The sequence below is a fragment of the Vulpes vulpes genome, unplaced genomic scaffold, assembly GCF_048418805.1.
Source record: "Vulpes vulpes isolate BD-2025 unplaced genomic scaffold, VulVul3 u000000686, whole genome shotgun sequence".
Classification (NCBI taxonomy): Eukaryota; Metazoa; Chordata; class Mammalia; order Carnivora; family Canidae; genus Vulpes; species Vulpes vulpes.
The window spans coordinates 164,291-308,469 of record NW_027325822.1 but is presented as its reverse complement, the minus strand read 5'-3'; the positions used below and the strand labels follow the sequence as shown (position 1 = coordinate 308,469).

At 39.8% G+C, this 144,179-nt stretch overlaps 1 protein-coding gene and 2 pseudogenes across 24 annotated transcripts; 1 reads left to right on the top strand and 2 right to left on the bottom strand.

Moving 5' to 3' along the window:
* Positions 1 to 29,396: 29,396 nt before the first annotated feature.
* On the bottom strand, positions 29,397 to 90,933 carry MAGED1 (MAGE family member D1). 24 transcript variants are annotated; one of them, XM_072746391.1, is made up of 17 exons: positions 90,717 to 90,780; positions 65,743 to 65,830; positions 52,319 to 52,415; positions 50,196 to 50,252; positions 46,320 to 46,362; positions 35,540 to 35,613; positions 34,105 to 34,821; positions 32,789 to 33,457; positions 32,601 to 32,664; positions 32,285 to 32,364; positions 32,021 to 32,112; positions 31,713 to 31,792; positions 31,579 to 31,621; positions 31,254 to 31,316; positions 30,444 to 30,558; positions 29,812 to 30,197; positions 29,397 to 29,606 (listed from the first exon to the last, which is right to left on the bottom strand). In XM_072746391.1, exons 6-16 carry the CDS (start codon positions 35,582 to 35,584, stop codon positions 29,820 to 29,822), a joined length of 2,346 nt encoding a protein of 781 aa, XP_072602492.1. In that variant the 5' UTR covers positions 35,585 to 35,613; positions 46,320 to 46,362; positions 50,196 to 50,252; positions 52,319 to 52,415; positions 65,743 to 65,830; positions 90,717 to 90,780; the 3' UTR covers positions 29,397 to 29,606; positions 29,812 to 29,819. The 24 variants fall into 24 exon arrangements, with proteins under 24 accessions (XP_072602492.1, XP_072602478.1, XP_072602487.1 ...); XM_072746377.1 differs by having other exon boundaries at positions 46,154 to 46,362; positions 50,196 to 50,325; positions 90,717 to 90,777; XM_072746386.1 differs by having other exon boundaries at positions 46,200 to 46,362; positions 50,196 to 50,325; positions 90,717 to 90,777.
* Positions 90,744 to 98,433, top strand: LOC112912430 (small integral membrane protein 14 pseudogene; annotated as a pseudogene).
* A 26,355-nt stretch (positions 98,434 to 124,788) lies between these two features.
* Positions 124,789 to 134,653, bottom strand: LOC140597534 (pleckstrin homology domain-containing family A member 1 pseudogene; annotated as a pseudogene).
* Between the last annotated feature and the right edge of the window lie 9,526 nt (positions 134,654 to 144,179).

The window sequence follows — 144,179 nt, the reverse complement described above, 5'->3', positions numbered from 1 at the left end:
CTATATCCAACATGAACATGGATGCAAGAATTCTCACCAAGATACTAGCAAATAGGAATCAACAGTGTATTTAGAGGATTATTCACCACAATCAAGTGGGATTTATTCCTGGGCTCCAAGGGTGGTTCAACATCTGCAAATGAATCAATGTGATACACTCTATTAATAAAAGAAAGGAGGAGAACCATATGATCCTCTCAATAGATGCAGAAAACGCATTTGACAAGGTACAGCATCCTTTCATGATTAAAACTCTTCACAGTGTAGGGATAGGGAGAACATACCTCAACATCATAAAGACACACACACACACACACACACAGAGAGAGAGGCAGAGAGAGAAGTAGGCTCCATGCAGGGAGCCCGACATGGGACTCGATCCCGGGTCTCCAGGATCACGCCCTGGGCTGAAGGCAGCGCTAAACCACTGAGCCACCCAGGCTGTCCTAGTTTTCTTTTTCAACATTCTTTTGGCCATTCAGGGTCTTTTCTGGCTCCATACAAATTTTAGGATTATTTGTTCCAACTCTGTGAAAAAAGTGATGGTATTTTGATAGGGATTGCATTGAATGTATAGATTGCTCTAGGTAGCATAGACATTTTAACAATATTTGTTTTTCCAATCCATGAGCATGGAATGTTTTTCCATCTCTTTGTATCTTCCTTGATTTCTTTCATGAGTATTCTGTAGTTTTTCAAGTAAAGATCCTTTACCTCTTCAGTTTTGTTTATTCCTAAGTATCTTATAGTTTTTGGTGCAATTGTAAATGGGATCAACTCCTTAATTTCTCTTTCTTCTGTCTCGTTGCTAGTGCATAGAAATGCAACTGACTTCTGTGCAGTGATTTTGTATCCTGCCACTTTGCTGAATTCCTGTATGAGTTCTTGCAATTTTGGAGTGGATTCTTTTGGACTTTCCGCATGCAGCATCATATCATCTGTGAAGAGTGAGAGTTTTACTTCCTTGCCCATTCAGATGTCTTTAATTCCTTTTATTATCTGATTGCTGAGGCTAGGACTTCGAGTATCTTGAACAACAGTGGTGATACTGGACACCTTTGCCATGTTTCTGACCTTAGGAGAAAAGCTCTCAGTTTTTCCCCATTGAGAATAATATTCGTTATGGGCTTTTTGTATATAAATTATATGATGTGGGAGAGAGAGAGAGAGAGAGAGAAAGAGAGAGAGAGAGAGAGAGAGAGAGAGAGAGAGAGAGAGGCCTACCGCTCCAAGTTAGGTAGTGAGGACGCTCAGGACAGAGGGAAAGTGACCCTGTCCAGTCGATCTCAGTTCCACTCCCGGAATGGCGGGCAGCAATGCGCATGCCCAGCAACGGTTTATTAGAGCAAGGAGCATTGGCACTGGTGGCTCCCAGCAGTGAGTATGCGTGCAGCATTGTGTGCGTACAGGCCGGGGTGAGGTTTTCCCGCCTGTGGTGCAGAGCCTCACAACACAGTGTCTGCTGACCTGAAGAAATGACGCTTGAAACGTCTGTTTTTCCAAGCGCCCAACCAATCCTATGCATCCCCGACATACCCTTAGTGGACAGTGTGTCTCAGAGAAAGCGCTGAGACAGAAATAGGTATTAAACATTATAGTCCTGGGAAGCCTGGCTGGCTCAGCGTCTGAGTGTCTGCCTTAGGCTCAGGGCCATGATCCTGCAGTGCCGGGATCCAGTCCCGCATCAGGCTCCCTGCATGGAGCCTGCTTCTCCCTCTGCCTGTCTCTCTCTCTCTCTCTCTCTCTCTCTCTCTCTCTCTCAGTCTCTCTCTCTCATGAATAAATAAAATCTTTTTTAAAAAAAGAAAAAGAAAACTAAAGCTGGAGGCATCATAATCCCAGACTTCAAGCTCTATTACAAAGACTCCTAACTCTGGGAAACGAGCAAAGGGTTGTGGAAGGGGAGTTGGGGTGATTGGGTGATGGGCACTGAGGAGGGCACTTGATTGGATGAGCACTGGGTGCTATACTATACGTTGGCAAATCGAACTTCAATAAAAACAAAACAAAAAAGCTGTAATCATCAAGCAGTTTGGTACTGGCACAAAAACAGATTCAGATCAATGGAACAGAATAAAGAACCCAGAAATGGACCCTCAACTCTATGGTCAACTAATCTTTGACAAAGCAGAATATCCAATGGAAAAAAGTCTATTTAACAAATGGTTTGGGGAAACTGGACGGCTGCATGCAGAAGAATGAAGCTGGACCATTTCCTTACCACCATGCACAGAAATAGACTCAAAATGGATGAAAGACCTAAATGTGAGACAGGAATCCATCAAAATCCTAGAGAAGAACAAAGATAGCAATTCTGTGACCTCAGCCCCATCAACTTCTTGATAGACACGTCTCCAAAGGCAAGGGAAACAAAGGCAAAAATGAGCTACTGGGACTTCATTAAGATAAAAAGCTTTTGCACAGCAAAGGAAACAGTTGATACAACCAAAAGACAACTGACAGAATGGGAGAAAATATTTGCAAATGTCTTTTTTTAAGATTTTATTTATTTATTCATGAGAGACACAGAGAGAGAGAGACAGAGACACAGGCAGAAGGAGGAGAAACAGGCTCCATGCAGGGAGCTTGATGTGGGACTGGATCTTGGGATCACGCCCTAAGCCAAAGGCAGATAGATGCTCAACCACTGAGCCACCCAGGGATCCCTGCAAATGTCTTATTCTATAAAAAACTAGTATCCAAAATATATAAAGAACTTCTCAAACTCAACACCCAAAGAACAAATAATCCAATCAAGAAATGGTCAGAAAAAATGAACAGACATTTCTCCAAAGAAGACATACAAACGGCCAATAGACACATGAAAAAAGTGCTGAACATCACTTGGCATCAGGGAACTACAGATCAAAACCATAATGAGATGCCACCTCCCACCAGTCAGAATGGCTAAAATTAACAAGTCAGAAAATGACAGCTGTTGGCAAGGATGCAGAGAAAGGGGAACCTTCTTAAACTGTTGGTGGGAATGCAAGCTGGTGCAGCCACTCTGGAAAAAAGTATGGAGTTTCCTCAAAAAGTTGAAAATAGAGCTACCCTCTGACCCAGCAATTGCACTACTACATATTTACCCCAAAGATACAAATGTAGTGATCCAAAGGGTTACCTGCACCTCAATACTTATTGCAGCCATGTCACAATAGCCAAACCATGGAAAGAGCCCAGATGTCCATCGATAGATGAATGAATAAAGAGGTGGTATATATATATATATATATAAATACACAAGAGAATACTACAGAGCCATCAAAAAGTGAAACCTTGCCTTTTGAAATGATGTGGATGGAACTAGAGGGTATTATGCTAAGTGAAACAAGTCAGTCAGTGAAAGACAATTATCATGTGAACTCACTCCTATGTGGAATTTAAGAAACAAAACAGAAGACCATAGAGGAAGAGAAAAAAAAATAAAACAGGATAAAATCAGAGAGGGAGGCAAACCATGAGAGACTCTTAATCATGGGAAACAAACTGAGGGATGCTAAGGGGAAGGGGATGGTGGGAGGGTTAAGTGGGTGATGGGCATTACGGAGGGCATGTAATGTCCTGGGTATTCAGTACTGGGTATTATATAAGACTGATGAGGGATGCCTGGGTGGCTCAGTGGTTGAGCATCTGCCTTTGGTTCAGGGCATGATCCCGGAATTGAGACCCACATCAGGCTCCCCGCGGGGAGCTTGCTTCTCCCTCTGCCTATATCTCTGCCTCTCTCTCTCTGTCTCTCATGAATAAATCAATAAAATCTCTAAAAAAAACAGATGAATCACTAACCTCTGCCTCTAAAACTAATGTTAATGTTAATTAATGTTAATTAATTGAATTTAAATTTTTAAAATTCATGTCTCAAAAAAATAACCTATGTGTCCATCAATAGATGAATGGGTAGAGGAGGTGGGGCAACATGACAGAAGAGTAGGGTCCCCAAGTCACCTGTCCCCACCAACTTACCTAGATAACTTTCAAATCATCCTGAAACCTACGAATTCGGCCTGAGATTTAGAGAGAAGAGCTGGAACGCTACAGTGAGAAGAGTTTGCCCTTATATCAATGTCGGAAGATGGAAAAAATAAATAAATAAAAAAGCATTCAAGGGAGAGGGGCCACTGTGAGGAGCTAAGCTAAGGCCAGGTGGCAAGAGCCTACAGGAAAGGAAAGCCCAGGCCTGGAGAAGCAGGAACTTTACCAAACTTCCTGGACGGAAAGGAGCTCGCAGGGAAATTGGGCAGGATCCCAGAAGGGGCAGTGGAGCCCCCAGATTCCCGGGGTAACTAACAGAGGAAGTGTACCCTGGGAAAGAGTGTGCCACACACCACGGGCTGAGCTCCATAAAGGGCTGGAGCGTGCACACAGGGGGGCCCTGAGAGTAGCTCAGGTGGCGGCTCTGCGGGGAGGGGGCTGCGGGACCCTGGGAGTGAGATTCCAGTGGTGAGACCCCGGAACCCAAGGCACCAGGGGACACAGCCCAAGATATGGAGCTCCCCCCAGGACAGGCGGAGGCTGGGAGGACACAGGACAGCAAGGACGCTCCTGCTGCCGGGCACCTCCGAACTGTGCAGATTAGCACTCTCCGCCCCGGAGCATCCAGGCCCCTGCTGACTGGGAGACTGCAGTAGTTACTGCAGGAGCTAACTCTAGAGCTGGAGCGATGGCCGCTGCCACTGTTGTTGTTCCTCTGGGTGTCACCTTGTGCCTGGGACTGAGCACAGCGCCATGGAGCAGCGGCCTCACAGGATAAACAGCTCCCACGGAGCCGTGCACCTGGCAGGGGGCGGGGCAGCTCCCCCAGGTGCACACACCTGAGAATCAGCACAGCAGGCCCCTCCCCCAGAAGACCAGCTGGAAGGACAGGGGAAGAGCAATTCCTTGACCGAGCAGCACAGGAAAGTTCCAAGGGAAGTCTAGGGACTTACAGTATGTAGAATCAGAGGATACCCCTTTTGTTTTTTGTTTGTCCCCCCCCCCCCTTTTATTCTCTTTTTCCTTCCTGTTTCCTGTGCAACTTATTTTTAGCCACTCTGCACTGTGCAAAAAGACTGGAGGGAAAAACTCAGCACAAAAGAAAGAATCAAAAACAGTACTCTCTCCCACAGAGTTACAGAATTTGGATTACAATTCAATGTCAGAAAGCCAATTCACAAGCACAATTATAAAGCTACTGGTGGCTCTATAAAAAAGCATAAAGGATTCAAGAGACTTCATGACGGCAGAATTTAGATCTAATCAGGCCAAAATTAAAAATCAATTAAATGATATGCAATCCAAACTGGAGGTCCTAAGGATGAGGGTTAATGAGGTAGAAGAAAGAGTGAGTGACATAGAAGACAAGTTGATGGCAAGGAAGGAAGCTGGGGAAAAAAGAGAAAAACAATTAAAAGATTACGAGGAAAGGTTAAGGGAAATAAATGACAGCCTCAAAAGGAAAAATCAACGTTTAATTGGGGTACCTGGGGGGCGCCGAAAGGAACAGAGGTCCAGAAACTGTATTTGAACAAATCATAGCTGAGAACTTCCCTAATGTGGGAAGGGAAACAGGCATTCAGATCCAGGAGATAGACAGATCCCCCCCTAAAATCAATAAAAACCGTTCAACACCCTGACATTTAAAAGTGAAACTTGCAAACTCCAAAGATAAAGAGAAGATCCTTTTTTTTAAATTAATTTTTATTGGTGTTCAATTTACCAACATACAGAAAAACACCCAGTGCTCATCCCGTCAAGTGTCCGCCTCAGTGCCCGTCACCCATTCCCCTCCAACACGTGCCCTCCTCCCCTTCCACCACCCCTAGTTCGTTTCCCGGGGTTAGGAGTCTTTATGGTCTGTCTCCCTTCCTGATATTTCCCAACATTTCTTTTCCCTTCCTTTATATTCCCTTTCACTATTATTTATATTCCCCAAATGAATGAGAACATACACTGTTTGTCCTTCTCCGATTGACTTACTGCACTCAGCATAATACCCTCCAGTTCCATCCACGTTGAAGCAAATGGTGGGTATTTGTCATTTCTAATGGCTGAGTAATATTCCATTGTATACATAAACCACATCTTCTTTATCCATTCATCTTTCAATGGACACCGAGGCTCCTTCCACAGTTTGGCTATTGTGGCCATTGCTGATAGAAACATTGGGGTGCAGGTGTCCCGACATTTCATTGCATCTGAATCTTTGGGGTAAATCTCCAACAGTGCAATTGCTGGGTCGAAGGGCAGGTCTATTTTTAACTCTTTGAGGAACCTCCACACAGTTTTCCAGAGTGGCTGCACCAGTTCACATTCCGACCAACAGTGTAAGAGGGTTCCCTTTTCTCCGCATCCTCTCCAACATTTGTGGTTTCCTGCCTTGTTAATTTTCCCCATTCTCACTGGTGTGAGGTGGTATCTCATTGTGGTTTTGATTTGTATTTCCCTGATGGCAAGTGATGCAGAGCATTTTCTCATGTGCATGTTGGCCATGTCCATGTCTTCCTAAAGAGAAGATCCTTAAAGCGGCAAGAGACACGAGATCCATGAACTTTATGGGGAGAAGTATTAGGTAAACAGCAGACCTCTCCACAGAGGAAAGGGCTGGCATGATATATATAGGGTAATAAATGAGAAGAACCTGCAGCCAAGAATACTTTATCCAGAAAGGCTCTCATTCAGATTAGAAGGAAGGATAAAAAGCCTCCAATATAGGCAGAAACTGAAAGAATATGTGACCAACAAACCAGCTCTGCAAGAAATATTAAGGGGGACTCTCTAAAAGAAAGAGGAAGTCCAACAGAAAAATCCAGAAAAACAGGGACTGACTAGGTATCAGGATGACACTAAATTCATATTGTTCAATAGTAACTCTGAACGTGAATGGACATAATGATCCCATAAAAAGGTGCAGGGTTTCAGATTGGATAAAAAAGCAACACCCATCTATTTTCTGCATACAAGAGACTTATTTTAGAACTAAGGATGCCTACAGCCTGAAAATGAAAGATTGGAGAACCATTTACCATTCAAATGGTCCTCAAAAGAAAGCAGGGGTAGCCATCCTCATATCAGATAAAGTTCATTCCAAAGACTGATGAAGAGGGACACTATATCATACTTAAAGGATCTATGCAACAAGAGGACCTAACAACAATGATGAATATTTATGCCCCAAATGTGGGAGCTGCCAAGTATATCAATCAATTAATAACCAAAGTTAACACATCCTTAGATAATAATACACTTATACTTGGCGACTTGAACACAGCGCTTTCTATAATAGATAGATATTCTAAGCACAACATCTTCAACGTAACAAGAGCTTTAAATGATACACTGGACCAGATGGATTTCACAAATATTTACAGAACTTTACATCCAAACGCAACTGGAAACACATTCTTCTCAAGTGCACATGGAACTTTCTCCAGAATAGACCACATACTGGGTCACAAATCAGGTCTCAAATGATACCAAAAGATTGGGATTGTCCTCTGCATAGTTTCAGACCATAATGCTTTGAAACTAGAACTAAACCACAAGAAGAAGTTTGGAAGGAATTCAAACACATGGAGGTTAAAGAACATCTTGCTAAAAAATGAAAGGGTCAACCAGTAAATTAGAGAAGAATTTAAAAGATTCATTGAAACTAATGAAAATGAAGATACAACCATTCAAAATTTTGGGATACAACAAAAGCAGTCGTGAGGGGGAAATACATCGCAATACAAGCATCCATCCAAAAACTGGAAAGAACTCAAATTCAAAAGCTAACGTTGCACCTAAAGGAACTGGAAAAGAACAGCAAACAGATCCTACACCCAGCAGAAGAGATTTAATAAAGATTCTAGCAGAACTCAATGAAATAGAGACCAGAAGAACTGTGGAACAGGTTAACAAAACCAGGAGTTGGTTTTTTGAAAGACAGATAAATAAGATAGATAAACCATTAGCCAGCCTTATTAAAAACAAAAGAAAAAAGACTCACATTAATAAAATCACGAATGAAAAAGGAGAGATGACCACCAATACCATGTAAATACAATTTTAAAAACATATTATGAGCAGCATTATGCCAATAAATTAGGCAATCTAGAAGAAATGGACACATTTCTTGAAAACCACAAACTACCAAAAGTGGAACAGGAAAAGTAAAAAACCTCAACAGGCCAATAAACAGGGAGGAAATTGAAGCAGTCATCAAAAGCCTCCCATGACACAAAAGTCCAGGGCCAGATGGCTTCCCAGGAAATTCTATCAAACGTTCAAAGAAGAAACCATACCTATTCTACTAAAACTGTTCGGAAAGATAGAAAGAGATGGAGGACTTCCAAACTCATTCTATGAGGCCAGCATCACCTTAATTCTGAAACCAGAAAAAGACCCCACCAAAAAAGAGAATTATAGACCAATATCCGTGATGAACATGGAAGCAGAAATTCTCAACAAGATACTAGCCAATAGGATCCAACAATACATTAGGAAGAATATTAACCATAACAAAGGGGGATTTATCCCTGGGATGCAAGGCTGGTTCAACACTTGTAAAACAATCAATGTGATGGATCATATCAAGAGAAAAAACAAGAACCATATAATCCTCTCAATAGATGCAGAGAAAGCATTTGACAAAATACAGCATCCATTCCTGATCAAAACTCTTCAGAGTGTAGGGATAGAGGGATGATTCCTTAGCATCTTAAAGCCATCTATGAAAAGCCCACAGCAAATATCATTCTCAATGGGGAAGCACTGGGAGCCTTTCCCCTAAGATCAGGAACAAGACAGGGATGTCCACTCTCACCACTGCTATTCAACATACTACTAGAAGTCCTAGCTTCAGCAATCAGGCAACAAAAAGAAATAAAAGGCATTCAAATTGGCAAAGAGGAAGTAAAACTCTCCCTCTTTGCAGACAACATGATACTGTATGTAGAAAACCCAAAAGACTCCACCCCAAGATTGCTAGAACTCATACAGCAATTTGGCAGTGTGGCAGGATACAATATCAATTCCCAGAAGTCAGTGGCATTTCTATATACTAACAATGAGACTGAAGAAAGAGAAATTAAGGAGTCAATCTCATTTACACTTGCACCCACATGCATAAGATACCTACGAATAAACCTAACCAAAGAGGGAAAGGATCTATACCCTAAAAACTATAGAACACTTCTGAAAGAAATTGAGGAAGACACAAAGAGATGGAAAAATATTCCATGCTCATGGATTGGCAGAATTAATATTGTGAAAATGTCAATGTTACCCAAGGCAATTTACACATTTAATGCAATCCCCATCAAAATACCATGGACCTTCTTCAGAGAGTTGGAAAAAATCATCTTAAGATTTGTGTGGAATCAGAAAAGACCCCGAATAGCCAGGGGAATTTTAATAAAGAAAACCATATCTGGGGGCATCACAATGCCAGAATTCAGGTTGTACTGCAAAGCTGTGTTCATCAAGACAGTGTGGTACTGGCACATAGATCAATGGAACAGAATAGAAAATCCAGAAGTGGACCCTCAACTTTATGGTCAACTAATATTTGACAAAGCAGGAAAGACTATCCACTGGAAAAAAGACAGTCTCTTCAATAAATGGTACTGGGAAAATTGGACATCCACACGCACAAAAATGAAACTAGACAATTTTCTTACACCATACACAAAGATAAACTCAAAATGGATGAAAGATATCAGTGTGAGACAAGATTCCATCAAATTCCCAGAGGAGAACACAAGCAACACCCTTTTTGAGCTTGGCCACAGTAACTTCTTGCAAGATACATCCATGAAGGCAAGAGCAACAAAAGCAAAAATGAATTATTGGGACTTCATCAAGATAAAAAGCTTCTGCACAGCGAAAGAAACCGTCAACAAAACTACAAGACAACCTACAGAATGGGAGAAGGTATTTGCAAATGACGTATCAGATAAAGGCCTAGTATCCAAGATCTATAAAAAACTCATTAAACTCAACACCAAAGAAACAAACAATCCAATCATGAAATGGATTGCCGTGAAATGGGCAAAAGACTTTTACAGAAATATCACAGAGGAAGACATAGACATGGCCAACAAGCACATGGGAAAATGCTCTGCATCACTGGCCATCAGGGAAATACAAATCAAAACCACAATGAGATACCACCTCACACCAGTGAGAATGGGGAAAATTAACAAGACAAGAAAGAGCAAATGTTGGAGAGGATGTGGAGAAAGGGGAACCCTCTTGCAATGTTGGTGGGAATGTGAACTGGTACAGCCACTCTGGAAAACTGTGTGGAGGTTCCTCAAAGAGTTAAAAATAGATCTGCCTTACCACCCAGCAATTGCACTGCTGGAGATTTACCCCAAAGATACAGATGCAGGTGAAATGCCGGGACACTTGCACTCCAATGTTTCTAGCAGCCATGTCCACGATAGCCAAACTGTGGAAGGAGCCTCAGTATCCATCAAAAGATGAATGAAAAAAAAAAGATATTTGGATAAAGAAGATGTGGTATATGTATACAATGGAATATTACTCAGCCATTAGAAATGATAGATACCCACCATTTGCGTCGACATGGATGGAACTGAAGGGTATTATGCTGAGTGAAATAAGTCAATCGGAAAAGTACAAACATTATATGGTCTCATTCATTTGTGAAATATAAAAAATAGTGTAAGGGAATAAAGGGAAAGGAGAGAAAATTAGTTAAAATATCAGTGAGGGTGACAAAACATGAGAGACACCTAACTTTGGGAAATGAACCAGGGGTAGTGGAAATGGAGTTGGGCGGGGGGTTGGGGTCCCTGGGTGATGGGCACTGCGGGGGGCACTTGGCCGGTTGAGCACCGGGTGCTATGTTATATGTTGGCAAATTGAACTCCAATAAAAATAAATAAATATATATATATATATATATATATATATATATATATATATATATATAAATAGATGAATGGGTAAATAAAATGTGATATAAATTATATATAAATAATCAATTATTATATTATGTACCACATATTATATCATAATATATGTAACATATAATACATAATCATGGTAATAATAACATTAATATATTAATAATATATATAATGACATGTTATTCAGCTATTTGTGTACATGGACTAACCTGGAGGACATTATGCTGAGTGAAATGAGCCAGACCTAAAATGACAAATAATGCATGAACTCACTTATATGTGGAATAAATAAAAACTACAAAAAATCCAAACATATAGTAACAGAGATTATAATAGTGGTTACCAGAGGTTGGGTCATGAGGTGTTATTGTTTAATGAGTAAGGGTTTCAGTTTTGCAAGTTTGAAAAGAATTCTGGAGATGGATAGTGGTCGTGGTTGCACAATATGAATGTACTTAATACAACTGAACTGTATACTTAATGATTAAGGTAGTAAATTTTATGTTGTATGTATTTTGCCACAATAAAAAATAATAAAAATAAACATTAAAAGATAAAATATTTTTAAAACAAATTCAGTTTTTATTATGATGAGTGATTTCATACTGTAATCTGGAAACTTGGGAGTATTTTGTGATAAGACTTGATGTCTCATTCAAATCTTATTGCATCCTCTGACAATACTCCAGTGGTTTAATGGAATTGCCTCATTCCTATTACAGAAGAGTGGAAGTGCAGTTTCTCCATGTGGATTCTGTTGATACCCAGAGTGCAAGAGAGACTCCTTATTACTGCCGTGCATAGTCAGGAGTTCAGGTTCCCATTAGGCTTCTTGTGATACCACTTTGGCTGGAAAGACAGAATTGCCTTGTTACTATACCCCATGTGGCTTCTACTGACACAGTGGGATGGTGGCCTTTTTACTGATAAGGGGTTGTGATAATTTGGGCTCACTACAGGTCTCCTCTGACACCAACCCATTACTTCTGAGTGAGTGTAGAAGTCTAGGCTCCTCACATGGTCTCCACCAAGGCTACTAGGAACAAGGGTGGACTCTTTACCCTAGAGTTGATGAAATTTCTGACTGTCCACTAGGTATTCTCTTACACCACCACAGTCAGGAATGGGAAGGATTACTCATTACTGCTGGATTGGAATGGAGGTCCAATCTCTCCAACATGTCTTCATGACACCTGAGGTAAGGGACTGAAGTAGTTACTACCTAGAAAAGATAAAAGTCCTGACTCCCCACCCATCTTGTCTGACACCATCCTGGCAGGGTCAGAATCTGGAGTGCTTCTTTACACCCAGGTGAGGGTAGAAATCTAAGCTTTCCACCCAAACTTCAGTGGGGGTAAGCAGCTTTTTCCATGGTGTTTGGCAGTTACAGTCAGAAATTTGTATTCCTTTCAGGAATTAAAAAAAAATACCTAGTCCATAGTTCTGGAAGCAAGATCAAGTGACTTTTGAAAATTATTTCCATTCCATTCTTTAGGACTAACAATAAAAACCAACTTAAATATTTATTCTAGGAAGACTTCTGGGAAAGATGGCAGAGTAGGAAGACCCTAAGCACATCTTATCCTACTGATAACACTAGAGAACACTCATAGCAGTGTAAGTAACTCAGAAAATGACCCAAAGACTGACAGAATAAATTCCACAACTAAATGTGTAGAAGAGGCCACCTCAAAAAGGGTAGGAAGGGCAGAGATGCAGTTGAGAGCTAAATAGATTTGCAGGACTGTCCATGGGGTGGGGAGCAATGCCTTGGGCATGGAAAGGGGAGAGATCAAGAGCTCCACACTGTGTCACCTGTAAGGGGAAGATGAATCTCCATAATATTTAGCTTTGAAAACCAGAGGGGCTGAATTTCTTTTTTTTTTTTTTAAGATTTATTCATTTATTCATGAGAGACAGAGAGAGACAGAGAGAGAGAGACAGACAGACAGAGAGATAGAGGAGAGGAGAGAGAGACAGAGACAGAAACACAGGCAGAGGGAGAAGCAGGCTCCATGCAGGGAACCTGACATGGGACTTGATCCCGGGTCTCCAGGATCAGGCCCTGGGCTGAAGGGGATGCTAAATCGCTGAGCCACACAGGCTGCCCCAGAGGGGCTGAATTTCATGAGTTCTTATAAGGAGCGGGACTAAAAACCTGGAATTAAAAAAAAAAATCACCAAAACCAGACAAAGACTCCACCAAAAAGGAGAATTACAGACCAATATCCCTGATGAACATGGATGCAAAAATTCTCAACAAGATACTAGCCAATAGGATCCAACAACACATTAAGAAAATTATTCACCATGACCAAGTAGGATTTACCCCCGGGACACAAGGCTGGTTCAACACCTGTAAAACAATCAATGTGATTCGTCATATCAGCAAGAGAAAAACCAAGAACCATATGATCCTCTCATTAGATGCAGAGAAAGCATTTGAAAAAATACAGCATCCATTCCTGATCAAAACTCTTCAGAGTGTTGGGATCGAGGGAACTTTCCTCGACATCTTAAAAGCCATCTACGAAAAGCCCACAGCAAATATCATTCTCAATGGGGAAGTACTGGGAGCCTTTCCCCTAAGATCAGGAACAAGACAGGGATGTCCACTCTCACCACTGCTATTCACCATAGTACTGGAAGTCCTCGCCTCAGCAATCAGACAACAAAAAGACATTAAAGGCATTCAAATTGGCAAAGAAGAAGTCAAACTCTCTCTCTTCTCCGATGACATGGTACTCTACATAGAAAACCCAAAAGCCTCCACCCCAAGATTGCTAGAACTCATGCAACAATTTGCTAGCGTGGCAGGATACAAAATCAATGCCCAGAAATCAGTGGCATTTCTATACACTAACAATGAGACTGAAGAAAGAGAAATTCAGGAGTCAATCCCATTTACAATTGCACCCAAAAGCATAAGATACCTAGGAATAAACCTAACCAAAGAGGTAAAGGATCTATACCCTAAAAACTGTAGAACACTTCTGAAAGAAATTGAGGAAGTCACAAAGAGATGGAAAAATATTCCATGCTCATGGATTGGCAGAATTAATATTGTGAAAATGTCAATGTTACCCAGGGCAATTTACACGTTTAATGCAATCCCTATCAAAATACCATGCACTTTCTTCAGAGAGTTAGAACAAATTATTTTAAGATTTGTGTGGAATCAGAAAAGACCCCGAATAGCCAGGGGAATTTTTAAAAAGAAAACCATATCTGGGGGCATCACAATGCCAGATTTCAGGTTGTAGGACAAAGCTGTGGTCATCAAGACAGTGTGGTACTGGCACAAAAACAGACACATCGATCAATGGAACAGAATAGAGAACCCAGAAGTGGACCCTGAACTTTATGGTCAACTAATATTCGATAAAGGAGGAAAGACTATCCATTGGAAGAAAGACAGTCTCTTCAATAAATGGTGTTGGGAAAATTGGACATCCACATGCAGAGGAATGAAACTGGACCACTCTCTTTCACCATACACAAAGATAAACTCAAAATGGATGAGAGATCTAAATGTGAGACAAGATTCCATCAAAATCCTAGAGGAGAACACAGGCAACACCCTTTTTGAACTTGGCCACAGTAATTTCTTGCAAGATACATCCACGAAGGCAAAAGAAATAAAAGCAAAAATGAACTATTGGGACTTCATCAAGATAAGAAGCTTTTGCACAGCAAAGGATACAGTCAACAAAACTCAAAGACAACCTACAGAATGGGAGAAGATATTTGCAAATGACATATCAGATAAAGGGCCAGTTTCCAAAATCTATAAAGAACTTCTTAAACTCAACAGCAAAGAAACAAACAATCCAATCATGAAATGGGCAAAAGACATGAAGAGAAATCTCACAGAGGAAGACATGGACATGGCCAACATGCACATGAGAAAATGCTCTGCATCACTTGCCATCAGGGAAATACAAATCAAAACCACAATGAGATACCACCTCACACCAGTGAGAATGGGGAAAATTAACAAGGCAGGAAACAACAAATGTTGGAGAGGATGCAGAGAAAAGGGAACCCTCTTACACTGTTGGTGGGAATGTGAAATGGTGCAGCCACTCTGGAAAACTGTGTGGAGGTTCCTCAAAGAGTTAAAAATAGACCTGCCCTATGACCCAGCAGTTGCACTGTTGGGGATTTACCCCAAAGACTCAGATGCAATGAAACGCCGGGACACCTGCACCCCGATGTTTCTAGCAGCAATGTCCACAATAGCCAAACTGTGGAAGGAGCCTCGGTGTCCATCGAAAGATGAATGGATAAAGAAGATGTGGTTTATGTATACAATGGAATATTACTCAGCCATTAGAAACGACAAATACCCACCATTTGCTTCAACATGGATGGAACTGGAGGGTATTATGCTGAGTGAAGTAAGTCAATCGGAGAAGGACAAACAGTGTATGTTCTCATTCATTTGGGGAATATAAATAATAGTGAAAGGGTATATAAGGGAAGGGAGAAGAAATGTGTGGGAAATATCAGGAAGGGAGACAGACCATAAAGACTCCTAACTCTGGGAAACGAACTAGCGGTGGTGGAAGGGGAGGAGGGCGGGGGGTGGAGGTGAATGGGTGACGGGCACTGAGGGGGGCACTTAACGGGATGAGCACTGGGTGTTATTCTGTATGTTGGCAAATTGAACACCAATAAAAAATAAATTTATTATAAAAAAAATCAGCAGACTCAGCTTTGGGAGAGCCAGAAGGGTGAGAGGAAACTGAGTCCCTGACCTTAAAGAGACAACACAACAAACAGCCTATGGAGATACAGCATATAAGCAGCAGGTTAAAATGTGCCTGCACATATAGGGAAAGTTATTTACTTGTATCAGTGCCTTCCCTGGAGAGACAGAAATTGCTGGCGAACAAAGAAATGGGCAGGTGCCATTTCCTTCCTCTGCCCCCCATCATGAACACATGGCATCTGAGGGAATGGCTACCTAAATTGCTAGCAGTGCCACTCCACTCCCACATGCTGTGTTTCTGCCAATCCACCCTCTCCAATGTGCTCTTGGCCAGAGCCCACATGGGGCAGTGCTGCAGGTGTGGCAGTGTGCAAATAGCCCCTACAGTGGCCAGCACCACTCCAAAGTGAATACTGCCCCAGAGAAAGGGGAAGATAACCTCCTACAACAGTATGATGGAGGCCCCAGCAGTGGGCTGGTGCAGACAACTGGTCTGTTTGCCAGCCTCATCCATCAATGACAGCTTCTTAGGGTACAATCCAGGGAAAGCATCCTACAGATTGGTGATACTGCATCTCTGGCAAATGCCTGGTCTGACTCAACTCAAGCTCAAAGCATCTGCAGCCTGGCCCACTAACAATACAGAGAACAAACCCTGTCCACAAAGGCAGAAAGCCAATGCCAATGACTAGACATAAAGAAAAAGTGGCTCAACCATAACAACAGGGCACATGCATCACATATAGGAGACACCCCTGTGAATAAAGGGAAAGGAGAGAAAATGAGTGAAAATATCAGTGAGGGTGACAAAACATGAGAGACACCTAACACTGGGAAATGAACAAGGAGTAGTGGAAGGGGAGGTGGGCGGGGGGTTGGGGTGACTGGGTGATGGGCACTGATGGGGGCACTTGGCGTGATGAGCACTGGGTGTTATGCTATAGTTGGCAAATTGAACTCCAATAAAAAAAATTTAAAAAGGAGACACCCCTGTGTGCAAAGAGATCCCTCAACAAAATCAACCCAAGGAGGTCCACACCAAGCCACATAGTGATGAAAATGGCAAAAAGTAGTGATAAAAGAATTTTAAAGCAGCAACACCAAAGAAGACAGTAACATACAAGGGAAACCCCTAAGGCTATCAGCAGAGTTCTCAGCAGAACTTATGTATGCCAGAAGGGAGTAGCATGATATATTCAAGTTGATGAAAGGGGAAAATCTATAGTCAATAATACTATATCTAGCAAAACTCTTATTCAGAGTAAAAATAGAGATAAAGAGTTTCTCAGACAAATAAAAAGGAGTTCATGACCACTAAACTAGTCTTACAAGAAATATTAAAAGGGACTCTTTGAATGGAAAGGAAAAACAATAAATGAGACTGTAAAAAATAAGTATATCTGCAAAAATCAATCAAGGAATTCACAAAATAAAATTATGTAAAATATGATGCCATATACCTAAAATATGGGTGGGGGAGAGAGGGGTAAAAGATGGGTTCAGGGGATCCCTGGGTGACTCAGCAGTTTGGTGCCTGCCTTTGGCCCGGGTGTGATCCTGGAGTCCTGGGATGCAGGTTCCCTGCATGGAGCCGGCTTCTCCCTCTGCCTCTGTCTCTGCCTCTGTGTGTGTGTGTGTGTGTGTGTGTGTGTGTGTGTGTGTCTCATGAATAAATAGATGAAGCCTTTAAAAAAAAAAAAAGAATGGGTTCAAACGTAAGTGACCATTGATATATCCTGCGATAAGCATAAGTTGTTATATATAAACCTAATGGTAATCGCAAATCAAAAACGATTAACAGATATGCAAAGAATAAAGACACAGGAATCCAAATATATCACTGAAGAAAGCGAACAAACCAGGAAAAAGAGCAAGAGAAGGAAAGATCAGAGAAAACTATAGAAACAACCACAAAACAAGTAACAAAATGGCAATAAATACATATCTATCAACAAATTTCTTTAATATAAATAAACTAAATGTTTCAATAAAAAACAGGGTGACATGGTGGATAAAAAAATAAGACACATTTATATGCTGCTTACAAGAGATTCATTTTAGACCTAAAGATGCCTACAGGCTGAAAGTGAGGGGATGGAGAAACATTTATCATACAAATGGGTATCAAAAGAAAGCCAGAGTAGCAATACTTATATCTGACAAAATAGACTTTAAAACAAAGACTGTAACAAGAGACAAATAAGACACTATATAATAATAAAGGGGACAATCCAACAAGATGCTAAAAACAATTATAAGTATTTATGTACCCAACATGGGAGCACCCAAATACATAAAACAATTCATAATAAACATCAAGGGACTAATTGATAGTAATACAATAATAATGTAGGGGATTTTAATACCCCCACTTACATTAATGGACAGATCATGAAAAAAAAATCAACAAGGAAATAGTGGCTTTGAATGACACAATGGACCAGATGGATTTAACAGTTACATTCAGAACATTCCATCCTAAAACAGCAGAATACACATTCTTTTCAAGTGCACCAGATAGCTTCACAGGCGAATTCTACAAAGCATTTAAAGAAAAGCTAATTCCTATTCTTCTCAAATTATTCCAAAAAATAAGAGAGGAGGGAAGCTTCCAAGTTCATTCTATGACACCAACACTACCCTGATACCAAAACCAGATAAAGACACTACTAAAAAAGAGAACTACAGGCCATTATATCTGGTGAACATAGATGCAAAAAATGCTCAACAAAATATTAGCAAAGCGAATTCATCAATACATTAAAAAAATCATTCACCACAATCAAGTGGGATTTATTCCTTGGTTGCAAGTGTGGTTCAATATTCACAAATCAATCAACATGATACATCACATTAACAAGAGAAAGAATAAGAACTATATGATCAACTTAGTAGATGCCGAAAAAGAATTTGACAAAATATAACATCCATTCATGATAAAAAGAAAAAAACCTCAACAAAGTAGGTTTAGAGGGAACATACCACTCTCACCACTTCTATTCACATCTATGGAAGTCCTAGTCACAGTAATTAGGCATCAAAAAGAAATAAAAGAACTCCAAATTAGGAAGGGAGAAGTAAAACTTTCACAATTTGAAGATGACATGATACTCTATATGGAAAACCCTAAAGACTCCACCAAAAAAATACTACAAGTTATAAATGAATTCAGTAAAGCTGCAGGATACAAAATCAATGTGCAGAAACCTGTTGCATTTCTATACACTAATAATGAAGTAGTAGAAAGAGAAATTAAGAAAACAACCTTATTTACAATTACACCCCAAATAATAAAGTACCTAGGATAAAACCTAACCAAACAGGTGAAAGATCTGTACTCAAAAAAGTACTGTACTGATGAAAGAAATTGAAAAGGATAAAGGGAAATGAAAAGACATTTCATGCTCATAGATTGGAAGAACGCATGTAGTTAAAATGTGTATACTACCCAAAGCAATCTACACATTTAATGCAAACTCTATTGAAATGCCAATAACATTTTTCATGGAACTGGAAGAAACAATCTTAAAATTGGTACAAAACCACAAAAGACCCCAAATAGCCAAATCAATCTTGAAAAAGCAAAAGCAAAACTGGAAGTATCACAATTCCAGACTTCATGTCATACTACAAAGCTGTTGTAATCACAGCAGTATGTTACTGGCACAAAAAAGACACATAAATCAATAGAACAGAATAGAAAGCCCAGAAATAAACCCACAATTATATGGTCAATTGATCTTCCACAATGTAGGAAAAAAATAGCCTATAGGAAAAAGACACTTTCTTCAACAAACGGTGTTGGAAAAACTGGACAGCTACATGCAAAAGAATGAAACTGGATCACTTTCTTACACCATACACCATAATAAATTCAAAAGGGATTAAAGACCTAAATGTAAAACCTGAAACCATAAAAATCCTAGGGGAGAGCACAGGCAGTAATTTGTCTGACATCATCCATAACAATGTGTTTCTAGATCTGTCTCCTGAAGCAAGGGAAATAAAAGCAAAAATAAACTATTAGCACTACATCAAAATAAAATGCTATGCACAGGGAAGGAAACAGTCAACATAACTAAAAGGTAACCTATGGGGATCCCTGGGTGGCGCAGCGGTTTAGCGCCTGCCTTTGCCCCAGGGCGCGATCCTGGAGACCCAGGATCGAATCCCACATCGAGCTCCTGGTGCATGGAGCCTGCTTCTCCCTCTGCCTGTCTCTGCCTCTCTCTCTGTGTGTGTGTGTGACTATCATAAATAAATAAAAAAATTTTTTAAAAAAGGTAACCTATGGAATGGAAGAAGATATTTCCAATGACATATCCAATAAATATTTAGTATCCAAAATATATAAAGAACTTCTACAACTCAACACCCAAAACCCAAGTATTCTAATTAAAAATGAGAAGACATGAATAGACATTTCTCCAAAGAAGACATTCAGATGGGCAACAGACACATGAAAAGATGCAAAAGATGCTCAATATCACTGATCATCAGGGAAATGCCAATCAAAACTGATATATCACGTCACACCTGTCAGAATCACTGAAATAAAAAAACTCAATAAAAAACAAGTGTTGGGTGCCTGGGTGGCTCAGTGGTTGAACATCTGTCTTCAGCTCAGATCGTGACCCTGGGATCCTGGGATCCTGGGATCCTGGGATCGAGTCCCACATCAGGCTCCGGGGGGGGAGCCTGCTTCTCCCTCTGCCTGTGTCTCTGCCTCTCTCTCTGTGTCTCTCATTAATAAATAAATAAAATCTTTTAAAAAGTGTTTACAATGATGTAATGATGGAGAAAAAGGAGCCTGGGATCCCTGGGTGGCGCAGCGGTTTGGCGCCTGCCTTTGGCCAAGGGCGCCATCCTGGAGACCCGGGATCGAATCCCACGTCGGGCTCCCGGTGCATGGAGCCTGCTTCTCCCTCTGCCTGTGTCTCTGCCTCTCTCTCTCTCTGTGTGTGACTATCATAAATAAATAAAAATTAAAAAAAAAAGAGAAAAAGGAACCTTCTTATATTGTTGGTGGGAATGCAAAATGGCAAAATGGTGCAACCACTGTAGAAAATAGTATGAAAGTCCTGCAAAAAGTGAAAAATAGAGCTACCATATGATTCAATAACTCCACTTTCAAGTACTTACCCAAGCAAAATGAAAACACTAATTCAAAAAGATATATGCACCCTTATGTTTATAACAGCATTATTTACAATAGCCAAATCATGGAAGCAGCTGAAATGTCCATCAGCAAATGAATGGATAAAGAAAGTGATATATATATATATATATATATATATATTTATAATATATAATATATGAATAATATACATAATATATAATATATAAATAATATACAATATATTATATATATATAACAGAATATTCAGAATAGCCATTAAAAAAGAATGAAATCTTGCCATTTTCGATGACATGGATAGATCTAGAGAGTATTATGCTAAGCCAAATAAGTCAGTCAGGAAATGACAAATACCATATGATTTCACTCATGGAATTCAAGCAACCAAACAAATGAGGAAAGGAAAAGAAGGAGAGAGAGAGAGAAATCAAGAAACAGCTTTTATCTGTAGAGAACAAATTGATGGTTTACCAGAGTGCAGGTAGGTGGGGGGTTATGAAATATGTGACTGGGATTAAGGAATGTACTTAAGATGAGCAAGAGGTGATGTAATGAATTGTTGATTCACTATATTGTAATCTGAACACTGTATGTTAACTATACTAGAATTAAAATAAAAAATACACAAAAAGTGGAGCTGTAAGTAATAATTTTATTGTTGCTTTTGCTGTTGATTTTATTTTTCCTCAAGAATCATGGGTTAGGGCAGCCCGGGTGGCTCAGTGGTTTAGCGCTTGCCTTTGGCCCAGGGCATGACCCCGGAGACCCGGGTTCGAGTCCCACGTCAGGCTCCCTGCATGGAGCCTGCTTCTCCCTCTGCCTGTGTCTCTGCCTCTTTCTCTCTGGATCTCTCATAAATAAATAAATAAATAAATAAATAAATAAATAAATCCTTTAAAAAAAGAATCATGGGTTAGAAATTCTGAAACTAATTTCTGTGACAACTGGCATTGAGTAAATAAGTAAATTATATACATAGTTGGATAATGGGAGCTATGTTTCTTACTGTCCGAGAAGTGGGTTACAATTATTGAAAGGAGAAAGTTGAAATGAGTCCTATATTGGACTGTAATTTGGATAATGATATGAACATGGTTTTTAATATGGATATAAAATAGATTAAAATATGGACACACACATACACACACACACATATATATATATATATATCTCCAAGATGTTTCCTCTGAGAGAGTCTATCAGCAATGATACTTCAATAGCAGTGAGTGCACTTAACACCCAGGTCTTGGTTTATAAGCATTACTACCCACTGATAAAAGCCAGGGCTCCATGATGAAATGTATGATGGTTGGGGCAGGAAACATTCAAGATGAATCTGTAATATCTTGTTGGGCCAGATGTAAGAAATGCTTAAAATGATGGGGATATTTTAAATGGACTCAGGAGTCAACTTGAAGTGTTTCCTACTGACTAAATCTGTAACTATTATCATATCTAAACAATTAATCTTAGTAAAGGATTATAACACATTGAATAGAATAATATCAATGAGGCAGCATTGGTACATACATACTTATATGCATTCTTACATGGGAGGATAAATAAATTTCTCTACAGCAAAAAAATAATCAACATAGAAATCCAGCCTTTACAAAGTAGAGTGATGAAACTAGAAAATCATCTCTGGACAATAAGCATAGTAATAATTGAATGAAGTAAGAATCATCAAGGGACACTAAAACTAGTGGGTAAAAAAAGAACATCATGTGCATGGCTAATGTCCCAGAAGAGAGTCTAAATTCCTCAGTCTGATCTTTTTTTTATAATTTTTATTTATTTATGATAGTCACAAAGAGAGAGAGAGAGGCAGAGACACAGGCAGAGGGAGAAGCAGGCTCCATGCACCGGGAGCCCAACGTGGGATTTGATCCCGAGTCTCCAGGATCGCGCCCTGGGCCAAAGGCAGGCGCTAAACCGCTGCGCCACCTAGGGATCCCCCTCAGTCTGATCTTTGGAGCTTTTCTTCAACCTGGCCCCAATCTACACTTGTCCCACTGGTCACCTTTGGAGTAGGTCTCCCAATCTAGTCTGTCTTTCACTTACCCCTCCACTCCAAAAGAAATATTAAAATCAAGTCCTGCATGTGAGCCCTTTTATAGCTGGGTACACTGGCAGAGAAATTGGAGTTGGACCCAGATTTAAAGGCCATTCTGGTCTTTCCCTGTTCTCTTTCTACTACCACCAGCTTTGCCTCCACCAGGATATCTGACTACTCACCCAGAGAACCACCCAACTTGGACTCCACTGGGCACACAACATTTTGAAGATATATGTTCTGTTGTCCTGGAAGTGCATATATCACTACCATTCATCAGCTAGAAATAGTCATAAGACCCCAAACAATGCAGCTGAGAAATGTAGGAGAGTGCACAGAAATGTCATAAACACAAAGTGCTGTTTTTCCCCCAAGTATTTGATTTTCCTCATATACTTTCATAGATGGGTAAGCTAAGGCACAGAGAGGAGAGAATACCTTCCCCAAATCACTCATTAGAGGATTCAGAATTAGAATCCAGGGCTCTCTGATGGCAAAGTCCAAGTTCTTTCTACAACACCCTGCTGCCTCTGGCCTCCTAGAGCTCATACTATCCCAGCCTTTTCCATGTACTCACATGTTCCATCATTTATGATTTTGATTGTGAGAAATGGTGTGTTGGTAAATGGTAAACAATTGGTTCTCAAAACAAATATAAAAACCCTTGATTGACAGACAGAACATGAGAGACTCCTAACTCTGGGAAACGAACTAGGGGTGGGGGAAGAGGAGGTGGGGGGTGGGGGTGACTAGGTGATGGGCACTGAGGGGGGCACTTGATGGGATGAGCACTGGGTGTTATGCTAGATGTTGGCAAATTGAACACCAATAAAAAATAAATTTATAAAAAAATTATCAAACATTTAACAACTTGCCAAAAAAAAAAAAAAAAGCCTTGATTGGTAGCCATTGCCACTTTTCATGGAGTAAATAATCCCACCACAACCAATTTCAGGTTACCAATTTCACTGAATGTAAATGCAGGATAAAGTGCACACAGGTACAAGCTGTCCCCAACACATTATTGGTCATAAGCAACAGAAAGTTTTTCTTGCCAAAGTAAATAAATGGATGTTACTAGAAAGATGTCACAGACTCACAGAACTGAAGGGCGACTGAAGAAAGTAACTTGAGAATTGGATCGGAAACACAAAGATGGGAGTTGTCTGATCAGGATTCTGTTCTGGGGATAAAATCACATAAACCATTCTTTTTCACCCCTGTGTCAATCACTTAAGTTTCAAAGTGCAACAAAAGGGCATGTTATTGAGTAAGAGTAGATTGCAGGCCTGCCTCTTGGCAATACTAGAACAAGGAAAGGAAGAACTTGGCTTACCCTATTTCAATAGGGGGAGGCAAACATCTGGACATGTCATCTCACAAAGACTACATATTAGTTTTCTATTAATGCCCAACAAATGACCACAACTCGAGTGACTAAAACAAAATCCATTTATTATCTCATAGTAATTGTAAGTCAGAAGTCTGGGCAGGGTTTGACTCTGTTTAGGCAAGCCTGAAATCAAGGGGTTGGCAGGACTACATTCCTTTCTGGAGCCTCTGGGGAAGTGTCCACTTCCAAGCTATTCAGATTGTTGTCAGAACTCCTGTCTTTGCAGCTGTAGGTCTGATGTCCTTGTTTCTTTGTTGGCTATCTACTAAAGGCCTCACTTAGTTCACAGAGGCCACCCATATTCTTTGCCACATAGCCCTCACCTTCAAATTCAGGAATAGAGAATTTTCATGCATCAAATCTCTCTCACTCTTCCAATATTTCTTGCCAGTAAGAGCGCAGTCCCCTCCAAGGTATCACCTGATTGGGTCAGGCCCACCCAAGCTGATTTCTATATTTTAAGTTCAACTGATCTGGTCTCTTAATTATATGTGGAAAATCTCTTCACAGCATCAACTAGATTAGTATTTTATTGAATAATTACTAAAAAGTCTATGTAACCAAGGGATGGAGATCTTGTGTGCCATCCTTAAATCCTATCTACCACAGTTTCATCTACCACAAAAATGAGGGAACTGTATTACCTAAAAGGAAATTGAGTGCCACTAGGAAAGATAAATGGATACCTACAAGAGAGATATTCACTACAGTATGTTTGTTCAACATCTGCGCATACTTTTGCCATCCCATAGCTTGGAAAAATGACAACATGCAACTATTCTTCATATGAGCAAAATGCACTCACTCATCCTCAAATGGAGATAAACATAGAGTCTTACCAATCATAGTATCTACATTCATGTTTAGGATCTTCAGATGACATCCATTCTTCCTCTAGTTCAAATGAATGCTATATCAATATTTTGCAATAATGTGGATGAATAAAAAACTCAACTGCCACCAGCTCACCATATATAAAATAGTAGGTAAAAGATAAATAAAATGAGGTACATTAAAATATATAAATATATATTTATTATAAAAAATAAAATATGAGTAACTATTGTAGTCTTCATTTCTAAAACTGGTTACCTGGTCAAAATTGGTATAAACTCTTTTTCTTTACTATATATCATATTTTCTGTCATCGAGTCACCATCTCAGTCAGATAGGCTTCTTACCTAGAGAAATGATTCAAACATTTATTTATGTGTAGTCTGAGGGATTGGTATGGGGTTGCTGTAGTAGCCTAATAATTTTAACCACTTTGGGATGTGATAAAGGCACCCCAGAAGATCTCCTGACCGCACACTCCTTTCCGTCCCCATTATGTAGCAGCAACCCTACTTTCTCATGAAAACTGAAATCAATTATCTCAGCCATTACAAAAGCCCATTTTTACCTATTTCTCCATTGGCATGATGATTCCAAAACTGCTAGGTGGACATCTCAACTTCCAAATCAATGGAATCATTGTTGAGGAACCTGATAGAAATATGTCTTGCCTGGGTACTAAAAATTCTAATCTGGTAGAGTCCAGAGTCACAGGGACCATAAACAAAACATTTTATGAATAGGTCTTTAGAAACAACTCTAATTTCCATCATTTAGTTCTTAGACCTAGGAATCCTGGTTCTTGACTAGATGGTGTTATATCTAGAGGTGACTAGATTAGAATACATACTGTATACTATATATTGTAAGACAGTACCTCTAACACATTATCTCTCAACTGGTGATATAACTGTCTTCAATAGGGTCATTGTATAAGGACAATTTTTTTTCTGAGTGGTGCAGTGCATGATAAAACCAGTGAATTCCATGGGTATAAGACAATCACCACACTTTTGGTCTTAAAGTGAGTCCCTTGATCAGAAGCAACATTGCATGAAATTTCACAACTGTGGATCTCTGTAAGATCACAGATGGTGGAGCTGAAAGAAGTACTGCAGGCAGAAAGGGCAAATCCATATCTAAGATATTTATTCCAGAGAAATCATAAAGCCAAGTAATTTCTCCATGATATAATGGATCCAAAGTAATTACCATACTCTCAGGTATCTGACTGGTCCCCTTGAGATTGGTACATACCAGGAACTCAGTATAGTCCTAACTCAGAAGTTGGGCATTCAACAATTGGTAGGAGGGTGGTCACATCAGCCCTTGTGAGGAGAAACCATGTTGCTGAGGCCATATACAGCCCCTGTTCATGCCACTGTGACCATTTTGTACAGGTGCCCACTGAGCAAGCACAGGAGTAGCTGAGTAAAGAGGCTTATTGACCACCACTGAGTAGGTCATATTGCCCACCTGATTACTGAGAAAGCCTTTTGGTGAGCATTCACATCTAACATACTAGTCTCATGCTCCTGATCTGCCCCCAGGAAGTTAATATACCACTTCCCTAAAGGTTTTTTTTTGTCCATTTCCCCAAATGTCTTCATTCAAAATCTCTGCTAATTAGGATAAACCATTATCCCTGGATTTGGATCTAGATGCAACAATTCATGAAACTTAGGGGTTTTTTTCTCTTTAGAGAGGAGCGAAGGCACTTTTGTTTGCATGAAGAATAACTGCATTGTGTTACAGTGTCCTTTTTCCAAAGGGTGCAATGGCAAGAAGTGGATAAGCAAACTTTAGTGAAATTTGTTAAAATAAAAGTAATTTTTAGTTTTTACTTGTTATTCTGATCTAAGTAAGACCGATAAAAAAGTTCCAAGAATAGTAAAAAGTTCCCGTATACACTTAACCTAGATTCTTCAACGTTAACATTTATTGTATTTGTTTTATCCCATCTCTCTCTCTCTCTCTCTCTCTCTCTCTCTCCACACACACACACACACACACGCGCGCGCACACGCGCACGCACGCGCGCGCACACTTTTTAAAATAGTTTGAATGTAAGTTACAAAGGCATTTTGTTTTCTTTTTTTTTTTTATACAAAGGCATTTTCGTACAATAATCAAAATCACACCACTAACAATATAATACTTTTATCTAATTTAAAGACCTTATTCAATAGATTCAATAGATTTTGGCAACTGTCCACATTGCACTTGAATTTTGTGAGCAAGGAAGGGACAGAATCAAATCTCTTCTGGGGTGTGACCAGGGCAGACAATGTACTGAAGCCCAGAGTAGGGTACAATCCCCAGAGTTAAGAATGTTTCCATGGGTCTTTCTGCTATCCCCAGGCTCCAATGATACAACCCCTCCTCTCTTCAGGCTTCCAGAATTCCTTTGTGACCTTCCACACCTCTGATGTTGCCCTAAACACGTTTTTCTCTAAATAAACTTTACCTGGGACTGATTGTCCCAAGACTCTTCCAACACTTCAACTCCTAGCACAGCTTAGAATACCCAGAGAGTTCCATCACTATTATATAGATTAGATTGCTGTCTCACAGAGCACAAGAGTTGGGGGAGGCCCCAGAGGTGATCTATTCTTATCTTCCCATTCCCATTTGAGCAACTGAGGCTCAGAGAACTCTGAGACTATTAGGGGCAGTTGGGAGAACATCCCATTGTCTTCTCTTAGACCTGGTGTCTTCCCCATACATCACCCAGCTGGTCTACATTTCCTTCCTTAGAGAGCAGTCACAATCTCCACACAGGGTAGAGCTGGGGGTAGGGGTGTGGGAGCGAATGGCACTTCAAAGAAAGACCCGAACTTAGGGATCTTATGGATAGGCAGGTTGTTCTTTTGAGGCTGCAAAGTGGAGTCCATCTATCTGAATGTGGGAGCCGTAAACACAAACCAGGAGAAACTTGAAGTAGGTGAGGGATTCTGTTGCCTGAGCTGGCACATGGTGAAAGCACCCACCTGCAGAGAAAGGCTGGCCCAATCCCTCAGCACTTGGGTGTTTCATACCAACAGGTAGAATAATCAGCACCCAGAAATGCAGGAACTGTGGCAGGCCTGAGGTGCCACAGAGACGCAGGGCTACAGCAACCCCTACCCCAAAGTCCTCAGGTTGAGATTCCCCAGAAGCTTGCCTGAGAAAAGGGTCAGGATCCAGGCCTGGCTGAAGGAAAGGAGCCTGGCAGTGAGGACAAAAGGCAGGTGAGGGGCTGGGGCTTCACAGTGCTGGCTCCTTCCTTTTAATCCTGGGCTCTATCCCCCTAGAATGTGGACACCACTCCAGAACCTGAGGAAACCCTGGACACTGTCCCTTCCCACTCTTGAGACCTTCCCAGGAGGCTAAATTACCTTTGCTCTTGCTTTTTTCTACTCTGGGAGCTCCTGTTTCTGCCCTTGCCCACATGTTTAAGTATCACCAAGCCTCTGAGAAATTTATGGCCTAGGCCTAATTTCATCCTCAGAGTTCCAGTGAAGACTTCAGTAGCTCAAGCCAGGTCCTTGTTCACAGTTAACACTGAAAGGCAGTCTAGCTTTACATAAAACCTTGCTCCTGTCTTACTTTCTCAATTCTTATTCTCTAAGCGATAAAGATTCCTTTCTCCCTGCAGGAGGAGAGAAGAGGCCAATGTGAGGTTTCCTTCACTATCCATAAGAACTTGTCTCTGTTATGAGGCCCTGGTCCTGTTGTGGGGGGCAGGACAGGGGGATTGTGAGGGCTTTCTAGGGGGACAAGTTCCTGGGCAGCATTTCCAGAGATGAAAGGGGCCCTATGAGCCCATCTCTTTATGGGCAATGTGACTAGGAGTATGAGATCTTCCTTTTCACACAGGAGACTCCAGCACCTGGATCACAGTGTTCTCTGTTCCTCCTCTTGCCCCCATCCTGGAGTTGTTTCACTTTCCACATACAACCAACACCCTAGAATCTCAGGAGATGCATCACCAGAAACAGTTATCTTCACTCCCCTTCAACCACCCATTCCCTGGACTTTGTCATTAACTGGGGTTCCAACTCCTCTGCCTTCTTAAATTCAACTGTCTGACCACCTACACCCTGTCTCTCATCTCTTTAAGCATCATCACTCCAGGACTCCTAGCAGCCTATCACATGAGTTCCTGAGGTAATATTTCTAAAGTAAACTATACTGGTTCTTGGACCTCATTAACACTTGTGTTCATTACTTCCTCCTTTGTTTTCCAATCCATTAACGGAATCTACCCATACTTTTACCAATTGAAAGCTAATCTGCCCCTCAGGCTAGAAGTGAGGCCCTCTCTTTCCCATATAAACAAGTCAATCTCTCCCCAATGTGTTAAAAACAGAGAGCACACGTAATTCACTTTGCAGTTTCAACGTTTATTTCTGATACCAAAACTTGACAGCACACAAGGGGAAAAAAAGCAACAGACAAGGAACAGCAAATAAATTTATCTTGCATGCCACTTTCAGTCAACAGGATGTGGCTCTCTAGATAGCTGTGTTTAGAAGGAATCTGAGGCTTCAGCCTCACTCAGGGGAAAGACTATTGCAACTGATTAGCAATATCTGTGAACATAAGAAAGAAAAAAACCCGAATAATCAGTGATATATATCAAATAGTAAGAAATATACCAAGTATATGCTTCCCTATACTTCCCTCACCTCCCCACCATGGGTTTTCTAGGACTCCCAGGTTGTGACATAAACACATTCCCATGGACCCTGTATCTCCCGATAACCCTAACTGCCCAAACCAAAGTGATATACCTACCCAACATCTCACTCAACCCAGAAGAAACCAATGGCACCAAAGTTGGCAGCAAAGTTGGCACTGGCTGTACCACCAGGGCCAATAATGGGGCCAGCGAAGGTCTGAGGAAATCGGGAACGGGCATTCTGGTGGTATCTGGCCCAGAAGGTAAATGGGATTCTAGACCAGGGATCGCCAAAATCTCCTTCCTCATCCCAGGTCAGCAGCTCAAATTCAATGTCATCCCAGCTCCAGGGCCCAGATACGGCCTCATCTCCAATCCCCATGCGGGTTCTCGCCTCAGCCCGGGCCTCAGCCTCAGCTGCAGCAGCATCCAGAGCATCCAAGGCCTCATCTGCAGCCTCCATGAACTGTGCAGTCCAGTCACGAGGATCTCTTTTCTGAACCTGAGATGAAGAACAGAAAATAGAAAATAAAACAAAACCCGTAATAATGGGAGTTAATATTTATGAAGACTTGCTATATATTTAGTGCCCTACTTTGTGCTACTGTTTACGTAACAGCAACAATCAATACCACCAGTAATGCAGCACCACGTGCAATATCTAAGGTCTTATCCCTGCTCTGGACCCTTTCCAGCCAGCCACACCTCATCTTTTGACCTATCAAGTCTGGAGCAGTTCCTCTATTACCTCTGCAATGAATCTCAGCACTTTCATCTTGCTAGTTTCATGGTAGGAACGGAGGCCCCAGAGGAACTCATACTCAGGAGGGTTGCTGTTGGGCACTCGTCTGTAATCCAGGTACCTTAGAGCAGAAAGGTCTTTGTTTCTACCCAGGTAAGAACAGTAGTCCAACAATGCATAATACTCTATTTTGATACCCCCAATTTCAGGTAGCAATCCCACCCAGACTCATTCTTAAACCTAGCTTAATTATATTCTTTTTTAAATTTGTTTTTTTAAAGTAGGCTCCATACTTGAGGCTTGAACTCACGACCCTGAGATCAAGACCTGAGCTGAGATCGAATCAGACACTTAACCAACTGAGTCACCCATAAACCTAGTTTAATTATATTCTAATAGGCCTTCAAATTCCTGTACCAGTGCTTCTACATTAAGCAGTTACCTAGAACTGCAGGGTGGCTTATACAGGGTCATAGAAAGGGCAACACTTAATCTCTCCCCTTGTGTCACAGCTCTAGCTCCATGTTCTTGTAATCTTGTTATTGAGTCACAGTTGGCCCATTGCAATGTAAACCTCAGCCTTGGAAATGTCTACTGTGGGTATAGTGGACAGACTTCACCTGCAAGATAACTGTAATACTGCAGAAAAATCCAACCACAAGCAGGGATACTCAATAAACACTTCCAAGTATGTATGTGTTTTTCTATGGGGATATATAGGTATAGTGTAAGAAATGAGCATAGTAAGGACTGTCTGAGGCTGACTAGCACACAGAACTCATGAAGACCAGAAAAAAACCCTTAGACATCACTTACTTTTGTTTTACAAACTCATAAGTGAGAAGTTTCCTCAGATCTCCAAGAAGAGGATGTCTCACACTGATAGTATAAAAAAAAGAAACCCATAATCAAAGACTATGACATTGCCAAAGAAAAGAAAAGAGCTTTCTAGCGGAGATCAGAGATGAGAGGAGAGGCATAGAGTTCAGAACTATTTGCCCATCCACCCGGGTCACATCCTTGGGCTCTGGTACCTCCCCAGACCAATTCCCTATACCACCAGGCTGATGCAATCCTGGGACCATCCTCTGTTGCCAAAGGATGATATGAACAGGCAAGAGATGAGAGAGCCCAATCATACCCAGGACGCAGTCCCATCTTGCGTAGTGCCTCCCAGAGGACAGCTGTAGTGGGAGGCAAGGGGAGACAAGGGATGGAAGATGAGCATGGAAATCAGGTGGTAGCCAACCCCTAGCTGCAGGTCCAGCCACTCACCTTCACTGGCACGGTTGCCATTCATGAAGATAACGCCCAATATCACTAAGAGGAGACCCAGCTTGGGTGTGTCTTTGGTCCTAAAAGTGTACAAAAAAAGATATTTTCAGCAGCCATTTGTATGAAACAGTTCAAGCAGTTTATTCATCTAGCTTCCCCAGTATTCCTCAGCAAAGGACTATTTCTGCCACAGTCCCGACCATGACCTGGTATACGACCCTGAATCTTGGACCCCGAACTACTTGATGCTCCCAGGGAAAAAAAGCACCACTGAGAAAGGCAATGTTCCACCTCTTTTCCCATCTTACGTTCCCAATATGCCAGCCAGGGACTCGGGGGTGCTGATGAGAATATACAGGTGTTCTTCTTTGTCGATCTCCTTCAGTTGAATCCCAAATTTCTACATGGACAAGAAAATGGACTGTGAAATTACAAAATCCAGCATCAATTACCCATGCTCAGTTGCTTACCACCCTGTGAGTCTTCAGCTCTAAATTACCAGTAGGAATCCCACACATCTTTAATATCAAAATCTTCCCTCATTCCTGTGTTCCTCGGGGCTGCCTTCTCACCTTCTCCAGGACAAAGCATGCACGTTCAATGATTTCTGGATAAACATCAGTGTATTCACGGATGATATCCCTCAGCATTTCTGTAGGAGAGACAAGAGAGCACCCGAGCTGAGCAGAGGCCACAGAGCTACATCCTCTTTGCCAGGCCTGCTAGAGGGAACACAGTCAGGACCCTCAAGGATGAAAAATGAAGAATCAGCCATGGAAAGGGGAGTAAAGCCATGGAAGGGGAGGGGACATATAAGCAAAGGGATGTCCACAGAGCATGGGGTGAGGGGAAAGACAGTGTGCTTGGGGGAGGGCACTGGATGCCTACCTGAGCGCTTGATGGGCACCTTGGTATAATCTTTAAGCATCAAGTACTTGACCAACTTATTTGCCTGAAAGGGGAAAAGGAAATCATTAAATTTATTGATACTTCAAGAAAACTTGATTGGATTATAGATAGAAGGACAATAAAGACAAAAGGAAGAGAGGAAAAAGCGACTGGGAATAAGTTCTTACTCTTTCCTGAAGAAGGGCCACATCTCGGGGCTGTGAGGCACCCAGGTTCTGTGAGGCACGTGAATTGGGAGAGGGGCGCAGGTTTGGTGAGGGCCGCAGGTTCTGCCAGTCAGGTGGAACTGGCCAATCAGTGGGGATCCAGTCAGGTGGGAGTGGCCAGTCAGTGGGAAGTGGCCAATCAGGTGGTAGAGGCCAGTCAGGTGGTAGTGGCCAGTCAGGAGGGCCCTGCCAATCTGGAGGACCCTGCCAGCCTGGTGGGTTCTGCCATCCAGGTGGGGTCTGCCATCCAGGTGGATTCTGCCAGGCCAGTGGGTTTGGCCAGACAACCGGACCGGGCCAGACAATGGGGTTTGGCCAGATCACTGGATTCTGCCAGATCACTGGGTTCGGCCAGATCACTGGGTTCTGCCAAGCAACCGGGTTTTGCCAGGCTGGTGGGGTCTGCCTAGCTGGGGGACTCTGACGTGCTGGTGGGGTCTGCCTGGCTGGCTGGTTTTGCCAGCCTGATGGGTTCTGCCAGGCCAATGGGGTCTGCCAGAGCACATTGGGGGGTGCGCCAGGTGGGTTCTGAGTGGTAACTGGAACAGGTGCAGACCTCCACGTCCCTGTAGCCAGTGGGGCCCGCCTCTGATCCCCATTGCTGTTCTCGTCCACATTCAAGTTATTAATCTGCATCATCAGAGAGAAGGAAAGTCCAGGGTCACCAGTTGTTTCTGTGTCCTCACCCTATCTATTCCAGGAAGGCCCTCTAAAACCCTCACCTGTAGTGACAGCCTGACCCACTAGTCAATGGTCACCCTGAGTCCTGGGCTTGTCTTTCACTGTCTTCCAGGCAGGAGTTTCATCTCTGAGTCAGGCCAGGAGCAACCCAAGGGTGGGGCCTGAGGCTTCTCCTCTTCCTATGTCCAACACTGGCTCTGCTTGTACCACCCTGGACAAATCACTCAAGTCACTCACCTCTCTGGGACTGAGTTTCCTTCTCTGTAAAACTGGGACTATTATCCCTAGCTAGTAATACCTTGAAGATTTAATGAGGTAACCTGTGTGAATATGCCTAGCTCAAGACCTAACACATGGTGGCTATTATGAAAATGTAAACTGAATTACATAGTGTACATATTACCTGTCCATGTCTCATCTCCCTATTAATCTGTGGATATTCAGAGGGCAGAAATTATGACATTCACCTTATTATCCCCTACAACCTAACTCAACACAGGCCATTACATATGTATGCTTTGTTTTGTTGAGAACAAATGAAACTCAGAGAAGAAAGGAGAGAGCCCAAAGCAAAGTGAAGCTAGCAGGGATCTCACCTTGCGGGTCCTCTTGCCCCGAATTATAGTCCTGGACTCCAGATTCTGAGCCTGGGAACCATCTGCTGATGTCTGTGCAGCTGCACCATCAGATTCAAGGATACCTGGGTTGGTCTCTACCTCAGTCTGGGAAGTGGCCATCTTGGCTTGGTTAATATTCTGGGTCTGGGTATCAACTGTTGGGGCCTTAGTGGTGTCATTCCAAGCCTTAAAGGCTGTCTTAGGTTGAGCATTAGCCATCTCAGTGGCACTGAGAGACTGAGAGAAATTGTAGGTGGCATTTGGGCCCACCTTAGTAGTGCCATTCTGGGCCTTAAAGGCCATCTCGGACTTGTTAGCAGTTAATTCACTGGTGGTTGCTGCCTGGGAAAAATCATAGGCAGCATTTGGGCCCTTTAGAGTGGCATTCTGGGACTTAAAGGCTGCCTTGGGTGGTGCATTGGACATCTCCTTGGCATTAAGAGCCTGAGAGAAATCATAGGCACCATTTGGGCCTTTAGTGGTGGCATTCTGAGCCTTAAAGGCTGTTTTGGGCCTAGTGGCAGCTGCCAAAACCTGAATATCAGCCATCTCACTGGATGTTGGGGGCTGTGAACTCTGGGCACTAGCATTCAGCCCAGCTGCTGTGGCCTGGTTGGTAGGTGGAGCCTCTGAGATCTGGATGGCCTCCATCAGGGTCTGCATAAGCAAGGTGCTGTCTTCTACGGAGGCCTCAGCCTGCAAATACAGGGGGGGGGGGGAATGAAATTTCTGGGCCTCCGAAGTAGAAGCAGGAGGGTAGGGGGAGCAGTGCTGGGAAGGTACAGGCAGGCGGATGGTGCAAAAAGGCTGAGGCACAGATCTAGACCACCAGCAAGGGGCGATGGGAGGCAGACTGGTAACAAAATGTGTGGTAGGGCTGGAGTGGGGCAGGGACTAAGTGAGGGGTGGGGCGGAATGAACAGTGGGGAAGAAGTAGAATGAAGGGAGCGGTGGGGGTTGATGGAGGAGGTTAGAGCAGAGCAATGCGGTGTGCGGCAGAAGCTAAGGACGGACGCGAGGGAAGCCAGAGCAAGGGTGCCGCCTCGAGGAGTTGAGGAGAATAAGGGGGGGGGGGTCTCAGCGCTGGGGGATGCAGAAGAGAGGGTGGCGGCGGGAGGTTGGGGGAGGGGGTGGCAGTCTGCTCTCTCTACAAGCGTCAGGACTGAGGAAAAAAATGGTTCCTTACCCAACCCGCATTCTCTGGATAGACTGCCCTGACTATTAACAGGGTCTCCCCTTTCTCTAAGCAGGGATTGATGGCTGAAAGGGGACGCCCCTCCCCCCCATAAAATTTGAAAAGCGATGGAGTCTAGGCACGAAGAGGGCAAAATCAGATCGAGGCTTTTGGGCGGCCAAAGGGGCCCCAGGAAACTATCGGCTAGGTAAATAGTGGGGTGGGGAGTGGATATCTCACCTGGAAGCCGAGGAGGCCCGCACCACAGTCCATTTTCTGAGCCATGGCTCCAGTCCCTCTGGCAAGAGCAGAGCCTGGGTGGGGGTAGGAGGAGCTGGGCGTTATACTCCAAAGGGCAAATGCGAAGGACTGAATGGGGGGGGGGGGGGGGCTGGGATTTGACTGGGGGGGCGAACGAGGCGCTGAATGTGAGGGGAACCGGTTGGATCAGAGTGGGAAAAGTGAATGGATGTCAGGATGGAGGCTCTGAATCCTGAGAAGCTTCTGACCCGGGAGAAGCTTCAAATCGGGATTCGGAAAGCCAACAACAGTTCTGAATCTAGGGGGAATGGGTTGGGACGCGCATATGGTAAATTGAATGGAGGTTTCCAATCAGGAGGAATCGTATGACAGTACAGATTAAGCTCAAGAAATCTGTGGAGATTTTTAACGATGGGAGGGGTTCGGAGAATGAACAGGGGTTCTGAGTAAGGGAGGATCGGGTGAAGGGTGTGAATGGGGGTTCGGGGAGTGGAAGGGGAATCAGAATCCGGGGTAAAGGGATCGAAATGAAAAATGGGTGGCCCGCACCAGGGGGCAGATGCCCTGTCTGGGGGCTAATTCTCACCTTGCCTCAGGCCCCAACCCCAACCCCCTCGTTGCCTCCCTTCTTCACGACTCAGAGGATCGGGATTGCAGTGTTCGGCTCTCCGCAGCCGCACCCTCTCCTTGTCCAGGAGAAAATGCCAGCGCGGCAGCTAGGACGACCCCGCCTCTCCGCCTAATATACCACCCACCGCCTCAGATAGTTGTGCGCATGCGCAAGAACTGACCGACCAAATAAAAGTCCCACCCGCTTTCCCAACAAAAGCTTCGTCCTTAACGCCATGGTGCGCATGTGCAGTGAGAGGCAATCCCGCCCCCTTGCCAACACACCACCCCACCACCAACCAGGTCGACAGTACACCACGGCCCCACCCCCCTCCACAACATCCCCTCCCCCAAACGTGCGCTGTGCCTTTAGGTCCCACCCCCCTTGCCCACACACTGGCCCCCTACCTTTTCCGCAATGCGTCTCAGTTCTATCCCTCCCCTCTAGCGGCTCCTCCTGTCCTGTCCGTTCCTTTGGCAAGAATCTCCACCCCCCGCTTAGCAACACTTAGGTCATTAATAAGGAGGTGTCCGTGTGGGGTCTCTAACTGCAACAAGTGCTAGGCTCCCACTAAGCTCACCGACTTTGGGACCCAGGAAAAGGAATGGCCAGAGAATACGTTGTAAGAGATAGAAAAAGTGTGCACCTGCCACATGAATCTGTATGATCTCTCTTAACAGATCCCAGGGTCATAAACATTAGCTTCTTTCGTGCCCTTTGTGCAGCTCCAGCCATGCGCATATTTTTTGCGCAGGTGAGGAAGGGAGGGAAGGGAACAGCTTGACCACCACAGCGCAATCTGTGCTGGGACTTGTCTCTCACAGCAGCCCTGGGAGGTGGATGTCAGCATCCCCATTTTACAGGTCAGGAAGCCAAAGCACAGACACACTGCATGAACCAGACAAGGCCACAGAGCCAGTAAAGAGCAAATGCAAAATGTGGGCCTTGGAGTCTTCTTGACTCCAAAACCTATGTTCCACTAGTGCTGGCCTGGGAACTGAGGCACCCTCTCCTCTCCAGTTTGAGCGACAGTTCCCACACATACACCTCCCCTGCACTGTCAACACCTGTCCCAAACAAGCAAGGTTTGTGTTCTCCAAGACCTAAGCTCATGCTCTGCATTTAGGTGTACCCAGATAGAGATTCCTAGTCCCCACCCCCTCTATATGGATACATCCAAGTGTGGGAATTGTTCCTTGGGGCCCATTCCCTGCTCAAATTGTCAGGTCTCTCCCTGTGAGTGGCATGAATACCGCTGCCCCTGAGGCCTTCTTGGTGCCTGCTTGAGCAGCCAGGACAATCAGGCAGGTGTGTGCCTGAACCATGGCAAACCCTGATTCAGTGTAAATGTTTACCCTGGTTCCTTCCAGGCCTTGCGCCTCAATTCCTGGGACGAATTGCTGGGCCGTTCTATCCCTCGCTGTGTAAACTGACTCAGGTCATTCCACTTCTCTGAGCCAGCTTCTCAATACAAAATGGGAAGCACAAATAGCACTGACCGAAGGACACACATGCTGCTGTGCTTCCAGATGACTGGAGACTCAGAAAATCATATACAGATGTGAAATGACTCAAATTGAACGGATACTTTCCAAAAATACAAGGCAGACCTTGGTACATTTCACATTTGTTCTGGCAACAGCTCCTGTCGGGAGTCTGCATATGAAAGAAAGCTAATACTAGGAAGGATGGCAGCATTTGGTCCCCAAGGACCAACATCAATTCTGCCTGGCTGGATGACTTTCCTCATCTGTTGCATAGCAACCTCCCCTGTCAGCTGCCTGTTTTTCCTAAGCACTTCCTCTGTAAAATGTCTGCAGTGGGACGTGATCAGACTCAGGAAAGGAGGTCTGAAAACACCATTTTATATGCTATCTGCTTCTGTATCTGTATCTCCAGTCTTGACTTGGCCTATGAATTCTAGATCCATAATTCAACTGCCTGCTTCACTTCTGCAACTGGATATTCCTAATATGGTCAAATCTAACAGGTCTCAAACTGATTCCTTTGTATATGTCCTCTTCCTTACCAACGCTGTGTTTCTCCTTTAGTTATGTCACTCTCTCCCCCTTAGAATAAAACCTTTTAGGGAGATGGATTTTGGATTTCTTCATTACTGTATAAATACCCTGTACCTACAATGATACCTGGTGTATTTTATACGCTTATAAATGTTTGTTAATAAATGGATAAATCACACCATCCACCCTACTGCTCAAGCAAGAAAACTGACAGGTATTTTTTCTTTTTTCCTTCCTGTGATGAATTCACTTACTTTTCCTTATACAAACAATGCATATTTGTCATTAAAATTAAACATTGGGGCACCTGGGTGGCTCAGTCGGTTGAGTGTCTGACTCTTGATTTCAGCTCAGATCATGATCTCAGGGTTTTGAGATCGAGACCCCAGTCGGGCTCCGCACTCAGTATGGAGTCTGCTTGAGATTCTCTTCCTCTCCCTCTGTCCCTCCCTCGCTCACATACACTCTCTAAATAAATAAATCTTGAAAAAAATAAAAATAAAAATTTAAGCATTAAATATTTTAGAAATTAAGTAAACATCACTCCAAATGGCACTAACCTGAGATATTTGTTAAGATTTGATGCTACCTTTTCATGTAATACTTGGTGCATATATATGCTTACATAAATGGGACTATGTATGCCATACATATTCTAAACTGCATTCTTTTGCTTACTTGCCTTCCACTCCTTTCTCCCACTTCTACCCTCCTCTGCCAAACATGCATTTTAACAACCATTTTTATATCTTTGCATGTTCAAAAAAGTCATGTTATTTTTAACCATTTTACAAAAATTAAGATCATATACTTTAATGCATATTTATTTAACACTAATCTATTAATTCTTTTACATTGCTGCATAATATTCGATGATAGGGATGTCCCATGATGTAGTAAATTATTTCACCACTCGTGGCCATTCTAGTTTCAAGGTTTTGGGGAGCACATACATACAAACGACACTGAAATAAAATATTCGTACATATATCCTTGTATTTTATGCTTAATGTTTTTCATTCCTGTGACACCAGATTCCCAGGACTAAGACTGACATACTCTACAGTGCTTGGCAATATAAAAACTTTTTCCAACATTTTGCCAATGTGATGTCGGCTATGATTGGCTATCTCCTGTGGTTTTAATTTACATTTTTTAAAGATTCTATTTATTTATTCATGAGAGACACACACAGAGAGAGAGGCAGAGACAGGCAGAGGGAGAAGCAGGCTCCATGCAGGTAGCCTGACAGGGGACTTGATCCTGGGTCTCCAGGATCAGGCCCTGGGCTGAAGGCGGAGCTAAACCGCTTAGCCAGCCACCCGGGCTGCCCTAATTTACATTTCTGATGTAAGTAGTGAAACACACATTCATATGTTAATAACGGAACTTCTAGGTTTCTTTTGTAAAGTAATTGTGCAAGTCTTTTATCTATTTATCCCGTTGTCTGTTTTTGTCTTATTTTTAGGACTGCTTTACTTTATATAGTCTTACAGATGCTTATTGAAAACTAGATCCACCCTACATTTCAATTATTTTTTTCACATTTTAGTAAGGGAATATACTCTATATTACATAACAGTTCAACTGCAAAAGCCTTGAGGGCCAGATATTCACTTTTTTACATTCCCTTAGCAGCCAAGAGAATGTGATCTAGGATTTACCAATGTGGCAAGGTCCTGAAATCTACTCTGGGGTTCAATGATTCATTTGATTCACTAGAAGGACTCACAGAACTCCGAAAAATAGTTATATTCACAGCTATTGTTTATTACAGTGAAAGCATACTGATTTTAAATCAACAAAACTAAAAGGTACATAGGTAAGACTCCAGGAGAAACCAGGCATATGCTTCTGGTTGTCTTCTCTCAGTGGAGTTGTATGGTCGTGCTTCAATCTCCCAGCAAGATGTGGCAAGTTTGCCTAAGCTGGAATTTTACTGAGGATCAGTCAGGTAGGCATGGGACACCAGCGTGGCTGACCTTAGCTACTCATCCTCCAGGCTTTACAGAGGTACCACAAGACCACAGGCCCACTATAAATCACACTGTTAACAATCTAGTATGGCCCAAAGTTCCAAGCGAACCAAAAGGCACTCTAATCAAGCAGGATTTTCCAAGGGCTTGGAGATTTTCCCCTGGGAGTTTGTCAAGAGCCAGAGCTATCTTTAGAATGTGTAGATATTTTCTGGAAATCACAGGGTTTATAGAGCCCACACACCTGTGGAGTCAATGCTTTTACTGCATAAATAATCACAACTCCAACCTAACACTTAGTCTGAATGGAGTGATTCAGAGATGCGATGAAGGAATTCATGCCATATCTGTAGTGGTGGGAGCAGCAGCCAGAAGAAAATCCAGTTTCTAGGAGCAGCATTGGTAGCAGGGCCAAGGGCAGCATCTAGTATCCAGTGTTCACTGGTGGCCACCCAGCAAATAATTATGGCATGATTTTTGAAATAAATTATTTTATTAATTCTACTTTAGAAATGTTTTAACTTTTTATTTTTAAATAATTATAGATACACAGGAAATTGCAAAGATAGTACAGAGAAGTCCTATGTACCCCTTCAACCACTTCTCCCAATGGGCACAGTTATAAAATTATAATACAATATAAAAACCAAGAAACGACATTGGTATATGTACATAGTTCTATCACATGTGGAGTTTTCTGTAGTAATCACCACAGCAATCAATATCCAGAATTATTCCACCTCCACAAATTTCCCTGTACTCCCCTTTACACTCACATTCATCAACCTTCCCTCCACTATCCCTAACCCTTAGCAGCCATTAATGTGTTCTCCATTTTTATAATTTTGACACTTAAAAAAGGTTATAAAACTGGAATCACACCATTTGTCACACTGACTTTTTTTTCATTCAGTATAATGCTTGTGAGATACACCCAAACTGTTATATGTATGTATCAATGGTTTGTTCCTTTTTATTGCTGAGTACTATTCCATGATATAGATGTGGCACAGTCGGTTTAACAATTCACCCACTGAATGATATCTGAGTAGTTTCTAATTTTGGGCTATTATGAATAAAGCTGCTATAAACATTTGTCTACAATTTTTTTTTCTGTGAACAGAAGTTCTCATTTCTCTGGGACAAATGCTCAACAGTGCAACTGCTGGGTATTACAGTAAGTACATGTTAGTTTTATAAGAAACTGCCAAACTTTCCCAGAGTGGTTGTATCATTTTTCATTCTCATCAGCAACGTGTGAGTGATCCATTTTCTCCAAATCCTTGCCAGCATCTGTTGCATTTTTTTAGCCACTCTCATAAATGTGAACTAATAACTCATTGTGGTTCTAATTTCCATTTCCCTAATGTCTAATGATGTTGAAGATTTTTAACATGTACTTATTTATAGTCATCCATATATCCTCTTTGGTAAACTGTTTGTCTTTTGTCCATTTTCTAATTCATTTTCTTCTTTCTCTTTTTCATTTCCCTATTTCTTGCCTTCCGATGAGCTAAACTTTTTTGTAGAATTGGGCTATTCTATTTGTACCCCTCCAAAATTCATGTTGAAATCCAAACCTCACCATAGATGATAGTATTAGGAGGTGGGCCTTTGGGAAGTGCTTAGGTTGTGAAAATAGAGTTCTCATGAAAGGGATTAGTGCTTTAGAGGCTCCAGAGATATTTTTAATCCCTTCCACCATGTGAGGACATAGTGAGAAAAGGCCAGCTATGAAAAGACCCTCACCAAACGCAACCATGCTGGTGCCTTGATCTTAGGTTTCTCAGCCTCCAGAACTGTGATGAATAAATCTGTTGTTTATACCTAGTCTGTGGTATTCTATTATAGCAACCCAAATGGATTAAGACAAAGTCTATTTTATCTATGTTTTGAGATATCTATATATATAAAAAACCACTGAGGCACCCAGGTGCCCCCGGGCCTTCATGGTTTCTAATGAGATGTCTGCTGTCATTGACTTGGTGTTCTTACAAGTAAGGTATCATTTCTCTCTCTGGTGGCTTTCAAGATTTTTAATTTGTCTTTAGCTTTCAGAAGTTTGAAAATGATGCACCTTGGGTGTAAATTTATTTGGCTGTATCCTTTCTGGAGTTCACTCAGCTTCTTAAGTCTATAGGATTATGCTTTTTTCCAAATTTGGGGAATTTTCAGCTACTTTCTAGCCCTTCTTTCTTCTTCTGTGACTATGACAAGTATGTTAAATTTTTTGTAATAGTCCAACATGGGCTTGAGGCTGTTTTTGTTTTTCACTTTATTCTTTTCTCTTGGTCTGATGGAATAATTTCTATTCCATCTTAGAGTTCACAGATTCATTCTGTCATATTATTCTACTGTTGAAGTCATCTATTGAGGTTTTTCTTAAAGTTCATTTATTAGATTTTTCAGTTCTTGTTTCTTTTTGATTTGTCTTTATACTTTCTATTTCTTTGGAAGATGTTCTGTTTCTTTGTTTAGACTTTCTCTTTTTCCATTTGTTCTAAGAATGCTCACAACTGCTCACTGAAACATGTTTATGAGGGACGTCTGGATGGCTCAGCAGTTGGGCATCTGCCATCAGCTCAGGGTGTGATCCTGGAGTACCGGACTGAGTCCCTCATTGGGCTCCCTGCATGGAGCCTGCTTCTCCCTCTGCCTCTCTCCCTCTCTCTCTGTCTCTCATGAATAAATAATTAAAATCTTTTTGAAAAAAGAAACATGTTTATGATGGCTATTTAAAAATCCTTATTAGATGATTCTAATATCTGTGTCATCTTGGTGTTGGTGTGTGTTGACTGTCTTTTCTCATTCTAGTCGTAATTATCATAGTTCTTGATATAACAAGTCATTTTCAAATGAATCCTAGATATTCTGCATAGTAGGAGGATCTGAATCTTATTTAAATCTGTTTTATCACATGTGGGTAAGTCCACATTCCCACTCAGCCTCCACTGACACCTGAGAGAGAAGATCTACTTTTTATTGAGGGCTAAGTGAGAGTTCCAGCTTCATATTAAGGTTTTACTGATATCAGCCTCACTGGGAGGGACCTGGGTACCTAATTACACGGTAAATGTGTATCATTTTTAGTGCTGGGTGGTGATAAAAATCTCAATTCTCCACTAGCTTCTTTTAACATGACTTCATTGGTTAGGGAAAGATGCATCTCATTATCATCTTTAGGGATGGAGATCCAGGGTCCCCACATGGTTTCTGACATTGTGGAGATTGGGCTATTCCCACTCCCCATTTGCCCTTCCCTGACACTCTGTCAGGAGACTAAAGACCTCATGACAGCCTGGGCAAGAGTGGAAGTATACAGTCTCTCGTTGGCTTTTGTTGGTTAAGTGTAGGGCCAGAGTCTCCCCTCTGGCATTTAGCTAAAGTAGGGAAGTTACTGTCTAAAAATTTTTTTCTGGGAAGATCCCTGGGTGGCGCAGCGGTTTGGCGCCTGCCTTTGGCCCGGGGCGCGATCCTGGAGACCCGGGATCGAATCCCACGTCGGGCTCCCGGTGCATGGAGCCTGCTTCTCCCTCTGCCTGTGTCTCTGCCTCTCTCTCTCTCTGTGTGTGTGACTATCATAAATAAATTTAAAAAATTAAAAAATAAAAAAAATAAATAAATAAAAATAATTTTTTTCGGTCTTGCTATTCTATCTTTGTGTTTTAGGTATATAAAGATATTGGGGCTTTTTATTTTTTGATCTATGTCCTTACGTGTTTCCAGTTTGCAAGCTTCTCCAGCATCTGGTTTGGGATATATGAAGCCAAAAGAAATCCCAGGGAACTCACCACCATGTCATTCTTTGGGATCCAAATTCCCTAGAGGGTATGCCATCTTATCTCTAACTTTCAAGGTCTTCTCATGTTTGGTTTATATATAATCCCCAAGGATCAACAGGAAAAAGTACATCTACACCATTTGCCCTTCCTGCTGGAAGCAGAAGTCCTCAATTCTGATGCTTTTAAAAAAAAGTACAACTAACTGGCATTTCTAATGTACAATCATACTATAAGAAAAATAATTTGATCTCTTATTTTACAATATATACAGCACTTATCTTGTTGTCTTAGACGATTTGCTAAAACATCAAGAACAATTTTGGGTAATAATTTCAGTAAGTAACATACTTTTCTTTTTCCTGAAATGACTTTACCATTTCCCCCATTTAGAATGTTTGTTGCTTTTTTACAAGTAGTTTTAAAAATCATATTTAGTAGTTTCTCTTCTTTTTATTTTTTATATATTTCTTTATATATAGTAGTTTCTCTTCTTATTTTACTTATTCATAATGCTTCCTCTTAGTCACAAATCTAATCCACCACCTATTCCTGTTGATTCTACTATTTTAAGTACACCTTAACTACGGTCTATTCTATCATCCTATTGTTAGAAGGGAGCATGAAAAAAGAGGGAAATGGAGAAAGAAAATTTGAAGAATGAGGCAGAAGAGGAATAGATGGAAGAAGGAAAGAAAAAAGAAGAAAACAAGGATCAGAGAAAGGATGAATGAAAATACTTGCAAATAAATGGAATAATTAAGATAAGGAAAAATAAGAGTGGAGAAAGAATAGATATTAAGTTGAAACAGAAAAAGCAGTAAGAAAGAGAATAAGGAACCAGAATGCAGAAGGAAGAATAGATGTAGAAGAGTATGAAGGGAGACAGAAGGAGAAAGAGAGATTAATAAGTAGATGGAAAATAAAGGAAAATAAAAAAGGAGAAGGAAGAAAATGGGGAAGAAGGGAGCAAAGGAAGTAATACAGGAGAAAAGAGTGTGTTTGAAGAGGGACAGGGACAAGAAGAAATGATGTGGAGTCACACCTCACAAATGGCAGATTTCATTCTGCAGAGAGAATGTCAACTATAAGAAGTTCCTCTTTTTTCTCCTTAAATACCCTTTATACCCTTTATATTTGGTACCCACCAAAGTGCCCAGGGTCATTTCTCACATTATGTCACTCTTAAGGTAAGACCACTGTGGTTTTCAACTAGTAAGAGCCATGTGCCCCACATTTTGAATAGATAAATTTGTTTGCAATACTCATTTACCACATACTTTCTGCTGCTGGTTGTTCATCAGGTATGGATGTTATCTGACATTTCAGGTATGCAGGAAATAATAAGTTTTCTTTTTCTCTGCAACTCAATTTATAAATTCTGTGTCAATTTCCCAATCTTTTGAGTGGTTGAAACTCAATCTCCAACAGTATGGAGTTCTCCTCATCCCTTTCTTTGGGGTTGTATCTAATTTATGAGACCTTAGTGTTAAACCATCAGAATGGGTTCTGTTGAGTCTCCTATATCCATTTTGACATTCATGTTATAGCTGGTTTACCAGTGTCTATTCAAGCAGGTAGCTGTTGAGTTGAGCCTCATTCTTTACTACAAAACCCTCTTGGGGTCTCTCTGAGGGTGTCATATACCACTCTTATACATGAGAAATATTCTGCTTCTCCTATCATATCTATTGCGTGATAGGGCCTGTCCAACTCTGTGCGGCTGACTTTGCCTAACATATCCTTATATTCCCATGACATCCTGAGCTGAGAGAAACTATGTGAGGAAACCCAAAGCTCAAAATCCCTACGGACACCATACAACCATTTCTATTTTGTAGTCTTCATCAACAAGGAGCTGGTCTTACCCAGGAAGTGAAGCTAGAAGCCACATTGCTAGAGGAGCTCACAAATCTACCTTGGGGTTTCTTCCTATCCCTGAAATACAGGGCCTAGGTTTTTTCAGTTTTCAGGAACCCACAATAGCTACTGACTCTTTGCTTCCTGTCTGCTTTTCTTCTTAACACAATCAATGTGAAGCTGGAGGCACAGCCTTGAAAAGAAGTGCTAAAAACAACAAAAGGCTAAACAAATAAAAATCAATGACTTTTCTTGCACCCGACAGAGAAATGAAGTTTTAAAATAAACCACCATCCTGAAGTCTTGAGGAACAGGCAAATCCAGAATCACAAATGAGATATACTTACCTGAAACAGAAGCCACTAGAGCTATAAACTTGTAGGAACACTTAACTGATAATTTTGACAAGATGCTGGAGGCTGAGTGTGGACTAGAGTGAAAGTGAGAAACTCCTGGGAGTGGTAGTCTTGGGGGGAGGCACACTTTCATGGGCTTTACTTCCAGGAATCTCACCAGGTTCTCACAGTGCAGATCCAAAAAAGACACCCTTGTAGTCCTGGCAGGAAGAGGGGAAGAATCTTTGTGAATATCTTTATGAAATATGCCCAGAGCCTTCTCCATAACAAAGGACTACTTTCTAGGAGAAAAGATTACCAGGGCCTTGTTCCAGAGCCATGGAGGAAGGACATCCTTCTCATTCCAAACCCCTCTAGTTTTCCTATCTCATCTAAGACAGGGTCACAGAGAGGGTGACTACACAAGAAGAAATATCTGTAAAGGTCACAGGCCCACTAAAACTCTGAGATTTAATTGGAATCTTACAAAACACTCCCTTTTCTCCCATACCATACCACCACATCAACAGGGGCTCCAGTATATTAACAGTGGGTTACAGCTGAATGAACTTCAAAACAAAGACTCTCTAAGGAAGAAGACTTAAGGAAGCCTAAAGTCAAGAGAGGAAACAAAATCAAGGATGCTGAAAGAATATGGAGCCTTTGGCACCTAATGCTAATAGAAACTTTAAACAAAGCCCAGTCCTAACAATATTAACATAAATCTTCACACTAGAGACCAATCTATCTATTACCTAGTATATCATGTCCAGCTTTCAACAAAAAATTAGAAGGCACACCAAAAAGCAAGAAGAAAAAGTCTGAAGAGACAAAGGAAACATAAAACTCAAATATGACAGAGTGTTGGACTTATCAGATGGGGAATTCAACACACTGTAATTATATATATCACTGTATCAGTGTATTATATATATCACTGTAATTAATATGTTAAAGGACCTAATGAGAAAAGCAAACAACATGCAAGAATAGATATGGGTAAAATAAGCAGAGTGATGGAAATTCTAAGAATCAAAAGGAAATGCTAGAAAAAAATCCTAACAAATGAAGAATGCCTTTGGTGACTCATTAGTAGACTAGACATAGCTGAGGAAAGCTGGAAGGTAGATTAAGAGAGATTTCCCAAACTGAAAGGTAAACAGGAAAGATAATTTTTAAAAAAGGAACATTTAATAACTGTGGGACAATTTCAAAATATGCAACATATGCATAACTGGAATACAGAGGGAGAAGAATGAAGTGGAAGAAATATTGCAAATAATAATGGCTAAGAATTTTCCAGAATTAACAAAGACAACAAAGTACAGATCCAGGAAGCTCAAAGAACATCAAACAGGTAAATATTAAAAGATTTACACTGAGGCACATTAATACTCAAACTGCAGAAGACCAAAGACAAAGAAAAAATCTTGAGGGGCATCTGGGCGGCTCAGTGCTTGAGCGTCTGCCTTTGGCTCAGGTCATGATCCTGGGGTCCTAGGATCGAGTCCCACATCAGGCTCCCCATAGGGAGTCTGCTTCTCCCTCTGCCTATGTCTCTGCCTCTCTCTGTGTGTCTCTCATGAATAAATAAAATATTTTTTTTTAAAAAAAGAAAATCTTGAAAGAAGCTAGATGAAAAAAGTTTCTTATTTATAATGGAACATGGGTAAGAATTAAAGGCTTCTCATCAGAAACCATGCAAGAAGAGAGTGGAGTGAAATATTTAAAACATTAAAGAAAAAAACCCACTGACCTACATTTCTATATCTAGCAAAGTATCCTTTAAAAGTGGAAGAGAAATACTGTCTCAGACAAACAAAAACAAGGAATTCATCACCATTAGATCTATCCTACAAGAAATGTTAAAAGATTTTCTTGGAGTAGAAGGAAAACAATATATAGCAGAAACTTGTAATTATATAAAAACAGGAGCATTGGAGAGGGGACAAATGAAGCTTTCCTTCAAAGAGGAAATCAAAACTGCAATTATAGGGGAGCCTGGGTGGCTCCGCAGTTGAGCATCTGCCTTCAACTCAGGGCGTGATCCCAGAGTCCCGGGATCGAGTCCTGCATTGGGTTCCTCGCAGGGAGCCTGCCTCTCCCTCTGCCTATGTCTCTGTCCCTCTCTCTGTGTCTCTCATGAATAAATAAAATCTTTTTTAGAAAACTGCAATTATAGATAATTTGGGGTGCTTTAATCAAAGGAAATTTATGCAATACATTTCTCCATTATTGCATGCAACACATAAGAGAAACACTTCAAACATAAACATATATCAAAGATAAAAATAAAAGAATGGAATAAGTTATGGCATACAATAAACAAATGATGTATTAATATCAAACATAGTACTTTAAGGCAAAACATTTTAGATGAAAAAGTTCACTGCATAATATAAATAATACACAAATCATAATTTAACAGATATGCATGAAGAAATACTAAAACCAAAATCATAGAGGAGTTAATGATAGAATAATCATGCAAAATAATGGGTCCTTCTTGAAATTTCTACATAGGTACTATACATTGAGACCCAAACATAAAACATTATGGTGCTTCCTACTGTGTATCTACCCAAAAAATATAAAAACACTAATTCAAAGGGATATATGCTTATTGCAGCACTATTTACAATAGCCAAATTATGGAAGCAGCCCAAGCAATCCACTGACAGATGAATGGATAAAGATGTGATGTATATATACAGTGGAATATTAAGCCATAACAAAGAATGAATGGAGCTAGAGGGTATAATGCTAAGCAAAATAAGTCAGAGGCAGACAATACAATATGAATCCACTCATATGTGCAATTTAAGAAACAAAACCAACAAATAAAGGAAAAAGAGAAAGAGAGAGAGAAACCAAGAAACAGACTACAGAAAGCAATTGATGGCTACCAGAGGGGAAGTGGGTGTGTGTGTGTGAAATAGGTGACAAGGATTAAAGAGCACACTTAATCATGATGAGCACTGAGTTGTGTATAGAATTGCTGAATCAGGGACATCTGGGTGGCTCAGTGGTTGAGCATCTGCCTTTGGCTCAGGTAGTGATCCCAGGGTCCTAGGATCAAGTACCACATTAGGATGCCCATAGGGAGCCTGCTTCTCCCTCTGCCTATGTCTCTGCCTCTCTGTGTGTCTCCCATGAATACATAAATAAAAAAAACTTTAGAAATTGCTGAATCACTGTATTGTACACCTGAAACTAATATTATACTGTATGTTAACTATACTGGAATTAAAAAACTTAAAAAATTTAATAAAAACATTATGTTGCCTCAAAATGAGCACTACAGAATTCTTAAATCCTTCTTCTGTGTTTTTGGGTAGAAGTTAACTTGATTTAATGTCCTTTATATATGTGCAAGTATTTTAAAAGAAATTTTAAAGTATGCCTACTAAATGCTATGCATTGTGTAAGTCCTGGGGAAACAATGATGAGAAAAAACACATTTATTACCTGTTTTCAAGGACTACTGGATTTCAGTCAAATATGAACAAAACTTAGTCCAGTTAGACCTGCACAATTTTGAGATATTTTTATTGAGTTTGTGATGCTAATTTGCACCATAAGAGAAGGCAAAGTGACCTCTCAAGATTATATCAAATGATCTTGGCATAAACTTAAATAGGTTACATCTTCCTTCACATTGAACAATTCCTTATTCCCTTCCAATTGATTCCTCACTCCCATCACCACAGCAATTAACATTCCATTAATAGGGAGAAGGTTATCAGAAGAAACAAGAGGAGGAAGCCTGCAAGTAGAACCTCTATGCAGTTTGACGGTGTTTGTTTGATATCTCATCAGATAATTGTACCACATGGGCTTTTGGTATCTTATGACTTGGAGACCTGTCATTTGCACTGGAAAATTCACAGGTATATCTAAATGTGAATGTTCTTAGATACCTGGGATATGATTTAGCTCCACAGGTGTCCTCAATGTTTAGCATCAATATAAAACTTATAAACAACCTAATTTGAGAATCATGAAGCATTAACAACTATAACGGATATAGAGCTGGACTTAAGTCATCACTTACTTGAGCTTAAGGCATTTTCTGATTTCATTTAATGACACAAGAATCATCTGAAAAACACTGAAAAGATGGTCCATACCAACTCCAACATTGCACATATACCCCCACATGCACAATGATACATACACTGCATCTGAAATTTTTAGAACATAATGTTATATAACAATTATTCTGATAAAACATTTTCCAAGATATTAAAAAGCCTTTGCAAACTTCTTTATAATTATATAATATCCCGTTATATAAATTTATCTACTCAACTAATTAACAAAGGTGTAGTTTCCATTTATTTTTTTTCATCAGATTATCATTGTGGTGATTTTTCCCCACAAAGCTCTGTGCATATCTCCAATTACTTCCTTATGATATATTATTAGAAATAGAATTACTAGGTCAAGGGGGTATGAACCATTTTAAGGCTGTTATTCAATACCAAAATGCTTTCGAGAAAGTTTTTTCAACACTAATAATGTAGGAGAGTTCTCATGTACCCTTGATCATATTAAGTATTTGCTTTAAAAATATTATTCTGGTTAAACAAAATATTTAATGGATTTAAATTGTATTCATTTTGTGATTAATGAAGGGGAACACACTTTCAGTGTTTTTTAGTCATTTCTACTTCTGTGAGAGTTTTTTTTAAACATTAAGGATATTAACTTTATGTCTATCACATTCATTGCAAATACATTTTTTTTTGGTTTGTGGCTTGCCTCTTAATCTTGCTCGTGAATTCTTGATCTAGGATAACCTGCAAACTATTACTTTCTTTTCCACTGTCATTTCCTCCATTTTTTAGAAAACCCCTAGGGGTGTCCCTACCCATTCAAAACCCAAGTAAATATTCATTTTTATGGAAAGTAATTCAGAAATGCATACTTATGCCTAAAATAATCTATGCTTTCTCAGTAATTTACCTATGAAGATTTTGTTCTTAGCCGGAAATCAAAAAAATCTAAATTATTCTGATGTTTAAACAATGACAGAAACTTCTTTTACAGCATGAAGAAAACACAATACAAATTTAGCAGAATACTGAATGCGACTTTTAATATTGCCTCAAAATTTTAGTTAAAGCCACATAGCTTTAAAAAAAAAAAAGAGGGATCCCTGGGTGGCGCAGCGGTTTGGCGCCTGCCTTTGGCCCAGGGCGCGATCCTGGAGACCCGGGATCGAATCCCACATCAGGCTCCCGGTGAATGGAGCCTGCTTCTCCCTCCGCCTGTGTCTCTGCCTCTCTCTCTCTCTCTGTGACTATCATAAATAAAAAAAAAAAAAGACACCAAGTATCTCCCTATCCTAAAGGGAGCCACCAAGGTGTTCTGAACAACACATTCTTACAAGACTTAGTCAGAATAGCAGACTAGTCATCCTACTGATACATATTTTATCCCTTCTCTGACCAAATGTACTTAGAGACCAGGAAAAATGAGAGAAGAATTCACAGTGTTATAAGTCCTTGTCTTATGAGGAGTGGTCTCCCTCCTTTGTCAAGGCCATGAGAGGAGGGATCCAAAGAATCACTTATAATAGAGTTTGGGGAAGCCTGCATAGGATAAGAATAGAGGGAAGTATTTTAACACATTTTGGATATTTAATAGTTTCTCTCCAGATTGAAATGTCTGATGGTTACTCAAGTTTGACTCACTCCTAAAGGCTTTTCAACATCGACTGCATTCCTATGGCTTCTCTTCACTATGTATTCAACTATACCAAATTAACATTTGAACTCTGGCTGAAAGATCCATGATCATTACATTTATAGGGTTTATCTCTACTGATGAATTTTCTGATGTTAACAAAATCAGAAGCCTGGCTAAAGGCTCTTTAATGCTCTTTAGATGTGTTTTCTCACCATCATAACCTTCTTGGTGACCTGTAATCTCTGAAATTGGGTAAAGTTAAGATCCTGTAACCCACACCATAGGCTGCCTATCCTATGTATGGGTTCATCCTCATGTAGGACAGTGTCTGAGATTAGAGCACGATTATCCCAACATTTACTATAGTCTTGGAAGCTCCCTGGTTGGGAGCCAATCCTGTATCTATCCCAAGCCTTAAACATCTATCCTTTGAAGGGATGTTAATCTGTCTCTTTAACTTTATACTCAAGTATAAAGATTTACCCTTGGAATATGTGGTCATGTCCCCTGTGATCCAAAAATCTTCAAACCCCTGACGTTGAATATGTTTCTCGTTTTGTTCAGACTCTTCCTTCTCATCCTGATAACAAAAATTTTAGAAGTACAACTGTCACTTATTATCTGATACTTGGCAGTACTAAGGAAACCAACAAGCTCAAAGGAGAAGAGAGGAGAAGGAGAAAAAAGGAAGAGAAAAAAGGAAAACTAAAAAGGAAAGGATTATCTAACAAGTCTCCACTATATAGCTTCCTAAGAGGCAAGCCAGGGACTGGATTTACTCTCCAATCTGAAAAAAGAAAAACACTACAAAAAAGGACAAACACATGAAATCATTGTTTCTAAGACATTAGACACTAGGCAGTAAAAAACCGTGATCCCTGAGAGATTGGGAGGGGACAGGGGAATGAGGTGAGCTTTAACAATTTGGATGTTTCCAGCTCATAGTGCAATGAAGGAGAATGCAGTCAGAGCCCAGAGGTTTTCCTTCGTTGAGGTGACAGATGATATCAGAAAGACCAAAGCAGCTAGAGGTCGGAGAACAGAATACCAAAAAGCAGAGAACTGCACTTAAGCAGAATTCTGAAAAATTTTGAAAGATGCCATAAAGTATTTGGCAGAATACTGATCAGTTAATGCATAAAAGTAAATTACCCAAAGCTGGAGAAAGAACCACTTGAAAAGATTAGAGGGAACAAGTGTCAAAAGCTCAAACAGGTCTGGGGGATCATGCCTCTTCCCGCCTGTTCCTACCATCCACAGCAAAAAACTCTTAAATTCATGAGGCATGGGCTATTTTCAGATGGGACTTGCCTCAGTAGTCTGGGATAATTAGCTTTATGGAAAACATTGCTGTGGTCCTGCCTAAAATCTTAAAAGCAAAACTCAAAAAAGATTTAATTGCTTCCAAATAACTACATCTCATAATAAGCGTCAAGAAGATGTATAATAATACAAAGATATCTAGCACCAAAAGGCAAAAAATTTACCAAAATTTCACCAAAATGTAAAGTTCAAAAGGTAAAGTTCGTAATGCCTGGCATTCAAAGATGATAATAATAGTAATAACCAGGCATGCAAGGCAGCAGAAAAATGTGAGGGGATAAAAATCGATCAATCCAAACTGACCCACAACTTTCATATGTGTTATATTTAGCAGACAAGCTCATTTAAAAAGTTACTATATCTAAAAAAAGAAAAAAAAAGTTACTATAACTGGGGTGCCTGGATGGCTCAGTCAGTTAAGCATTCACTCTTGATTTCAGCAGTTCAGGTCATAATCTCAGGGTGATGAGACTGAGCCTTGCCTCAGGCTCTACCACACTGGCCTGCTTAAATTAATCTTTCTCTCCCCCTGCCCCTCCCTTTACTCCCTACAAGTGCTCTCTGTCGCTCTCCCTAAAAAAAGTTACTATAACTGTGTTCCTTATGTGCAAAAACCTAGAAGAATTGTCATATTAAGTAGAGAAATGAGACATTATTAGTAAGGTACAAATCATGTCTAGTAATAAAAATCATAATATTTGAAATGAATTTACTGGATGGAATTAACTAGTAAATAAATTAGTGAACTTAAGACATAACAGCAAATATTCTAAATGAAATAAAATTAAAATACAAAAATAAACAGCACATTAAGTGCCTTTTGTTTATGACATTTCCTCTTCTGGGAATACTCTTCCCCCATCCCAACCATCCATCCATCCTTCAACCAATCAATTCTGAATCTACATGAGAGACTTCTAACTCTGGGAAATGAACAAGGGGTAGTGGAAGGGGTAGTGGAAGGGGAAGTGGAAGGGGGGATGGGGTGACTGGGTGACAGGCACTGAGGGGGGCACTTGACAGGATGAGCACTGGGTGTTACATGTTGGCAAATCGAACTCCAATAAAATAATATATATATAAAGAAATAAATTCTGGACCTACCTTCTGGTCTCAGTTCAATTGTCACTTCCTCCTTCATTGGCCTTCCAGAGTAGGTCAAACTCCCTTTATAACACTTATTACAATGTCAATCTCACAAATATTTGGGTCTGTGATCGTCTGTCTTAAATTAGAAGACAGTAGCTCCATGAGGGCAGAGAAAACATGTTTATTTTTGTTTGCCCTGGTATCTCCAGCATCTTGAACTATGCCAGTCTTATAGTACCCCTGTACGCTGAATCCTACCTATATCTGTTACCTCTGGGATTTTGATCTTTTAATTATACCCTCTCTCTCATATCTGCAACCACTTTCCTGGCTATATCCTACCTAGCATCCCTTCTTTCTTATTAAATAAACCTCAACTATTTTGACTATCTCCTTGCCATGTAATAGGGGCCAACTTTTGGCCTGGAGTCTCTTGGCTTTCAGCATTGTGTGTAACTGCCTAGATACGTCTGCCTAATTCTGGGGCCCAGCATTAGGAAGTTCACACCAAAACCACCTTCTCCAACCATCCTTATTAGTGATGAAGATATTTTGATCTCCATCTTTCTGATTCCTTGGTTCTGAACCTAGGCAGGGAAGACAAGTGTTATTTATTGGTTGGTCGCTTACAATTCCCACACCACTGAAATCATGGAAATTCTTTATTGGCTTTATCCATGTTTTAACACAGAGAAGTCTCTAAGTGAAGTCTGTTTTTGATTAGCACTTAAGACAAACATTTGGCAACAACTAAGATTAGGTCTAAACAAGAAAAGTGAATGTCCACCATCCCTAGACTCTCAGTTCCTCTGGCTTGGGGAGTCCAAAATCTGAAGGAGCAGAGTTACCATTGTACAGTAGGTACTACTTAATCAGAATGGTGGGGAGCAGGCACCAACCAGATCTATCTTCCCTGGCCATACTGTTAAGTCCTAGGAGGGCAAAACCAAAAGAGCTCTGTCATGGGATGGGGTGGCAAACCTTATATGTAGTATCAGAAAGGGGCTTAGCCATTCATCCAGATGTATGGAAGCCTTGTTCTCTTCTCAAAATAAATAAATCCTTAAAAAAAAAACAAACATGGGGCACCTGGGTGGCTCAATGGGTTGAGCGCCTGCCTTTGGCTCAGGTCATGATCTCGGGGTCTTGGGATTGAGCCTTGGCATCAGGCTCTCTGCTCAGAGGGAGTCTGCTTCTCCCTCTCCCTCTGTGTTTTTGCTCACCGTCTCTCAAATAAATAAATAAAATCTTTTTAAAAAAAAAAAAAGATCAATAAGAATCATTTCTTAAAGAGTAAGAAACCTTTTAACACAAAACTAGAATTTAGTCTCATAGGATGTGCTTGTTAACAACAAATTCTCTGAAAATTTAGATCTAACAGTCATTTTAGTTTTCATTCTTTTTGCTAGTTAGCTTCATGCTAGTTTTTGAACCTTTGCATACAAATTTAAATACTGTGTTTGTCTGCTGTCCATGAAAGAACACCATTTCAGAGTACAATTTGTGTCCAAGGTTACTAGGCCCAAATATTGGAAATTTCAATTCTACCCTGGGACAATCAGTGTTGTGAAGAAATGCCAACTGTTCTCTAGAAATACAGCAGTGTAAGGATTAGAATTCATATGTGACCTCTTTTGCAAAGGAACACTTTTCATACTCACACATAGTTGATGTTCTAGAGGTACTGACCCAAATACACCTTTTCCTATTTACATCAGGGCTTAAAAAGTAATCATTCATAAAAACAAACATATAAACAAAAGTATGTCTCAACAAAATGAAATAAAAACTGTTGGATAAGATATGTGAAAACCTGACTAAAAAGTAATAATAACACCTAAGAAAAGTCAAGTACAGCACACACATATCAAAAATTTTCTGGAAGCTCAAAGCTTTAAAACGTTCCAATTAAATAATAAAATGAAAAATGATGGGTCACTAATGAGCTCTGAGTTACTGGACTAGAAAATGAAATGCAAGATTTATATCAAAGCACTGAAATAATAAGAATTACTATTATTATAAAGTAATAGAGTCAATGAGGGACAAGATACTTAGGGACCTACCATGTGACTATGGGTGGGTAGATATAAAGGAGAAAAGAGACATGGAGAAGAAAGGCCATATTAAATAAATGACAGAAGAAAATTTCTCTTAGCTATAGAAAGGGCCCTCAGAGTTCCAGACAAGATTGATTTATTTATCCATTCACCCATCCATTTATTAATTTATACTTCATACAGTCATCTTATCAATACATTTAATAAGGATCTATTATGTGTCTGGCACTCTTCTAGGCACTTGAGATATATCAGTGAGCAAAAGAGACAAAAAAAAAATCCCTGCTTTCATGGAGCTTACATTCTAAGACACACTTTAGGCATACCCTAATCAAATTCCTGAACTCAAAAAATAAAGAAAACATCCTATAAGTTTATAGATAGAAAGGAAAAATTGCCTAAATTGGAAAAAGTACACTACACACACACAGGATTCTCATCAGTAACACCAAACTTCATGATATCATTCACTAATTTTCCCAGAAATGGCTTTATTAAATTCTCAGGGAAGGTGAAGTCAGTCTGACCCAGAACCTGTTTTCCTGGAAGACCTTAACAAGGGCAATAGTACCCATTCCTCATTCAACTAGATTTCCACTTGCTTTTCAATTTTTTTAAAACTAAATAATATGCTGTATATAGTATCACCTAGTAATACATATAGGTGATAAAACTGTAAGAAGACCAAGGTGAGGGCACCCCGGGTGGCTCAGCGGTTTAGCGCCGCCTTTGGCCCAGGGCGCGATCCTGGAGACCGAGATCAAGTCCCCCATCGGGCTCCCTGCATGGAGCCTGCTTCTGCCTCTGCCTGTGTCTCTGCCTCTCTCTCTCTCTCCTCTCTCTGTATTCTCATGAATAAATAAATAAAATCTTAAAAAAAAGAAGGAAAAGACCAAGGTGATTATTAATACATAGCCAGACTACTGCTATGGAAGTAGACAGGACTGAGGTGGAAGTAGACAGGACGGAGACCAGAAAAGGACACGTGGGGAGGGTGGACACTAAGGTACTACTAATGTTCTATTACTTGTCCTGGCTAGTGGGTTTACTGGCATCACTTTATTTATATTATTTTAAATGTAAATAGCAATTCGTTCAACAAATAAGTGCCTATCATATATCAGTAATTATTATTATTATTCAGGCACTGGGGATGCAGAAATAAGACAAATAAAAATCACTGTCTTTATGGAGCTCACAAATTATAAAAATAAATAATAAAAATTTCTAGAGCCTAAGTACAAGAACATACAAACTGAAGGGGTCTACCAAGTGTCCAGCACAATAGATGCAATATCCACATATGATCATGAAATTTCTAAATATCAGTTAGAAAATGGAAATTCTAAAAGCTTCCAGGAATCAGGAATGGAAATAGTCCAGACTGAAGCAGAACAGAAAGCTGTTCTGATGGAAAAGATAGGAATATATTAAAAATATGAAGATGAAAAGCAATTATTAACTCTAGAAATGACAAAAATGTATACAAGAGAAATGTAATCACAATTAATCACTTGTATCTTTAGTGTACAGTGTTTGCACAACCATGACATAAACATTATCATTAACCAAAATATATGCTACAACGATGTTAAAGAGATGGAGAAGAAAAGTGGAAGAGAAAAAGAGTTTAATCTTCGTCTACTATAACAGGCAATCAACAGTTAATATCTGAAATAATGCAAGAAATATTATAGGCATTTTTTATAAATTTTATTTATTTATTTATTTTTATTTATTTATTTATAAATTTTTTTTTATTTTTTATTGGTGTTCAATTTGCTAACATAGAACACCCAGTACTCATCCCATTATATAGGAGGCATATTTTAATTGCACTTCACTTTATTGAGCTTCATGGATAGTTGCATTTTTTTTTTTTTTTTTTTTACAAACTGAAGATTTGTAGCAACTCTGCATCAAGCAAGTCAATTGGTACCAATTTTCCAACAGGATTTGCTCACTTTGTGTCTCTGTGCAACATTTTGGTAATTCTTGCAAGATTTCAAGTTTTTTTTTTAGTATTATTATATTTACTATGGTGATCTGTGATCACTGATTACAACTCGCCAAAAGCTGAGATGATATGATGGTCAGCATTTTTTAGCCATAAAGTATTTTCCAATTAAGGTCTGTAAATTGTTTTTGTAGACCTAATGTTATTGAATACCTAATGGACTACAGTATAGTATAAACATAACTTTTACATGCATTGAGAAACCATAAATATTTGACTCATTTTATTCTATGTCTGGAACTGAACCTGCAGCACCTCCAAGCTATGCTGGTATAGCCATATTGTTTAGCATTAACTGAGATAAAAACCAAAACAAATAGCCAATATATTTTAAAGCTGGCTACTTCGGGTATTTAAGCCTGGTGAGTGGGAAAAGATGAAGGTAAACACTACTATTTTTGTTACTATTTGGTTTTTAAGTCATATATAGGTCTTACATTAATACAGAATATATATTATACTATTATACATATAATAAAAACGAAAATATATTTTTGTTGTAAAGGGAGCCATTTAATTATAAAGGAAAGGGATGTGATGAGAAATGGGATTTACTGAAATTAATGTGGCCAACAGTACAGATCAAAAGAGGTGGGGAAGATATAAAGAGAGAAACTGAAGGGCCTCCAATGTTTGCTTCTTAATTCTTTTACAACTCTTTGAGGGGAGAGGATGTTCCAAATCGCTCTTAAATTGTGAAAAGAGGAGTTTTACATTTGAGAAGTAACTGCCAAAGGACCCAGTAGTCCCAGTCTTACATGAAGAGTGGGACTGAGAATTATAGGTCCAAATTAGTTAGGGACAGGAGAGACGGGAGACTGAAGACAGGAAAGAGATTTATTCTGGGAAAGAAACTCAGACCACCACAAGAGGGCACAACTTGAATGCACAAGTTCCTCTGGTTCCCCTCCTGCCTTCCCTGCAGCTCTTTTTCAGCTTGCTTTGCCCTCCCTCCATTACAAAGCCTGTATTTCTGGGATTCTGCTATGCTCTCCGGCCTTGCCTTTCTCTCCCTCACTCCACACACTCCCCTGGAGAAATCTCATTCATACCTTAAAACCACCACCTCTATCCTTGATGACTTCCAAATCTATCCATAATCTTACTTCATGGCAGCAGAATAAATTCCTGCCTGCCTACTGGATAATTCCTCTTGGACACTCTGAAGGTACCTGAGATTTTGCATGCTCAAAATTGAAACGCATCATTTCTAGCCCCCCACCTCAAATCTGTTCCTCGTTCTAAATTCTCCAGCTCATGGAATGGCACTTTTTTTTTAAAAAAAGATTTTACTTATTTGAGCAAGAGAGAGCATGTGCACACAAGCAAGGGGAGGGGGGCAGAGAGGAAGGGAGAAGCTGAGAGCAGGGAGCCAGATGTGGGGCTCAATCCCAGGACCTCAATCATGGACCTGAGCCAAAGGCAGATGCTTAATCAATTCAGCCACCCAGGCAGCCCTCATAGTATGGCTTTTACGTCTTCTCAACCACCTAAGGCAGAAAGAAAATGGAAGATCATCCTAGATTCCTTCTTCTCCATTGCCCTGCTCCCATATCCAGTCAGTGACTGAGTTTTTTTTTTTTAAGATTTTATTTATTTATTCATGAGCGACACAGAAAGAGAGGCAGAGACATAGGCAGAGGGAGAAGTATGCTCCCCGTGGGGAACCTGATGCGGGACTCGATCCCAGGACCATGCCCTGAGCTGAAGGCAGACTCATCCACTGAGCCACCCAGGGATCCCAGTGATCATAGTTTCTCACATTTGTATTCTCATTTCATTCCCGTTGCTTTAACTCAGGCTTCAACATCTCTTCTCTTCTGTAATAGCCTCTGAATTAGTCTTCCTATACCCAGTTCTATCTTTTCCAGTTTACCCATTTTATTCTCATCCACTGGATAGTTCTAAAACACAAATATGATTCTGTTAATCTATTGATTAAAATTTCCAAATATCTCTCCACTGTTCTTAGTATAGCATTCAAGGTTCTCCCTGATCTAACCACTGTCTCCTTTTCATTACATCCTCTCTCATTCTCTATGTTCCAACTACACTTAGCTTCTTAAAGGGACCGTAAACATACTATAAACAGAGATATTTCATATAAATCTCTGCTCATACCACCACTGCTTGGACTAACTCTCTTCTATTCCTCAGCCCCAGCAGTTAACACTGATAGCATCTACATACCTTTCAATACTTAAACACTAATTTCTTTCTGGAACCCTCTCCCACCCACTGGAATTAACTATTTCCTCCTTTATGTCTCTAATGTATTCTATATGTATTTTTTATCAAACATGTGTAATATTCTGCTGTGTATATTTGCTTACCTGTCTCTTCTACTAATATCAGCTCCTCTGGGAGCAGAAGCATAGTATTAACATCTCTACTCAAAGCATCTATCACAGTGCTTGGCACAGAGAAGATGCTTAACAAATGTTTCTGAATAAGTAAGAGTCATCATGAGGATGTAATATATGAGGCCAGTCTGACACCAATCTCACATCCATGGCAGACATCAGTAATCAACCCCAATATAGTCCCCTGGACCTCAGAGTCATTCTCAAGACAGCATACCATGAAAATCTACTTCAATCAGTTGGAATTGGCATGAGATATACAATTCTCTTCTTGGAGTGCAGGGCACCACAATGATGTGCCTCAATAATTATCAGAGTTGGTGTAAGCAAATTAATATGGGATTAGGCAGAGTATCTCCTAAACAATTTTTGCAACAGTATGACTACAGCAATGGCACATATAACAAAGGAATGTTGTAGCAAAAATTGGGTGTTGAGAGGTAAGTTCTGTCCATGTGCATCCAACATCACCCACTGAAGAGACATCTTGTCATCAAAGCAGACAAAACCCCATATACTGTTGTTCTGATTTATACTCCAGCTTTATCAATTCATTCAGAAAATATTCATCTCTGAGGATCAAAAATCTGATAACAAGTACTACACCTGAGAAACCAGGTAACAGGCCTATCATACTTAGAGAAACAATGGATCAATTTATCTTATTCATTCCTTCTGTATCTAGAAAAGTATAGTGGAGACTAAAAACCTCTTTCTCAAAGGAAAAACAATCTTTTGGAGCATTTTTCCCAAATACCAAAATCCATTAACGCATAAATAAAATGATGATTTATGTACAGCTCATGGAGGTGTAAGACTGTTCATGACCACAAGTAGCTGGCCTGGAGACTCCAGGCAAACTGGGCCACCTGTGCAGGGAATTCATTTCTTATTGCCACAACAAACTATCACAAACTTAGTGTCTTAAAGCAGTATAAGTTTATTTTCTTATAATTCTGGCAGTCACAAATCTACAATGGGTTCGCAAGGCTACATTCCTTCTGGTAGCTCTAAGGGAGAATCCATTTCCTTGCTTTTTCTAGTTTTTAGCAAGTGCCTACATTTCTTGGTTCTTAATCATGAAAGCCAGCAGCTTAACATCTTCTTTCCTCTCTGACCTCTGCTTCTGTCCTCATTGCATCATCTATCTAGAACTCTGATCTCTTTCCTATAAGGACCCTTGTGACTACACTGGGTCCACCCTAACAGTCCAGAATAATCTCTGCCATCTCAAAATCTTAATCATATCTGCAAAGTCCCTTCGACCATTTCAGGTAACATATCAAGTTTACATTCAGGTTCTGGGGATTAAGAGGCAAACATTTTGTGGGGCTCCCGGGTGACTCAGTCAGTTAAGCATCCAACTCCTGATTTTGGCTCAGGTCATGATCTGAGGGTCGTGAGATCGAGCCCCCGCATCAGGCTATGTGCTGGGTGTGAAGCCTGCTTGGGATTCACTCTCCCCCTTTCTCTCGGCCCCTCCTCTTCCCCATCACTTGTGCATGCTCTCTCACTCTCTCTCAAAAAAAAGGGCATTTTTGGAGGTCCATTATTTAGCCTACCAAATGCAGGTGGCACAAACTGTGCATCATGTGATTCTGTAGAATATCATTCACATTACATCATAGATACTTATATTGATTATGACATTTTTCTAACAAGTAGTAATAAAGTATTTTGATAAAGAGGTACCATTTTCCAATTTACACAAAGGTACCATATGAGTTAGCAGAAGCCCCATGGTCTAAAGGGATTAGTATCTCAACACAGCTGTAAAACCACAAGGGTGGAAGAATTCTGTATTATAGAGGCTTGAGGCCCTGGCAACAAAAATAATAACAAACATTCATTAAGTGTTTACTACGTGGCAGGCATTATACTAGACACTTTATATCCCTTATAATCCTTTGAATATTCACAACTGGGCATGGTATTAATATTCTGACCTAAAAATGAACAATGTGAAGCTCAGAGAGATTTGTTAATGTAATTAAGTCACATAGCTAGAAGGTGGTTAAGCTGGGAAATAAATCTAGGTATATCCAATTCTAGAACCCAGATACTTTCTGCTATACCATGTTGCCTCCTTAGAATGAGAGGGTATAAAAATCAATTTATTATTTCTTATACTTTGGGTTTCTGGAAGTCACACTGATCTTTCACTGCTAGAACAACGAATATTCCTGTGCAATTTCAAGTAGCAGTTCCTCTGAATACTGGGTGACAGACAAGCAACCTGTATCTATACCCATCCAAGGAGGAAAATCATAGTATATAATCTAGTTTCTCTACATCTTATGGGCTAGATTCTGTTTATTTTGGCTTGTCTATTTATAATTCCTAAAATGACCTGGCTCTGTTCCTAAAGCTCCCAGCACATCTGTCTTCCATTTCTACTCAGTCTATTTTAGAATTGGACTGCTGCTCTCTCTTATTTCCTGATGATGAAGCTGTCCAAGCTAATCCCCAAGTCTGTGTTCTCTATAGTACACCAAATTGTCTAAGCCATGAGAAGTGGTTAGGATGGACATTTGAGAACAGAATTTTGCTATTAATGAAGTCTTTCCAGAGGTAATCCCCATTCAAAGAGAGTTACAGGATTAACTCTTTATAACCCTTACTTCATTTTATGAAGCCTAATGTGGAGCGGGAGTATCTACCAGATCCCAAAACTGACTTAAGGCTTCCAAAACTCATTGCACTGATGAGTGAATTCCAATTTCTGGAATGCATTTCTTAGTGACAAATAAAGGCTAACACATCTCTGAATATTTACACATTGTCATTATAAAACCATAACAATTAAATGATGTAGCATTCAAATCCTGGCTCTTCCAGTGATAGCTATGTGACCTTGGGAAAATTCTTCCATCTCATTTCATTAGTTTCTTCACATGTAAAACAAGGATGAGAGTTCCTATATTACATGATTGTTGCAACAGTTAAATGATTAAACAGACTACATAAAGTTCTTATACTGCTTGGCACATGGTAGGTGTATAATTATATGGGAAAAATGTATTTTAATCAACTTTTATTATGAATCTTTATTTTCATTTTTACTACAATCTGATTTTCTCACAAAGACCTTTCCATAGCATTACATTAGTAAGATGCCTGTACTGTCTAATGCTGAGTAAGATTATACTTCAAATGGAAGGCCTTTCCACATTCACTGCATCTGAAAGATTCTTTTCCACTATGGACCCACTGATGTCAAATAAGACTAAATCCTACTGAAAGCAGATTCACATTTTTTACATACATAGAAGATCCTGCCTCTATGAATCATTTGATGATAGTTAAGACTTAGCCTCTAAATGAAGGCTTATTATTATGGGTACAGTTTCTCTCCACTATGAATTTACAGATGCTAAACAAGGATCTCCTCCTTCCATCTCCATTATACATTTTTTGATGTTCTATAAGGACTGATATCACCAAAATCCCTTTCCCACACTCATTACACACCATAAGGTTTCTTTGCACTACCAATTCTTTCATACTGAGTAAGGTCTGAGCGGGATCTGCAAGTCTTCCCACAAGCATTGCAAACATAGAGTTCTTCTCTATGAACTCTCTTACGTTAAAAAAAAAAAGTATGAGTTTGTCCTGAAGTCTTTCCCATAGTCAACACATTCATAGAGTTTCTCCACTGTGCATTTTCGTATGATTGAAAAAGCTTGATTACTCACTGTAATTTCTCTCACACTGGGGAAGTTTTCCTACCCTATAAAATCTCTGGTGTTGAAAAGAGAATTAAATTCTGCCTGAAGGCCTTCCCTTGTTTTCATAGCCATATGAATTAATAAATTCTCAGGTGGGGATTCTCAGATGTCATATAAGCTGGGCATCATGACAAGAAACTTCTATATTCATTACCTTCATAGGGTTTCTCTCTACTATGAGTACTCTGAGGCATCAGCCTTCAACATCGACGAAAGGCTTTTAGACATTAATCATACATGTAGTGCTTCTACCCACTGGAAATTTTCCAGCGTCTCACAAATTCTAAAACCTTTGCAGAGTTTTAGTCCTATAAACTATACTTCTGTTACCTACCCAGTTACCCCATCTCTGGGTGATGGACATTAAGGAGGGTATGTGATGTATTGAGCACTGGGTATACAAGACTGATGAATCATTGAACTCTACCTCTGAAACTAATAATATAATATACTCTATGTTGATTAGTTGATTAATTGAATTTAAATAAAAAATTTAAAATAAATAAATAAACCATACCTCTCTGCTCTTTCTCCTACAGGTTTTCCTCATATAAAAACATCTAGCTCAGTCTTTCCTCAGTCAAGGTACTTACAGTCTTCTTCGGTAGGATTATTTTTTCTAAGTGGCAGTATTGTGCCCACAGCAGATTTCCACAGAAAAAGGAGTATATCAGATCCTTCTCTGCCAAGCTTTCCTTCAGCCTATGTCATCACACGCCAAGTCTTCTCTACAGTAGAGATTATGATGAGCCTTGGATTCTAGATCCATAACATTCTTTAGAATTTTGATTTTTTTCTGAAATTTCCCTCTTTGAAGTAGACACTATTCTTAGTCAAAATTTTATCAACTAAATGATAGACCCACATACAGAAATGGGCAAAGAACATGAGTAAAACCATTCACAAAAAAGAAATGCAAACAGAAAATTAAATACACCTAGAAAAAAAAGGAACATTTTTCTGCCCCTATGGTTGTAACAATAATGATAATAATACTACAAATACTTAGTAAGCATGTACCAAGCACAAACACTTCACCAAAATATATTAATTATATTTCAAATGGAAACCTTGAGAAATAGGTATTATTCAAATTGTGTAGCTGAAGAAACTGATGTCAGAAAAGAGAACTGGCTTACCCAATATTTTAGAGTGAGTAAGTAAGGGAACCGAGTGTCAATTCAAGTATGTCCAGCTCCAAAACTCCTGTGTTTTCCACCAAGTCAAGGTGCCATGGGCATTCACCAACCAAAATCCAAAACCATCCTAACACTAACAAAACAAGTTCTCAAGCTCCTACCTGTTTCATTCTCCCTTCTTTGCTCACCTAAGAGAATTTCTTCCTCGATCCCTTTGTCCTTAGATCTTTCCAAATTGAGCTGGGAATGCATTTTGGTCTTTCGAGGTAGAAAATCCTGCAGTTAAAAAGAACATAAAACTTTGTAGTTAAAGCTGGGAAACTGACTGCCCCTAAATTCAGCTCTGAAAGGTACAGTGTAGGTGGTAGAAGAGGGTCTGTTATTTAATAGGATGTCTCAGAAACAGGCATGGATCTTCTGAAAGAGGCATAGAGATGCATGTGTGCCCCAGAACAAGAGAGAGTGCTGACTTTGAGGGAGAAAAACCTGATAGGAGAAAACAATATGACATTTACTCTCCTAGATGTCCAATATTCCAGGCACAAAAACCAATGGAATCTAAAGGATGCAGTGCACTGAACTGGTTATGCACATAGGCTTCAGGGCTGGACAGAGCTGGGCTCAAAACTGGTATTACTACTTACTTGCTATATGATCTTGGGCAAGTATCTTTATTTTTCTGAGCCCTGGATGTTTCATCCATAAAGAAAACCTACAAGGTAACGAAAAGTTCTGAGCCTAAACTTAATCTCAAAGAAAATGTAGGAAAGAGTTACAGGAAATTTTCATATTTCTGGTAATTGCCCACAAGGCTGTTTGGACAAACCCTCATGCTGAAAACAAACCAAATTTTTGACAAAAGAGAAACAACATCTACTTAAAAACAGGAAAAATAGAGGGCAATTAAAATATGGAAACAACAGGGCACAGCAGGAGAAAAGGGGAATCTAGAGAAACAGATATGCAGGGAGGCAATTTCTGCCCTGAGGATATCTATCCATTCCCAATAAAATTTTAACTTTCATTTTGGTTGTTTTGTAGGCAAAAGAGACAGATTAAAGTCAGATCTACACAGAGTAGGAAAACTAATAGGAGACTCTCCCTACAATAAGCAGGGATGCCAAAAGGCTACCCTCTGCGGTGGGGGGGGGGGGGGGTTGAATGAATGCAAGCAGGTCATTTTGCAGTTCCGGCTAAATTACATGACTAGCCCTGGGGATCCTTGAGGCGAATTAGATAAAGAGGCAAAACAGCAGGATCAGCTGATAAAAGAAAAGACTTAAAACTGGGGTTAGCAAATAACAAACTGTAAGATAACAACTTTACTACAGATAAAGAAGTAAACAAACTTTAAGATATTTCCAAGCATCAGGAAACCATAATACATAATATATCACAAACCTAATCAAACTTTTGGAAGAAAAATATAGCATCTCACATGAAAAACCCAAGAGATTGCATTAATCAAGAGATTAATAATTTGTAAAAAAAATTATTAGAGTACAGTACAAAGAGACAAAAAGGTGGAAAGTACAGAAAGAGGATTGTTTAATACTCTGAACTGCTCAAACTTCTCTCTTTCACTTAACAGGCGTCAGGGCCTTGTGAAGTGATCACACTGAATCTTAACTACTTTACAAGGCACAAAATATAGTGTTTCATTGATAATAAAATTCTTTTCAGCCCTTTCTCCATTTCCACAAGCAAAATTAGGCTCCAGACTTGCTTTTTACTTAAAATTAACTTATGGAATCCAGAGCCTAACTTTACAAATACAAATCTTCACAATCAACAAAAAGGAAATTTACAGAGACATAAAGGCTCTGTACTCTCTTCCCTCCAGCTGTGGAGGGATGGAAACCATAGTACTTCACACTTATTTCAAATAATCTAAATTTAAAAGATGTTAAATTGAAACATTTTAACAAGAATGTCAATCTAGTTCTCTTTTACAATACGGAGACTTATCAATAATAACTTACCAACTAGTTCTATTCTTTGTTAATAACAAATCTTTCCTTAGAAGTACTGTTTAAAGAAAGACATTTTGTAAGGACTCCCACAACTTTAGAAATTGACAAACTATGAAAATAACCTACAAAAGAAATGTGTAACTCTAACTAGATATCTTGTTTATTAACACATTAACCTGGTATACTAGACAGAATAATAACCTTCCCAAGATGTCCTGATCCTGTGAATATGTCACTTTACACAGCAAATGGGACTTTGCATAAGTGATCAAGGCTCTTTTATTAAGTACTGTTGGAATTTCCAAATAAAGATAATTTCCTTTCTTTGATAACTTCAAAAGTATTTACATATCAAACACCACTATTTAGAGCACAAAGCCTCGGAAACACTTCAGTGAAATTGCTTTAGAAAAGAAATTCTATTTTATTTTATACAAAATGATATCAATATTTGGAGGCATAGGGCTGAAAGCAAAAAAATTACAATTATTCACAAATTACACTAACAAGCCCAAAACACGTTGTGATAATTCAGTGAGCTGTATAGTTAAGATTTACATACTTCTAAGTATGTTTTATATAAAGCTTATATAAAAATTCAACAAAACCTATAAACAACAATTGGACCTAGAGAAGGAGGTAAGCAAAGTGAATGGATCTAAAAACAATGCACCAGAATCAAACACTCCCATACACCAGTCGCAATCAGTTAAAAAATGTAATTTAAAAATACTCATGAGAGCAACAAAAACTTACAGTTCATAGAAATACCTCTAAAAGAATATGCATGACACCCTTATGGAGAAAACTATAAAACATTTTTTCAAAGGTATTAAAGATATCTAGACAAAAGGAGGGATGAACCACTTGCATTGTTGAAAAGATGTAACAGAATCTATAAACCAATAAATAGGAAGAAGTTCAAGTCAAAATCTCAATGTTTCATATGGATCATATTAAGCTTACCTTAAAATCTGTATGAAAAAGTGAAGGGTAAAAAATGTACTTTTGAGGAAGAGGAATAAGAGGTCTTTCCCTACCAAATACTAACATGCATTACAAAGCTATTGTAATTAACAATATAGTATTAGTATAGATACAGAAAAATAGACCAATAGAACAGAATAGAAAGTCTAAGGGCAGACATATACATCTATTACAACTTGGTATATGATAGACACAGCATTATAAATCTGTGGAGAAAGAAGAGACTATGCAGTAAATAGTCCCGGAACCAATGATATATCATTCAGAAAAAAATAATAAATTCTCTACATCATACGATACACAAAAATAAATTCCAACTAGAAACTAATTGTGAAAAGAAAACTATAAAACTTTTACAGAGAGGGAGGCGGGGCAAGATGGCAGAAGAATAGGGTCCCCAAGTCACCTGTCCCCACCAACTTACCTAGATAACTTTCAAATCATCCTGAAAACCTATGAATTCGGCCTGAGATTTACAGAGAGAACAGCTGGAATGCTACAGTGAGAAGAGTTCGTGGTTCTATCAAGGTAGGAAGACGAGGAAAAAATGAAATAAAAAAGCATCCAAGGGGGAGGATACCCCGCCAGGAGCCGAGCTAAGGCAGGGTGGCGAGTGCCCCCAGGACAGGAAAGGCCAGTCCCGGAGAAGCCGAAATGGTACAAATCTTCCCAGATGGAAAGGCGCTCCCAAGGAACTCGGGCAGGATCCCAGGAGGGGCAGGGATACCATCATGCTACCAGGAGCACTAACAGAGGAACTGTTCCCCGGAGGAGAGTGCGCCACACACCACGGGGCAAGCTCCGGAAAGGTCTGGAATTCATGCCTGGGTAGCATGGGAGCAACTCAGGCAGCGGCTCCACGTGGCCCCGGGAGCGGGATTCCAGCAGTGCAGGCCCCAGAGCCGAGGGCGCTGGAGGACACAGCCCAGGATCCGGAACTCGGCGGAGGCCGGGAGGACACGGACAGCAAGGAAGCTCCTGCCTCTGGGTGGCCCCGAGCTGTGCAGATCAGCACCCCCACCCCGGAGCATCCAGGAACGCATAGACTGGGAGCTGCGGTAGTTCCTGTGGAAGCTGACTCCAGAACTTGAGAGCTGGCCACTGCCACTGTTGTTCCCCCTGGTGTCACCTTGTGCCTGGGACTGAGCAGGGCCACCAGGGAGCAGGGGCCTCACAGGATAAACAGCTCCCACTGATACACCTGGCAGGGGGCTGGGCAGCTCCCCCAGGTGCACAACCTCAAATCAGCAAAGCAGGCCCCTCCCCCAGAAGACCACCTGGAAGGACAGGGGAAAAGCAAGTTATTGACCAAGCAGCACTAGAAAGTTCCAGGGGAAGTTGAGGGATTTACAGTATATAGAATCAGAGGATACCCTCCTTGTTTTTTGTTTTCTCTTTGTTCCCCCACCCCCTGATCTGTCTCTCTTTTTCTCCGTTTTCCAGTACAACTTATTTTTAGCCATTCTGCACTGAGCAAAATGACAAGAAGGAAAAACTCACCACAAAAGAAAGAATCAGAAAAAGTAATCTCTACCACAGAGTTATAAAATTTGGATTACAATTCAATGTCAGAAAGCCAATTCAGAAGCACAATTATAAAGCTACTAGTAGCTCTAGAAAAAAGCATAAAGGATTCAAAAGACTTCATGACTGCAGAATTCAGAACTAATCAGGCCGAAATTAAAAATCAATTAAATGAGATGCAATCCAAACTGGAGGTCGTAACGACGAGGCTTAACGAGATAGAAGTAATATTGTCTCACATTTAGATCTTTCATCCATTTTGAGTTGATCTTTGTGTATGGTGTAAGAGAATGGTCTAGTTTCATTCTTCTGCATGTGTATGTCCAATTTTCCCAGCACCATTTATTGAAGAGACTGTCTTTCTTCCAGTGGATAGTCTTTCCTGCTTTGTCGAATATGAGCTGACCATTAAGTTGAGGGTCCAATTCTGGATTCTCTATTCTGTTCCATTGATCGATGTGTCTGTTCCTGTGCCAGTACGACACTGTCTTGATGACCACAGCTTTGTAGTACAACCTGAAATCTGGCATTGTGATGCCCCCAGCTGTGGTTTTCTTTTTTAATATTACCCTGGCTATTCAGGGGCTTTTCGGATTCCACACAAATCTTAAGATAATTTGTTCCAACTCTCTGAAGAAAGTCCATGGTATTTTGATAGGGATTGCATTAACTGTGTAAATTGCCCTGGGTAGCATTGACATTTTCACAATATTAATTCTTCCAATCCAGGATCGTGGAATATTTTTCCAACTCTTTGTGTCTTCCTCAATTTCTTTCAGAAGTGTTCTATAGTTTTTAGGGTATAGATCGTTTCCCTCTTTGGTTAGGATTATTCCTAGGTATCTTATGCATGTGGGTGCTATTGTCAATGGGACTGACTCCTTAATTTCGCTTTCTTCAGTCCCATTGCTAGTGTACAGAAATGTCACTGATTTCTGGCCAATGATTTTGTATCTTGCCACACTGCTGAATTGCTGTATGAGTTCTAGCAATCTTGGGGTGGAGTCTTTTGGGTTTTCTATATACATTATCATGTCATCTGCAAAGAGGGAGACTTTGACTTCATCTTTGCCAATTTGAATGCCTTTTATTTCATTTTCAGGTTGTACTACAAAGATGTGGTCATCAAGACAGTGTGGTACTGGCACAAAAACAGACACATAGATTAATGGAACAGAAGAGAGAATCCAGAAGTGGACCCTCAACTTTATGGTCAACTCATATTCGACAAAGCAAGAAAGACTATCCACTGGAAAAAAAACCAGTCTCTTCAATAAATGGTGTTGGGAAAATTGCACACCCACATAACAAGAATGAAACTAGACCATTCTCTTACACCATACACAAAGATAAACTCATAATGGATGAAAGATCTAAATGTGAGACAAGATTCCATCAAAATCCTAGAGGAAAACACAAGCAACACCCTTTTAGAACTTGCCCACAGTAACTTCTTGCAAGATACATCCATAAAGGCCAGAGAAACAAAAGTAAAAATGAACTATTGGGATTTCATGAAGATAAGAAGCTTTTGCACAGCAAAAAAAACAGTGAACAAAACTCAAAGACAACCTACAAAATGGGAGAAGATATTTGCAAATGACGTATCAGATAAAGGGCTAGTATCCAAGATCTATAAAGAACTTATTAAACTCAACAGCAAAGACACAAACAATCCAACCTGAAATGTGCAAAAGACATGAAGAGAAATCTCACAGAGAAAGACACAGACATGGCCAACACGCACATGAGAAAATGCTCTGCATCACTTGCCATCAGGGAAATACAAATCAAAACCACAATGAGATACCACCTCACACCAGTGAGGATGGGGGAAATTAACAAGGCAGGAAACAACAAATGTTGGAGAGGATGTGGAGAAAGGGAAACCCTCCTGCACTCCTGGTGGGAATGTGAACTGGTGCAGCCACTCTGGAAAACTGTGTGGAGGTTCCTCAGAGTTAAAAATAGAACTGCCCTACCACCCAGCAATTGCACTGCTGGGGATTTACCCCAAAGATACAGATGCAGTGAAACGCCAGGACACCTGCACCCCGAAATTTCTAGCAGCAATGTCCACAATAGCCAAAGTGTGGAAGGAGCCTCAGTGTCCATCGAAAGATGAATGGAAAAAGAAGATGTGGTTTATGTATACAATGAAATATTACTCAGCCATTAGAAACGACAAATACCTACCATTTGCTTCGACGTGGATGGAAATGGAGGGTATGACAGCCTCAAAAGGAAAAATCTACCTTTAATTGGGGTTCCTGAGTGCGCCGAAAGGGACAGAGGACCAGAAACTGTATTTGAACAAATCATAGCTGAGAACTTCTCTAACTTGGGAAGTGAAATGGGCAGTCAGATCCAGGAGGTAGAGAGATCCCCCCCACCCAAAAAAAAATCAATAAAAACCACTCACACCTCAACATTTAATAGTGAATCTTGCAAATCCCAAAGATAAAGAGAAGATCCTTAAAGCAGCAAGAGACAAGAGATCCCTAACCTTTATGGGGAGAAGTATTAGGATAACAGCAGACCTCTCCACAGAGATCTGGCAGGCCAGATAAGGCTGGCAGGATATATTCAGAGTCCTAAAGGAGAAGAACCTGCAGCCAAGAATACTTTATCCAGCAAGGCTCTCATTCAGATTAGAAGGAGAGATAAAGACCTTCCAAGATAGGCAGAAACTGAAAGAATCTGTGACCACCAAGGAGCTCTGCAAGAAATATTAAGGGGGACTCTGTAAAAGAAAGAGGAAGTCTAAGGAAACAATCCACAAAATACAGGGACTGAATAGGTATTATTATGACACTAAATTCATATCTTTCCATAGTGACTCTGAAAATGAATGGGCTTAATGAACCCATCAAAGGCGCAGGGTTTCAGACTGGATAAAAAAGAAAGACTAATCTATTTGCTGTCTACAAGAGACTCATTTTAGACCTAACGACACCTACAGCCTGAAAATGAAAGGTGGGAGAACCATTTACCATTCAAATGGCCCTCAAAAGAAAGCAGGGGTAGTCATTCATATATCAGATAAATTAAAGTTTATCCCAAAGACTGTGGTCAAGAGATGAAGAGGGACACTATATCATACTTAAAGGATCTTTGCAACAAGAGGACCTAACAATCATGAACATTTATGCCCCGAATGTGGGAGCTGCAGTATATCAATCAATTAATAAACAGGGTAAAGACATATTTAGATAATAATACACTGATACTGGGAGACTTGAACACACCGCTTTCTACAATCGATAGATATTCTAAGGACAACAACTTCAAAAAAACAAGAGCTTTAAATGATACACTGGACCAGATGGATTTCACAAATATTTACAGAACTTTACAACCAAACGCAACTGAATACATATTCTTCTCAGGTGCACATGGAACTTTCTCCAGAATAGACCACATACTGGGTCACAAATCAGGTCTCAACTCATACCAAAAGACTGGAAATGTCCCCTGCATATTTTCAGACAATAATGCTTTGAAACTTGAACTAAATCACAAGAAGAAATTTGGAAGAAACCCAAACACATGGAGGTTAAAGAGCATCCTGCTAAAAGCTGAAAGGGTCAACCAGGAAATTAAGGAATAATTAAAAAGATTCATGGAAACGAATGAGAATGAAGATACAACCAATCAAAATCTTTGGGATACAGCAAAAGCAGTCCTGAGAAGGAACTACATCGCAATACAAGCCTCCCTCAAAAAATTGGAAAAAAACTCAAATACACAAGCTAACCTTACACCTAAAGGAACTGGAAAAAGAACAGCAAATAAAACCTATACCAAGCAGAAGAGAGATAATAAAGATTCGAGCAGAAATCAATTAAACACAGACCAGAAGAACTGTAGAACAGATCAACAAAATCAGAGTTGGTTCTTTGAAAGAATTAATAAGATAGATAAACCATTAGCCAGCCTTATTAAAAACACAAGAGAAAAGACTCAAATTAATAAAATCACAAATGAAAAAGGAGAGATCACCACCAATACCAAGGAAATACAAATGATTTTAAAAACTTATTATGAGCAGCTATACGCCAATAAATTAGGCAATCTAGAAGAAATGGATGCATTTCTGGAAAACTACAAACTACCAAAACTGGAACAGAAAGAAATAGAAAAGCTAAACAGGCTAATAACCAGGGAGGAAATTAAAGCAGTCATCAAAAAACTCCCCAGACACAAAAGTCCAGGGCCAGATGGCTTCCCAGGGGAATTCTATCAAACGTTTAAAGAAGAACCAATACCTGTTCTACTAAAGCTGTTTGGAAAGATAGAAAGAGATGGAATATCTTCAAACCTGATCGATGAGGCCAGCATCACCTTAATTCCAAAACCAGACAAAGACCCCAACAAAAAAGAATTATAGACCAATATCCCTGATGAACACAGATGCAAACACTCTCAACAAGATCCTAGCCAATAGCCAACATTAAGAAAATTATTCACCCTGACCAAGTGGGATTTATCCCCGGATACAAGGCTGGTTCAACATTCCTAAAGCCAATCAATGTGATAGATCATATCAGCAAGAGAAAAAACAAGAACCATAAGATCCTCTCAATGGATGCAGAGATAGCATTTGGCAAAATACAGCATCCATTCCTGATCAAAACTCTTCAGAGTGTAGGGATAGAGGCAACATTCCTCAGCATCTTAAAAGCTATCTATGAAAAGCCCACAGCAAATATCATTCTCAATTTGGAAACACTGGGAGCCTTTCCCCTAAGATCAGGAACAAGACAGGGATGTTCCCTCTCACCACTGCTATTCAACATAGTACTGGAAGTCCTGACTCACTAATCAGACAACAAAAAGAAATAAAAGGCATTCAAATTGGCAAAGAAGAAGTCAAACTCTCCCTCTTCGCACATGACATGATACTGTACATAGAAAACCCAAAAGACTCCACCCCAAGATTGCTAGAACTCATACAGCAATTCAGCAGTGTGGCAGGATACAAAATCAATGCCTAGAAATCAGTGGCATTTCTGTACACTAGCAATGAGACTGAAGAAAGAGAAATTAAGAAGGAGTCAATCCCATTCACAATTGCACCCAAAAGCATAAGATACCTAGGAATAAACTTAACCAAAGAGGTAAAGGATCTCTACCCTAGAAACTATAGAATACTTCTGAAAGAAATTGAGGAAGATACAAAGAGATGGAAAAATATTCCATACTCGTGGATTGGAAGAATTAATACTGTGAAAATGTCAATGCTACCCAGGGCAATTTACACATTCAATGCAATCCCTTTCAAAATATCATGGACTTTCTTCTAGAGAGTTGGAACAAATCATCATAAGATTTGTGTGGAATCAGAAAAGACCCCGAATAGCCAGGGATATATTAAAAAAGAAAACCAGAGCCAGGGCCACCACAATGCCAGATTTTAAGTTGGACTAAAAAGCTCCGATCATCAAGACAGTGTAGTACTGGCACAAAAACAGACACACAGATCAACTGAATGGAATAGAGAACCCACAAATGGGCCCTGAAATCTGTGGTCAACTAATATTCAACAAAGCAGGAAAAAATATCCACTGGAAAAAGGACAGTCTTTTCAATAAATGGTGCTGGGAAAATTCGACAGCCACGTGCAGAAGAATGAAACTAGAGCATTCTCTTACACCATACACAAAGATAACTCAAAATGGATGAAAGATCTAAATGTGAGACAAGAATCCATCAAAATTGTAGAGGAAAACAAAGGCAACACCCTTTTTGAACTTGGCCACAGCAACTTCTTGCAAAATACATCCATGAAGGCAAGGGAAACAAAAGCAAAAATGAATTATTGGAACTTCTTCAAGATAAAAAGCTTCCGCACAGCAAAAGAAACCGTCAACAGAACTAAAAGACAACCTACAGAATGGGAGAAGATATTTGCAAATGGCGTATCAGATAAAGGGCTAGTTTCCAAGATCTATAAAGAACCCATTAAACTCAACAGCTAAGAAACAAACAATCCAATCCTGAAATGGGCAAAAGACATGAAGAGCAATTTCACAGAGGAAGACACAGACATGGCCAACAAACACATGAGAAAATGCTACACATCACTGGCCATCAGGGAAATACAAATCAAAACCACAATGAGATACCACCTCACACTAGTGAGGATGGGGGAAATTAACAAGGCAGGAAACAACAAATGTTGGAGAGGATGTGGAGAAAGGGAAACCCTCCTGCACTCTTGGTGGGAATGTGAACTGGTGCAGCCACTCTGGAAAACTGTGTGGAGGTTCCTCAAAGAGTTAAAAATAGATCTGCTCTATGACCCAGCAATTGCACTGCTGGGGATTTACCCCAAAGATACAGATGCAGTGAAACGCCGGGACACCTGCACCCCGATGTTCATAGCAGCAATGTCCACAATAGCCTAACTGTGGAAGGAGCCTCAGTGTCCATCGAATGATGAATGGATAAAGATGTGGTATATATAGAATGGAGTATTACTCAGCCATTAGAAACGACAAATACCCCCCATTTGCTTCAAAGTGGATGGAACTGGAGGGTATTATGCTGAATGAAGTAAGTCAACTGGAGAAGGACAAACATTTATGGTCTCATTCATTTGAGGAATATAAAAAATAGTGAAAGGGAGTAAAGGGGAAAGGAGAAAAAATGAGTGGGAAATATCAATGAGGGTAACAGAACACAAGAGATATCTACCTCTGGGAAACGAACAAGGGGTAGTGGAAAGGGAGGTGGGCATGGGGTTGGGGTGATGGGTGATGGGCACTAAGGGCAGCAATTGACGAGATGAGCACTGGGTGTTATGCTATATGTTGGCAAATTGAACTCCAATAAAAATATATACAATCAATCAATCTATCATTGTAACCATTTTGAAACTATTCACTTCTACTTGACTCCTGTTCCCTAGCTCTACTAAACCAGAATGGCTTCTGAACTGCCCATTTCTTCAGGTACTTTCCAAACTCAAAAGCTATATGGCATACTCAGGTAGCTACATGATCTAATGACCAGTAGCTCGCTAGGCCCCACACTCAGGGATTCTTATCTGCCAGATTAATGGCTACTTCTATGCAAAATTAAGTTCTCAACCTGATGCCTTCCAGGAGGCCTTCACTGAGTTCTAGAATGGGTTGGAGGTCCCTCTTCCATGTTTCTACTGACAGTACAGACTCCCTTCCATCATAGCACTCCCTGTTGCAATTGTCTGTGTCTATCTCATCCACCAGACTCAGTAGAAAATACATCTAATTTAGCTATGTCCTCATTATCCAGCAGATTCTAGATCACTATATATTTGCTTACTTAATTGATTGATAGTTAATGGTATATCTAACCTTTCTAAGTCTTCCACTCTATCTTTCCCAGTAGTATCCCAGCACTTCTGATATTCTTAGACTATGTATATTTCCCTTCTCACCTTCTATGACTTCCCCTTTTGTTCACTCATACTTCTTGTCTTTCAGGGCCCTGGGAAAAACATTTTCCTGAAAACCAAGAAGATAAATAGAGGGAGTGAAAAGTAGTAAGCTATGCCCATCTCCCCTTCAAACTATCAGTTCACTGTGCTCCTTCCCATTTGAAATCCTTCCTTAGTGGCCTCTAGAATCCCCCCTCCTTAAAAAATAATCTTACCTAAACCCTTCAGTATTTTTAGAATGACCCTTCACCTTGCCATAGATGAGATAGTTTTCTCATAAGCATGCTGATTTTCCCCACCCCCACTCGGTTCCAACATTCCCAACTAGTAAACCCCAGTACCCTGGTATGCCAAACCTATGAATAACACACTATTCAAGCAGTGTCAGTGAGATGGGCATCCTCAGCTGGGTTTGCATGTAATATAGAACAAAGCACAACATGTAAAAGTTAACAGGGTTAGTTTAGTGTCCAACTGATAATAAAGAAAGATGACATGTTTTCTAGAATATCTTTGCCTTGCAAATATGTGAGAGGTTGTAGTCAAGGCATTAAAACAACTTTACACAAGTAGCAGCCAAAGGATGAAAGGAAATCAAGTGAAGAGCTACAACATGCCACTGTTTTCAATGATTTATCTTGAAAATTCAGATTCTCAACATGTATAGAGAAAGCAAAAGTAGTAATAGTAGTAAAAAGTAAAGAAACAATGAACTAAAACATGAAATAAGCATCTCCTAAGTGTAAATATGCTAATGCATTCATTTTTGTGAAATATCTAAAAAATATAGTCAGGTCCAAAAGGTACATTTAATACTATTTGTAATTAAAATTTGGAATTATTAAAAAAAAATTTGGAATTATTATTCCATTATCTGTTTTAAAATTAAAAATCAAGGGCAGCCCCGGTGGCTCAGTGGTTTGGCGCCACCTTTGGCCCTGGGAGTGATCCTGGAGTCCGGAGTCGGGCTCCCTGTGTGGTGCCTGCTTCTCCGTCTGCCTGTGTCTCTGCCTCTCTCTCTCTCTGTGTCTCTCATGAATTAATAAATAAAATCTTTTAAAAAATTAAATTAAATTAAATTAAAAATCAATAATATATATGTATGATATTTCACATCTTCATATAGAACATTTTGTCAACTTTCTGAAAGTTAATAAACTCCTAATTTTTAATCACTACAATTTACTTCTATAAAACCTTGAAACTCTGGCAAGGAAAGAAAAAAGCCAGGGCCCTCCTGGCCCTATGCAAGGGCTCCCTAAAGGACAGATTCTGGGAAAGAAAGGAATAAGGAGGGAGTAAGCTAAAGACAGTTGTTCAAGGACCCTCCAAAGACACAGGGTCATCTAAGCCACTACACTAGTCTTTATACTCTGCCATCCATAGATGCTGGTTATTAACTTCCTGGTTCTGATTCTTGACCCTTGAGTCTGAAGAAGAGACAACGGACTCAAAGCCACCCTACAGAACCCTTGGCTAATCAACTGGAGAAGGACAAACATTGTATTTCTCATTCATTTGGGGAATATAAATAATAGTGAAAGGGAATATAAGGGAAGGGAGAAGAAATGTGTGGGAAATATCAGAAAGGGAGACAGAACATAAAGACTCCTAACTCTGGGAAATTAACTAGGGGTGGTAGAAGGGGAGGAGGGCAGGGGGTGGGAGTGAATGGGTGATGGGCACTGGGGGTTATTCTGTATGTTGGTAAATTGAACACCAATAAAAAATAAATTTAAAAAATTTTTTAAAAATTTTAAAAAATTAAAAAATAATTGCTAAAATCAACTGTGTGTATCACAGAATAATAAAGCAGCCTCCCTCATTCTCAAATGGCCTCAGAGGCTGGGCAACCACATTCAATTGTGGTGCCCAATTCTTGGGCCTTAAGATTCTGGAAAAGATAAAACCAAACCAAGGTTCTCCTGTAGAAGACCCCTGAAGCAGCTAAATCTAACTGTTCCAGGAGAAATGTGAAATAGTAACCAAGTCCCCCATATCCACAGCAAATTACAGGTCCTGGCTGACCCTGATCATCTCCAAGCCATAGTTTTCTGGCCTCAAAACTGTGGGGGAGGAAAAAAAACAAGGTATAAATCCACATACATTTCATAGTCAAAACTGGTACAATTCTTGTGAAGATCAATTTTTCCATTGTCTAATAAAGTTGAAAGGATGCACATACTATTACCACATAATCCCTTTGCCATAAATGTATCTTAGAGAAACTCATGCACAGATGCAACAGATGTGTACAAGAACGTTCTTACCAGCACAAATGGGAGGCAAACCAAGTGTCTACAAACAGTAAAATGTATAAATAGGTGTATATGTACACATGTGTCTATACACATAGACAAAGTCAAGTCAGGAAATATGGTTACCTCTGGGAGGGAGAGAGAGGATTACAAATGGAAGCTTCTGAATAACTTCCAATGTTCTGTTTTTTGGTTCTGGAAGGTTCTTTTATGGGTGCTTACTTTATAATTATTCACTTTAGTGTACATTTACATTTTATGCAACTTTCTGTATTTTTGTTACATTGCACATTTAAAAAAATTTTTTTTAAAAAAGGAAGAATCCAGGGCCTTCCTATGGAAGTTCCTTAAAGCATGTGTTCTCAACTTTTCTGAGGTGATTAATATTATTATAAAAAAAAGCATCTACTTCTATAAAAGCTGCAGGGACTGGCTATCATATCCATTTGCAATAGGATTTTTGGAAACACACACCTGGGCAAGCCAGGGTCCTACCAGCCATACCATTTACCTTAAAGTTGCTAAAGGCCGTTGTTCAAGTCTCTCCAAGAATAGAGATCAATATAGAATGCTATCTTAGCTCTTACATTCAAGATATTACCACCAGTCCTTCTTGGCCCTAATCCTGGTTATGCACCGCCAAAAGGCAAAGACAGAGACAAAGACAGAACTGAAACAAACAAAGCCAAGGCCAAGGAATATACTGCTAAGCTGGTTAAGGGCAACAACTCATGCTAGCCACTGCTGCTTCCATTCCCTACTTTTTCTTCCTGCTATGAAAATCTCTGCTCCTCTCTGGGACACTCAACATCATACACACACGCACCACTCTCTACGTTTATATCCTAAGCATATTTATATCATGCATATATCATAAAATATGTAGACATACAAAATAGAAATGAATGCATATGTATAATTTAGGACTACTATTTTGACTAAGGACAAATGGGCAGAAGTAGCATGATTACAAAGAAGGTTTGTGCTTTGAAATGCATGCTTTGGTAGGCCATATTGTTACTAAAGTTGGGACATAAGATGAGCTCTGAAGCTCTGAATCTTTCAGGGGCCAAAGTAAGATGGAATCTACATTGTTGAAGCACAAAGTGGTTACGTGAAAGCAACCAAGCACAGGCTGAAGGGGAGGCCGGGGTAAGAGCACGAGGACCTGGTGTCCACTTTGTACTAGCCAATAAATATTTTGAATATCACCTTAACTTGTATCTTAGGTGAGAGTGCAGGGACTTTGCCTTTTACATTTGAGAGACTTGAAGAACTTAAATGAAGATGTGAATAAACTGGCTGCCTCAAGAAAAAAAAAAATCTCTGCTCCTTTGATTTTCATGCCATCTGTCTCAGAGCTATACTCACTCCCTCCACAAAATATAGCATCTTCCTTGTCTTCCTCTCTACTCTTTTTATCACCTTTTATCTTCTGCAATAACTTTGATGATCCCATAGCTAACTTGTCCATCACCCCAGCTTCACAGCTCCTTGACCTCCTCTACTCCAACTTACTCATCATCCAGAACTACTTTTCCTCTGAAATCCTAAGTTCCAATAACCTACTCTGACCACCATTTCTTGTCTGCCATATCACCTTATTACTTCTACTCTTTGAGCTTTGAAATTTCTATGTAACTTCTCCCAAGCCCATGCACATATTCACACAGCTTCTCTTTCTCTGGATCCACAGAATAATCTTTCTGAGAATATACTCTTCCCTGACAAGACTAGATCCCATGGCCTATAACCTGAACAAATCTCATCAGTAACCTCAACAACTTATTCGCCCCTCAAACCTTCTACCACCCACAATCATCACCACCCCATTCAGTCTAAAATCAAACCCAATGTTTGCCTTCTTTGCTCCTACTTCTAGGCAGCTTAACATACCTGGATAAAAAGACAAAACTAAAAACATTTTATTTCCAACCTAGATAGGTGTTCAATACTGCCTATCAATCTTCTTTCATTCCCTAAAGAAAGTTGCAAGCTTCCTCCTCTTTGCTCTGGCCCCTGGCCATCCCCTTTCACACTCCAAAATGCCCTTACTACCTTATTCACAGAGAATAAAGGGGCACCAAGAAACTCCCCCTATTTCTTGCTTCTCCAAAACCTTAAAAACATCCCTTTCTGACTCTCCTTAACTCCAATGTCAAAAGTAATGCCCCTTCTCTTGTTCATGGCCAGTACTTCATATGTCTCTACAAATATTTTCTACATTTTGTTTCACTAGTTATCCCCTTTCTCTCCTATTATTTAAACTGTTTTTATCAGTTCCTCCCCTGCAGAACACCTAAACATTTTCAAATCTCTCATCTTAAAAATATACATGTACCACCTATTATCTATTCTACTTTTCGGATAAGATCTTTGACATCAAAGTCTACACTCATTTCATCAACATTTTCACCAATTATATTAGTCCTCAGCACATGAGCCTTCACTAACACTGATCCATACATACTCGCTGCCCTGGTTTCCCCTAAATCTATTAGATTAAATAGAACCCTCTCAGTCTACATCCTATATAATTATGTACAGAAATTTCACATTTTATATTTTAAAAAGTTTAAGATAGTAGTCTTAAAAGACAAACACAATACATATTCATTAGTATACAACGGTGCCTGACACACAGAAACTCATAAAAGGAGATTAAGTATCTTTGATTATCATTCCACTCTCCCAGAGATAACTGTTAAGGCTACAGTCCAACCTCTGGGGAATGCTGAGCAAACATTTCATTCCTCTTCATGCTCTTGAATCCCATGAAGAAGAGGAAGAGGAATTCTCAGATTACTTAAGGATACACAACTGGGCCTCAGTGCCAATTGGTGGAGCTTTGAAGGAGGAAACACAATCAGCAAAAGTTCTGGCGGGGCCTGTTAAAGAAAAAATTATCCTGACACTTGTTAAAATGATAAGATTAAAAGGACTATTGTGATAGTGTCAAGACTATTGCAATAGGGAAGAGAAAATGGACTGCAATCTGAATAGGGTAAAGACACCTGGGAATCTATAGCTAAGCAGTAGATCTGGATGGGAATGCAGGGAGGGGGGCTCAGTGGGTAGAAAATTAAGAGGAAACATTAAGAACAGGGAAATCTTGCTAAACAGACTTAGAATTCTTGTTGAAGGCAGACCAGGATGATCACATATATCAGGGGTAGGGGAAAGTCGCATTAAATTGATTCAGCAGGATTCTTTCTAAAACTGGACTAGGCAGGTCAAAGACCATGCCCAAAGATGAGATCTAGTTGAAATGAGGGCTCCAAGAAGCATGACTCCCGTTTGGTCAAGGAGGGAGTATTTGTTAGCCCTTTTCCACTCTTCAGCTGTCGGGTCCTTGGGCAATGTTTCTTCACTGAAATATTCTCTATTTTAGACCTGTTGCAATGAGATGGCCCCAGGATATGTATGCACATATAGAATTATAGACATGCAACACTATGTCCATGTGTATGCACAGATCTTATATATCTGTAATATTTATCACATATATATAAAATGTCATGCTACACTGTACTCTATGTTTGTGTATGTATATATTATGTATTACACTAGATTATAACAGATATACACTACACACACACAATTCTCCCATATACCACACACAAATATAAGGTGCATGTTACACAACATGACATTGTCTCTCTCCTGGACCGCTACACCTCTATTCTCCTCATGAGTTTCCTACTGTCCCACTCCCATCTGCCCACCCTACACATCACCAGTACATCACAAAGAGAACTGTATATCTCATCCACTTAGGACAATTCCATTATCTCTTCCTCATAGGTTTCAGAGTGAAATCCTACTTTTCTGACCTGACTTTAGGAGCTCTCAATATCCTGGCCCTTATCTATATCTCAGTTTCATTTCTCTTCCTCTACATAAAACTTATGTTCCAGTTAAAACCAACTACACATATGCCTTTCTTTAAATATATCTAGATTCCCACCCCCACTTCTTCTAGGTTCCTCTGACTAGAACACACCTCATAGCTCTTCTACCTTCATATTTCCTCTATTTATCCAATATCAAACATTATCTTCCCTTCCAAATTATTTGCAAATGCTCCTTCTGGGCCTCCTCACAGCCTATCATTTGCCCCCACTTGCCGATACCCACCATAGTACTCATCATACTCTTTAGACACTGTCTGTTCATTTACTCATACCCCCACTATAATGAATCTTCATCAAGAACAGGAAACCAGTCAGGTTTACTTTTACATCCCCTGTATCCAGCATGAGACCAGATACAAGGTAGTGTGGTCTATAAATTTTCACTGAATGAATGACTACATAAACAAATGAAAGCCACACTTAGCTAATATTCAATGGAATGCTGCTGGAGTCATTCACTTGTATTCAAAAAGGTGAGGAAAAGGGCAAAACAAAAGGTCACATAGTGTGACTGAAAATAGGAATAATCCCCTGAGCACTCACATCTTGCTTTCTTAGTACCAATCACTACTGAAGGAATATATGCCTCCTTGCAAAATGGCTGATTCCAGAACTGGTGCAGAAAATGTACTCATTATTAATGAGCCTAAAATATCTTGTGTCAGAAAGCAAGGAACGGCTAGATGGGTGGGTTTTTTAAAAGATTTCACTTATTTATTTAACAGAGAGAGAGCATGAGAAAGAGCACAAATGGTGAGGACAGGGAGAGGGAGAAGGAGAAACAGACTCCTTGCTGAGTGGGGAGTCCGATGTAGGGCTCGAACCCAGCACCCCAAGATCACAACCAGAGCCGAAAGGCAGACACTTAACCGACTGAGTCACCGAGGTGCCCCTGGGCGATGGGTATTAAAGAGAGCACTTGTGATGAGCACTGCATCATATAAGTGATGAACCACTGAATTCTACTCTAGAAACCAATACTGCACTGCAGATTAACTAACTAAAATTTAAATTAAAAAAAAAAAAAGAAACCAAGGAAGCCAAAATCTAATGAAATCATGTAAAGGATACAGGAGCCAAACAGAAAAGTCTCCTAATTTCTAAGATGACACAGTCTGGGCATCAAAAATAAATCACGGTAGATATATAAAATAAAATACATAAAAATCCATGAATTCCCAAGGATATTGAAGAAAACAATGAAAGTCTCTAGGAAACCAACCCATTACTCTGATAGATGAAAAAAAACATTTATCCTGACTTTTACTAAAATATTTTGGGACAAAAAAAAGCTAATAAAGAAAAGGTATTTTTTACAAAATAATTTCAGCTAATAAATGCAGAGGGATTGATAAAATTAGACCACTCTTTTTCAACTACTACTGAAATAGTGAATTTAGACAATTATCTTCAATGGCTAAAATGAATAGGAGAAAGGTTGAGAGGAGCTGCTACAATGGAGAGATCAGGCTGACAAAACCTGAAAACAAAAATCAACCCCAGAACCAGTTAAAAAGCTAAACCAGATATGATAAAATGCCATAGAAAGTGCATATCACTACCTGAAATGATTTCTTCCCTTAAAAAAAATCATTGAAACTGAATCTAGTTCTAAATGCCAGTGAACAGAAACATGCAGTGGAAAAACAAAATGAATACCACCTCAAGGAAGCAATCATCTAAATCCATTTGTTGATAGGATAAGTGACTTAGTTTCTCTAATAAACCAGTGGTCTTTAAAATGTGGGGGGAGACTACAGATGGTTAGGGAAAGACTTAAAAGAAAAATATCCAGTGGTAATAAACAGTGGCCCTTGTTTAGATACAGATTTAACAAAGCATAATCTGCCTTTGGCTCAAGTCATGATCCCATGATCCTGGGATCAAGTCCCACATCAAGCTCCCTACATGGAGCCTGCTTCTCCCTCTGCCTATGTCTCCACCTCTCTTTCTGTCTCTCCTGAATAAATAAATAATCTTTAAAAAACAAAACAAAGCAAATATAAAATGACATTTTTATTAATATCTTTTTAATGGGACACCTGGGTGGCTCAGCGGTTGAATACCTGCCTTCAGCCCAGGGCATGATCCTGGGGTCCCGGGATCGAGTCCCACATCAGGCTCCCTGCATGGAGCCTGCCCCTCTCTGTCTCTCACGAATAAAATCTTTTAAAAAAATAATACATTTTTAAAAGATTTATTTATTTGAGAGTGTGTGCATGCACAAGTGGGGGGAAGGGCAGAAGGCAAGGGAAAAAGAGAATACTGAGCCCAATGCAGGGCTTGATATCACGACCCTGAGATTATGACCTGAGCCAAAATCAAAAGTCGGATGCTTAACCAACTGAGCCACCCAGGTGCCCCTAAAAAGACATCTTAGAGACAATCATGGAAATTTGAATATGGCCTGGGTATTAGATAATATAAGGAATTACTGTTAATCTTATTAAGTATAATGGCCCTGTGGTTACTTAGTATAATGCATTTAAGAGTTAGAGATGTATAGTGAGTTATTTACCTGTGTAATGACATAATGTTTGGGATTACTTTAAAATACCCCAGGGAAAAAAGTGGGTGAGGAGAAAAGATCAAAGGAATTTGTACAAATGGTATTAATTGTTGAAGCTGAGAAATGGATACATGTTTGTCTATTTTACTAACTTTAAATGTATTTGAAAATTTTAGTAATAAATGAAAAAAGGAGCCAACGTCAAGGGTTCCAACTAGCTTCTTCCAAACTGGATAGTTTGATCAACAGAAGAAATGATGACTGCAATGGATTGAAAAGTACTAAATATATAAATATGCACAAGTTGAACAAATAGAGAAAAGGACAACAAAAACATCTCAAAAAATATAAATATACCTTATGGGTGATGGTTTTAAATACCAGCTTTAAGACTTATATTTTGCATTTTATAAATAACAGGTCCCTCAGCAGGATTTCTTCCTCTCCCTACCTCTTTATTATTTGATTTTTACCTTTATTCTTTTGTATATGATATACAGTGAAAAGAGCATGGGATTTCATATTATAAAACTATGCATTTGAATATGAAGAGCTTTTGAGGCTTTTTAAAAAATATTTTATTTATTTATTCATGAGAGACACAGAGAGAGAGGCAGAGACATAGGCAGAGGGAGAAGCAGGTTCCTTGCAGGGAGCCCAATGCGGGACATGCCCTGAGCCGAAAATAGACACTCAACCACTAAGCCACCCAGGCGTCCCAGCTTTTGAAGCTTTGTAATTGAACAAGTTTCTTAACCAATTTGATTCCTTTCCTTTCCTATTAAATGGAAGAATTTGTACATCATAATTCTTTTTTTTTTTTTTTTATTTATGATAGTCATACAGAGAGAGAGAGAGAGAGGCAGAGACACAGGCAGAGGGAGAAGCAGGCTCCATGCACCGGGAGCCCGACGTGGGACTCGATCCCGGGTTTCCAGGATCGCGCCCCGGGCCAAAGGCAGGCGCCAAACCGCTGCGCCACCCAGGGATCCCCCGTCTTTTTTTTGTTTTAATTAAATAAAATGTTATACATTGCCTGATGATAAATAGAACCTTAGTAAGCACCACTTGTCTTTTTTAAAACAGAAATATCAGCTATGAAAGGCACATTGGGAAAAAGAAAGAAATTTGAAAATGGATTAAGTGGGGCACCTGGGTGGCTCATTTGGTTCAGCGTCTGCCTTCGGCTCAGGTCATGATCCCAGGTCCTAGGATGGAGCCCCACATTGGGCTCCCTGCTCAGCAAGGAGTCTGCTTCTCCCTCTCCCTCTATCCCCACTCATGTTCTGTCTCTCTGTCATAAATAAAATCTTTAAAAAAAAAACTTTTAATTAAAAAAAAAAGAAAATGTATTAGGTATTAGATGATATTAGGAAATTATTCTTAATTTTTCTTGGTGACATAATGGTAATTAAATTATCTATAAAATGTCCCTAATATTAGGAGATAAACACTGAGATATTTAAGGGTAAAGTGCTATGATGTATGTTTCTCAAATGGATGTATTAAGTGGTATTTCAATCAAAATGTCAAGAAGAATTTTTGTGGAAATTGATGAGCTGAGTCTAAAATGCATATGAGGGACGCCTGGGTGGCTCAGCAGTTGAGCGTCTGATTTGGCTCAGGGCATGATCCAGGAGACCCAGGATCAAGTCCCACATCGGGCTTCCTGCATGGGGCCTGCTTCTCCCTCTGCCTCTGTCTCTGCCTCTCTCTCTCTCTCTGTCTCTCATGAGTAAATAAATATTTTTTAAAAATGCATATGAAAATTCAAAAGACCAAGAATCACTAGGCATTATTGAAAAAAAAAGAACAAAACTGTAAGACTAAATGACTATATGTAAGATATATTATAAAAGGACATCAATTATAACAGTGGTACTTATATAAGGATAGAAAAATAAACCAAACAGAACAAAATTCAGAAGAAACAAACCCACATAAATAACTTAGTCATTTGATTTATGAAAAACATGACTCTATAGAAGGGAAATAGCTATCTTTTCAATAGTAATATTAGGTTGATTAAATATCCATTTTTTTAAAGAGTGGGAGCATGAGGTGAAGTGGGGGCACAGAGGGAGAGGCAGAAGTAGACTCTCCACTGAATAAAGAGTCGAATATAGGGCTTGATCCCAGGACCCTGGGATCATGAAATGAGCCAAAGGCAGACATTTAACCAACTGAGCCACTCAGGCACCCTTGAATGTCCATTTCAAAAAATGTAAAAAAGGGGGGCCTTTACTCATACCGATAACTCATACTGAAAACATACAAAGAAATCAATTACAAATAAATTGTGAATACAAATGAAAGATAAAACAATACTACCACATAGGTTAAGCAGGATCCCTGTAGGAAGCCTGATGCGGGACTCAATCCCAAAACCCAAGGATCACGACCTGAGCCAAAGGCAGATGCTCAACCACTTAGCCACCCAGGCATCCCAGGGCCAACTATATTTAAAAGGTTGCCTGTACAGACAGTCAAGTACTCAATTCCTCCAATTTAACATACCAAACAGTTATGGGCAACATATCATGAGCACACAGTGATAAGAGCAGTGAGAGAGGTAAGCAAATATGCTGTAGGATAGTACACAATGCACTGCGGATAAAAGATTGAAGAAGACGTGAGGATGGATGTAAAGATACGTCTTCTAGAGGGGCTAGTAACTAACAACATACCTAAACGTATGTAAAGACATGTCTTCCTAGAGGGCTGGTAACTAACAACATACCTAATTGATAGCAAGAAGCTCGCCAAGATTAAAAAAAAAAAAGAATATGGGAAATGTATGTGCCTGGATTAGGTTATTTCAGTATGTAGAGTGCTACATTAAAGCCATGCAAAAAAGTGACAATGGGCAAGGGGGGTGTGGAAGCAGAGTGAACAAATACAGAGACACCAACATAAGATATATCCTGTTTTTCCCACTAATAGTTGTACATAGTTCATGCCCTCACTTCCTTTAGGTTTCTGCTCAAATGTTGCCTTACCAGAGAAGCCTTCCTCACCATCCCTATTTAAAATACTACATCTCCTCTCCATTACAACTTACTCATATTTACTATATATTCATTTACTGTCTCTCAACTAAAGTTTAATAAGCTTTTTATTTTCCACTGTTGTATCCTCAGTGCTTAACACTAACACATAAAGTTATTCAATAAAAAAATTCTTAGATGAATAAATGATGGTTGCACACTAGGTTGAAGCAGTGGTATATTTAAATATTGTGTTACTATAACTTGACTAGAGAATACAGAGACATCAGCAATACCCTTCGAAAAAGTTTTTAAGTGTTTTAGTATCACGAAGTCTCGCCTGACTTTTTTCTAAACGAACTGAAAATTACACCTAGCCCAGAAAAAGATTTACATCTTATTTTGGCAAGTATAACACACTAGTTACAGGAGGAAAGGAATAAATTGCTTGCTCAAGGAAATTCTTGGTGAATAAATTCCTCTTTAGAGCCTGAATAATCCTGACGCTCATTATAAGTTTAATGATCATATCCCCTCTCTTGGGTAAAAAATTGAATAATAAATTGTGATTAACTAACGTTCTCACGAGACAAAGTAAACATGATGAATGGAACAGAAAAATAGATTTCACCTTGCACGAAATAGAGAATACTTGCGAAGTTCCCAGGAAAATCTGCCAGCTTGCTGTTCAGTGTTGCCACCAAAGACCAGAAAAAGATTTGCATAATAGGCATAACTCATATGAAAAAATAAATTTGTGACTGGATGTCATATCTGTCAACCATTTCTGTCCTATGACAAGTTCTAAAGGAGATGGGAAAGCTTCCACCATCAAGAATTGACACTAGTTTTACAGGCAAAACCCCTATGACTGCTCCTCTAAAAAGTGGGGATTAAGTTCTGTGCCAATTTTTTTTTTTGATGTCAGGAGGGTTAAAATCAGTGCAGTTTCTGATGTATCATTTTGGTTAGACTAAAAATAAACTCAGCAATAATATAATAATCTGAACAAGCTCCTGTGTCTTAGGACTAAAATTTCTGCCACTGCTTATTTTAAGGAAAGAAAACAGCGTTGACCTTGAAACTGAAGTCACACCTGGTGTTGGCAAGTTTTTAATTCAATGGCCTCTGAAAGAGGCGGGCAGGAGGGACGGGGGTCGGGGTGGGGGAGAGTAAAGTACTGGAGCTGAAGGAAAAGGAAGGGCGTAGATTCCTAATGGGAGAAGGGGGTTGCAAAAGTTTTGAGGCTAAAAGGGGCCGGGGAAGAAGGTGGAAGTTAAGAGGTAGGAAAAAAATCTGTGGTAGAGGAAATGGCCCAGGCTCAGAAATATCAGGAAGAGGATCTGGGGTAACGAGGAGAGGTGAAGAATGACCAGGGATAAAAGGACAAAAGAGAGAGGGAGGACAGCCTGCCATCTTCAGAATAGGTAGACAGGCGACCGGAACCATAAGCGTCAGAAACATCCTTCACACAATGTGCTCTGGGGATGAAATCTTTCCACCCCATGTTGAAGCAAAGAGGAAAGCTTCCCGGGAGGGTTTGGAGACTCACTTGTGAAAATTATGAGCCTCTTTCTTTCCACTCACCTCAGTGAAGAAAGCCCCCACACAACGATGGCGTAACCGGAAGCGCTATTTTCCTTCGTTTGGCGGAAACTTATTTTCCGACGCCACGCCCCCTTTACAGGCAACTTCCTGTGCCTCTCTAGCAAGCTTTTACAATACTTTATTGCTCTGGCTCTCAGCGTATCAGAAGCTGGTTAGTGATGTGAACCGGCTAAGAAACAGTAACTTTTTACAAATTAAAGCTCTAGGGTCGCCTGGGTAGTTCAGCGGTTTAGAGCCTGCCTTTGGCCCGGGGCGTGATCCTGGAGTCCCGGGATCGAGTTCCATATCGGGCTCCCTCTCCCTCTGCCTCTCTCTTTCTGTGTCTCTCATGGATAAATAAAATCTTTATTTTTTTAAAAAAAATGTATTTATTTATTCATGAGAGACACAGGGAGAAGCAGGCTCCACGCAGGAAGCCCGATGTGGGACTCGATCCGGGGACTCAGGGATCACACCCCGGGCTGAAGTCGGCGCTAAACCACCGAGCCACCGGGGCTGCCCAAAAATCTTTAAAAAAAACAAATTTTAACTCTAGTCATCCGAAGAACTGCATTATTTCAGCCAAACCCCACGTATCCAAATTTGTCACCTTGCCTTATTGATTTAGCCTTTAAAATACCTTCCTAACCCTTAGTGCCTTGACTCTTCGATGTCAACAGTTACGTATTTGCCATACTGGTTTACCGTTTTCTAACTTACCATGTTGAGTAAAAAGTTCATTTTTATAAGTGGCATACTTCGATTTCGAGATTTAAAAAAATCCTAGATCTGAATCATTTTTGTCTCGGAATAGTATCCAAAGAGTTACATGCTATACTCAAATTAACAAATAAAGGTAAATTCATCTAGAAAGCATTCTTGTATATGTATATAACCCCTCCCCCAAGAAAATGACAACTGACAAAACTTTCTCTCTTTTTTAAAGATTTTATTTATTTATTTATTTATTTATTTATTATGAGAGACACAGCCAGAGGGAGAAGCAGGCTCCATGCAGGAAGCCCGACGTGGGACTCGATCCGGGGTCTCCAGGGTCATGCCCTGGGCTGAAGGCAGGTGCTAAACCGCTGAGCCACCCAGGGATTCCCAAAATTTTCAATAATAAGAATAATCCTTACTCTGGTTAAAAGTTCAATATTGAATTACCTATTGCCACTACCTCCAGAAAACACTGGGCCCAAAATCTGTACCTGTTTTCCTTTTTTGTGGTTATTTTCAGTCAATCTACTACTATACAGTGAGCATCTACCATGTCCCAAATACTGCGCTACACTCATGGGCATTGCAATAGGAACCCACAGCTTAGGAGCTAAACGTGACATTTTAAACACATAAGAGCCTGGCATAAAATAGGTGATTATTGATGTTTGTCAGATGAATAAATAACCAAAATGTGGTCAGGGAAATGACAGGGGCCAGCACCAGGTTCTTACTTTTGATGGTATTTTTATAGTTCATTTCAACATTTTAACTCATATTTTGTCATTCAAACAGCAGATTCTGAACAACCACTCAGCGTAAGGTTCCGTTCCTGATATTGCCCATATAAAGAAGAATAAGACCCAGTCCTGGATTTCAAGACCCTCCAAAAAGTGGGGGAAATGAATACATAAACAAGTAGCAACGCTATAATGTGACAAAATAATAGGTAAAGGAGACCGTGTAGGAACTATGACTATCCCATTGATTGGTGAATACTAAAAACCTGAAATACACCTTATCTACTAGAGAGTGCTCAATAAAGATTTGTTTAATGTAATGGACGAATGAAAGGGAAGAATGGCAGTGGACTTGAAGTATACTGTGAAAGGAGTAGTAATGGGTCATGAATCTGAATGTTAGAAGAGGCCAGAGAAGGAAGTATCATGGAGTTTGAGCTTAATTATGAGGAAAACAGAAAGCCAAAGAAGAATTTTAAGCAAGAAAGTATTTAGTAATATTTAAAACCGGAATACAGAAAATGGGTTGAACTGGTGCAATCTGGAGGCAGAGAGGTTGATTCAGAGGATATTGGTGTAATCAAAGAATAAATATAGAGAATTAGGGGCTTATGCTATTAATAATTAGTTGTATTTGGGAACTGAGCTGGAAAAGTTAGCCAGTGGATTATCAGAAATCCAGAGGCATCGCAATCTGATAATTTTTCCTCGACTTCCTCCACATTCAAAATTTTGACAAATCCATGCAACAAATATTTATCGAACAGTTAATATGCACCAGGCTCTGAGGATAGAGCCATGACCAAAATGGATAAAAATGTCTGCCCTCACAGGAACTACATTTTTGTGTCGGATAATAAAATATTTAAGAAAAAACATACCAGAAGGTGACAAGTATTATGAAGAAACAAAGCAAGTAAGTAGGATAGCAATGTACACAGGGGAAGAGGAGACGAATGCTATTATGGAAAAACTCACTGAAAGGGTGATGTATGAATAGTTATAGATTTCATCCATTTCTCTCAGTCATCAGGATCACTTAGTTCAAACCCTCCATGTTTCTCCCCAAATCCCAACTCCTTAGCATGGTATACAAAAACCTTGGTAGTCTAACTTTGTCTCTCTCTCTCTCTCCAGCCTCCTCTCTAACTACTCAGCTTTTCCTTTTCCCACCCTAAGTCAAAGTCTCATACAAGTGCTTACAATTTGGAAAGCGCACTGAGACCTCAAATCTACATGCTTTCACACCCTGCTATCTAGTATCACCTTTCATAGACCAGCTCATATTTTATCTCTATCATTAAGCCTTGCTGACTCTTCCTTCCATTCCTTAATCAAAACCAGACAACTGTTCCTCTTTTCTGCTTCCACCATGTATCTTGTTCTTATCACTTTATTTTATTCACTCGACAAACATTTGTTAGTTAACTACTGTGTGCTTGTCACTGTTCGAGGCAATACAGATACATGTTTAATTAAAGGAGTGGAAAAAAATCCTCACACATTTGAAACTTACATTTTAGTGAGGAAGACAAGCAATAAGCAAAATAACATAATAAGTACGAATTTATAAAGCTATAGTTCTCACCTCTGGGTGCCCATTATAACCACATGTATTATTTTCTACATATCATATATTATAATAAAGATAGAAAGAATAATTTTAGAGGTGCCTGGGTGGCTCAGTCAGATAAGCATCTGGCTTTCAGCTCAGGTCATGATCCCAGGGTCCAGGGATCAAGCCCCTGCTCAGCAGGGAGCCTACTTCTCCCTCTTCCTCTACTCTCCCCCTACTCATGTTCTCTTCCACTTACTCTGCTCTCTCTCTCTCTCTCTCTCAAGTAAATAAATAAATAAATAAATAATCTTTTTTAAAAAGAATAATTTTAAACGGGTACCCAAAACTGACACAAAATCATATGCAGTAAAAACTTTCTACCTTATACCTGGCCCCTAGTCATCTGGTGAGTTTCTTAGTTATTCTTTCAAAGATATCTTATACATATGAAAGTAAACACACATATATTTTTTAACATTTTTACCAAACAACAGCATATAATACAAATTATTTTGCATCAATATTTTTTTTACTTAACTATATATGCAGGCATGTGTTTCACCTTGTTACATAAAGAGATCTGTCTTTTCTTAAAATTACACATAGTAGATTACTTTTTTGGTATGAACAGTACCATGAACATTAACACATGCATAGATTCATGTAACCACACCACAATCAGGATACATAACAATCCCATAACCCCCCAAAGTCTCTATGATACCCTGTTTTAGTCACAGTCTTCCTTACCCACAAATCTTGACAAAGACTCCTGTTCTCTTTCTTTTTAAAAAAAATTTTTTTTAAAGATTTTATTTATTTATTTATTCATGACAGACAGAGAGAGAGAGAGAGAGAGAGAGAGAGAGAGAGAAAGGCAGAGACACAGGCAGAGGGAGAAGCAGGCTCCATGCACTGGGAGTCCGACGTGAGACTCGATCCTGGGTCTCCAGGATCGCACCCTGGGCCAAAGGCAGGCACTAACCACTGCGCCACCCAGGGATCCCTGTATTGGTCTATTTCTAAATATTCTTTCCCACTGATCTATATATATGCCATCTCTTTACCAATACCACACTGTCTTGATAACCATAGTTTTAAAGTGAATTTTAATCTCAAGTAGTGTTATTCCTCCAAATTTGGTCTTCTTTTTCAAAATAGTTTTGGTTATTCTAATTCCTTTGAGTTTTTCCTATATGTTATGGAATCAGCTTTTCTATAACTACAAAAAATCTTGTGACTTTGGTGGAAATTGTGTTAAATCTAGATTTGGGTATATCCTTCATCTTACTATGTAGATTCTACAAATCCATGAATACTAGATGTCGTTCTATTTCTTTAGATATTCCTGGATTTCTTGAATCAGTGTTTTATAGTTTTCAACATGCAGTCTTGTTTATTTTTTTGTTAAATTCACATGTAATTGTTTCCTTTTTTGAGTTATCATAAATAGTATTGTTTTCTTCAATTTTGTTTAATTGTTGGAACTATTGTATTCTTTTTTCATTTCATTACTGGTTTTCAGATATATGATAGATTTTGTGTGTTGACTTATATCCTGAGTTTTTGTTAAACTCACTTGATATTTCTAAGGGTTTTTGTTTTATAGATTCCTTGGGAGTTTTTTTCTAGACAATTATGTTGTCTGCATGTAAGGAAAGTATTTCCCCTTTCCAATTAGTATTATGTTGTTTCTTCATGAGTAGTTGTACCATTTTGGACTTCCACTACGATGTTGACTAGGCGTGATGAAAAGAATCTTTTTGCTTTGTTCCAGAAATTAAAGGGAAAACATTCTATTTTTCAGCATTAAGTAAAGCAGGAATGGCTATAATATTAGAAAAAAATAGACTTGAAAACAGAAAAATTTATTATAAGTAAATAAAAACATTTTATAATGATAACAGAGTATATCCATCTGTAAGATATTAAAAATACAAACACAGATGCATATGCACCCAAAACCGGAGCCCCAAAGAGGAGAAACAAAGTCATAGAATTGAAGAATGTTAAGGAGAATTCAACAATAGTTGGAAACTTTAACGTTCCACTTTCGGGAATGTATAGGACAACAAAGCAGAAGATCAACAAGGAAACAGAAGACTTGAACAACAATATAAAGAAACCAGACTTAATAATAAACTCCCCTTTAACAAGGTAGAATACATATTCTTCTCAAGTACACATGGAACCTTCCCCAGGATAAACAATATGTTAGGCCATAAAATAAGCTTCAATAAATTGAAAATCAACAAAATAAACAAAAAATGTTTCTCTGAAAAGACTAACAAATTCATAAATCTTTAGCTAAACAGAACAAGAAAAAAAAGAGAAGACTCAAATTACTAAAAGAAGTAATGAGACAGCAGTTGTTACTACCAACATTGAAGAAAGAGAAAGAATGTAAGAGAATACTATGAATAACTGTTTGCCAATAAATTAGATAACCTAGGTGAAATGGACATATTCCTAGAAAGAAACAAACTACTGAAACAAATTCAAGAAGTAGAAAATCAGAGTAGACCTATAACAACTATAGAGATTGAATTTGTAATTTAAAAAACTTCTCACAAGAAAAAGCCCATGTCCAAATTCTTTTAAATAACTAATTATAATCAATACAAATTCTTTACAAATTGTTACAGAAAATAGAAGAGAAACATTTTCCAAATTCTGTAAGGCTGGTATTTTCCTACAAATAAAAGTAGACAAAAGCATGAGAAGAAAAGAAAACCATAGGCATTTATGTCAAAATCCTCAATAAAATGCTAACAAATCAGGACGCCTGGGTGGCTCAGTGGTTGAGTGTCTGCCTTGAGCCCCTACATTGGGCTCCCTGCAGGAAGTCTGCTTCTCCCTCTGCCTATGTCTCTGCCTCTCTGTGTGTCTCTCATGAATAAAAAAAATTTTTTTTAAATACTGTCAAACCAAACTCACTGATGAGAATTATAGAATTAAAGAATTATACTTCATGATCAAGTGGAATATATTCTAGAAATGCAAAGTTGGTATAACATCTGAAAATCTATTAAAGTAAGATGATATCATATCAATAAAATAAAGGACAAAACCCAAATAATCATTTGGACAAACACAGAAAAAGCATTTTACAAAATCCAACACCCTTTCATGAAAATAAATAAAATAAATAAATAAATAAATAAACAAAACATCAAACTAGGAATAGAATGAAACTTCCTCAACCCTACCTCATACTATATACACAAATTAGCAAAACGTGGATCATAAGACTAAATATAAGTGCTGAAGCTATGCAAATCTAAGAAGAAAATATAGAAGTAAATCTTTCTGACTACAAGTTAGACAAAGTCCTTTTAGATAGGATACAAATGTCAAAATAACAAAATAAAAAACTAATAGGTGAACTTGGACTTACAAAATTAAAATCTTTCATGCTTCAGTGGATACCATCAAGAAAGCGAAAACCCTCAAAATGGGAGAAAATGTTTGTCAATCATATATCTGATAAAGGACTTGTATATATTATATATAAAGAATTTATACAACTCAAAAACAAAGACAAATAACTCAACTTAAAATATGGGCGATAGATACAAATGGACATTCCTCAAATGGCGAGTGAGTACATGAAAAGATACTCAATATCATTAGCCATCAGGAAAATGTATATCAAAGCCCGAAGAGAGGAATTATAAATATAACCTTGTCAGTTATTCAGGCACTAACCACTGCGCCACCCAGGGATCCCTGTATTGGTCTATTTCTAAATATTCTTTCCCACTGATCTATATATATGCCATCTCTTGGTTGCCATGTCAACCAGCCCTGTCTCAGGGACCCAAAGATTGAGGGTTTTTAAAAAATATATTATATTTATTTATTCATGAGAGACACACACGCACACACAGAGGCAGAGACATAAGGCTCCATGCAGGGAGCCCAACGTGGGACTTGATCCCAGGTGCTGAAGGCGGCGCTAAAACGCTGAGCCACCCGGGCTGCCCAAGATTGAGTTTTTGAGAAAGATTATGGTAATAAAAGCAGGATGCAAAAATTAAAGGAACCATAACAATTCCCTGAGGATGGAATCTGAGATAATTTTGATAATGATCAAGGTGAGGAAACCTGGAGGCATATTAAACCTCCCTAGGTTTATTCAAAGCCATTTAGGTAGAATTTGGCAAGAACTGAAGTTTCTGAAGACTAAGTGAGAACAGAATTAAAGAAATATTCCGAAAACAGAGGAGAGGAGGAAGCCAGCGGTCAGGAGCAGCAGCGGCCTCAGCGCCCAGATCAGCCAGTTCCGGAAGCTTCAGGCGGTATTTCTGCCGAGCCTTGGTCCCAGCCCCCATCCTCCCCCACCTATCGGTTGTTGTCTGGGCAGATTTAAACAGTCAAGTTAAATCAAGCTGGGCAATCGTGGCAGAAGGTGGATTCGATCCTCGTGAATGTGTTTGCTCTCATGAGCATGCAATGAGAAGGCTGATCAATTTCTTGAGGCAGTCCCAGTCCTACTGCACAGACGGGATGTCTTCAGGAATTACCAGGGCCCTCTGGTGATAATGGCATCAGTATTACCATGATCTTGATGACCTGGATGGTTATTGCAGTGATCTTGTTTCTACTGAGACCTCCTAATTTAAGAGGATCCAACCTAACTGGCAAGCCAACCAGTCTTCATAATGGACAAGATCCAACAGCCCCTCCTGTGGACTAACTGTGATACAGGCAGTGAAAATAGTTAACACCTTGCACGACCAAATAAACGAAGATGATGAGAGTATTCTTAATCCCATTTGACTGTTTTTCCTTTGGCATATGCAATATGGGATGGTATTGTTTCCATGAGCTTCTAGAAATTTCACTTGCAAGCTTATTTTTGCTTCCTGAGTTGTCACCATTCCTTTTTACAGTATATTTGAGTAAATAATTATATTTAAAAAGTTACAGGGGCTTTTTTGTTTATCCTAAACTTAAACATTCTACCCATTCTATTTGTAACTGTGATCATAATTTTTGGTGATGATTTCTGGCCTGATTGAAGGAAATTTGAGATCTCTGCCCTTAAATATTTTAAATAGTTTTGATGGGTTTTAAAATTGCTTTTTTTTCATAAGGTATTTATAAAGTTACTTGGGGTTGTCTGAGATTGTATGAAAAAAATTAGAACCACACTGTATTTACATTTACCTTGATGCTTTTTAGTGGGTGGCGTTTTTTTCTAGTTCTTGGGACTGTGGCTGTTGTGCCCAAGATTGCGAATCCGAGAAACCACCAAGGAGCCCACACCGATACAAGTGCACGAGGGTTTATTTGCAAGCTCGAGCTTGGGTCCAAGTATACCTGACACAGCAGAGCAAGGACTTGGACCCCGAAGTGGGTTACAGCTGGGTTTTTTATAGGCTGGTCTAGGGGATTTTCAGAAGGGGTGGAAGAATTTCTCAAATTCTGTTTACATTCTGATATGGGGCCTTCAAGGGCATTGAGCTCTGTTCTCATTCTAATATGGGACTTTCCACCATGGGCGTGGGCTCTGTTGTCTTTCTGATATGGGATTCCCTGCTGAGGACATTGAGGACATTCTGCAGTTTTTCCCATAAGGTTCAGCTCTTATTCACAGGGGCCTAAGATGGCTGTACTTGTGCTAATGCTAAACTTTAGGTGGGATGGCCTTAATTTTTCTCGGCCTCCACAAAAAGCTGAAATAATTTACCACTGGCAGACCTGTACTATAAGAAGTGTTAAAGAAAGTGTTTTATGCAGAAGGAAAATGATAGATAAAAATATGCACCTATAGAAAGGAATGAAGATGGCCAGAAATGGTGTGATATTGCTGCTTATAATAAATACATATTTGGTCTTTGTTCACTATTCCTGGCACATATTTTATAAAATTCTTGTAATTTCCTTTTTTAAAAAGATTTTATTTATTTATTCATGAGAGACACACACAAAGAGAGGCAGAGACACAGGCAGAGGGAGAAGCAGTCTCCATTCAGGGAGCCTGATGTGGGACTCGATCCGGGGATTCCATCCAGGGACTTGATCCAGGGACTTTATCCAGGGACTCTATCCAGGGACTCAATTCAGGGACTCCAGGATCATGCACTGAGCTGAAGGCAGACTCTTAACTGCTGAGCCACCCAGGCGTCCCATAAAATCCTTGTAATTTCTTAAGAGCTGTAGGGACATCTTTTGTTATAGTATTTGGTCTTTTGTCCTCAGTTCCTGAAATAGCTTCAGAGCATAAAGGTGAAGTGGATGTCTCTTTTTATTCATAACAAACCTCTTTCAAGCATACCTGAGGTTATGCTAATGAGCGACTTTTGGAAAGCCTCTATGGATGCGGGCTGGTTGCCAGGGGAACCAACCTTGATAACAGGGTTAGAATTTTTAGTTCTATCTACACCCACACCCCTGTCCCCACCCTGCCCCAAACTGAAGGAAAGGGAGAGGGGCTGGAGATTGATTTCAATCACTAATAGCCAAAGATTTAATCCATCATGCCTATGTAATAAAGCCTCGATGAAAAACTCAAATGAATGGGTTCAGAGAACTTCCAGGTTAGTGAATTTTTGGAGATGTAAGAATTGTGTGCCCGAAGAAAGCATGGAAACTCTGCCCAATGTATCTCCTCCATCTGCCTGTTCCTGAGTTATATTCTTTTATAATAAACCAGTAATCTAGTAAGTAAATATTTTTCTACCTTATACGATCTGCTTTAGCAAATTAATCAAACTTGAAGAGGGATAATATGAAACTCTGATTCATAGTATGATGAAGTTTTGGAATATAGAGGAGGTTTGGTGGGGTCAGGTCCAGAGCCGAACCAAGAAAGAATTCTTGAGACGTCTTTGGTGCTAATGGTGGTTTTATTAAGCACAGGGACAGGACCCATGGGCAGGAAGAGCTGTTGCCTTGGGCCTGTGAGGGGTGGCTGATTATATACCTGGGAGTTGGGAGGGGTTTGAGGATAGTGTACTCTCTAAGGAATTTTGGAAGCAAGGTTTCCAGAACCTTGACGGGGCTAGCCATTGTTGGGAAAAGTTCATTTATTACCATCTAATATAACCTGAGTCATGAGCCCCTTCAGATGTATATCAGTGGGCCATGTGCTTGGAGGATGATTGCCAACACGTATCTTGGGGGTTTAGAGATAAAGGGAAATTTCTAAAGGAATTTTTTTAAAAAATTATTTATTTATTTATTTATTTATTTATTTATTTATTTATTTATTTATTATTTAAGAGAGAGAGAGAGAGAGAGAGAGAGAGAGAGAGAGGCAGAGACATAGGCAGAGGGAGAAGCAGGCTCCATGCAGGGAGGCTGAGGTGGGACTGGATCCCAGGTCTCCAGGATCATGCCCTGGGCTGAAGGCGGCGCTAAACCACTGAGCCACCCGGGCTGCCCCTAAAGAAATTTTTATATGTTAAAGTAGACTTACAGGATCCTGGGGGTCGGGCTAAGATTGCCCTTTGCTCTTAGCAAGATTATGAACATCAAGGCAGTTGAATCTGTAGAGGAATGTCCCTCTGCCTGTTTCAAGGATTTGTCAATGTGCTGCCTCAGGCTTGTGCTTTGTCCTCACCTAGTCCTGTTCCCCCATCAAGTAGGTCAGAATCACAGGAAACAACTTGGACTTGCTATTGGTGTCTGAAGTTGTGGGGAGCAATTTTGTGGGACTGACACTTTAACCTGTGGAATTAAATTGTAGGAAACTCAACTAGTGCAGAATTGTTTGGTATGGGGTTATATCCCCTAACACACACACATATCCACACACATCTGGTGTTAGAAGTGAAATAGTATTTATAGTAAATTACTGAGAGTGGAGAAGACACACAAAAGTGTATTTCTCATCTAGAAATGGTAATAAAGTGGATAATAAAATGTTTTTATTATTTAAAACTTTTTAAAACTAAATAATAATATATATTGTAAGTTTTATAACATATGTAAAAGTAAAATGTATACAATAATGGAATAAAGGTCAAGAGGCAAAGATGAGTAAGCTATTTTAAGGATCTTAGATTGTACACAAGCTGGTATAATATATTTTTTAAAGATTTTATTTATTTATTCATGAGAGACACACACACACACACAGAGAGAGAGAGAGAGAGAGAGAGAGAGAGAGAAGAGAGAGAGAAGCAGAGACACAGGCAGAGGGAAGCAGGCTCCATGCAGGGAGCCCGATGTGGAACTTGATTCCGGGACTCCAGGATCATACCCTGGGCTGAAGGGAGGCACTAAACCGCTGAGCCATCCAGGGATCCCCAAACTGGTATAATATGACATGAAGGTAGACTACAGTAAGTTAAAAATGTATGCCATAAATCCAAGACAGACCACTAAAATAAAAAAAATTAAAAAGTTATAGGTAATAAGCTTACAACAGGGATAAAATGGATTCAGAAAAATACTTGACTAATGGAAAAGAAGGCAGAAAATGAGAGAAAAAGGAACAAATAGGACAAATAAAAGATAGAAGAGTATTTACTCAAAACCAAACTGTATCAATAATGATGAAACATAACTGGTCTGAACATTCCAGTTTAATGTCTTAGATTGGCAGGTTGGATAAAAATGAAATAACTATCTGCTGCCTATAAGAAGATCATTTTTCTTTTAAAGACAAAAAGAATAAAAATAAAATGTTTGATAAAAAAAATACCATGTTAACTTTAGTGTAAGGAAAAGACAAAGTAGGTTTTAGGGCAAAGACTATTACCACATTAAAATAAGGATATTTAATAAAGATAAATTAGTCAATTAGGTAAGAGAACATAACAATTATGTTTATGTACCTAATAAAAGAGCAGCAAAATACATGGAGGAAAACCTTATAGAACTGCTGTGTTAGGGTAAAACCCAGTCCTCCTCATGTGTTTCTCCTTTATTTTCACAGTATTGCCACACTCACAACACTTCTGACACCAGATGTGTGTGGGTTTTTCCCCCACCAAGTAATAATCTGCTGCACCAGCTGGGTGTCCTATGATTTAACTCAGTTCAATTCAGTTCTGGCACTATCTGCATCAGGTCCACAGGTTAAGAACTCAGGCCCACAAGACCTGTGCTTTTGACTGATGGATTACAATCTGAGACTCCCATAACTCCCTCTTTATATTTGATTAATTTGTTACAGTGACTCACAGGACTCAGGGAAACACTTATTTTTACCAGTTTATTAAAGGATATGATTGAAGATACAAAGGAATAGTCAGTTGAAGAGATACATAGGATGAGGTCTAGGATAGTTCTGAGCACCAGAACTTCTAGCTCCATGCTGTTGGGGTGCATCACTCTCTTGGTATGTGGATGTTTTCACCAACCTAGAAGCTCTTTGAATTCCACACTATTGGGATTTTATGGAGACTTCCTCACATAGGTATGGTCAATTATTAACTCCATTTCCAGCCCTTGTCCCCTTTCTGGAGGATGGGGATAGGGTGGATAAGGCTGAAAACTTCAAGCATCTAATCTTGGCTTGGACTTTCTAGTGACCAATCACCATCCAAGATCCCACCTAGAGTCACCTCACTGGAACAAAAAATGCTTCTAGTGTTGCAGGATTGCAGGGTTCTTGTCTCACAGAGTTGAGGAATGAATCTTGTGGATACAAAAGGGTGAAGTGAAGTGAAAGTTTATTAAGTGAAGATGAGAGCAGAAAGGAAAGAAAAAAGCTCTCCAAAATCAGAGGGGTCCTCAAAGGGTTCCCACTGAGGGATTTTAGTGGCAATCTTTTATTGATATCCGACTAGGAAGCTCATGGCCTTGAGATTCTTGTGCCATCTTAGTTTGTTCCCTTATCTCTTGTTCAGCTCTGTCACAGCATCTACATCTGCCAGGAATAGTTTCAGAGCCTAGTCAGGGGAGTCAGGGGCCTCCTATCTCTCCTACCTATACCTTAACGCCTTCCCTATTCATAAGACAGGACCTGTGGACAGAAAGAACTACACTGGGATTGTGAGGAGTGACAGATTGTATACATTTTAATTAGTGGGGATTGGGGATAGTGCAAGTCTCTCAGAAACCTGGAAGCAAGGCTATCAGGACCTAGAGAGGCCAGCTGTTGCCAGGATAAAGTCCCTTTTAAACAGTAAGTCACAAAGGCAGCCAAGAGTTCCTTGAGGAACGTCACACTCTGCATGTTTCAGGTATCTCTCAGAAGTCTGCAAGCTGTAAGGAGATTTTTTAAAAAAGATTTTATTTATTTATTCATGAGAGATAGAGAGAGAGGCAGAGACACAGGCAGAGGGAGAAGAAGGCCTCCCACAAGGTGCCCAATGTGGGACTTGATCCCGGATCCTGCGGTCATGCCCTGAGCTGAAGGCAGATGCTCAACCACTGAGCCACCCAGGTATCCCAGGATATTTTAATTTAATCTACATTTTTTTGCCTTTGTTTCCCACATCACTAGTCCTTTTATCACTTGGGAATTTGCATAAGTTTCAGTAGCCCTGTGTCTGGAATCCGGGTCAAAGAGCAAATATTGTAACAGAAGATGCTTCTGGTGCTTTTTATCACTTAGGAATTTACAAGGGTTTTAGGAGCTCTGCTCCAGACACTGGAGGCTGAGACTAATATATGTTTGTTCTATTACGTTACAACTGTGGGATGCCTGGGTGGCTCAGTGGTTAAGCATCTGCCTTCTGCTCAGGGTGTGATCCTGGAGTCCAGGGATCAAGTCCCATCTAGGGCTCCCTGCATGGAGCCTGCTTCTCCCTCTGCCTATGTCTCTGCCTCTCTCTCTGTGAATAAATAAATAAAATCTTAAAAAAACCCAAATAAATAAATTAATTTTTATTAATTTAAAGACCATTGTAAGTAAAAGTTGAGAACTGAGATACTTCATTTCTTACAGAAAATTACTATAAGTTAATTCTAGCTATAATGTTGAATTTTTGTGTAATTAGATAATTTAATACACTTGCATCTTGTTTTATCTAGTATCAATCCCATAGCTCTCAATCTTGGCAGCATAAATTACCTGGGGAGCTTTTATTATTTATTCGTTTGTTTATAAATTTAAATTCAATTGATTAACATATAGTGTATTATTAGTTTAGTGATTCATCAGTTGCAAGTAACACCAGTGCTCATCACCTCAAGTGCCCTGACCCAGGGAGCTCTTAAATATATGAAAGACTAGGTATACCTGACTGGCTCAGTCAGTAGACTGTGCCACTCTTGATCTCAGGGTTATAAATTCAAGCCCCACGTTGGGTATAGAGATTACTTAGAAATATAAACCTCACAAAAAGTTTAAGAAATATTGAAGACTAGATCACACTTCCAGAGATTCTAATTTGATTTGTCTGAGAGGCCCTGGGGTAATTGGATTTTTTCAGAAGTATGCAAGTGCTTCTTACTTGTAGACAAAGAACCTTTGGCATAGACCGAGATAGGAATGATTGCTTAGTAGGGCAAATTACCTATTGAATACAGAGGAAATGGATGATATGATTTGCTCAATGGATACTCAATTTTTATTACTTCTCTAGTCCCAATCTAATCTCTTTTAGGGTGGTTTTTCAACTTGTTCTCATATAAGTTGTCTACATTCATGTGCTCAATGATCACCAAACGTTCCTTCATTCATTCGTTTATTCATTCAATGCTTTGTATGCTGCATTCAAATCTTGGGATTCAAAGAAAATAAGGCATAATTCCTTGGCTTTTACATGCCACAATCTAGTAAAGGGAGTGAACATGTTAACAAATCTTCCTTGTTATAATCCACTGTGTTCTAAGTGGTTGTTCTTCATCATGCAGTCAGTTCTTGTTTTCCACACAATTTCTACCATCATCATGGGGCAACTTCAAGATTTCTTTAGATTGTCCATCAAATTTAGCTTCAAATCTCCTGCCCACAATTCAACAGCCATTAATTCTATCCACTTCAAGCTCAAACTATGACTTTTACTATGAATTATACATTACAACTTAATATAATTTATCTCTCAACATTTACCAGTAATAATTTTCTTCAAAATTGATACCTTTCTATCTCTTTTACCCCTACTATTAAGTACTGTTATCTTATGCCCCTTTCTTCTTGATGTCCTCACAGGAACATCATACTTTAGGTGCCATACTCTCTTTCAAGGACAAATTCAATTAATCAGTATTGATGCCTGAAGCAGTATACCAAAAATTTTAAGGCCATATCTCAGATCGAGTAGTAGTGTCTGCCAATGGATACAGGAAAGGGGGTGTCAGCATACTTGCCCTTCTAGCTTTAAAATTGTATTCCCAGACATCAGCATTAACAAAATCACACATGAAACTATTAGATGCAAAATTCTTTTTTTTAATAATAAATTTATTTTTTATTGGTGTTCAATTTGCCAACATACAGAATAACACCCAGTGCTCATCCTGTCAAGTGCCGCCCTCAGTGCCCGTTACCCACTCACCCCCACCCTCCGCCCTCCTCCCCTGCCATCACCCCTAGTTCGTTTCCCAGAGTTAGGAGTCTTTATTTTCTGCCTCCCTTTCTGATATTTCGAACACATTTCTTCTCCCTTCCCTTATATTCCCTTTCACTATTATTTATATTCCCCAAATGAATGAGAACATACAATGTTTGTCCTTCTCCGATTGACTTACTTCACTCAGCATAATACCCTCCATGACCATCTATGTCGAAGCAAATGGTGGGTATTTGTCATTTCTAATGGCTGAGTAATATTCCATTGTATACATAAACCACAACTTCTTTATCCATTCATCTTTTGATGGACACTGAAGCTACTTCCACAGTTTGGCTATTGTGGACATTGCTGCTAGAAACATCGGGGTGCAGGTGTCCCAGCATTTCATTGCATATGAATCTTTGGGGTAAATCCACAACAGTGCAATTGCTGGCTCGTAGGGCAGGTTTATTTTTAACTCTTTGAGGAACCTACACACAATTTTCCAGAGTGGCTGCACCAGTTCACATTCCCACCAACAGTGTAGGAGGGTTCCCTTTTCTCCGCATCCTCTCCAACATGTGTGGTTTCCTGCCTTGTTAATTTTCCCCATTCTCACTGGTGTGAGGTGGTATCTCATTGTGGTTTTGATTTCTATTTCCCTGATGGCAAGTGATGCAGAGCATTTTCTCATGTGCATGTTGGCCATGTCTATGTCTTCCTCTGTGAGATTTCTCTCCATGTCTTTTGCCCATTTCATGATTGGATTGTTTGTTTCTTTGCTGTTGAGTTTAATAAGTTCTTTATAGATCTTGGAAACTAGCCCTTTATCTGATATGTCATTTGCAAATATCTTCTCCCATTCTGTAGGTTGTCGTTTAGTTTTGTTGACTGTATCCTTTGCTGTGCAAAAGCTTCTTATCTTGATGAAGTCCCAATAGTTCATTTTTGCTTTTGTTTCTTTTGCCTTCGTGGATGTATCTTGCAAGAAGTTACTGTGGCTGAGTTCAAAAAGGGTGTTGCCTGTGTTCTCCTCTAGGATTTTGATGGAATCTTGTCTCACATTTAGATCTTTCATCCATTTTGAGTTTATCTTTGTGTATGGTGAAAGAGAGTGGTCTAGTTTCATTCTTGTGCATGTGGATGTCCAATTTTCCCAGCACCATTTATTGAAGAGACTGTCTTTTTTCCAGTGGATAGTCTTTCCTCCTTTATCTAATATTAGTTGACCATAAAGTTCAGGTTCCACTTCTGGGTTCTCTATTCTGTTCCATTGATCTATGTGTCTGTTTTTGTGCCAGTACCACACTGTCTTGATGACCACAGCTTTGTAGTACAACCTGAAATCTGGCATTGTGATGCCCCCAGCTATGGTTTTCTTTTTTAAAATTCCCCTGGCTATTCGGGGTCTTTTCTGATTCCACACAAATCTTAAAATAATTTGTTCTAACTCTCTGAAGAAAGTTCAGAGAAAGTCCCTTTTGATAGAGATCGCATTAAACGTGTAAATTGCCCTGGGTAACATTGACATTTTCACAATATTAATTTTGCCAATCCATGAGCATGGAATATTTTTTCATCTCTTTGTGTCTTCCTCAATTTCTTTCAGAAGTGTTCTATAGTTTTTAGGGTATAGATCCTTACCCTGTTGGTTAGGTTTATTCCTAGATATCTTATGCTTTTGGGTGCAATTGTGAATGGCATTGACTCCTTAATTTCTCTTTCTTCAGTCTCATTGTTAGTGTATAGAAATGCCACTGATTTCTGGGCATTGATTTTGTATCCTGCCACGCTGCCAAATTGCTGTATGAGTTCTAGCAATCTTGGGGTGGAGTCTTTTGGGTTTTCTATGTACAGTATCATGTCATCTGCAAAGAGGGAGAATTTGACTTCTTCTTTGCCAATTTGAATGCCTTTAATGTCTTTTTGTTGTCTGATTGCTGAGGCTAGGACTTCCAGAACTATGTTGAACAGCAGTGGTGAGAGTGGACATCCCTGTCTTGTTCCTGATCTTAGGGGAAAGGCTCCCAGTGCTTCCCCATTGAGAATGATATTTGCTGTGGGCTTTTTGTAGATGGCTTTTAAGATGTCGAGGAATGTTCCCTCTATCCCTACACTCTGAAGAGTTTTGATCAGGAATGGATGCTGTATTTTGTCAAATGCTTTCTCTGCATCTAATGAGAGGATCATATGTTTCTTGATTCTTCCCTTGCTGATATGATGAATCACATTGATTGTTTTATGAGTGTTGAACCAGCCTTGTGTCCCAGGAATAAATCCTACTTGGTCACGGTGAATAATTTTCTTAATGTACGGTTGGATCCGATTGGCTAGTATCTTGTTGAGAATTTTTTGCAACCATGTTCATCAGGGATATTGGGCTGTAATTCTCCTTTTTGGTGGGGTCTTTGTTTGGTTTTGGAATTAAGGTGATGCTGGTCTCATAGAACGAATTTGGAAGTACTCCATCTCTTTCTATCTTTCCAAACAGCTTTAGTAGAATAGGTATGGTTTCTTCTTTAAACGTTTGATAGAATTCCCCTGGGAAGCCATCTGGCCCTGGACTCTTGTGTCTTGGGAGGTTTTTGAGGACTGCTTCAATTTCCTCCCTGGTTATTGGCCTATTCAGGTTTTCTGTTTCCTCCTGTTCCAATTTTGGTAGTTTGTGGCTCTCCAGGAATGCGTCCATTTCTTCTAGATTGCCTAATTTATTGGCGTATAGCTGTTCATAATATGTTTTTAAAATCGTTTGTATTTCCTTGGTGTTGGTAGTGATCTCTCCTTTCTCATTCATGATTTTATTAATTTGAGTCTTCTCTCTCTTCTTTTTAATAAGGTTGGCTAATGGTTTATCTATCTTATTAATTCTTTCAAAGAACGAACTCCTGGTTTTGTTGATCTGTTCCACAGTTCTTCTGGTCTCGATTTCGTTGCGTTCTGCTCGAATCTTTATTAACTCTCTTCTTCTGCGGGGTGTAGGATCTATCTGCTGTTTTTTCTCCAGCTCCTTTATGTGTAAGGTTAGCTTTTGTATTTGAGTTCTTTCCAGTTTTTGAATGGATGCTTGTATTGTGATGTATTTCCCCCTTAGGACTGCTTTTGCTGCATCCCAAAGATTTTGAATGGTTGTATCTTCATTCTCATTAGTTTCCATGAATCTTTTTAATTCTTCCTTAATTTCCTGGTTGACCCTTTCATCTTTTAGCAGGATGGTCCTTAATCTCCACGTGTTTGAGGTCCTTCCAAACTTCTTGTTGTGATTAAGTTCTAATTTCAAGGCATTATGGTGTGAGAATATGCAGGGGATGATCCCAATCTTTTGGTATCGGTTCAGACCCGATTTGTGACCCAGAGTGTGGTCTATTCTGGAGAAAGTTCCATGTGCACTTGAGAAGAATGTGTATTCAGTTGAGTTTGGATGTAAAGTTCTGTAGATATCTGTGAAATCCATCTGGTCCAGTGTATCATTTAAAGCTCTCGTTTCTTTGGAGATGTTGTGCTTAGAAGACCTATCGAGGGTAGAAAGAGCTAGATTGAAGTCACCAAGTATAAGTGTATTATTTTCTAAGTATTTCTTCACTTTGGTTATTAATTGATTGATATATTTGGGAGCTCCCACATTTGGGGCATATATATTGAGGATTGTTAAGTCCTCTTGTTGGATAGATCCTTTGAGTATGAGATAGTGTCCCTCTTCATCTCTCACTACAGTCTTCGGGGTAAATTTTAGTTTATCTGATATGAGGATGGCTACCCCTGGGTTCTTTTGAGGACCATTTGAATGGTAAATGGTTCTCCAACCTTTTATTTTCAGGCTGTAGGTGTCCTTCTGTCTAAAATGGGTCTCTTGTAGACAGCAAATAGATGGGTCCTGCTTTTTTATCCAGTCTGAAACCCTGCACCTTTTGATGGGGTCATTAAGCCCATTCACGTTCAAAGTTACTATTGAAAGATATGAGTTTAGTGTCATCATGATATCTATTCAGTCCTTGTTTTTGTGGATTGTTCCACTGAACTTCGTCTTAAAGGGGAATTTTAAGAGTCCCCCTTAAAATTTCTTGCAGAGGTGGTTTGAAGGTCACATATTCTTTCAGTTCCTGCCTGTCTTGGAAGCTCTTTATCTCTCCTTCCATTTTGAATGAGAGCCTTGCTGGATAAAGTATTCTTGGTTGCATGTTCTTTTCATTTAGGACCCTGAATATATCCTGCCAGCCCTTTCTGGCCTGCCAGGTCTCTGTGGAGAGGTCTGCTGTTATCCTAATACTCCTCCCCATAAAAGTCAGGGATTTCTTGTCTCTTGCTGCTTTAAGGATCTTCTCTTTATCTTTGGATTTTGCAAGCTTAACTATTAGATGTCGAGTGGTTGAATGGTTTTTATTGATTTTAGGGGGGGATCTCTCTATTTCCTGGATCTGAATGCCTGTTTCCCTTCCCAGATTAGGAAAGTTTTCAGCTATGATTTGTTCAAATACACATTCTGGACCTCTGTACCTTTCGGCGCCCTCGGGAACCCCAATTAAATGTAGGTTTTTCTTCCTCAGGCTGTCGTTTATTTCCCTTAATGTAGCCTCATGGTCTTTTAATTGTTTGTCTCTTTTTTCCTCAGTTTCCCTCTTTTCCATCAACTTGTCTTCTATGTCACTCACTCGTTCTTCCACTTTGTTAACCCTCGTCCTTTGGACTTCTAGTTTGGATTGCACCTCATTCAACTGATTTTTAATTTCTGCCTGATTGGATCTAAATTCTGTAGTCATGAAGTCTCTTGAGTCCTTTATGCTTTTTTCTAGAGCCACCAGTAGCTGTATAATAGTGTTTCTGAATTGGCTTTCTGACACTGAATTGTAATCCAGATTTTGTAACTCTGTGGGAGAGAGGACTGTTTCTGATTCTTTCTTTTGAGGTGAGGTTTTCCTTCTAGTCATTTTGCTCAGTGCAGAGTGGCCAAAAACATGTTGTATTGGGAAAAGGAGAAAAAGAGAGAGAAGGAAGGAAAGAAAAGAGAAAAAGAAAAAAGAAAAAAAGGAAGAAAAAAAAGAAAAAAAGAGAAGAAAAAGAGAAAGAAAAAGAAAGAAAGGAAAAAAAAGGGTGGGGGGAAAGCAAACAGAAATCTCAAAGAAAAAAAAAACCCACGGGGGAGTATCTTCTGATTCTGTATACTTTAAGTCCCTTGACTTCCCGTGGAACTTGTCTGTCTAGCTGGTCTTCTGAGGGAAGGGCCTGTTGTGCTGATTTTCAGGTGTTAGCACTTGGGGGAGCTGCTCTGCCCCCTGCCTGGTGCAGGGCTCCGTGGGGGTTGTTTATCCTGTGAGGCCTCTGGAGGAACAATCCCAGTGGTTGCGGCCAGGTCTGGAGTCCTGGATTCAGCCCCCGCAGTAACTAAGGAGGTCTCCGTCTGCAGGGCCTGGAGGCTCCGGGGCGGGGCCGCTGATCTGCTCAGTTCCAGGCAGGAGCGTCCTTGCTGTCCTGGGCCCTCCTGGCCTCTGCCTGTCCCGGGGGGAGGCCTGATCCTGGGTTGTGTCCCGGCGCCCTGTGCTCCGGGGCCTGCGCTGTTGGATTCGTGCTCCTGGCCGCGCAGCCCGCTTGGTGGAGCCGCTGCCCGAACCCCTCCGAGCTGTTCCGGGTCCAGCCGTGCGCGTTGCAGTCTTTTAGGGAGCTGTGCCGTGGAGTATGTCGCACTCTCCTGGGCGTGCAGTTTTCTGTTAGGGCCCCAGGGAGCCTGAGGGCTTCCCCACCCTTTTGGGGTCCTGCTGTAACTCCCTGCGGGCCCCTTTCCGCCCGGGAAGGTTGGTGCAGCTCCTGCTTCTCCGGGAAGGGGCTCTCCTGTCTTGGGGACACTTGCCCCGGGCTTAGCCCGGCTCCTCGCGGGGCCCCTCCCACTTGGATGCCTTTTTTTTCTTTATTTCTCTCCCCCTCCCCCCCCCGCCCCCCACCCTCCCGTCTTCCTACCTTGATAGAAGCATGAACTCTTCTCACTGTAGCATTCCAGCTGGTCTCTCTTTAAATCTCAGGCCAAATTCGTAGATTTTCAGGATGATTTGAAGGTTATCTAGGTAATTTGGTGGGGACCCTACTCTTCAGCCATCTTGCCCCTCCTGTAGATACAAAATTCTGACTTCAGACACCACATTTCAAATCTTTGAACTCACAGCATTTTGGTAACCCTACCCTTATGACATTTATCTTATAGTTCTTACAGTAGCTATGTATACTTTATCCTTATTTTTTGACAAGCTCCTTGGAAACAGGAACCATGGCTTACTCATTTCTGTTTCCCTTACACTGCTTGGGATGACACAAAAATGACAATGGAAACTTCATTTACTGGGTGCCAGGCATTGTGATAAAGTATCTTAATCAACAAAATGATCTCACTTAAGTATCACAACTACCTTGTGCAATGGGTGGTATCCTTATCACAGTATTATAGATGAGGAAACAGAGTCTCAAAGAGGTTATATGACTTCTCTGGTTCAGTTAAAACTTGGACTAGAACCTAGGCCTGACATCAATACCCATGATTGTTATGCTGTACTCAAAATTTCCAGGACCATGAGTCTCCATGGACTGCGAGTGTGGGCTCTGGAATCTCCACCACCAACCATGTGGAGGCTGAGACAGTGCAGGAACACGTGTACAGTGCCAGCAGTTCATGCCTGTGAAAACCAAACCACAATGGCATAGGGGCTGCATGGGTGGAAGGCCATAGATGGGTGGAGTATTGCGGTGCAGTATGGTTTGAAGAGCAGCCTGGCAAGGTGTGAGGCATCTGCTAGTGTGGGAGAGCAAGACCGCAGTGGGTAAAAGAAACAGTAAGAAAAAGGATATGCATAAATGGCAACAGCATATATGCATATAGCAAAAGCCAATTATTCCTGCCATCAGTCTGTACTGATGACAGTACATGCTGAAAACAGCAATGATGGTGGATAGATAACCAGTTCTGCTGAGGTCAGTTCTCCCATCCCCCACAGCCCCCTAGTTAATGCTCCTCTGAGACCTGTACAGTTCAGTCACCTCCGCAGTTTTCCTGCTGCCCCTCACATGATTGGTTTCATGAGTTTTTTTCCCTTCCTTGTTTCCACATACTTTACATTCTACAATAATAAGCCAACCTAAACTCCAGGCTTCATCTCGGCACCTGCACTTCTTGATGGTGCCTGATGGTGTAGCCCCTTCAGGCCTCTCTTTGTTCCAAGATATTGGACTCTGAGTAATCATTTCATCTCTCATTGAAAGGCGTCACCTGACATGCCAGTCTGCCGAGGGGCTGGTGAGCACTGGATTCCCTGAGTCAGAAGTGGATTCTGCTCTGTGCCATAGAATCATGCTTTATGTTCACACTTTGAGGGTGTAGTTAACTGGTGCCAGGGTTGAAAGTGACTTACCCAAGGGCACTCAGTGTAATGTTCAAGCTCAGGAATACCTGTGGGAAATGCCACAGTTGGATTTGTGATTTTATGACTTTGAGGAAAATGAAAATAGTGGGAAACTTCTTTGAAGGTACTTCACACTGGATACCAGAGAAGATAGTTATTTTTTAAGTTTTTATTAAAATTCTGGTTAGTTAACACACAGTGTAATTGTTTTGGGTGTCCAATATTGTAATTCAACAGTTCCATACAACACCCTGTGCTCATCACAAGTGCACTCCTTAATCCCCATCATTTTTTTAACCCACCCCCGACCCACCTCTCCTCTGGTAACCATCAGTTTGTTCACTATAGTTAAGAGTCTGTCTCTTGGTTTGCTTCTCTCTCTCTCTCTCTCTCTCTCTTTTGCTTTTGCTCATTTCTTTTGTTTCTTAAATCCTGCACATGAGTAAGATCATATGGTATTTGTCTTTCTCTGACTTATTTCACTTAACATAATACTCTATCTCCATTCATGTCATTGCATATAGTACGATTTCATTAATTATTATGGCTAATATAGTGGGTATGTACCACATGTTCTGTATCCATTCACCAGCCAGTGGACACTTGGGCTGTTTCCATAATTGGACTATTAAAAGTAATACTGCTATGAACATAGGAGTGCATATATTCATTTGAATTAGTATTTTTGTATTCATTGGTTAAGTACCCAGCAGTGCAATTGCTGAATCTTGGGATACTTTTATTTTTAACTTTCTGAGAAATCTCCATACTGTTTTCCACAGTGGGGGCACCAGTTTGCATTCTCACCAATAGTGCAAGAGAGTTCCCCTTTCTCCACATCCTCACAAACACGTGTTGTTTATTGTGTTGTTGATTTTAGCCATTCTGACAGGTGTGAAATGATTCCTCTTTTTTTAAAGATTTTATTTATTTATTCATGAGAGAAACACACACACAAAGAGAGAGGGAGAGACACAGGCAGAGGGAGAAGCAGGCTCCGTGCAGGGAGCCCGACGTGGGACTTGATCCCGGGACTCCAGGATCATGCCCTGGGCCAAAGGCAGGCGCCAAACTGCTGAGCCACCCAGGGATCCCCAGAGATGATATCTTATTATAGTTTTGATTTGTATTTCCCTGATGGTCAGTGATGATGAGTATTGCTTCATGTGTCTGTTGGTCATCTATATGTCTTCTTTGGAAAAATGTATCTTCATGTTTTCTGCCCATTTTTTAATTGGATTATTTGGTTTTTGGGTGTTGTGTTTTATAATTTCCTTATATATTTTGGATACAAAGCCTTTATTGGATTGCAAGTATCTTCACCAATTCTACAAGTTACCTTTGAGTTTTCTTGGTTATTTCTCTCACTGTGCAGAAGCTTTTTATTTTTACAAAGTCCCAATAGTTTATTTTTGCTTTTGTTTCCCGTGCCTCAGGAGATATATCTAGAAAGAAGTAGCTATTGCCAATGCCAGAAGGTCACTGCCTATGTTCTTTTCTAAAATTTGCATGGTTTCAGGTCTCATATTTAGGTCTCAGTCCATTTTGAATTTATTTCTGTGCATGGTGTAAGAAGGTGGTCCAGTTTCACTCTTTTGCATGGTGCTGTCCAGTTTTCCAAACATCATTTGTTCAAGAGATCGTCCTTTTCCCTTTCATGTGGAAAGGGACATTTCATGATCGTCCCTTTTCCCTTTGAACAATGTTTCCTGCTTTGTTGAAGATTAATTGACCATATAGTTGTGGGTTTATTTCTAGGTTTTCTATTCTGTCCTATTGATCAATGTGTCTATTTTTGTGCCAACACATACTGTTTTGATGACTTCAGCTTTGCTTCTCTTCTTCAAAGTTGCTTTGGCTATTTGGAGTCTTCTGTGGTTCCATACAAATTTTAGGATTGTTTGTTCTAGCTCTGTGAAAAATACTGCTGGTATTTTGATAGGGAATTCATTGAATGTGTAGATTGCCTTAGGCAATACAGACATTTTAACAATATTTGTTTTTCCAATCCATGAGCATGGAATGTCTTCCCATTTCTTTGTGTCCTCTTCAATGTCTCTCATCTATGTTTTATAGTTTTCAGAATACAGGTCTTTCACTTCTTAGGTTAGGTTTATTCATAGGTATCTTATGGTTTTGGGTGCAATTATAAATGAGGTTGACTCCTTGATTTCTCTTTCTACTGCTTCATTACTGGTGTACAGAAATGCAACACATTTTTGTACCTTGATCTTGTACCCTGCAACTTTACTGAATTCATGTACCAGTTCTAGCAGTTTTTTTGGTGGTCTTTAGGGTTGTCCATATAGAATATCATATTATCTGCAAATCATGACAATTTTACTTCTTCCTTGCCAATTTGGATGGCTTTTATTTCTTTTTCTTGTCTACTTTTCTGGCTAGGACTTCCAGTACAATGTTAAATAATAGTAGTGAGAGTGGCATCCCTGTCATGTTCCTGACCATAGAGGAAAAGTTCTCAGTTTTTCTCCATATATGATATTTGCCGTGGGTTTTTTAGATACATTCTTTATTATGTTGAGGTGTGTTCCCTCTAACTACACTTTGTTGAGGGTTTTTTTTTTTTATCATGAATAGATGTTGCACTTTGTGAAATGATTTTTCTTTATCTATTGAGAGGATCATATAGTTCTTTTTTTAAGGTTTTATTTATTTATTCATGAGAGACACAGAGAGAGAGGCAGAGTCACAGGCAGAGGGAGAAGCAGGCTCCTCGCAGGGAGTCCGATGTGGGACTTGATTCCCAATCCCGGGATCACGCCCTGAGCCGAAGGCAGATGCTCAACCACTGAGCCACCCAGGTGTCCCAGAGGATCAGAGTTCTTATCCTTTCTTTTATTATTGTGGTATATCACATTGATTGATTTGCAAATATTGAAACACCCTTGCAACCCAGGAATAAATGCCACTTGATTGTGGTGTGTGATTCTTGTCATGTGTTGTTGCATTCAATTTGCTAGTATTTTATTGGGAATTTTTGCATCCATATTCATCAGAGATGTTTGCCTAGAGTTCTCTTTTTTTTTAGTGGAGCTTTTATATGATTTTGGTATCAGGGTAATGCTGGTCTCATAGAATGTATTTGGAAGTTTTCCTTCCTCTTCTATTTTTTGGAATAGTTTCATAAGAAGAGATATTAACTCTTCCTTAAGTTTTTGGTAGAATTTGCCTGTGAAGCCATCTGGCCCTGGACTTTTGTTGGTTGGAAAATTTTCATAACTGATTCAATTTATTTGCTGGTTATCAGTCGGTTCAAGTTTTCTTTTCTTCCTGCTTCAGATTTGGTAGTTTACATGTGTCTAGGAATTTGTTCCTTTCTTCCAGGTGGCCCAATTTGTTGGCATATAGTTTTTCATAATATTCTGTTAAAATTCTTTGTATGTCTGTGATGTTGATTGTGATCTCTCCTCTCTCATTTGTGATTTTATTTATTTGGGTCCTTTCTCTTTTCTTTTTGATAAGTCTAGCTAGCGGTTTATCAATATTATTAAGTTTTTTCAAAGACTCAGCTCCTAGTTTCATTGATCTGCTATATTCGTTTTTAGTTTCTATATCATTTATTTATGCTTTGATCTTTAATACTTCTTTTCTTCTGCTGGATTTAGGCTTTGTTGTTCTTTTTTAGCTTCTTTAGATGTAAGCTTAAGTTGTTTAGCTGAGATTTTACTTGCTTCTTCAGGTAGGCCTCTATTTCTATATACTTCCCTGTTAGGACCACTTTTGCTGCCTCCCAAAGGTTTTGGACCATTGTGTTTTAATTTCATTTGTTTCCATGTATTTTTTATTTCTTCTTTATTTCCTCATTGGTCTATTCATTGTTTGGTGGCATGTTGTTTAACTTCCATGTATTTGTGGTCTTTCCGAAATCTTTCTTTGGGTTGATTTCTAGTTTCTTAATGTTATGATCCAAAAAGGTGAATGGTGTGATGTCAATCTCTTTGTATCTGTTGACACTTATTTTATGACCTAGTATGTGATCTATTCTGGAGAATATCTCATGTGCACTCAAAAAGAATGTGTGTTCTGCTGCTTTAGGATGGAATGTTCTGAATATAACTAAGTCAATCTGATCCAGTGTGTCATTCAAAGCCATTGTTTCCTTGTTGATGTTGTGTTACGATAATCTGTCTAGTGATGTAAGTGGGGTGTAAAGTCCCCTACTATTATTGTATTATTATCAATTAGTTTCTTTATGTTTGTATTTAATTGTTTTATATATTTGCATGTTGGATGCATAAATATTTACAATTATTTTATCTTCTTGTTGCATTGTCCCCTTTATGATTATATATATCCTTCTTTATCTCCTGTTAGGCTTTGTTTTAAAGTCTACTTTTTCTGAAAAAAAAGTTTTGCTACTCTGGCTTTCTTTTGACATCCATTTGTTTGATAAGTGTTTCCCAATCCCTGTACTTTCAATCTGCAAGTCTTTAGATCTAAAATGAGTCTCTCGTAGGCAGCATATAGATAGGTTTTGTCTTTTTTTATCCATTCTGATATCCTATATCTTTTTATTAGAGCATTTAGTCCATTTTCTTTCAAAGTAATTATTAATAGATATGTATTTAGTGACATTTTATTACTGGTTCTGTTAAAGTTTCTAGTGATTTCTCTGATCCTTTCTTGTCTTTGTCACTTCTGGTCTGTTCTTCCCACCCAGAGAGTCCCCTTTAATATTTCTTGCAGGGCTGCTTTAGTGGTCATGAACTCCTTTAGTTTTTGTTTGTCTGGAAACTCTATCTCTCCTTCTGTTCTTAATGATAGCCCTGCTGGATAGAGTGTTCTTGTCTGCAGATTTTTCCCATTCAGCACTTCAAATATATTATGCCACTCTTTTCTGTCTTGCCAAGTTTCTGTGGAGAGATCTGAAGCTAACCTTATGGGTCTTCCCTTATAAGTTGAGTACTTCTTTTTATGTTGCTGGTTTTAAGATTTTTTTCTTTATCACTATTTTTGCAAATTTAATTACAATGTGTCTTGGTGCTGCTTTTATTGATTTTGATGGGGGTTCTCTGTGCCTCCTTGTCTGGATATCAGTTTCATTCAAGATTAAGGAAGTTTCAGCTATTATTTCCTCAAATAATTTTTCTGCCCTCTTTTTCTCTCGTCTCCTTCTGGGACTTCTTAATACAAATGTTATTAAGTTTGATGGAGTCACTGAGTTCATTATGTCTATTCTTATGTTCCATAATTCCTCTTTCTCTCTTTTGTCCAGGTTTATTATCTTGTCTTCTATATCACTTACTTGTTCCTCTGCTTCTTCCAGCCTGCTGTTCATTGCATCAAGCCTGTTTTCAACCTCAGTTATAATATTCTTCATTTCTGACTAATTTTTTTAACTCATTTATCTCTGTGGTAAGGTTCTCACTGATGTCTTCCATTCTTTTTCAAGCCCAGTGAGTATCCTTATGATTTTCCCTTTATTTTTTATTTTTTTTATATTACTCAGCTATTAGAAATGACAAATACCCACCATTTGCTTCGACGTGGATGGAACTGGAGGGTATTATGCTGAGTGATTTTCCCTTTAAATTCTCCATCAGGTATTTTACTTTTGTCTGTTTCTCTTAGATCTTTGGCCTAGTCTTATCTTGGTCTTTCATTTGGGATGAATTCTTCCATTTTAGTATTTTGTCTAAGTCTCCGCCTTTCTGAATATGTTTAAAAAAGCCATTTGTGTATCCTGCTCTTGAAAGAAATGGCTTTATAAAGAAGAAGCCATGTGTGTTCAGGACCTGCTGCTCAGGGAGTGTCTCTAGTGCATGCTGCATGCTCTCTGCTGTTGTGTTTTGGCTGCTCTGTCCTTCAGGGCCATCATCTGCAGAGCCTCTACTTGCCTGCTGTGGGCAATGTTTGGTCCTTGGCCAGAGGATGGTGATTGTTAACTAGGTGTGCTCTGGTATGCTTATTAAATGAAATCTGGTACTACCTCCACTAGAATTGAAGCCCTGCAGAATTCTCTGGTGAAGAGACATGGTATGTGCAGGAGCTTATACTGGTCTTCTGTGGCAGGGGCCCACCTCTCTAGGACTGAGGCAAGCTTGGCTGAAAAGGACAGTCCTGTCAAAGCACAAGGTTGTGGAACTTGGTGTAAACAAGTTAGGCAGCCAGTGTTGGAGCTGTGCGGTTTACTGCAGGTGGCTCTGTGTTTATACTAAAGGGCAGGAGAGGAAAATGATGCCAGACAGCTCTTTTTGTCTCCAGAGAGGCATCTCTATGAATGCTGCCTCTCAGGGAAGCAATCTAAGAAGATGGAATATTCTCCCCCTGTGTGTCTCAGTTGTTTCTCAGATCACTGCTTGTACACTGTCTGCCTTCAGGTTGTTTGCCTGCCTTTTCTCCAGGAGCAACACAGTGCCCTCTAGGCTCTATCCCAACCAAGCCTGTTAACATTTAAAACTCTAGGCTTTATAGATGTGGTGTGGACAAGTCCTTGTGCTCGTCTTCGAGGGGAGGGGCCTGCCTCACTGGACTGAGGCAAGTGTGGCCAAAAAGGGCAGTTGGGACAGAGCACAGGAGTATGGGGCTTGGTATAAGCAAGTTAGGCAGCCAGTGTCTGTAAGCCAATTCCTTTTAAGCAATCTCTGGTTCTGTTGCTTGAACACTTACAAATATACTATAGTCTGCAATATAATTTTTGCACTCAACTTCACGTCAGCATCTGTTTTCCAAAAATCTCAATCTGTGACAGAGGTTTATATTACAGGAGATGAGAACTGGACATATTCAGGATACATTTTTGACGGTAGAGTTGACAGGGTTTGCCGATGGGTCATATATGCCATGTGAGGCAAATACTTATTAATACTTATTTTAATTAAATATGCAGTAAATATTACTATTCCTTATCAATTTTAAATCTGGGAAATGCTGTTCAATGATAAGTGTCACATTTCCTTGCTCTCTTGAAGTTAGGCATAGCTATGTTCCTTTCTCTGATAAATGAAATATAAAAGGAAGTAAAAGGGACACCTGAGTGGCTCAGCGGTTGAGCATTGGTCTTTGGCTCAGGGCGTGATCCCGGGGTTTCAGAATTGAGTCCTGCATCAGGCTTCCTGTGAGGAGCCTGCTTCTCCCTCTGCCTATGTCTCTGCCTCTCTCTCTGTCTCTCATGAATAAATAAATAAAATATTTTTAAAAAAGGAAGTAAAAAGTGTCACTTATTTTGGGAGCAGTTAAGAACTGATGAATGTTTCTCCATGCTTTCTTCTTCTTGCTGCTGTAACTGGTGAAGATTCAGAGGTTGTAGCCTCCGTTACCCTATGTTCCCAAGAAAGGATAATATAGAGAAAATACCCCATCTGATCCATGAAAAACATGTACAGTGAGCAAAAAAATAAGTGTCAAATCACTGAGAGTTTGGTGTATTTTATTACAACAACTTAATCTTGCTTAGCCTGACTGAAATAGCTACTGGTACTGGAAGTGGAATGTTACAGAAACAAAACCCATGAAACCCTAAAATATATGGCATTGACTTAGCAGTCAGATAGTAAATGGTGAGAAAAAGTTCTTTGGAAGCTCAGAGGAGTTGAAAAAAATTGTTTCTGTTCACACATTTGGTAAATATTTGAGTCCAAAATGTATGCCATTTACCATTTTGTACAGCCTTTGATTTGGGGCTTAGGTGGTTGGATGGTGGTAGTTTGTCTTTAATTGGTGCATTTACCTTTTTGGTAAATATTATTTGTAGTATTATTGGGTATGTTCCAGTCATTGTGCAGAGTGGGAATAGGCATATGTACATTAATAAGTCAAAATAATTCTTTTTTGCATTTTTGGATTTTAGTTTTAATAGTTTGATAGTTTACTGTTTTATTTCATTTATGTTCATGAGAAATAATGCTCTGTAGTTTTCTTTTTTGTACTGCTTTTATCTTATTTTGGAATTGGATTAATAGTTAAATCATAAAATGATTATAGGAAGTATTCCCCCTCCCTTTTATCTTCTGGAAGAGATTGTGTAAATTAATGTTAATTTTTCTTTAAGTGTTTGATAGACTTGTCCAGTGAAACCATCTTGGCATACAGATTCCTCTTTCTGGAACTTTCTTATTACAAATTCAAAATCTTTCATGGTTATAGGACTAATCAGATGATCAGATTATGTAGATTATCTTGGTTGGGTTTTGGTAAGTTGTAATTTTTGAGGAATATTTCTTTTTCTTTTAAATTGTCAAATTTAAAAAAAACTGTCAAATTTATGAGTATAAAGTTGTTTGTAATATTCCCTGTTATGTTTTTAATTATGTAGGATCTATAATGAGATCCCCAATTTCATTTTTGGTATCATGATTTGTGTATTCTCTCATTCTATTTTTGCTCTTCTAGCAAAAGGTTTATCAATGTTATCGATCTTTTCCTCAAAAAATTTCCTTTTGTTAGTTCTTGCATTGTATATTTTTTTTCCATTTTTCACTATGATCTATGTCATTGAATTTGAAGTTTCTTGTAAACAGCCGAATGCAGTTAGATTTTGTTGTTGTTGTTATTTTGTCACAGGTTCTTCAGGCTCTGCTTTGTTTGTTTCTACTCTGTTTCTATGTCCACATTGGATAAATGCTATGGATATATCCTCAGTTCATTGACTCTATGCTTTGTCTTCTCCATTCTACTATTGGGCCTACTTAAGCAAAGTTTTCTTATTTCAGTTGTATTATTTTTTACTGAAGATTTCTATTTTTCTTCATTTAAGAGAATTCTAAATTGTTTGTTGAAGCATTTTTATAATGGTTGCTTTAAAACTTTTAGTATGGATGATGTCCTCAGACCCTGGGGATGAAGAAGCTTCCTGGGTGGAGCTACTTTTGCCCCTTGTCTCTGACAAGGGAAGGTAGCCTAGCAGGGAAGAAAAGCACTTCCCCTGGCTGCTTATCAGCAAGTCTCCTGATAGATCTTCCTGGCCATTGCCACCTGGCTCATTGATATTGATGATAATACTTCAATTCAAGGGAGAAATGAACCTATCTGGGTTATCTGCTACTGATAGTTTGGGCTTTGGAAAATGTCAGACCTGGGTTGCTTTATTCTGTTGAGTTGGAGGGGAGCGTTGTAAGACATTCTCCCCACCGTCCAGGGTCTTTTAAAATCCATTTTTATGTATCATGTGTAAAGTTTTTAGTTGTACTTGGTGGGAAGAATTTATCTTGTACCAGAACCATAAACCAACAGGTGATTTTTTTTTCCAACAGGTGATTTTTAATAAGAATTTTAGTTTGCAAGTAGACCAATGATTTGTATCTTTGTGTCTGCATGTTCTTTTCCTATCTACACTGGATAAAATCCTAATGATAAGATTCCTTGGTGCACAGTAAGTCATAGCTCTTATGAGTTATGATTTTCATGGTTGTGTGAATGACCTTAACATATTCATCACTCCTACAAAAAGGCATTAAATGTTCAAATTTCCTTCTTAATGCACCACTTTCTGGATTCCATACTGACATCCCATTCCCTCTCTGCTTATTAATTTTTCTACAGTCTGTGCCCAATATAGTTTTGGGTTTCAAATTTCTTGGATTCTATTCTACTCTTTTAATATTTCACTGTTGTCATTTATATAGACCTATGTATTGCTAAATTACCTCAGATACTAATTTGGAAACACGAATATAAATATAGTGTACATGATAAATCATGGTATGCTATGTAAGAGCAGCTTATATCTGAATAATACATAATAAAATTGTTAAAGTGAACTTAACATATGTTAAGGGCATTATAAAATTACTTTATAAATTTAGAAAGATGACTAAATTATATAAGTTCTTATGATCAGTAATTTAAATATTATAACATGTTAAATACATAAAAATGTATACAGAGGGCTTGGTATCCAGTGTCACCTGCATCTGGAGCACTGGCTCCACTAGCACTGAGAAATGGACCAATTTTGACAAGATGTAGTGCTGTAGTGTACCTGATGGGGTATGTTCAACCATGATATCTGAACTTTCTGGAAAACCTTCTTCAGAAGCTTCCAAACCCTGTGGAACTGTACCTTCACTGTGAACCAATATCATCTATGGTGTGTGCTGTACCATCTCTGCCAACTTCCCAGCTTCAATGATCTCTCAATGGCTAGAAACCATCTTGCATTTTTACCACTGGGCAAGGTCAACAAGAGCAAAAATAAGCAAATGGAACTATATCAAACTAAAAAGCTTTTGCACAGCTTAGAAAACCAGCAATAAAACAAAAAAGCGGGGATCCCTGGGTGGCGCAGCGGTTTGGCGCCTGCCTTTGGCCCAGGGCGCGATCCTGGAGACCCGGGATCGAATCCCACGTCAGGCTCCCGGTGCATGGAGCCTGCTTCTCCCTCTGCCTGTGTCTCTGCCTCTCTCTCTCTCTGTGTGACTATCATAAATAAATAAAAAAATTTAAAAAAAAATCTGGAGTTTCTATCAGTCATTGTTTTCAATAAAGTTCTTCAGTTTTGAGGAGGGAGAAAAAATCAGGTGCAAGTCCAGCTAGGCTCAAGATGAAGACATTGTTCTTTCCATACTGCTGCCATGGCACTTGAAGATACACTTGAGATTCCTGAGTCTGTGTTGAACAGGCATGAAGTCTCCTTCTTTAGGATCTTCTCTGTGAGAATTCTTGGTATTTTTTTAAATTACTGCTGTAAATCTGTAAGTCAGAACTACCTCACCAGGTTTTGATCTTTTAAAGGAAGTATAGAGATATTTTGTTCATCACATGTCTCCTTAGTGTCTCCTGACATCATACCTGGATGCTTGGGCACAGTGGCTGTCCTCTGGCACCCACAGCATCTATGCAGCTTGCTAGGTAGTATCACTTCCTACATTATATGGGAATTCCTTGCTTATATGGAAATGATATGTTTTGGGAGGTTAACTAACATCATACTGAACCAGGCTGACATCCTTTTAAATTCCAGCTCTGCTATTTAATAGCTGGGTGATTTTGGGCTTTTTAATTTATGTAAGTCTCAGAAACAGTATAAAATTAATACCTACTTCATAGCACTATTGTGAAAATTAAATAGCATACATTTAAAATACTTCTATCACTCATAAATACTACATAAGCATACAGTCAATGTGAACTATTTCAGTTGTTTCACTAGATTGTTAGAAAAGGTTGGGACTGTGTTTGTCTTCACTTTTGTACCCCAAGCACCTAGCACAATGTCTAGCCCATTGCTCATAATAATTTCTTTGTTACCTGAACTATGCAACAGAAATAAAGATGCTGATGCTTGAATATTTATACTAACAGAAAAGGAAGCCTTCATTCAACTTCATTAAAATAAATTTAATTTTAAAAAATATATACAGAGTTGTACAATTAGTCCATGCACCCACCATCCAGCCTAATAAATTAAACAACACTTAGGCTACAGTTTTGTGTTCTTTGAATCGTTATTATGGTTCCACAATTTTTTAAGTAGCTCAGTGTGAGACTTTATTCTCTAGAAAAACAACAAAACACAGAAGCATGAGCCATGCAGTGTACATGTGCAAGTTCCTTCCTAAGAGAATGCATTTTAAATTCATTTCTTTTTAAGTTTTTTGAGTATAGTTGACACACAACATTACATTAGTTTCAGGTGCAGAACATAGTGATTTGAAAAGTTTATATATTATGCTATGTTCACCACAAGTGTAGCTACCGTCTCACCATACAATGCCATTACAATATCATTAACTATATTCCTTAGGCTGTGCCTCTTATTGCCATGACTTATTCATTCAATAACTGGAAATATTTATCCTCCACTCCCCTTCACCCACTTTGCCCATTCCCCTCACTCCTCTCTACCCTGGCAACCATTACTTTGCTCTCTGTATTTATAGTCTGATTCTGCTTTTTGTTTCTTTACTCATTTGTTCTTTTTAGATTCCTCATATGAGTGAAATCATATGGTACTTGTCTTTCTCTTTTTTTAAGAGTTTATTTGTTTATTCATGAGAGACACACAGAGAGAGGCAGAGACATAGGCAGAGGGAGAAGCAGGCTCAGGCAGAAAGCCCAATGTGGGACTCAATCCCAGGCCTCCAGGATCACGCCCTGAGCTGAAGGCAGACACTTAAACTGCTAAGCCATCCACGCATCCCATATTTGTCTTTCTCAATCCAAGGCAATGCATTTTTAGGAGTGAGTTTAAAGCAATGACACTCAACAGTCATTTCTAATCAGAAACCAGTTCTGTCACCAAAGCCAAATTTGGCAGCTTTGCCACCTGAAGATTCAGTCAGCCTAAACTAGAATGCAGCATTCTGGTCGCAACTAACTTGTTTAAAAGGGAGCCTAACAGGGAATCCCTGGGTGGCTCAGTGGTTTAGCACCTGCCTTCGGCCCGAGTGTGATGCTGGAGTCCCAGGCAGGATCGAGTCCTGCGTTGGGCTCCCTGTGTGGAGCCTGCCTTCCTCTCTCTCTCTTGCTCTCTCTCTCTCTCTGTATCATGAATAAATAAATAAAATCTTAAAAAAAATAAAAGGGAGCCTACTAGTTTTAACTTTTTTTTTTCAGTGTATTTTCAGTGTATTTTTCCTAATCAGCAGTAGGAATTATTTCACATATTTTGGGACAAAAAATGAAAAAGCAGAAAATAAAAATAAAAGGTCATGTTTCTTTATATTTCTTTAATTAGCAGAACTCAACATTTTTCAAGCCTTTTATTTTGTCTGGCAGTCTGACAAATTCAGTTTTCTTCCCTGAATTTCACTGTAATAAAAAACTGTAGTGAAAGAATTATCAGTAGTAAATATTGATTTCAATTTGCTTCCAACTAAGTCAAATGTAAATATATCCTTAAATGTGACCACTGCAAATGAGCTGCCATATAGTTCCTAGTATATTGTGTTTATTTATGACACTAGTCACTTTGAAAACAAAGTGGTACAAATTTTTTTTTGAAAACAAAGTGGTACAAATTAACAAAACACTATAGATTCCTATAAGGTGACTAAATTTCATCTGAGATTTAAAATTCTATGCAATCTATGGTAATGTAGAGTTTATCCAGTGCATACACATGTATGAATTTGCACATACTCTTAAAACAATTATGCATTTCAAGTGGTGTGGTCAAAATTTTTTAAATACATAAAACATAGAAATTGGAACTCTAGAGCCAATTCAGTAAATTAACTTTTAGAAGATAGTTTAATGTGATTTTTTTCAATTAGTAAAGTTCCTTTTTTCATAAGTTATCATTTAAAAATATACTTACACACTCTGATGACTTTAGAGAAATAGTTTGCATTAGTGTTGACAAAGTCAGATACTGTAATTGTAAAAGGCAGTTTGGTTAACTCAACTTTCTATCATCAGTTGTAAGTATTGAGTAAGTCCTGGGACTTGGTTTCTTTTAGTAAACTCCACAGACTGCTTTAGTCCAGTTGTGCATTGCTTCAGGGCTATCAGCCTGCACATAGAAAGTTCAAAACAATGTTACAATTTCAAAGAGAATGTCCCTTATCATTACATTGCTCTGTCTACACTCCTGTACTCCATGATCTTCTTTAAGTGGTATTATCTGGAGAAGTTCCTTTTCCAGTTCAGATTTGAAGTAGCCTATTGTATTTTCATCCAATTGAAAAAAATATCTTCTCTTCCAGTTACTTCATCACCATCCGTTGCTTAACACAATATCCAGATTTGATAACTGCACTATCTGAAGGAGGTTTAGGGAGTAAAGAAGATGGCTTCATGATAATTTCAAATTATTTGTCAATACTTTCACCACGTTCATTTACTTCTTATGAGTTGGAGTGATGATGGATATACCACCAATGCCAGTTTTCTAACATACTTGCTTCTTCCCATAACTTAGGTTATCAGAGTGACACTGTGAATCTGACTGCTTTGGTACTGTAGGTTTTATAGCTTATCTCAACACATTTACTTATTCTACTATATCTTGCTGATCATTAATTTGTAAGGAAATACTTCCGCATCCCTGCACTCATGACAAAAGAAGAACTCAGCCTTTGGCCTTAAGTTACTTGCATTGTTAATGTAGATAAGATTAATGGCTCCAATGTATTATGATCCAGAAGATAGGTTATGTGGATTACCCATGTACCATACAAAACAATCTTCTCTGGACACAGGAAGATGGTGGTAGAGTAGACCTTTACCTCATCACATGAACACAACTAGATAGCTATCAAATCATCCTAAATATCCCACAAATCAACCAGAAAACTGACAGAAAAAAAACTCTACAACTAGACAGAAAAGAGTTCACATCAAAGAAGGTAGGAAGTATGGTGATCTGATTTAGGAGAGAAATATACTGTTGGTGCTACGGGGGGAGGCAGCCCTAGTGGAGAAGGGAAAGAGGGGGAGAAATAAGCACATGAAGAGAAGGCACAAAGAGAACATTTCCCCAAAGTCATTGCCTTGGAGAACGAGAAGGGCTGAATTTCATGAGCTCTTAAACCAGCAGGGCTTAAATCCTGGAATTTCAAAGGTCATCGAGTTTGGCTGGGATAGAGGCTGCGGGCACAGTGCTGCTCCCAGAGAGAAGGCAGGAAAACTACACAGGATCAGACAGCATGGAAACAGTAGTCTGAAGAATGCCTGAGGCACACAATGAGATTATTTGCTCCCCTCACAGTGTATCCCTGAAAGGTAGCATTCATGGAGACACCAACACTGGATGCCCAACTTGATTACATCAAGCCCTACCACCCTATGATCTGGTAGTACTACCCTTCTCAGTCATGCATGCCTCAGTCTCAGCACGGTGAGTCTCCTGCCCAGAAGACAAGCACAAACCACTGCCCATACCACATCACCAAACAGAGAGTTCTACAGGGCCTCTATTCTGGTGGAGATAGTGTCAGGTCTCATTTCATAGGTAGACCCGTAGCACATATTAAAAGTCACCACACTCTGGCCAAGGACCAAACACTGTCTACAATAGGCAAGGACAGCCTCCGCAGATGACTAGCATGAAGGATAGAACAGTCACAACACAACAATAGAGAACACACTGGACACACCAGAGACATTCCCTGAAGTGTGAAATGAGGAAGAAAAGAGAAAAGGGGGGCAGAAAATTTATTTGAGGAAATAATAGCTGAAAACTTCCCTAATCTTGAAGGAAACTGATATCCAGACCAAGGAGGCACAGGAACCCCTATCAAAATCAATAAAAGCAGCACCAAGACACATTGTAATTAAATTTGCAAAAATAGTGATAAAGAAAAAAATCTTAAAACCAGCAACATAAAAAGAAGTACTCAACTTATAAGGGAAGACCCATAAGGTTAGCTTCAGATCTCTCCACAGAAACTTGGCAAGACAGAAAAGAGTGGCATAATATATTTGAAGTGCTGAATGGGAAAAATCTGCAGACAAGAACACTCTATCCAGCAGGGCTATCATTAAGAACAGAAGGAGAGATAGAGTTTCCAGACAAACAAAAACTAAAGGAGTTCATGACCACTAAAGCAGCCCTGCAAGAAATATTAAAGGGGACTCTCTGGGTGGGAAGAACAGACCAGAAGTGACAAAGACAAGAAAGGATCAGAGAAATCACTAGAAACTTTAACAGAACCAGTAATAAAATGTCACTAAATACATATCTATTAATAATTACTTTGAAAGAAAATGGACTAAATGCTCTAATAAAAAGATATAGGATATCAGAATGGATAAAAAACAAAACCTATCTATATGCTGCCTACAAGAGATGCATTTTAGATCTAAAGACATGTGCAGATTGAAAGTGAGGGGATGAGGAAACATCTATCATATTAATGGATATCAAAAGAAAGCTGGAATAGCCATTCTCATATCAGACAAACTAAACTTCAAACCAGAGACTGTAAAAACAGATGAAGAAGGCTACTATGTCATAATAAAGGAGACAAAAAAGAAGATGAAACAACTGTAAATATTTACGCACCCAACATAGGAACAGCCAAATATATAAAACAATTAATGACAAACACAAAGGAACGAGTGGATAAAATACCATAACAGTAGGGACATTAGCATTCCACTTACATCAAAGGATAGATCATCATAACACAGCATCAACAAGAATACAATGGCTAAGAATGACATACTGGACCAGATTGACCTTTTTTCTTTGTACAATTCAAAAATACTTAAAGGTTTAATTCTCTGAATAGCAAGAGTTAATATTTTATTTATTTATTTTAAAGATTTTATTTATTTATTGGAGGGAGAGAGAGAGAGAAAGAGAGAGAGAGAGAGAGAGAGAGGAGAGAGAGAGAGAGAGAGAGAGAGAGAGAGACAAAGGCAGGGACATAGGCAGAGGGAGAAGCAGGCTCCGTGCGGGGAGCCTGATGTGGGACTAGATCCAAGGACTCCAGGATAACGCCCCAGGCCAAAGGCAGAGGCTTAACAGCTGAGCCATCCAGGAGTTCCAAGAGTTAACATTTTATGATTACCCTTTGAGAATAGAGTACTTGGGAGCAATTTTGAAGTTTTCAAAATCCGTACAAAGCTTGTCAAATCCAACATCACTTTCACAGAATGCAAAATGACTTCCTTATAAAAGTGGAGCAGCCAGGATGGGCTCTCTCACTGGGGTGAGGTCTCTCACTGTACTCAGCTAAGTCTGTGTTGGACACAGAGTCCAGGGGCATCCCGCTCCCTCCATGAGCTCGTTGGTACAGTGACACTTTATTACATGTGTTCCCTGAAGAGCCACTTCTAATGTTCCAAATCCGTGCAGTCCCATAAGGATGGTATGAAACTGTCACTGAATGCCTTCCTCTCAGCCTGAACGAATTCATTGGACTGTATGTGAAATAAAGAACCATCCTCCTGCAAGATGAACTTCTGATTCCCTGTGGCAGTTCCCTGGCAGAGATGCATGATGAGAAGATCCGTTCCTGCGTCCACAGCTATGCAGACCTCTGGCTGGTGGGTGTCACAGTGTATTTCATTCTGGGACGTGTATTCAAAAACTGGTTCTGACCTATTCCATGATAGAGGTTAGAAAGGCCTGGTGTCCCACGATTTGGTTTCCACTGGGAGGGTTAGAGTCAAAGCAGTAATCTTTCAGTCCTCTGTTCCCAGAGCATCCCAAAGAAGGCAGGTCTGTCATCAGGCACGTGCAATTCTGGGTACACGTTCTCCAAGAACACCTGAAATCCTTCCGCTGGAGCTTTGCATGGAGCTGCCTCCTCTCTGTCACATCCCCAAAGGGTTCCACGCGGGCGTGGGGGTTGTGATGGTCGTTAAGCTCTTTAAGTTCATCCATCCACACTTGAGTTGTTCGGCGGCTGCTGGCCACAGCCTGGTTGTGCTAGTAGGGTTGAGTATACTTTGTAAAACACTGACACTTTATGTCTAAAAACATCTGCCCAGACAGCCTCAAGATGACTGCAACTCCTGCAACATGGTAGCAATGTGCTTCTTGAAAGGAAATCTTACTTTTTAAAGCAGTTTCAGGCTTAGAGAATTACTATGAAGAGAATAAAGACGGTTCCCATATACCCGACAATCACATTCCCTATTACGATCATTTAATGTTGATGTGGCACAACTGTAACATTAATGAACTGATATTGATGTGTTATCATTAACCAAAGACTATACTTTATTCAGACTGTTTCAGCTTTTCTCGAATGGCCTTTTCACGTTCCAAGATCCCATCCAGGATACTAACTCCTATTTAGTACTCATACCTTCTTAGGCTTCCGCAGTTGTGACTGTTCTGTCATTTCTGTTGAGGTTCATGCCCCTGACAGTTTGAAATTAATAGAAATACTCCACAGGTCTTTAGCTTACTGTTAGCATGGTATGTCTTTCTTCATCCCTTTACTTAATAAAGCCTCTCGGAATCACTCTCTTAAAAATAGGTGCTTGCAGACAATATACACTGGTGAATTTCTAAAATCCACTCTGACTTTGGATTGCTGTTTATACGCCATTCCTATTTAAAGTGGATACTGATATACTTGCATCGATATCAACCATGTTTGTAGCTGTTTTCTATTCATTACAAGAGGCTCACTTTCCTGCCTTCTCTGGTTTTAATTGAGCATGTTTTGTATAAAGCCAGGTTTTTTTGCACCTCTTAGTGTATAGATTATAGGTGTTTAAAAACATTTTAGAGCTTCCCTTAGAGGTTACATATACATTTCAAACTAATGTAAGGGCAGCTTCAGATGACACTATTGACAAACTGAGCAGGTAACTTAACAATACTTCTGCCCTTTTTTTACATGACTGTCATTTTTTTCACTTACTCCTTGCAATACTCACCGGCTATGCTTAAGTCTCATTATTTAAACTATTTTTTTTTTTGCCATTTGTCAAGAATAAAATAAATTTTATTATTTAAACGAGTTACTTTTCAATCTATTAAGAACATGAAAAATTAACTTTATTTGCCTTTCTGTGTTTCTTCTCTGGTGCACTTCCTTTTTAATGTAAATTTTTTTTAAATCCAAATTTTTTACCTTTACCATTTTTCTTCTTCCTGAATAAAATCTTTTCCATTTTTTTTTGCAGTATAAATGGTGACAATTTCCTCTATTTTTCTTTGTCTGAGAGAAAAAGTTTTTCTTTGCTCTACCGTTTTTACAGAATATATTTTACTATATATATAATGATCCTAGGATGGTGAATTATTTTTCTTTTGGCACATTAAACTGTCCCCTTATACTCTCTTCTTGTTTGCATGGTCACTCACAGGACTTCATTGTAATTTTCTTGTTCCTCTAGGGGTAATGAAGTTTCCTAGTTGTTGTTCCTGTTGTTCTTGAGAGAGAGAGAGAGAGAGAGAGAGAGAGAGAGAGAGAGAGAGAGAGTGTGTGTGTGTGTGTGTCTTGGTCTTCTTTTCTTCAAGATTCCTTCTTTGCCTTTTCTTTAATTCAGATTTATAGTCCATGAGGTAGCCTTTCTGGTTTTAATAACTTGCTGTCCTGTGAGCTTTCTGGGGATCTGATTCAGTGCCTATCAGTAATTTGGAAATTGCACAGTCATCATTTTTCAATTTTTTTTCTGTTCTCTTTTTCTCTTGCTTCCACTTCTGGTACTCAAATTATGTGTATGTCATATATTTTGAAATTGTTCCACAGATATTGGATGTTCTTCTACTCTACACTTTTTCATCTTTTTTTCTATTTGCGTTTCGCTTTGGGAGGTCCTTGTTGGCCATTCTTCAAGGTCACGGATTCTTTATTTGGGCAGGTCACAACTACTGAGGATCCCGTCAAAGACATTTTTCACTTTTTCACAGCTATTGCAGTAGTATGAATTCTGGCATTCCCTATTTGTTCACTTTTACAGTTTCCATCTATCTACCTCCATTACCTATCTATTATTGCATGTTGTCTACTTTTCCCATTAGAAATCCTAACATATTTATCTTAGTTGTTTATCTTCCCTGTCTGATCATTCCAGCTGCTATGTCATATCTGAATTGGATCTATATTGCTTCGACTGTTTGTTCTTTCTGGAACTCAGATGATTCAAATGTTGGCCCTTCAGCTTTAGTCCCATAGCTCCCAAACTCTCTGTTCATGTTTGTTTGCTTGTTGTACCGTTTTCCTGAATACTATGTTCTGTTGATCTGTCCTCAAGTTCACTGATTTCATCTTCTGTCATATCTACACTCTACAATGGATCCCAGCCAGCAAGTTTTTTATTTTCCTTATTCTATTTTTTAAATATTTAATTCCCATTTGGTACGTTTTATAACATTTCTGTGACTTGGCAAAGGTTTGCTATCTTTTTTTTTTTTTAATTTCACAGTAATCCATAATTACTCCTTCAAGAAATTTTATATTAGCTACTTTAAAATCGTTGCAAACTAGTCCCCACATCTGATTCATCTCTATGGTTGTCGGGGATTGCCTTTTCTCATTTAAGTTTTGACTTCGCTGGTTCTACACAGGGAGAATGATTTTTTTTATCTTGACCTGCACATATTGGATATGCCACAAAAAAAACTCTTGATCCTTTCATAGTAAGTTGCCCTGTTTTAAGGTTTGGCCTGTCTGTTCTGGCCTACTTTGGTGGGCTGTAATTCCATAGTCACTTAGTTTCATGAGCTTTTGCAATGCATTCTGAACCACATTGATAGGAGTCCACCTGCTTTTCTGATGGGTGATTGCCAGAGATGCCCGTGGTAGCAGAAAATGCTTCCGTGGGCCATAGGGTGTCATTAGAGGGGGACATGGGATTCAGGATCTAAGGGATGTAGAGCATTTTCCCCTTGCCTATTTTTCAGTCACCCAGTACCACTGGCTTTCCTACTCTGTATCTGCCAGTATACCCTGGGGAGGGAGGCATCTGCCAGGTCACCTGCTGCTGGGTGGAGTGTGGAGGCACCCCCAAACTAGTTCACCTCTGGTGCAAATACCAGACCTAGTTGCTTTCTGCCAATGAGTGGAGGAACTGCAGGTGCCTGACCTGGTGTTGTTTAGCAAGGCAGAATGCCACGAGCCACCATAACTAGTTGGAAATTTTCTATTGACTGGAGTATAGGGAGATGCTGGCCTTGGATCACCTTCCACCATTGAATAGACACCTAGGAGACATGGAGCCTTACTGGAGTCCCCTGTGCAGGTGCTGAGGCACACCTGCAGTAATCTTGAGAAGTGTGGGGGAGGGGGATGGATCAGGCCTCTGAGAAGAGCTATAGGTTCTGCTTTGGGAAGGTGGATCCTGCTGTCCCCTTCATTTTTGGGGGCAGAGTGGGTGGACGTGCCCCCCCCCCCAAGGCAAGGACTAGCTCTTGCAAATGCTGTAGATAGTTCCTCTTGGTGCTTCTATTGTGTGTCCATCTCTCCTTTATGTCACAGTCGAGCTTCCATTTTTCCTGATGTTCACCCATTGAAAGCAGGCTCTGCTTTTGCATGTGTGTGTCTATGTACTTTAATTGTTTCTACTTTCTTCCTCTGCTTTTCCATGAGAATTGGCATTTCTTTGTTGCACATCACTGGAACTTGAGTCAAGACTAGACAGCAGTCAAAACAAAGGTCAGGGAATCCACCACAGCATAGATATTCAAATCCTTAGGTTCCTAGCTAGACCACCTTTTCCTTTCCACCGGTTACAGCCTTTTTGTAATGATTTGTTGAAATATTTTTTTTAATTTTTATTTATTTATTTATTTTATTTATGATAGTCACACACACAGAGAGAGAGAGAGGCAGAGACATAGGCAGAGGGAGAAGCAGGCTCCATGCACCGGGAGCCCGACGTGGGATTCGATCCCGAGTCTCCAGGATCACACCCTGGGCCAAAGGCAGGCGCTAAACCGCTGCGCCACCCAGGGATCCCAATATTTCCAAGGAAATCATTTGAATTTGGAGGGTAGGAGCAGGAAGAAGTGAGTCTATTCTATCATCCCCACTAACCAAAAGTTCTTTTGGTATTTTTATAAGTAGGATTCTCTGCAATGCTCCTAATCTCCTGTCCTTTAGACATTCTTTATTAATGCCTGGCTATGATCAAAGAAACAGAAAATCCTTCCCTCCTCTTTCCATCCCTCCATGTTTGCCTTAAAAATGTTAGTTTTATTCACATCAATTTCACTTGATTTGTTAGTTCTATGAAGATTTACTTATCAATAACAGCCCCAATTTGCCTCAGGTTTTCTATTTCATTATTGACTGAGTTCATACCATACCAAATTCCTGAAGGCAGAGAGTAAACTTAGAATAAACATCCCTGAATTAGCACTAGTACATGCTTACAATTTTCTGCCTATTGTTTTTATACTTCAATGACAGATTGATTGTAGAAAAAATTGGTAGGTCACATTTTTTTCCTTGATGATTTTGTAGTTTTGCTTTGCCAAAATGTATCTTTCAAACCCCAGCATTCTACTGATGCCTGGTGGGACAAGCCTCTGATATTAATATTCTTTTGGAATGTAGTTTAGGGATCCCTGGGTGGCGCAGCGGTTTGGCGCCTGCCTTTGGCCCAGGGCGCGATCCTGGAGACCCGGGATGGAATCCCACGTTGGGCTCCCGGTGCATGGAGCCTGCTTCTCCCTCTGCCTGTGTCTCTGCCTCTCTCTCTCTCTGTGTGACTATCATAAATAAAAAAAAATTTTTTTAAAAAGGGATGTAGTTTAGAGCTGGATTTGCGTATTTATTTTAGACTTTAAAAAACGACTGGAAATAGACTTAAAAATCATCTTTGGATCATTTCCGCTTCCACCTATGGTCCTGAAGAAAGAGCTTGTTGCAGTCCTATTACCTCACAGAGGAAAACCAAAATCTGGGTAAAGGCAGGGAGAGGGGGAACCAGACCTTGCTTGAAGGCATCAGAGAACGTCTTCTCTGTCCAGCACATCAGGGTACAGGAAACTGGAGAGTAGGGAAGCTGTGCAGGGGAATGCAACAATCTTGTGCTCCTTTTCTCCCTTGGGGAGAAGGCCTGAAGGCCGCACTACCCTGAGTGACAGGGCATCATTCTATAGACAAAGCAGCCACTAAGTGAGAGAAGACAGCAGCTCCTCAGAAAACTCATGGGGCTAGGGAGACAAAACTTGGAGTCCAACTTACAAAGCAGTCAATATTTGAGAAGTCAAGACCTTAAGAAGAAGAAAAGCAGCCAGACGTGATGCCTGCATTGGGTAGTTTTCTCCCTGGAGGCATTTGTCTGTACCAAAGCTGCATAGGGCATGTGACTATGAAGCTGAGCAGGCAGCTGTTAAAAGTCTCAACAGATTTCTCAGCAGTCCCAGGGTATAGGGAAGTAAAAAAGATGAGTGCAGAACTTACCAGCGCCCTCAGGAACACCCCAGTTCCTGGGACCCCTGAAGTGCTGCCATCTGGCAGGGGGGAATACCTGAGGTAGTCTAAATCATATAAAGCCCTGAGCACCTGTGAGTCAGCTCAGCCACTGTCTGGATTGATGTCATTGCCTCTACACTGGAGGCTTGCCAGGGAGAAGGTGAAACTTCTATGGAGGGACAAGCATCAACTTTTCCATAAAGAATGCCTGACACTTCATTAAACCACCAGACATATCAAAAACCAGATGAGGAGAAAGAGGAAGAGAAAAACATCCCCAGAATACCCCCAATGGCATACTTATTAGATGTGGGCTGTGAAATCATTATGATTAAAATGTTCAAGACTATGGATGACAAACTTGAGATTTCATCGGAACGCTAGAATTTCAAAATCAATCAAATGGATACACTGAAAAATGGAAAGCTAGAAAATACAATTGCTGACATTACGAATTCTACAGTTGAGTGTAACAGCATATCGGAACCAGCAGAATGGAGGGAGAAGAGAGAGAAAAGTTCAGGGAAAGGGCAAGCAGAAGGCCGAAAGGTGCATAGGTTTGTCCGTGGGACCTCAGAGACACAACTCGTGCATAGAAGGAAAAGGACAGGCGATGGTTTAATCAGCAGCTTTTACCTATGGCGCCCTTGCTGGATACTGGACACTCTGTCTGGGCTCTGCAATCATTATCCAGAGACAGACTTAGGTATCCCTTCTAGAGGGCTGCCTCTGGCCCTCAAGAGACACTTCTGCCTCCTGATCCAAAGCCCTAAAAGTTTTTTGTTGTTATACAAACATATGTAGAGTGTGAAATGGTCACTTTCATCATTTTAAATGTACGACTTAGTGGCATTAGTTAGGTTCACAGTCTTGTGCAACTGTCACCACTCTTGTCAAACTTGTTACTACTGAAACAGACACTGGGTGCACATTGATCAATAACCCCCTCTCTACTCTTCCCACCTAGTCCGTGGTATCCTCTACCCTACTTTCAACCTCTATCATTTTGCCTCTTTTACACATTCCAAATCTGTAAAAGCCTAAGATATGTGTCTGCTCGTGTCTGGGTTATTTCAGTTAGTATAATGTTTTCAAGGTTGACCACCTTGTAGCATGTATCCTAAAGACACTTTAAAGGTTAGAAATAACAAGTTTTCCATCTGCTTTTGGGTTGGCAAGAAAGATTTGGAACTGACCTTTGGTATCCCACTGTAGGCATGTGCATAAGTCACTGCACGCCTTTTCAGGCACACCTCCGATAATTTAGGGGTGAGTTTAGGCAAAGATCGAGTAAGAGTCCCCTTCCCTGACAACTCTGCCAGTCAAAGATGTATTGTTGGAATAAGTGAGTGAGTGAGATGTTCTCAATTCTGTGAGACAGAAAAGAATTAAAAGGGGTTTTCATCACAGAACCTTCATTCTCTATTCAAGATGAAATAAGGAATTATCGAGACTGGTTTCTGAGACATCTGATGGTCAGGTTTCTTTTCTTAGTGGATGAATTACTTCAAGATCAGAGCAGAGAAACTGTACGCTCTTTTCTAACTCTTCATCCAAGGAACTCAGCCATCTCCTATGGGAAAGAAAACAAACATTGTTTTTTCCCAGGTTCGGGTTTTGGGACACAACCTGTTTACTGTCTCTCTCACATCAGGTGACTCTCTTCTGATATGCACCCAATATAATTGACAGAGACAGCACCCAGCCACCACACTACTCCTCCTTTCTCATTTGGGTATCTGACAGGGTTTGCTTCATCTATTGCAAGACAGATTTTATAACCAATAGGCAGGCATGGAACCATCAAGAGGATAATAATAGAATTGATAATGGTAAGGCATCCTCCTGTGCCCTTGCTCTTACTCGCCTACAAGGATCTACTGTGAGCAGGTATGTTTCTTACCTTCAGTGCCTTGATTTTCTAGGAAGGGTCGAGTAAGTATACAATACGTTTTCAGAGAAAAGAGGAAACGTCACATGTCAACAGGTGAGTCTGCAGGATTATGATGTCTCAGTCGAGTTTCTCATGGCATATGAAAACATTGGTAGAAATTTAATGGAATATTTTTAAAACATCCAAAGACTAGGTCCTGAGTTGCTTTAATAAGGGGAATTTCTGGGGATCCCTGGGTGGCTCAGCGGTTTGGCACCTGCCTTTGGCCCAGGGCGCGATCCTGGAGTCCCGGGATGGAGTCCCGCATCGGGCTCCCGGCATGGAGCCTGCTTCTCCCTCCTCCTGTGTCTCTGCCTCTCTCTCTCTCTCTCTCTCTCTCTCTGTGTGTGTGTGTGTGTGTGTGTGTCTATCATGAATAATAAATAAATAAATAAATCTTTAAAAAAATAAGGGGAATTTCCCTCTCCCCAGTACTCTTCAGAACAGACTCACACAACAAGAACTCGTCAGTCTACAAATAGCATTGAGCCACACGCATCTATCTAACTAGAAAATAGAGTGTTCGGTTGGCAGGATCCTCATCTCAGGAAACACAAGTCTGAAAGGATGGGCATTAAGGACAGAGGAGAACTGAGTCACAACCCTCTGGCATGGGGTAAAACTCAGTAGGGGGAGCAAAGCTGACATAAAAAAAGAACAATTCTTTGCTTTTGTGAATGGCAACCTATTACTGGCATGAAGTGGAGTGTGGGGTGTAAGAGAAAGGCCTTCCAGGAACTTTCTTTCATGTTCCGGCAGGACACCGGCAGGCCTCTGACGTCATGACAGAGGCACGTGGAACCAAATGCACATCAGATGCATTCTTTGTAATTATGGTGGGATGTGCTGGCAACAAGACCAGTGTGGGCAGCACTGGGATAGTGTGGGATAGTGTATTAGTTTACAAGAGCTGCCACAACAAAATGTCACCGGCTGGGTGGCTTTAGGAACAAAAGTTTATTTTCTCACAGTTCCAGAGTTAGGAGGTTCCAAGATCAAGGTACCCATATGGCTCACGTTCCCCTGAAGCCTCGCTCCTTGCCTTGCACATGGACACCCTCTTAGATGCCTCTTCACATGTCGTCCTTCTGTGTTCACACACCCCTGTTTTTTTTTTTTTGTTGTTGTTGTTGTTGTTGTTGTTTTTTTTTTTTTGCGTGTGCCCTAATCTCCTCTTCTCAGAAGGACGCCAGTCAGATTGGAGTAGGGGCCACCCTAACAGCTTCATTTTAACCCAATCCCGTATTCAAAAGCCCAATCTTTGGGATGCCTGGGTGGCTCAGAGGTTGAGTGTCTGCCTTCGGCTCAGGGCATGATCCCATGTCCCATGTCCCGGGATCGAGTCCCACATTGGGCTCCCTGTGGGGAGCCTGCTTCTCCCTCTGCCTGTGTCTCTGCCTCTCTCTCTCTCTGTGTCTCTCATGAATACATAAATAAAAATCTTTAGAAAACAAAAGCAAAAGCCCAATCTTCAAGTACAGTCATATTCTGAGGTCCTGGGGGTAAACGTTTTAATATAGGAATTTGGAGGGCACACAACTTAGCCCAAAACAGGCAGGATCAGCGCTGAGACACCCTGTCAGCCCCATTTGTGCCACCATCTTCCATCATCAGAGAAGTGGCCAGAATTCAAATTGTGTCCCTTCCCCTGTTTATGTTTCCCTTAGTTAATGTAGTAAGTCAGAGGTCGAACGATGATCCAGGATAGAAGGAAAGTAATGTGCCATAGAGGCAATAATCAGAACCCCAAACAAGCCACTCCACCCCTTCTCTAGGAGTCTGTGGTCCCTCATGAATAACAAGGAGATTGATGCTGGTTACCTGTGTCATAGGATTATTGGAAGAACAGAACATGGTGGCAGTTATGAAAGTGCCTGGAAACAGTTTGTGGCTAATCTTCGTGAATTTATCCCCTTCCGTGCATATTCAATCCTTACCATGGAGCGTGTTTTTGATCCTAGGAGCCCTGCCTCTCCTTCTCACTGGATTTGTTGATCTCTGGCCCAACAGTCTTTCCTACCAATGTCCTATTGTAAGAAAAACTGGTTTTGTTTAAAAATGCATCCTGCCCGATCCCAGTGCAGTCATGGCTATCCCATTCCCCTTTGCCGGGTGATGGTACGTCCAGCCTCCTCTACACCTAATGGTGGTGGCCATGTGACCCAGCTCTGCCCACGGAACTCGATGGGCCATATGTAGGTGTCTCCTGTGGAAGATTCTGTTTCTTGAGAAGAAGGACATATGTGCAGTGGGATGTTAATTCAGTCATCAGAAAGAAGGAAATCCTGCCATTTGTGACAGGGATTTAGAGCTAGAGCCTTCTTCTGATGTAGTCTGCATATTTTGGCAAGCGTGAGGCAGAGGCAGTGTTGCAGTTTTCTCTTGGGAGGCACAGACTGGTTGGCTCTCTCTCTTTTTATAATGCCAGCATGGGGCGCCGGCGCCCTTTGAGGCTTAAAATTGAGATATTTTAATTCTATGTACCCTTCTCTTCTTTATGTATTACATGGAATTCTTCTCTGATGAGCAACTTCCCTCATCCACTCTTTGGGAACCAGCGTTACACTCCATATGCCAAACATGGGATGGTTGTTTCATTATTTGCCTCCGCTCACCCAATTTCAAAATAATGAATTTACGTCCCAGCATTTAATAATGGTGACTATGAGGTCTTTGTTTCTTTAGAGTCACTATGGACTCAATGTTTAATCACAGTTGATGTGTTTAGGTCCATCTTAGTTATTATTCTTGCTGACACTCAGTTTGTCCCTAAGTGATGCAGACTCCATCTGAATCTGCCTACACAGGGGCAAGCACACAGCAGGTGCTTAGTAAATGTGTGCTGAAAGTATGTCAAACAACTGAGTGAGGTGTATTGATAGCATACTTGATTGTTTTGTCATAACATTACAGTACTGTGCCCGCCCCCTCCAGCAGATGTTTGAAGCTGACATGACCCCTTTGCTCTCTTTGGTGTTTTTCGAGGAGTGCTACCCTAGGATCAGAAAATTGATCACTCACTCTTCTTCATTGGAAATTTCTACTTTGACGGGGGCGTGGTCAAGGACAAGTGACCTCAACTCATGGATCTGATTATCTTTTGGCTTCCAAAATTCATTTCCTCACATGGCCATTAAGCCTCACTCACACTGTTTTCTCCGTGCTCACCTGTGCCATCATCTGCTATTGCTGTAATTCCCAGAACCTTGCAGAGCCCAGGTTTCTTCTTTCCCTAACACAGCTCCTCCTTATTACCGTCCCAGCACTCCTATGGAAGTAGTTTGTCAGCAAATCAACAAATGTCTTTATTCTGCTTCTTCATCTCAGTGGCTTTTCCAGTTATGGCTGTGCATGTTGAAGGCTGAGTGTTTGACCTTGGTCACGTCAAAGGCCCTTTGGTGACCAGCCTCCGTTTCCTCAAACTTCAACTTTCCAATTTCTAACATGGGGCTAAGAGCTAGCTTGCTCTCCTGTGTCTGTGTGAAATGAGTTCCACAGAAGATTGCTAGAACATTATAAATCATACAACGTCTGGTTGTGTGAATTTTTGGTACCCACAATTACTTGAATACAGGCTGCATATAAGAAGTGTTGGATTAAATGTGGGGGAATTAGACAACACCTTCAACCTATCCCAGTACTCTTAGAGACGGCAGTAATACTTACACATGAATCACTGGATTATAGCCAGGATTCAGTTGGCCATCGTGTTAGCATATAGGGATCCTTTTTTCTCCTTTTAACCCCCAGATTTGACTACCTTCTGGGAGGGCTACTCCAGCAGTTGACTATTGGGCAACTCAGTTCTAGTTGAGGTTGCTTCACCTATTTTTTTAGTAGCATTTGGATACTGATAGAAAACGATTGAGTGTGGGTTCATTTATCCTAGATTTTGGGATTTTTTTTTTTATTCCTTGTCTTAATTGTGTGCAAATTTGACATTAAGAATATTATAGTAAACTTCAGTTTTGTAGTTCTATCCTTCCTTAATTTTGGAAAAATTTGATAAACAACTTCTGAGTGTGTTTTGGAAGTTGTAGGTAATGGGGGCTGCCTTAGACTGGAGATAATTTTTTTTTTTCTGTTTAACCTAAAATTTTGCCTTTTTCCACTCCCATGTTTGGCTGTTAGGCGTTTCACCTATGACTGAAAGTAATCTCTTCTACCTTATTCTAATAGTCGTGGGCAGTTTTTTTCTGAAAAAGGATCAAGCTGCTGAAATGCCTTATAACTCTTGCTTCTGTGGCTCTTTTTGGCCTCTCTGTATCCCTTGTAACTAGCACCCCAGAGTGTATCTATAGATGTGGATTCAAACCAGGCCTGAGGAGGAGAGAAAGCTTTACTCAGACATTAGGCCCCCTCAATGCTGTTGCTATGGGAGATGATGCATCCTGATTGTGTTGTTGCCATGGTAACCATGCACTTGACCCAGTCTTGTTCAGACATGACACACCAAAGGCAGATTTTCCTCAGCCTCCAGCACCATCTCCTTTGTCAGTATAGAGTGAGAAAAGAGTCAACAGAATTATTTTTCCAATGACATTCACTACTGTATAAGTAATTTGGGGCCATAATTGGACATGATTGCTTCTGTAATTTTTAGTATTGTAAGCAGGTATGTGCGTATATAAATCATTTGTGCAATGTGAAATACTGGATAAAGCACAGCAATTGCTTTCTGAAGTGATGGAGGAGCATTCAGTTCATATATTATTCATGATTTTAATGAATTGAAATAAAATTAACTAGTGCTTATTGAGCATTTGCTATCTACCAAGCTCTACTCCTTATCTTCTAAAGGTAGCTTGATTAGCACCAGCTTGGTATTCAATGTATAATAAACCCAAAATAATACATGCATGAGATAATTGTGCATGAATCATAACAGATAGGAACAGAGAACAGACAACCTGGTAGGTGAGAAATGGTTTTTCAAAATAGTTTTAATTTACATTCCTGTTACTATCAGTGGATTTGACATCTTTTCATATATTTAAGGGCCATTTGTATTTCTTTTTCTAAACTATTTGTTCTGGGTTGGGTTTTGGGTCATTTTTGTAATGGATTATGGTCTTTTTTACTTGACTTTAAAAATTACATTTATTTGCAATATTAGTTCTTTATCTTTTTATATATTTGGGGGAAAATATTTTCTCTCAGTTGATCATTCAATTTCTCTTTGCTTGTCTTTTTTTTAGTCTCCCTTCATAGTTACTTTTGTTCATTGTGTGTTGTAGCTATTCTTGCTTGTTTATTTTTTTCTCCAGAGAAACTTTAGAAAAAACTCGTCTTTCTCTAGGAAACAGCAACAACTTCCTGGTATATTTATATTGAGAATGCATTAAATTTTGACACTAATTATATTTTAGTGATGTTGAGCCTTCCCATTCAAAAGCAAAATATATTTTTTCTACTTTTTATAGCTTTCAGGAGTCTAAACTTTTCCTCATATGGCTTTTACACATTTCTTGTCAAGTTTATTCCTATGAATGTTATTTGTTGCTATTTTAATTGAGGTTTTTGTCTTCCATTATATCTTGTTTCTGGTTATTGTTTATATGCATAAAAAGTCATTGATTTTTGTATATTGATTTATATCCCTCTAAATTTACCAAATCTTTTATTATTTGTGTAATTTTATCACTACATTTTTTGACTTGTCCCAATATCATAATCTGGAGTTTCAATTCCTTTTGTAATTCATATGCCTATAATTGGTTTTCCTATTTTAATTTTTTTAGTTCGTTCTAAATTGTGTTGGGTAATAGCTCCACTGCAAGTTTGAATAGTGAAAGCTGAAATATTTTTTAAAAACATGATAACTGGGCAGCCCCTGTGGCTCAGCGGTTTAGTGCCGCCTTCAGCCCAGGGCATGATCCTGGAGACCCAGGATTGAATCCCACATCAGGCTCCCGGCATGGAGCCTGCTTCTCCCTCTGCCTGTGTCTCTGCCTCTCTCTCTCTCTCTCTCTGTGTCTCTCATGAGTAAATTAAAAAAAAAA

Coding starts and splice junctions, on each gene's coding strand:
- MAGED1 (XM_072746377.1), bottom strand. Junction 35,614..46,153: donor TCTAGTGGCTTCTGTTTCAG/GTAAGTATATCT, acceptor ACCCCCACCCAG/GCTCTGCTCTTGCCAGAGGG. Junction 32,365..32,600: donor GGTGCCCATCAAGCGCTCAG/GTAGGCATCCAG, acceptor TCTCTCCTACAG/AAATGCTGAGGGATATCATC.